The 111,003-nt window shown below is 39.6% G+C and overlaps 7 protein-coding genes and 3 pseudogenes across 7 annotated transcripts; 6 read left to right on the top strand and 4 right to left on the bottom strand.

Annotated features, from left to right (window-relative positions):
• Positions 1-2,974: 2,974 nt before the first annotated feature.
• Positions 2,975-3,988, top strand: TAAR5 (trace amine associated receptor 5). The gene has a single exon (XM_055433901.2). The coding sequence runs from the start codon at positions 2,975-2,977 to the stop codon at positions 3,986-3,988; it is 1,014 nt and encodes a 337-aa protein (XP_055289876.2).
• A 13,383-nt stretch (positions 3,989-17,371) lies between these two features.
• Positions 17,372-18,084, top strand: LOC129560993 (trace amine-associated receptor 6-like; annotated as a pseudogene).
• Positions 18,085-23,548: 5,464 nt separating this feature from the next.
• LOC129560998 (trace amine-associated receptor 7a-like) lies at positions 23,549-24,580 on the top strand. The gene has a single exon (XM_055433316.2). It carries the CDS (start codon positions 23,549-23,551, stop codon positions 24,578-24,580), a length of 1,032 nt encoding a protein of 343 aa, XP_055289291.2.
• A 4,745-nt stretch (positions 24,581-29,325) lies between these two features.
• On the top strand, positions 29,326-30,542 carry LOC129560984 (trace amine-associated receptor 6-like). Its single transcript, XM_088840943.1, has one exon. It carries the CDS (start codon positions 29,326-29,328, stop codon positions 30,361-30,363), a length of 1,038 nt encoding a protein of 345 aa, XP_088697069.1. The 3' UTR covers positions 30,364-30,542.
• Positions 30,543-39,245: 8,703 nt separating this feature from the next.
• On the top strand, positions 39,246-40,277 carry LOC129560973 (trace amine-associated receptor 7a-like). Its single transcript, XM_055433266.2, has one exon. The coding sequence runs from the start codon at positions 39,246-39,248 to the stop codon at positions 40,275-40,277; it is 1,032 nt and encodes a 343-aa protein (XP_055289241.2).
• An 11,765-nt stretch (positions 40,278-52,042) lies between these two features.
• On the top strand, positions 52,043-53,071 carry LOC129560992 (trace amine-associated receptor 6). Its single transcript, XM_055433311.2, has one exon. It carries the CDS (start codon positions 52,043-52,045, stop codon positions 53,069-53,071), a length of 1,029 nt encoding a protein of 342 aa, XP_055289286.2.
• A 14,814-nt stretch (positions 53,072-67,885) lies between these two features.
• Positions 67,886-68,917, bottom strand: LOC129561109 (trace amine-associated receptor 7a-like). Its single transcript, XM_055433510.2, has one exon. The coding sequence runs from the start codon at positions 68,915-68,917 to the stop codon at positions 67,886-67,888; it is 1,032 nt and encodes a 343-aa protein (XP_055289485.2).
• A 6,042-nt stretch (positions 68,918-74,959) lies between these two features.
• Positions 74,960-89,419, bottom strand: LOC129561112 (trace amine-associated receptor 6-like; annotated as a pseudogene).
• Positions 89,420-96,601: 7,182 nt separating this feature from the next.
• Positions 96,602-97,636, bottom strand: LOC129561113 (trace amine-associated receptor 6-like). Its single transcript, XM_055433512.2, has one exon. It carries the CDS (start codon positions 97,628-97,630, stop codon positions 96,602-96,604), a length of 1,029 nt encoding a protein of 342 aa, XP_055289487.2. The 5' UTR covers positions 97,631-97,636.
• A 9,032-nt stretch (positions 97,637-106,668) lies between these two features.
• On the bottom strand, positions 106,669-107,699 carry LOC129561110 (trace amine-associated receptor 7a-like; annotated as a pseudogene).
• Positions 107,700-111,003: the final 3,304 nt, after the last annotated feature.

Here is a 111,003-nt window from a genome sequence, read left to right as displayed (position 1 = left end):
TAAAGGCTGAATTTCACCCATTAGGTGAGGGGGAGGCATTGAAATAGATTGAAATTTCCAAAACTAGATTTTAACTGTTTCCTCCCCATCATATTATGCTTTGGTTTTAATATACATAGGAATGGAAGGATGCAAATTCGAGACAATTCAGTATAAATATTATATATAATACAACCTTTCCAGGATTATTGCTGAGCTAGGAAATGGTTACATATAAGCTATGTTAGCTGCTTCTGTCTCTCTTTACACACTAGTCAAAATAATCCATGTAGACTCTTGAATGGCCTTTGGGATACCAGATGGGGCTTGTTTAGAAGAAGGCGATGGAAGAAAAGATGTAAAACTAGGAGCTGTTTTTCCTGAACAGTCTGTTTTGTGGCCTCGGTTCAGGAGAAATTGTAGCATCTACTTCATGGAAATAGCCTACCCTTGTCCCTAAATCTGTATTGACTGGGAAAAGCTTATTTTTTTAGAGGTGAGTGTATTCATATGATATTAATAGTTGAACCTCCAGTTCGCAAGACAAGTGGATTGTGTATCTTCTTGTGCTTGTCTTTTACGGCTTAGTCTGTCACCTTAAAACCATGCACAAGGCAAGTTTCTGACGGTCAACACTGGGTGTGTCCCTGACTTTGCAGAGAAGGGAGAGGTACATGCCAAATTCCTTTCTTTCTTTTTGGACTTCCCACCTTGTCCTACAGGCCCTGCTGCTAGATATAATCTATTGTTTCCTTTAGAATTCTGTCATTTTTTGACATCAGTTTAATTTGCACTGTGGAGTGATTTCTCCAAGGCCGCAAAGAGACTTTCCATCCTCTGGAGGTTTGGTCCCAAGAAACAGAAGCAGAATATGATTGAACTTGTTATTTTCCTCTCTTTTATCTCTGTGATATACAGACATATGAGTCTAATCATAGATAGTCTTATCAATGGGGAAACAAAGGGAGGAAGAGGATCAGTGATGACCTAGGAAGTGGCATAAAAAGAATCTAACTTTGCTATGACTGTTTCACCTTCTGTGATTTCTTTAACCAGCACAAAATGGAGAAGTTAAAAAGAATCCATAATGAATCCAATGTAGGAGTCACAAACCAAAGGGCTTATGATCAATTATTCTCAATTATTTCTCATGCTGGGAGAAAAATACACAATCTTAAAGCAGAAGGGATATATGGAACACACTTAAAGTAAAATTAAGCAAAATAAAACGTAAATCCAGTGTCTTTAAATTTCATCTCTAATTAATTAGCAGGATAAATGATCCTATATTGAGAAGGAGCCTTAAACTACTGAGACTTGTGAACTGTGCAAACTAGGTCCCTGGGTACTCCTTCAGTACTAATTTGTTTCACATGCCAAAATAGAGGAGCAGTTTCTATTTGGAGTATAAAATCATTACCTGCTTGTACATCTGCCATCTTTGCTAAAGGAAGTGAATGCTATGTACCTTATGTCACCTGCTAAAAGAAGAACTCCTTTTCATGAAGTGATTCTGACTCTTCTGTAAGTAGCTTAAACGCTCAGAATACAATTTGATTGTTTAAAATTTCACAGACTAGTGACTAGACTAGATAGATAAAATGCTTTTTTTATTTGTGACAGTTCCAGGATGTGTAAACATTGTGTTATCTTTAGAAATTGTGTAGCACACAAAACTAAAACAGGGCAATTCTATTCATTTAATTATTTGTATGCTGAATTCTTTTCCTGAGGAGAGTTGACATGTAATTCAAAAAGCTTACTCTTTGCAGTGAAGGAATGGAGACACAGATGTAGAGAACAGACTTGTGGATGTAGCAGGAGATGGTGAGGATGGAACAAATTGAGAAAGTATCATTGACATACATCTACTATCATAACCAGTGGGAAGTTGCTGTATAACATAGGGAGCCCAGCCTGGTGTTCTGTGATGACCTAGAGGGGCAGGAAGATGGGTAGGTACAAGGGAGGTTCAAGAGGGAGGGAGTTATAGTTATGACTGATTTGCGTTGTTGTACAGCAGAAACCAATGCAAAATTATAAAGCAATTACCCTCCAATTAAGAAATAAATAATAAATTAAATGGAATGTATTTTAGTCATAAAAAATTCAGTCTTGCAATCTGAGACAACATTGATGGACCTTGAGGGCATTATGCTAAGTGAAATAAATCAGACAGAGAAAAATAAGTACCTTTCCTAGCATCAGAGTCTTTTCCAGTGAGTCAGCTCTTCGCATGAGGTGGCCAAAGTATTGGAGTTTCAGCGTTAGCATCAGTCCATCCAGTGAACACCCAGGACTGATCTCCTTTATAATGGAATGATTTATTAACAAGAGCTAATTCTTCCCTGGTTCAGACTCAAAAATAATTTTATTTTTTCCCCAGCTTTATTTAGATATAATTGACCTACAGTGCTGTATAAGTTGAAGTACTGTATAATTTTAAAATTTCTCCTTGTGAGGAGAACTCTTAGGATTTGCTCTCCTAAGGATCGCCATGTATAACATACAGCAGTAAACATTTATCATGTTGTATTTTATATCCCAGGCACTTATTCATCTTACAACTGAAAGTTTGTATCTTTTTTTACTATTTTCATCCAATTTCCCCTCATCACTTTAATCTCACTTTACATTTGACAGCAGGTACGTTTTCAAAATGGAAGAGACACCTCAATAATTTTATACTCCCAACTCTGATATAATTAGCTTTTTCTTTGAGGAAATATGTACTTACATCCTTCTTCTCTTTCCTTAAGGATGTTGTCTCCAGTAGTTTTAAAAGTGCTTAGTCAGACAAACCAGAGCTAACAGAAGTAACTTCTTGGGACCTTGAGTCCCATGCTGTATTTGATTTTCAAGGCACAGTTGATTAAAATCTTCCTTTAGTTCTTCCTGTAGATCTTACTTTCTAGTCGTTTATCAGATAAATTTTGTTGTTGTTGCTGGGGATAGGCAACTCTTTCCAGAAAGAGAAGAGGAGGAGAACCCATAAATGAGTGTGGTCCTCAACCAAGATGCTGAAGAACGCCCCGGGGCATTCTGCTACCAGGTGAATGGGTCTTGCCCCAGGACAGTCCATCCCCTGGGCATCCAGTTGGCCATCTACCTGTCCTGTGCAGCAGGTGTGCTGATTACAGTCCTAGGAAATTTGTTTGTGGTATTCGCTGTGTCCTACTTCAAAGTGCTTCACACTCCCACCAACTTCTTGCTGCTTTCCCTGGCCCTGGCTGACATGTTTCTGGGTCTGCTGGTGCTGCCCCTCAGTACCGTCCGCTCCGTGGAGAGCTGCTGGTTCTTCGGAGACTCTCTCTGCCGCCTCCATACCTACCTGGACACCCTCTTCTGCCTCACCTCCATCTTCCATCTCTGTTTCATTTCCATTGACCGCCACTGTGCTATCTGTGAGCCCCTGCTCTATCCCTCTAAGTTCACGGTCAGGGTGGCCCTCAGGTACATCCTGGCAGGCTGGGGGTTGCCAGCAGCTTACACTGCCTTCTTGCTCTACACAGACGTGGCAGAGAGAGGGCTCCACCAGTGGCTGGAAGAGATGCCTTGTGTGGGCAGTTGCCAGTTGCTGTTCAATAAGTTTTGGGGCTGGCTAAATTTCCCTGTGTTCTTTTTCCCCTGCTTCATCATGATCAGCTTATACATGAAGATCTTTGTGGTTGCAACCAGGCAGGCTCAGCAGATCAACAACTTAAGCAAAAGCCTGGTTGGGGCTGCCAAGCGTGAAAGAAAAGCTGCCAAGACCCTGGGCATTGCCGTGGGTGTGTACCTCTTGTGCTGGCTTCCCTTCACCATCGACACGATGGTCGACAGCCTCCTTAACTTCATCACACCACCGCTGGTCTTCGACACGTTTATCTGGCTTGCTTACTTCAACTCGGCCTGCAACCCCATCATCTATGTCTTTTCCTACCGGTGGTTCAGGAAGGCACTGAAACTTCTCCTGAGTCGGGAGATCTTCTCACCACGGACTCCCACAATTGATTTGTATCAAGATTGACTGAATGCAGGCTTTTTGTTTTTCAGTCACTAAGTCATGTCTGACTCTTTGTGACCTCATGAACTACAGCACCCCATGCCCCATGCTTCCCTGTCCTCTACTATCTCCCAGAGTTTGCTCAAACTCATGTTCATTGAGTCAGTGACGCTATCTAACCATCTAGGAATAGGGTTTTGCAAAAAGCACGAGTGGAACGGTGGAGGTGGGCTGTGTGGTGTTGGAAGTTTGTGGGCAGGCTTCCAGGGCAGTATGGTTTGAGCAGTGGTGAAAAAGACAAACTTCTTATTCTGGGAAGAGATACAGCATTCTTCTCCTTCAATGTTTCTACAGAATGTAGGGAAAGGAGAGAGTGCCATCCTCTAAATGTTTTTTGGATAATTCAAAACTCTGTGCAAATATTAACCTCCTCATTTATTACTTCCTTGGAGAAAACTAAGATGAGGAGGTGAAGGGAAAGAAACACAGAGGACAGTTTTCTGAGATCCTGCCCTGGTCCTGAAACCTGGCAGCACCAGGTCAGGCTATTTTGACAATATCTTACCCTCCCCTCATCAGTTTCCCCATCAAAAAAAAATCAAGGGTTTGTACTCTTTCTCTAAGATGTCCTTGCTGCTGCTGCTGCTAAGTCGCTTCAGTCATGTCCGACTCTCTGAGACCCCGTAGATGGAAGCCCACCAGACTCCCCTGTTCCTGAGATTCTCCAGGCAAGAACACTGGAGTGGGTTGCCATTTCAGTTCAGATAATTGAGCTTTGTATAATTGAACTTTGGGAAAGATTGTTTGCATCCTAATTTCTCATCACTTTTTGTAATCATGGTCAAATGTTCAGACTGTCTCTTTTTAAAAATGGTCCCTTTAAAAATGTTGTCTCCTTGGAACCGAATCGCTAAACAGGTTGATGATAAGCCAAGTTTGTTTCAATGTCTGTTTCAATGCTCACTGAGTAAATGTATTATATTCTTGAAGGAATGTTTTCTTCTTTTTTCTTTAATAATTGAAAAATGAAAATGTGTGGCATATTTGTAAAGTGATGATGCTCCACATCTCACCATTTTAATATTTTCTTCTTTTAAAAAATCATATAAGTTAGACCTGTTTTTCCAGAGACATTGGTATGTGGATTTTCTTCAGAAAAATAAGTTATTTATGCCACATGCTTGCTCAGAATTGAATCATTCTTTACAGGAGCTATTACTAGGAAGGATGTATCTTTATGTATATATTGTTTCTGTTTTCATCCTAAATCTTTCCCTACAGGTCTCTAGTCAGTCTAATTCCATATTTCTTAGTGACTTTTTCAGATTAATAATTACTTACTTGGAAAACTATTTGTCAATTAATTTTAAGTGTCTGGAGTACAGATATATAGATGATATTATAGATGCAGAAACAGACACAGACATAGCAATCAATAAATAAAGAAGTAAAAGTCATATTTTGGCAATGAAGTTTGCTAAAATGGATTTATTTCTTTTAACCTTATTGATCCCACTCTTTCATAATTAAAAAATACATTGGTTGTAAAAATATTTTCTAATATATTTTTAATATTTTTAATTTTATTTTTTAACAACAAAAACATTTTGTACTGTGGTATAGCCAATTATTGTATTAACAATATTAACAATAATGTATTAACAACATTGAATTAACCATATTGTGATAGTTTCAGGTGAACAGTGAAGGGACTCAGCCATACATATACATGTATCCATTCTCCCCAAAATCCCCTTCCCATCCAGGCTGGCAAATAACATTGAGCAGAATTCTATGTGCTATAAAATAGGTTTTTGGTGGTTATTTATTTAAACTATAGCAGTGTTCATGTACACACTGCTATATTCAATGTATTTTTTAACACTTAATATTTCTTTGAAAATAATTATCTTTTCTTTTGCATTTAACTCAAGCATTATGAGATAAATTACAAATGAATTACAAATTCACATTATCTTAGTACTACAGTTTTGAAACTTTAAGGAGCTTGGAACACTGTGTCTCAGATGTAGCAATAAATATAATTTGCAAAGTCAATCAGTCATTACATTTTTTTAATGTCTTTTTATTTTATTTTTTATTGGAGGCTAATTATTTTACAATATTATATTGGTTGGTTTTGCCATACATTGACATGAATCCGCCCCGGGTGTACATGAGTTCCCCTTCCTGAACCCCCCTCCCACCTCCCTCCTCCCCTTATCCTCCCTCTGGTTCATCCCCACACACCAGCCCCAAGCATCCTATAACATGCATCGACCCTGAACTGGTGATTCATTTCACATATGATAATATACATGTTTCAATGCCATTCTCCCGAATCATCCCACCCTCCTCCCACAGAGTCCCAAAGACTGTTCTATACATCTATGTCTCTTTTGCTATCTCGTATACAGGGTTATCATTTCCATCTTTCTAAATTCCATATATACGCGTTCAGTCAGTTCAGTTCATTTCAGTTCAGTCGCTCAGTCATGTCCGACTCTTTGCGACCCCATGAACCACAGCACGCCAGGCCTCCCTGTCCATCACCAACTCCCAGAGTTCACTCAAACTCATGTCCATCTAGTCGGTGATGCCATCCAGCCATCTCATTCTCTGTCGTCCCCTTCTCCTCCCTCCCCCAACCTTTCCCAGCATCAGAGTCTTTTCCAGTGAGTCAACTCATCGCATGAGGTGGCCAAAGTATTGCAGTTTCACCTTTAGCATCAGTCCTTCCAATGAACACCCAGGATTGATCTCCTCTAGAATGGACTGGTTGGATCTCCTTGCAGTCCAAGGGACTCTCAAGAGTCTTCTCCAGCACCACAGTTCAAAAGCATCAATTCTTCGGCGATCAGCTTTCTTCACAGTCCAACTCTCACATCCATACATGACCACGGGTAAAACCATAGCCTTGACTAGACGGACCTTGGTTGGCAAAGTAATGTCTCTGCTCTTTAATATGCTATCTAGGCTGGTCATAACTTTCCTTCCAAGGAGCAAATGACTTTTAATTTCATGGCTGCAATCAGCATCCGCAGTGATTTTGGAGCCCAAAAAAAATAAAGTCTGACATGGTTTCCACTGTTTCCCCATCTATTTCCCAAGAAGTGATGGGACCAGATGCCATGATCTTTGTTTTCTGAATGTTGAGCTTCAAGCCAACCTTTTCGCTCTCCTCTTTCACTTTCATCAAGAGGTCTTTGAGTTCCTCTTCACTTTCTGCCATAAGGGTGGTGTCATCTGCATATCTGAGGTTATTGATATTTCTCCCAGCAATCTTGATTCCAGCTTGTGCTTCTTTCAGCCCAGCATTCCTCAGAAAGCCTTCCTCAGTGATCAATGCAAAGAAATAGAGGAAAACAACAGAATAGGAAAAACAAGAGATCTTTTCAAGAAAATTAGAGATATCAAGGGAACATTTCAGGCAAAGATGGGCTCGATAAAGGACAGAAATGGTATGGACCTAACAGAAGCAGAAGATATTAAGAAGAGGTGGCAAGAATACACAGAAGAGCTGTACAAAAAAGATCTTCACGACGAAGATAATCACAATGGCGTGATCACTCACCTGGAACCAGACATCTTGGAATGTGAAGTCAAGTGGGCCTTAGAGAGCATCACGACGAACAAAGCTAGTGGAGGTGATGGAATTCCAATTGAGCTATTTCAAATCCTGAAAGATGATGCTGTGAAAGTGCTGTACTCAATATGCCAGCAAATTTGGAAAACTCAGCAATGGCCACAGGACTGGAAAAGTTCAGTATTCATTCCAATCCCAAAGAAAGGGAATGCCAAAGAATGCTCAAACTACCACACAATTGCACTCATCTCACACGCTAGTAAAGTCATGCTCAAAATTCTCCAAGCTAGGCTTCAGCAATATGTGAATCGTGAACTCCCAGATGTTCAAGCAGGTTTTAGAAAAGGCAGAGGCACCAGAGATCAAATTGCCAACATCCGCTGGATTATGGAGAAAGCAAGAGAGTTCCAGAAAAACATCTATTTCTGCTTCATTGACTATGCCAAGGCCTTTGACTGTGTGGATCACAATAAACTGTGGAACATTCTGAAAGAGATGGGAATCCCAGACCACCTGACCTGCCTCTTGAGAAACCTGTATGCAAGTCAGGAAGCAACAGTTAGAACTGGACATGGAACAACTGACTGGTTCCAAATAGGAAAAAGGAGTACGTCAAGGTTGTATATATGCATTAGTATACTGTATTGGTGTTTTTCTTTCTGGCTTACTTCACTCTGTATAATAGGCTCCAGTTTCATCCACCTCATTAGAACTGATTCAAATGCATTCTTTTTAATGGCTGAGTAATACTCCATTGTGTATATGTACCAAAGCTTTCTTATCCATTCGTCTGCAGATGGACATCTAGGTTGCTTCCATGTCCTGGCTATTATAAACAGTGCTGAGATGAACATTGGACTACATGTGTCTCGTTCAATTCTGGTTTCCTCGGTGTGTATGCCCAGGAGTGCGATTGCTAGATCATATGGCAATTCTATTTCCAGTTTTTTAAGGAATCTCCACACTGTTCTCCATAGTGGCTGTACTAGTTTGCATTCCCACCAACAGTGTAAGAGGGTTCCCTTTTCTCCACACCCTCTCCAGCATTTATTGCATGTAGACTTTTGGATAGCAGCCATTCTGACTGGTGTGAAATGGTATCTCATTGTGGTTTCGATTTATATCTCTCTGATTATGAGGGATGTTGAGCATTTTTTCATGTGTTTGTTAGCCATCTTTATGTCTTCTCTGGAGAAATGTCTGTTTAGTTCTTTGGCCCGTTTTTTGATTGGGTCGTTTATTTTTCTGGAATTGACCTGAAGGAGCTGCTTGTATATTTGGAGATTAATTATTTGTCAGTTGTTTCCTTCGCTATTATTTTCTCCCATTCTGAAGGCTGTCTTTTCACCTTGCTTATAGTTTCCTTTGCTGTGCAGAAGCTTTTAATTTTAATTAGGTCACATTTGTTTATTTTTGCTTTTATTTCCAATATTCTGGGAGGTGGGTCATGGAGGATCCTGCTGTGATTTATATCGGAGAGTGTCTTGCCTATGTTTTCCTCTAAGAGTTTTATAGTTTATGGTCTTAATTTAGATCTTTAATCCATTTTGAGTTTATTTTTATGTATGATGTTAAGAAGTGTTCTAGTTTCATTCTTTTACACGTGGCTGACCAGTTTTCCCAGCACCACTTGTTAAAGAGATTGTCTTTTCTCCATTTTATATTCTTGCCTCCTTGGCCAAAGATAAGGTGTCCATAGGTGCATGGATTTATCTCTGGGCTTTCTATTTTGTTCCATTGTTCTATTTTGCTGTCTTTATGTCAGTACCATACTGTCTTGATGACTGTGGCTTTGTAGTAGAGCCTGAAGTCCGGCAGGTTGATTCCCCCAGTTCCATTCTTCTTCCTCAAGATTGCTTTGGCTATTCGAGGTTTTTTGTATTTCCATACAAATTGTGAGATTATTTGTTCTAGCTCTGTGAAAAATATAATTGGTAGCTTGATAGGCATTGCATTGAATGTATAAATTACTTTGCGTAGTATACTCATTTTCACAATATTTATTCTTCCAATCCATGAACATGGTATATTTCTCCATCCATTAGTGTCCTCTTTGATTACTTTCACCAGTGTTTTATAGTTCTCTATGTACAGGTCTTTTGTTTCTTTAGGTAGATATATTCCTAAGTATTTAATTCTTTTCGTTGCAACAGTGAATGGAATAGTTTCCTTAATTTCTCTTTTTATTTTCTCATTATTAGTATAGGAATGCAAGGGATTTCTGTGTGTTGATTTTATATCCTGAAACTTTACTGTATTCATTGATTAGCTCTAGCAGTTTTCTGGTAGAGTCTTTAGGGTTTTCTGTGTGGAGGATCATGTCATCAGCGAACAGTGAAAGTTTTACTTCTTCTTTTCCAATTTGGATTCCTTTTATGTCTTTTTCTACTCTGATTGCTGTGGCCAAAACTTCTAGAACTATGTTGAATAGTAGTGGTGAGAGTGGGCACCCTTGTCTTGTTCCCGACTTTAAGGGAAATGCTTTCAGTTTTTCACCATTGAGGATAATGTTTGCTGTGGGTTTGTCATATATAGCGTTTATTATGTTGAGGTATGTTCCCTCTATTCCCACTTTCTGGAGGGTTTTTTTAATCATAAATGGATGTTGAATTTTGTCAAAGGCTTTTTCTGCATCTATTAAGATAATCATATGATTTTTATTTTTCAATTTGTTAATGTAGTGTATTACATTGGTTGATTTGCGGATATTGAAGAATCCTTGCATTCCTGGGATAAAGCCCACTTGGTTATGATGTATGATCTTCTTAATGTGTTGTTGGATTCTGATTGCTAGAATTTTGTTAAGGATTTTTGCATCTATGTTCATCAGTGATATTGGCCTGTAGTTTTCTTTTTTTGTGGGATCTTTACCAGGTTTTGGGATTAGGGTGTTGGTGGCCTCATAGAATGAGTTTGGAAGTTTCCCTTCCTCAGCAATTTTCTGGAAGCGTTTGAGTAGAATAGGTGTTAGCTCTTCTCTAAATTTTTGGTAGAATTCAGCTGTGAAGCCATCTGGACCTGGGCTTTGTTTGCTGGAAGATTTCTGATTACAGCTTCTATTTCTGTGCTTGTGATGGGTCTATTAAGATTTTCTACTTCTTCCTGGTTCAGTTTTGGAAAGTTGTACTTTTCTAAGAATTTGTGTCTCTGGCTGCCCTCCCCTGCCTGTCTTGGTGGGGGATGGGCTGTCCACAGCCTGCTATCTCCGCTCAGTCCTTTGTTCCTTGAGCGGGGCTGGCGGAGTCTTAGGTTAGGGCTTTTTGCCTTTTTGCGGGGTAGCTACCCCACAGTCTGTTCTGCTATCTCCAGTCAACTCCCCCAGACTGCCCTCGCGGCATTCAGGCCCAGTCCTTTCTCTAAGCAGTTCAGCTGGCTCCTCTCTGCCCGGTCCCTGTTTGTTAATGGCGGATGAGGGCATCTGCTCTGCTTCTCCGCTGTGCATTACCTTTGAGCTCATAAGCTGTGAGTTTTCATTATTTATTTCTTTTTCTCCTGGTTGTGTTGCCCTCTGAGGTTCCAAGGCTCGCCACAGACTCGCCTGTGAGAGTGTTTCCTGGTGTTCAGAAACTTCTCTCTTTTTTATGCCTCCCTTCCCAGGAAGGAGCTCCGTCCCTACTTCTTTCGTCTCTCTTTTTATCTTTTATGTTTTTTTCTACCTCCTTTTGAAGACAATGGGCTTCTTTTCTGGGTGCCTGATGTCCTCTGCCAGCATTCAGAAGTTGTTTTCTTTACTCAGTGTTCAAATGTTCTTTTGATGAATTTGTGGGAGAGAAAGTGGTCTCACCGTCCTATTCCTCCGCCATCTTTTTTCCCACAGTCATTACTTTTAAAAACACATTTTCCTCTTCCCTTCCTAGAATATATCCATACCCATTCCCAATCCATTAAATATGGTGCTGTCTGTCCTGAAAGTAAGAATACTTAGCAGCTTCACAAGGTGGAACTCTGCAAATCAATCACATCCACACAGCAGGAAATGATTATGCTTTTGTATGAACCTGACCGTTATTTTTCCTCTAAACATCTCTCAATTTAATTACATTGTTTTCTTAAAATTTAATCAAACCAGGTTATAGCTCATCCCAGCAGGTAGCATCTGCAAATATATAAAACACACGAATGTATATGTGCTGAGTTGCTTCAGTCACGTCTATTTGCAACCCCATGGACTGTAGCCTGCCAGGCTCTTCTATCCATGGAATTCTCCAGGCAAGAATACTGGAGTGGGTTGCTGGGCCCTCCTCCAGGGGTTCTTCCCAAGTGTCTCCTGCATTGCAGGTGGATTCTTTACCACTGAGCCACCTGGGAAGCTCATGGATGTATATGTGTATGAGTATAAACATGAAACTTATATGTCTTATGCATGATCAAAGGTTTTGATCAGGGTGATTTCCATAGCAAGATCCCCTTTGTATTGCTTCCAAATAACCCTGTTCTGTAAAGTTAATTCTACAGAAGGCATTGGGAATCAAAAGGTCACACAAACAGTGGCCTACAAAGTGTGTGAAAGAAGCTGGCCCTTCTCCCACACAGACCTTTACAGTTTGCATGGATTTACTCTGCAACTCTGATGGCTGCAAATTTGGAATTGTAGGGAAGGGTTTGAGAATCAAAGAGAAGGAATACATCATCCTCAGTCTTGGCCCTTGGCACCTATCACAGGATGGCACTGAGACTTTGTCTTCTCTACTTCCGCCTCTATTTCATGCTTCTTTCTCACTGCAGTCTCCCCTACTCCCTAATCCCTGGGAAGTAGCAAATATCCTGGGTCCACTGATGTTGGGCTTGACCATACATGTTCTGATCTTTAAAATATGGGCTAATGTGGCATTCAGTTCAGTTCAGTTCAGTTGCTCAGTCGTGTCTGCCTGTTTGCGACCCCATGGACTGCAGCGCGCCAGTTTTCCCTGTCCGTCACCAACTCCCGGAGCTTACTCAAACTCATGTCTGTAGAGTCAGTGATGCCATCCAACCATCTCATCCTCTGTTGTCCCCTTCTCCTCCTGCCTTCAATCTTTCCCAGCATCAGGGTCTTTTCAAATGAGTCAGTTCTTTACATCAGGTGGCCAAAGTATTGGAGTTTCAGCTTCAGCATCAGTCCTTCCAATGAACATTCAGAACTGATTTCCTTTTGGATGGACTGGTTGGGTTCAAATTCTGATACATACACTTAAGAACATGAGAAAACAAGGTACATAAAAGAATTTAAAAAAGCAGTACCAACTGAGACAGTACCAATTAGCTGAGACAGTGATTTTTCTGAGGAAGTCATTTTAAAGCTGAGGCCTGAAGAATGAGAAAGAACTTGTGAAAATCTGAGTAAAGAGTGATGCAGGAAGATAAGAGTCTGTACTAAGGCCCTGAGGCATCCTGTTGGGGTAATGAGGGCATAGGAGTAGAAGCTCAGAGCATGGACGCTCAGAACATAGAATCTGGAGCGAAATGGCTTAGATACAAATGCCCAAGGTCATCATTTACTAGAAGTGTAACCTTAGGCAAGTTTTTAGGTTCTCAGTGTATCGGTCTTTTCATTTATAAAATAAGAATAATAATACTTCTGAATTCATTTTTTTTGCACATAACCATTTTATGACTTAATACATGTAAACCAAACCACTTATATATACTGTTTGCTGCTTGTTACCATTATAATGATGGTTGAATTAAAGTAACATGTCTTGCACACCTTAATCTATTCTCTGTGAGTCACAGAAGATACTTGTGGGTGTGTCTGGAATATCCATCATGTTTTAGGATGCACACATCTGTACATCTACTGATTAAAAGTTGTAAGCTAAGGGTTGTGACTCAAATTCTAAGAAAACTGGTGTGAAGAAGTAGAGTGGACTTTCTGAAATTATATTCAGTTCAGAAATTACAAGTGACTGTGATGAGAGAATTTGAAAAAGAACTTCAGAATATTTCCACATTTCTGGACGGACACAGGGTAATTAGCAAGAGACTAGGAGAGAAGGAGAGATGGAAGAAGGAAGATAAAAAAAACAGAAAACTGACCGAGTACTCTGACATAACTAAAATCTTGGAGTCCTGGCTGAAAGACACTGAAAAGGAAGGGGTTTCAAAAAGAGAACTAGACCCCCTGATAAGTCTATAATTTCCTTAAAAGTGGAACCTTTTCCCACAGATAGAGGGAAAACTGATAATGGTACATTAGCTCTGAAATCTAAAAAAGCCAAAGCAGTATACTACATCATGAGCCACACGTGGATGGTCTGAAGCACATATAGAGAGTCACCAGATTCACAGATCTGGAGTGGATTGTTATTCAAGCTTAGGGTAATGTGGACATCTTTTTTCCCATTATGAGAAATGTCCATCTCCCACCAGATGGAATATACAAAGACAATCCCAATGTACTCCCATGGAAACCAGGTCATCTGCTTAGCATCCTGGAATGCTGATGCAATTATGTGAGAAAAAGAGTGGGGGGAAAAATGAGTGCTATTGTGCATTTAATCAAATAATCACAAAATTCCAGCTTGATAATATGGTGAATTATATTAATCGATTTTCTAATGTTAATGCAATTTCCATTCTTGGCATTGATTGAATCAAATGTATCATCTTTTTATATGTTGATACATTTGGTTTAAAACATTCTGTTTAGAATATTTGCATCTTTGTGTATGAGTAAGATATCCTCTCATTTTCAGTTTTCATGTGATCCCTGCTGTGAGGCCATTCTACATCAAACAATTCATTTTAACTGGAGATTATTAAATATAAGTTTCTTCTCTCTGTTCACACCTTGCACTACAGGGACTCCACTGTAGATATTTTGGTATGGTCTTTGGCTGTTTCCTGGGGGGTTTTGTCATTAATTCCTCAGACGTTCTTTTGGGGGTGGGGGTAGTAAAGGAAACTAATAAATTATAAATCACATATATCTCACTAACTTTGACAATGAGGAATAAATCCAATATCCAGTCCAGGAAAAAAAATTTCTTCATAAGTTACAATTCAAGAAACTTATTGTGGCAAAAGCAAATTTGCCACCGATTTGCTTAAATTCTTATTCGATATGGGAAGTTGTTTTCAACTATAATCTAAAGAATAAAAAATAAAATATTAATTATTAATAGTAGTATTTATTGAGAGCTTAACTTGCGTGTATTATTATTTTATATGTTCTGAGCTTAAAATTAAAATAGGTAAATGACAGGGCATTATGATAATATTTGATAACTGTAACATGGGTATTTGGGTGTTTTAGAACTAACACCCAAAAAAGATGTCCTTTTCATTACAGGGGACTGGAATGCAAAAGTAGGAAGTCAAGAAACACCTGGAGTCACAGGCAAATTTGGCCTTGGAGCACGGAATGAAGCAGGGCAAAGGCTAATAGAGTTTTGTCAAGAGAATGCACTGGTCATAGCAAACACCCTCTTCCAACAACACAAGAGAAGACTCTACACATGGACATCACCAGATGGTCAACACCGAAATCAGATTGATTATATTCTTTGCAACCAAAGATGGAGAAGCTGTATACAGTTAGCGAAAACAAGACCAGGAGCTGACTGTGGCTCAGATCATGAACTCCTTATTGCGAAGTTCAGACTTAAATTGAAGAAAGTAGGGAAAACCACTAGATCATTCAGATATGACCTCAATCAAATCCCTTATGATTATGCAGTGGAAGTGAGAAATAGATTTAAGGGACTAGATCTGATTGATAGAGTGCCTGATGAACTCTGGACGGAGGTTCGTGACATTGTACAGGAGACAGGGACCAAGACCATCCCCATGGAAAAGAAATGCAGAAGAGCGAAATGGCTGTCTGAGGAGGCCTTACAAATAGCTGTAAAAAGAAGAGAGGCGAAAAGCAAAGGAGAAAAGGAAAGATATAAGCATCTGAATGCAGAGTTCCAAAGAATAGCAAGGAGAGATAAGAAAGACTTCCTCAGTGATCAATGCAAAGAAATAGAGGAAAACAACAGAATAGGAAAAACAAGAGACCTCTTCAAGAAAATTAGAGATTCCAAGGGAACTTTTCATGAAAAGATGGGCTCGATAAAGGACAGAAATGGTATGGACCTAACAGAAGCAGAAGATATTAAGAAGAGGTGGCAGGAATACACAGAAGAACTGTACAAAAAAGATCTTCACGACCAAGATAGTCACGATAATGTGATCACTGACCTAGAGCCAGACATCTTGGAATGTGAAGTCAAGTGGGCCTTAGAAAGCATCACTACGAACAAAGCTAGTGGAGGTGATGGAATTCCAGTTGAGCTATTTCAAGTCTTGAAAGATGATGGTGTGAAAGTGCTGCACTCAATATGCCAGCAGATTTGGAAAACTCAGCAGTGGCCACAGGACTGGAAGAGGTCAGTCTTCATTCCAATCCCAAAGAAAGGCAATGCCAAAGAATGCTCAAACTACCGCACAATTGCACTCATCTCACACGCTAGTAAAGTCATGCTCAAAATTCTCCAAGCCAGGCTTCAGCAGTATGTAAACCGTGAACTCCCAGATGTTCAAGCAGGTTTTAGAAAAGGCAGAGGCACCAGAGATCAAATTGCCAACATCCGCTGGATCATGGAGAAAGCAAGAGAGTTTCAGAAAAACATCTATTTCTGCTTCATTGACTATGCCAAAGCCTTTGACTGTGTGGATCACAATAAACTGTGGAACATTCTGAAAGAGATGGGAATCCCAGACCACCTGACCTGCCTCTTGAGAAACCTGTATGCAGGTCAGGAAGCAACAGTTAGAACCGGTCATGGAACAACAGACTGGTTCCAAATAGGAAAAGGTGTACATCAAGGTTGTATATTGTCACCTTGCTTATTTAACTTATATGCAGAGTACATCATGAGGAACGCTGGGCTGGAAGAAGCACAAGCTGGAATCAAGATTGCTGGGAGAAATATCAATAACCTCAGATATGCAGATGACACTACCCTTATGGCAGAAAGTGAAGAGGAACTCAAAAGCCTCTTGATGAAAGTGAAAGAGGAGAGTGAAAAGGTTGGCTTGAAGCTCAACATTCAGAAAACAAAGATCATGGCATCTGGTCCCATCACTTCATGGGAAATAGATGGAAAAACAGTGGAAACAGTGTCAGACTTTGTTTTTTTGGGCTCCAAAATCACTGCAGATGCTGATTGCAGCCATGAAATTAAAAGACGCTTGCTCCTTGGAAGGAAAGTTATGACCAACCTTGATAGTATATTAAAAAGCAGAGACATTATTTTGCCGACCAAGGTCCGTCTAGTCAAGGCAATGGTTTTTCCCGTGGTCATGTATGGATGTGAGAGTTGGACTGTGAAGAAAGCTGATTGCCGAAGAATCGATGCTTTTGAACTGTGGTGTTGGAGAAGACTCTTGAGAGTCCCTTATACTGCAAGGAGATCCAACCAGTCCATTCTAAAGGAGATCAATCCTGGATGTTCATTGGAGGGACTGATGCTAAAGCTGAAACTCCAATACTTTGGCCACCTCATGTGACGAGTTGACTCACTGGAAAAGACTCTGATGCTGGGAAAGGTTGGGGGCGGGAGGAGAAGGGGACGACAGAGAATGAGATGGCTGGATGGCATCACCGACTCTGTGGACATGAGTTTGAGTGTACTCCGGGAGTTGGTGATGGACAGGGAGGCCTGGCGTGCTGTGATTCATGGGGTCGCGGAGAGTCGGACACGACTGAGCAACTGAACTGAACTGAACTGAACTGAACATGGGTATTTAGTCAAGAGACCCTTCTCTCTCTTCAGAAGATAGAAAACTGCTCTATTTTATGTGATTGAAAAAGGAAGAACATCTCCAGGTGTTTACATGCTATTAACAGCAGCATCATGAGTAGCAGTTCATCCACCCCTGCAGCTGTGCAGCTCTGCTCTGAGCACCTGAATGGATCCTGTGTGAAAGCACCCTACACACCCGCATCCCAGGTGATTCTGTACTCGGTGTTTGGCTTTGGGCTGTCCTGGCCATGTTTGGAAACCTCCTGGTGATGACTGCCATCCTTCATTTCAAGCAGCTGCACTCATCAACCAGTTTTCTCATCACCTCTCTGGCCTGCGCGGACTTTCTGGTGGGAGTGACCGTGATGCCCTTCCACATGGTCAGGTCCGTGGAGAGCTGCTGGTACTTTGGAGCCAGACTTCGTGCCCTTCACAGTTCCTGTGATGTGGCATTTTGTTTTTCTTCTCTCTTCCTCCTGTCCTTCATCTCCATCGACAGGTACGTTGCTATTACTGACCCTCTGGTCTATCCCACCAAGTTCACAGTGTCTGTGTCAGGGGTATGCGTCAGCATCTCCTGGATTCTGCCCATTGTGTACAGCGGAGCTGTGTTCTACACAGGTGTCAGTGACGATGGGATGGAGGAATTAGTAAGTGCCATCAGCTACACTGGAAGTTGTCAGCTTGTTACAAATCAATTTTGGATTTTGATAGACTTTCTATTATTTTTTGTACTTACTTTTGTTATGATAATTCTGTACAGTAATATATTTCTTGTGGCTAGACAACAGGCTATAAAGATTGAACATATTCCTAGCAAGTAGGATTATCAGGCATATACAAAACAAGAGTGACCAAGAGAGAGAGAAAAGCTGCTGAAACTCAGTATAGCATTTTTGGGGATAGCATTTTTGATCTCATGGTTACTGTATATGATTGATTCATTTATATTGTTTTGCAGCATGTCTTAAAAGCTTCCAAGGTGGCTCAGTGGTAAAGAATCCACCTGCCAAAGCAGGAGACTCAAGAGATGTGACTTTCATCCCTGGGTTGGGAAGATCCCCCAGAGAAGGAAATGGCAACCCCCTCCAGTATTCTTGTCTGGAAAATCCCATGGACCGTAGCCTGCCAGGCTCCTCTGTCCATGGGATTGCAAAGAGTTGGACATGACTGAGCATGAGCATGTCTTTAAGATTCTTCAACTCTTCCTTCACTAAAGATTATGTGCTGCATGATGGGCCTTTATCAGTACATTAAGCCTGATCCTGCTTTACGAAACTTCCACCCTGATATCACACACCTGAGATCCATTCTCATATATATTCCTTGGGTTTCGTCAATATAGATGGGCAGAATCCTACACGCTTCTGTTTGGAGTTCCATGTCTTCATGAGTCTCACTTTGTACCATTCCCTTTGGGTCCTGCTAGGACTGGGTCCTGATGATAGGTGAGGAGATGAGGACTGGTGTGAGGGGACACCCTGAGGAGGGTCCAGGTGCATTGGTACAGCAGCTACCTCGGAGGAGGACACCGTAGCTCTTTCAGACAAAGGAAGACCAAATGCGTCAGGCAGTGGGGGAAGGGCTGCTGCTTCTGCCAGAGAAGACTTGACAGAATTAGAGGTTGGAGGGAACCAGTTTCATTAGGACCTGTCTTTATGTCACCATCCTAATTTTGAGAATCCCCTTCCTTGCTCATCAATGCCAGACTTTTAGTGAAAGAGACTCTAGAAATTTGAGAATTCTGTTTGCCTTGTAATTCAGGACCCTACAGATTTCAGCTTGGAGTTTGGTTTTCAGAAACTCAGTTCTGTGACTCTAGGATATTACGAGTCCTTTCAGAGCTTTTATCAAAGCTTTTGGGTCTCTTATATGAACGTTCAGCTGGCACTTTAAAGCCTTTAAGCTCATTTTCCCCGCAAGTTCTTCAGAGCAGTTAAAAGAAACTAATCAACACAAGATACTGCTTATTTTTACCAAAATGTTTAATACAGCAAGAACCTTTGGCCATCTGGAGCCCCTTCTTCTGTAGGCACTTGATTACAGGTTTCTACAGATACTAATTTGGATAAATGTTTTTCTGTATTTGACCTGATTCTATTCTCCTGATACTTGTTTCTAGTTGTTCTCCTTATATTTTGTTTCTCTATTGTTTCTTTAATTTTTATTTTTATTCTGCTAAAATAATACTTCTAGTTTCATTTTTTCCCCTCTTTTGGCTTCTTAACCATGGAAAGACAAAATATGCATTTGGTTCAGTTCAGTTCAGTCACTCAGTCGTGTCCGACTCTTAGCGACCCCATGAACCACAGCACGCCAGGCCTCCCTGTCCATCACCAACTCCCGGAGTTCACTCAAACTCATGTCCATCGAGTCGGTGATGCCATCCAGCCACCTCATTCTCTGTCTTCCCCGTCTCCTCCTACCCCCAATCGCTCCCAGCATCAGAGTCTTTTCCAGTGAGTCAACTCGTTGCATGAGGTGGCCAAAGTATTGGAGCTTCAGCTTTAGCATAAGTCCTTCCAATGAAAGGTAGGCTCAATATTATTAAGGTGTACAATCCTTCAATGTTAGGAAACTATAGCAATTTAAAATTTAGATGCTTTGCAGCTATTTGCAAATCATCTAAATTCATAAATCATTGTTGTGGTTGTTGTTGTTCAGTCACTAAGTTGCATCCAACTCTCTGCAACCCCACGGACTACAGCACACCGGGCTTCCCTGTCCTTCACCACCTCCTGGAATTTGCTCAAACCCATGACCCATGGAGTCAGTGATGCTATCCAACCATCTCATCTTCTGTCACCCCCTCTCCTCCTGCCCTCAATCTTTTCCAGCATCAGGGTCTTTTCCAATGAGTCAGAAAACCATCAGATCAGATCAGATCAGATCAGTCGCTCAGTCGTGTCCGACTCTTAGCGACCCCATGAATCACAGCACGCCAGGCCTCCCTGTCCATCACCAACTCCCGGAGTTCACTCAAACTCATGTCCACAGAGTCGGTGATGCCATCCAGCCATCTCATTCTCCGTCGTCCCCTTCTCCTCCCGCCCCCAACCTTTCCCAGCATCAGAGTCTTTTCCAGGGAGTCAACTCGTCGCATGAGGTGGCCAAAGTATTGCAGTTTCAGCTTTAGCATCAGTCCCTCCAATGAACATCCAGGATTGATCTCCTTTAGAATGGACTGGTTGGATCTCCTTGCAGTATAAGGGACTCTCAAGAGTCTTCTCCAACACCACAGTTCAAAAGCATCGATTCTTCGGCGATCAGCCTTCTTCACAGTCCAACTCCCACATCCATACATGACCACGGGAAAAACCATTGTACAAGATGTAATTAAATGGGGAAATGAGAAAATTTACTGTCCTGATCAAATATTCCAGTGCCCCTCTTCATAAATGTTTTAAAGACTCAATTTTATAACAATGAACAATGCAGGGTTGTTTTTGTTTTGCTCGTTTGACAAGGTGGTTTTAAAAGTTTTATAAAAAATAAAGATATAAGATGGCCAAAACAATTTTGGAAAAGACAAAAAAGTAAAAGGTTTACACAACTTGGCTTTAAGACTTAAGGTAAAGTTTCAGTCAAGACAAAAGGGTATTGACCTAAATATAGAAATAGAGATCAACAGAATAGAAGAGCATCCAGAAATAAATCCACACACGTATGGTTGATTGATTTTTGACATGAACAAACATCGTTCACTGGAGAAAGATAGTCATTTCAAGAAATGCTGCTGGAATTACTGAATATCCTTATACTATGACTCATTCTAATAAATCTCAGACCCCTCCTCATAACATATTTAAAATTAATATGATGTGAGTCATAAAACACTGGCAGTAAAATTGTAAAGATTCTAGAAGAAGCATAGAAGAAAATAGTTGTGACTGCATTAGACAATTTTCTTAGACAAGAAAAAAAAACACTAGCCATTAAAAAAATAGTAAGTTGGACTTCATTAAAAATAAAACCTTCTATTCTTTAAAAGACACTCTCAGGAAACTATTCAGGAAACTAAAGTCAAATATTCAGAAGATATATGCCAAAAGAACTCATACCCAGTAAACTCAATAATAAGAAATTTTAGAACTCAGGTAAAAATGGGCAAAAATTTTAATGGACATGTCACCAAAAGTGGATACATTAATGGCCAATAATAACAAGAACAGGTTCTCAATACCACCATTCATTAAATTAAAAACATGAGATGTGATGATACACCATCTAGAATGGTTAAATTTAAAAATATGTCAATAGCAAGTGTTGAAAAAGACTTGAAGCATTTAAACACTCATAAATTGCTGGTGGGAGTATAAAATGTTACAAATACTTTGGAAGATAGTTTGCATTTTCTTGTACAGATAAACATATATTTCCCATTACGGCCAGCAATTTACCCAAAAGAAATGAAACACATGTCTATGCAGATAATTACATATGAGTGTTCTTAGCAACACCTAGTAACAGCCCTGATGTGAACAAGAGTCCAAATGAATATCGAAATATATATGAAATAAACAACTGTGGTATGTTCCTACAATAGATCGCTCCTTAGCAAATAATTGGGACTGCATTCCTAATATAACCAATAAATGGATGAATATTTCACAGACACTGAACTGAGGTGTTGGAAACAGTCTATTCTATACCTAGATTGCAGGGGTGGTTACATGGGTGGATGCAGTTACCATAATTCCACAACCTGTTCACTTTAAAAGTGTGAAAATTTCAAAAATAAACTACACCTCAGACTCAGAAAGCTGATTTTGTAAAATGACCAGAAGTCATTCATCAGAAAAAAATTTTTTTCAAGTCTAAGTTGAGTTCTGCTCTAGAGCTCCAAGAGGAGAATTTATCAATGGTAAAAAATTCATAGTATAATATAGAAATATTCACATTCCAAAAATACATTTTTCATACTATTTCTTTAATATATTCCCAACAGTTCCCATTTAGAAACAACAAAATTCCTCCCTCTCCAAAATAAAAACCTTAGAAGGAACTGCTTTTAAGGTGTACTTACTCTTCCTTCATATATTTCTATGAGGAAACATTTTGGATTCGCCACGCTCAGTTTTCCAAATCAGAATTATTAAACCTAAACCTGAAACAGTCTAGATTTTAGTATAATTCTGTATTTAATCTCTTTACCCAAACTAGAACTGTAAGAGCTTAAGAACTTCTTTGAAAGGCTTATAGTGATAAATGGGAATCAACAACCAGTGATCCTTACCAAATGAAAATTGAGTCACACATAATTAGTAAGAATAAACAATACGGCTTTCAAATCTTGAGCAAGTTTTTAAGGAGACTACACAACTGAGAGACTTCACTTTCACACATTGGAGAAGGAAATGGCAACCCACTCCAGTGTTCTTGCCTGGAGAATCCCAGGGACCAGGGAGCCTGGTGGGCTGCCGTCTGTGGGGTCGCACAGAGTCGGACACGACTGAAGTGACTTAGCAGCAGCAGCAGCATTCCCATTTCTATTTCATGAAAAGGTCAAATGTCATCAGGAAGTTAGTAGGGCATAAAATTATTTTTAGCATAAACACAATCATGATTTAAAATTTCCTTTCTACACCTTCCACTATAGGGATGCAATCTTAAGTGTTTTGGGTATTGGAATCATTTGGCTCCATTCCTGAGGGGATAGAGTGTTTGGGGGATTATCCTTGCTCTGATAAATTAGGAAAAGGTCCTATAAAATGTAGCATTTGAACAAGCATCATATAACAGCTTCTTGAAGACCAGCACTTCTCAGACATGAAGTACCAGGTAATGCAAAGGAATACATTTCTTTAATTTAAATAATTTAATGATTTAACTGTTAAGGCATTTGTAAGTGAATTATTTTACAAGATATGAATCACTTTCTAAACATGAAAGTAAGGATTTGGGGACTTCCCTAGTGGTCCAGTGGTTAAAAGTCTGCCTTGTAATGCAGGCGATAAGGGTTTGATCCCTGGTGGGAGAACTAAGATTCCACACGCTGCAAGGCAACTAAACCCACACACTGCAAGTACCGAGTTCACAAGCCACAACTAGAGAGTCCATGCCATGCAACAAAAGATTCCACATGATGCAACTAAGATGCAACACAGCAAATAAATTCATTTTTAAAAAAGAAAATAAATATTGGCACTTACAAAGAAATGAAGACAGAATATGCTGGCAATTGCTAACACATTGTATTTATCTTTTTTTTTTTAAGGACTTTGAAAACTGGAATGACATCCTAGGCCTCAGAGGGTGACAGGTTTCCAGGTATCAAATCAGAGAATCATGAGCACTGCCTCTCCTTCTGCTGCAGCTGTGCAGCTCTGCTACGAGCACCTAAACAGATCCTGTGTGAAAACCGCCTACTCACCAGGTCCCCGCCTCATCCTGTACACAGTGTTCAGCTTTGGAGCTGTGCTGACTGTATTTGGAAATCTGCTGGTGATGATTTCCATTCTCCACTTTAAGCAGCTTCATTCTCCAGCCAATTTCTTGATCGCTTCCCTGGCCTGTGCGGACTTCTTGGTGGGAGTGACTGTGATGCCCTTCAGCACAGTGAGGTCCTTGGAGAGCTGCTGGTACTTTGGGGAGAGCTACTGTCAACTCCACTCTTGTTTCAATGGGTCATTCTGTTATGCTTCCATCTACCACTTGTGCTTTATCTCTCTGGACAGGTACATTGCCGTCTCTGACCCCCTGGTCTATCCAACCAGGTTCACTGTGTCTGTTTCTGGCATGTGTATTGTTTTCTCTTGGCTCTTTCCCATTATTTATATTTTTACCCTTCTTGGCACAGGTGCAAATGAAGCAGGGTTGGAGGATCTAGTAAGTGCACTCACCTGTGTGGGAGGCTGTCAAATTGCGGTGAATCAGAGTTGGGTATTGGTGAATTTTCTATTATTTTTCATCCCCACCCTTGTGATGATAGTTCTGTACTCCAAGATTTTCCTCATTGCTAAACAGCAGGCTAGAAAAATTGAGAGTCTGAGCAATAAGACTGGGAAATACTCAGACAGCTTCCAAGACAGAGTGGCCAAGAGGGAGAGAAAGGCTGCAAGAACGCTGGGCGTCGCAGTGCTGGCATTTCTGATCTCCTGGCTGCCTTACTTCCTGGATTCCATCGTTGATGCCTTCCTAGGTTTCATCACCCCCACATATATTTATGAAATACTGGTTTGGATTGCTTATTATAACTCAGCTATGAACCCCTTGATTTATGCTTTCTTTTATCCTTGGTTTCGAAAAGCCATCAAACTCATTGTCACTGGTGAAGTCTTGAGAAAGAATTCCTCAACAATAAATTTGTTTTCTGAGTAGGTTCTGGTCTTAGTTTGGGAGAACTGAAAATAGACTCACATTGGACAGATAATGAGGAGGAAAAAGTTGATTGTAAAAGTGCAATTTTTGTAATGTAAAATAACTAAATTGTAGCTCAACCCTGACCCAAATGCTTAAATTCAAGTTCATAATTCTTTGGTAAATATAACATCAAAACCTATTTGTGATGGGGACAGCACAGCTTTGGAGCCAGAAATGCTTGGATGGCAATAACCATTCTGCCGTTGAACACTTGGGTGATCTTAGATGATCTTGGGTGCCTTGGCTCTTTCTGAAATTCATGGTATTTCTCTGGTTAATAACTTCTCCTTTGTAGTAGTCATGACCAAATTTAGGAGAATACAAGTGAAGGACCTAATATATATTTGTTAATATAAATCCTTCTTTCAATTACCTTATATTAGTTCAATCTCTGCCTAAATCTTCTATTTCTTCCTTTGTATTATTTTTCTATTAAAATGTAAATACAACCACTTAGTGATGTGGTGCCTCCTTGCTCAGGGAGGGCAAAGCAGTGGGTCTGCACTGTTAGGTGTTGAGATTTGTGATTCCCACTTTGTGGTTTCAGAGTCAGGTAATATCAATTAGGTGATCACTGTTAACTATAATATCAATTCAGTTATGTACAATAGGAAAGATAATTTGCATCACAGCATTTATTTATTAAGTGAGCTTCTTCCTTATTAGTAAGTCTACTCATAAAATTATATTACCGCTTAGAACCAGTTAGCAGATGTTTAAAGCAGAGTTTGAAGACTGTCATTCATTATGTTACTTTATTTTCAGGTTAATTTATTCTGTATTCATTTAGTTGTACAGTGTTCTAAAAGTAATTTACAGTGGATTTTGAGGATACACTTGAAATCATAACTTAAAAGTGTGCTCAAAAGAAGAAAGAAAACTGAAGGGAAGGACATAGAATGAAGCCAAGACAGAGGCTGTGAAATGCATTTTCTTATGACCCACAACTCAGTTCTAAGGCAAAAAAAAAAGGAAATGAATTAGTTCTGCAATTAACAGTGGATAAATCAAGCCAATTATTTCAGAGAATTAGTCTTGATACTAAGACTGGAGGGTTCTGTGTGTCAGTTAGACATCAAGATTTTAAAATCAGATTATGATATCTTCGGGGCAGGAGAGAATATGAATCAAACTATTCTTGCTATATTTTAAAAATTTCTAGCTTGATGTAAATCAACATTACCTATGAGCACATTATTTCTGACTACCATAGCGTATGATTTCTAATTATACTGCTTCTGGAGAAGGAGATGGCAACCCACTCCAGTATTCTTGCCTAGGAAATACCATGGACAGAGGACCCTGGCGGGCTACAGTCCATGGGGTCACAAAGGGTCAGATACAACTTAGTGACTGAGCATACTGTTTCTATCTGATTTTACAGATAATTAAAGGCACACTACCCTGCTTTCACTTTTCACTTTCACACATTGGAGAAGGAAATGGCAACCCACTCCAGTGTTCTTGCCTGGAGAATCCCAGGGACGGGGTAGCCTGGTGGGCTTCTGTCTTTGGGGTCACACAGAGTCGGACACGACTGAAATGACTTAGCAGCAGCAGCAGCAGCAGCCTGCATGGTATCAGTTTATACACAATTTTGCAGTTCTAACACAGAGTGTAATGAATTTATTTTGATTCCTGTGGTTTCAATATAGTAATTTTCCTATATAATCTTCTTTTGCAAGCTACTGATGGAATGCAACTTACGTTTCGAGGCAGAAGAAAATTTAAACAAAACATACTCCTTGCCCATTTTGTTGTTCAGTCACATTGGCAGGCAGATTCTTTACCACTGAGCCACCTGGGAAGTCCATTTTATATATAGAAATTGTGTGTATGTCAATCTCAGTCTTCCAGTTTATCCCTCCACCACTTATACCCTGGTAACCATAAGTTGTTTTCTATGTCTGTAAAAATAGTAAAAAGACTATTAAAAAGACTAATGTATCAGGATGGTGGTTCTTGGAAATGTGGGGTTCAGAAATAATAAAGATGGTGAAAAATTCAAGGAACCCACAGATAATTTCTGAGTGTTAACTTGGCAAACCAAGGACATCGCAAACAGCAACAACAGCAGCAAGGACAATCATATATACGTTGTAATAATTTCATAAAAGAAAAGTGTACTTTCCATTGGGAGAAATCTAGCTCCTCACTTTATGGAGATCTAGGGGTCTGTCCAGGTTTTACACAGAAAAAGCTTCAGGTCTCCCACCCCATCCTGCTTCTAGACCACAGCTAGACTTCTCTCTCTCCATCTTTCCATGCGTTTGGTGTAATATTTCTTTCTCATTAAGTTTCTCCATGCTAAAACAAGGCCTGAAAACCCCAACTATAGTTCCATTCATTTCCCATTTCCTTTCTCTGAGTATCTATTCTATTTGCTATTGTTGTTTTTAGTTGTAAGTCACGTCTGACCCTTTTCAACCCCATGCACTATAGACCACCAGGCTCCTCTGTCTAAGCGATTTCTCAGGCAAGAGCACTGGAGCAGGCTGCCATTTCTTTCTCCAGGGGATCTTCCTATCCCAGGGATAGAACCTGCGTCTCCTGCAGTAGCACACAGATTCTTCACCACTGATTCACCAAGGAAGCCCATATATTACATTGAAAGTCTACACTACTGCAGCAGCATTTTGGGTTTATTCTGTTGGTAGGAACCTTACTGTCTCCACCTGCTTGTCTAGGTGATTACTACTCTCTCACACAGTCCTGTCTTTCACCTTTGTAGTACTTCTCACAATTTTTATCCATACATCCATTTATCTGTTTACTTGTTGAAGGTTTGTTCTCCTTTCAAGACTGAAAGTTTCATGAAGAAAGGGGTCATTTCTTTGTACCTAGCTCCTGGCACTCAATAAATATGTCTTGGATTAAAGAATTAATTATTGAATAAATTTAAAATAATGGAGGGAGATGAAGTTATTTCTGTACCCCAAATGACAAGTGATACTTGTAATCCTTATGATCATATGATACTTTTTTTTTTGCCTAGAATCATGGTTCTAAGTAAGGCAGATCCACTGATATATTGGGTTCAGACAGTAAAGAATCCATCTGCAATGCAGGAGGCCTGGGTTCAATCCCAGGGTTGGGAAGATCCCCTGGAGAAGGAAACAGCTACCCACTCCAGTATTCTGGCCTGGAGAATTCCATGGATAGAGGAGCCTGGCATGGACCGAGGTGTCCATGGGGTTGCCAAGTCAGACACGACTGCATTCATTTCACTCATTCCCTCTCTGATACATTTGCCCCTCAGAGGACACTTCTCAGTGTCTGGAGATATTTTTGACTTTCACAGTTAAGGGGATTTTACTGGCATCTAGTAGCAGAGATGCTGCTAGATGCCCTTTGATGTACAGGACAGATCCCACATCAAAACTAATCAGAACTCAAATGTCAATAGTGCTGAAGCTGAGAAAGCCTAGCCCACACCTTTGTCGATTAAGTAACTGATTATTTTACAAAATCAAACTCTCAGAATATATTAGGAAGAATCTAAGAGATCATTAAGAATATTGTGTGTGTGTGTGATTAGGAGTCAGAAGGCCAGTTGAATTAATAATAATTCCTATGGCACAATTCAAAAAAACAAGTCCAGATATATCTTCAAAGTCAGTGGCCCTACAGTGGCCAGAGTCTGGAATCCTGCTTGAAGAAGGCTGGATAATACTTTCTTTTGCTCTGCTCCGTCCTGACATTCCATGTTTCAGTTTTCTGTTCATTATTCCTTAGTTGATGCTTTTTTAGCACAAGGGACAGGAAGTTCTATCACTTGGATTCACAAACGAATGTGAATCATTCAGAGGGTTTATGTGTGGACTTCTCACGTGGATGAGGAGACATTACAGATCCACTTCCAGTGATGTCTTGAGAACACATCTTTTCTCTAAGAGCACTGACATGTCTACATACCATGGTGGTTTTTTTTAAAATGTTTTCCTGAAATGTAATTCATCCATCTCAATTTGCTCACACTGTATGCTGCCTTTTCTGTCTGTTAGTAGCCAGTGCACAGGCAAAAAATAATTCTTATTGGGAGAGAAGCCTAAGTATTGACACGCAGTGCCTGTACCTTATGATGCCTCTGTAACAAAAATCCAATAAGGCGGTCACGGCAGGACTAAAAATAGGGGAAAAGTTCAAGTGCGAGAAGAAAGAAAATCTTGAGCTCAAGAAACATAATGACCTAATTAAGACAGTTGTTTGTACAGGTAGCTTTCTTAACACTCACTACTAAAAACAAACTTCCAAGTTCACACCTTGCACTAAAGGGATTCCATCTAGAGATTTTCCTATTGATGGCATTTATATATCTAGAAGGGCTGTATGCTTTAGGCAGTAAGGCAGATAAACCTAACAGGAGTTGATGCTATAATTACTTCCCATACCAGTGCCTGTTGCAAAGAGGAACTCTGAAGGGAAAAATGATATTTAAGACCAAAAGGGAATTTTATCAAATTCAAGGATCTAAGCTTTAGTTAGTTGAAATTCACTCCCAGTGACTTTGTCCAATGTAAATTTTTTGCATTTTATTCTGTTACTGAACTTATTTAAGATTTATAATAAAAAAGGGAAATTGAAAAAACAATGGTACTAATGTCTATTTCCTCAGGCATCCTACTGTATGTATGACTTCCCCCAGAAGCATTGAAAGTCTGTGGAAATCAAGGACAGAATTCTCCAGATGTAAAGGACAGATCATGAGCAGCAACTCATCCCCCACTGCAGCTGTGCAGCTCTGCTATGAGCACCTGAACGGATCCTGTGTGAAAACCCCCTTCTTGCCCGCATCCCGAGTGATTCTGTACACCGTGTATGGCTTTGGGGCTGTCCTGGCCGTGTTTGGAAACCTCCTGGTGATGACTGCCATCCTTCATTTCAAGCAGCTGCACTCACCAACCAATTTTCTCATCGCCTCTCTGGCCTGTACGGACTTTCTGGTGGGAGTGACCGTGATGCCCTTCAGCATGGTCAGGTCCGTGGAGAGCTGCTGGTACTTTGGGCGAACTTTCTGTGCTTTGCACACATGCTGTGATGTGGCATTTTGTTACTCTTCTCTCTTCCACCTGTCCTTCATCTCCATCGACAGGTACATTACTGTTACTGACCCGCTGGTCTATCCCACCAAGTTCACGGTGTCTGTGTCAGGGGTATGCATCAGCATCTCCTGGATCCTGCCCATTACTTACAGTGGTGCTGTGTTCTACACGGGTGCCAATGAGAATGGGCTGGAGGAATTGTCTAGTGCCCTCAACTGTGTAGGAGGCTGTCAGATAGTTATAAATCAAAACTGGGTGTTGGTACATTTTCTATGCTTCTTTATACCTACCTTTGTTATGCTAATTCTCTATTGTAATATTTTCCTTGTGGCCAGACAACAGGCTAAGAAGATTGAAAATACTGGTAGCAAAACAGAGTCATCATCAGACAGTTACAAATCCAGAGTGGCCAAGAGAGAGAGGAAAGCAGCTAAAACCCTGGGTATCACAGTCATAGCGTTTATGATTTCATGGTTACCATACAGTATTGACTCATTAATCGATGCTTTCATGGGGTTCATAACCCCGGCCTATATTTATGAGATTTGCTGTTGGTGTACTTATTATAACTCAGCCATGAACCCCTTGATCTATGCTTTATTTTACCCTTGGTTTAGGAAAGCCATCAAAGTCATTGTGAGTGGTGGGGTTTTCAAGAACGGTTCTGCAAGCATGAATTTATTCTCTGAACAAATGTAAGCCATTGGATTGAGGAAGTTGAAGGTATCTTCACATTTTACAAATGAAATGAATTTTTAAAAATCAAGTAAGATTGTTACTGCAGAGAAAACAAATTGCTTTTCCAGTTTAATTGGATAAATCAACATGTCAGTCTGTTAGGATGTGTATTTCCCTTTTGCTTCTCCAAAAATATTTATTTGACTAATAAATGTTAAGCCCATTATTGTGAACTGCTGTAGAATGCACCATTTCCCATTCCCTGCAGTCATTCCTCACCGTTTCTCTTTTATTCCATTGACTCTTCCCTTTGTAACCTGTAAACATGTATGTTGCCTTTTATTTCCTTTCTTTTTTTCCTTACAAACTGATCTACTCATTCCCAGCTTATCAAAAATTTCTCTGTGATTAACTTTCTCCAGTTTGCTGCTTTTCTTGCTTTGATTATTTTCCCAGGGAATTTGTTGGGGATTCAGTTAAAAGTATTATGTTTAAGTCTGCATGGTGTCTATGTCAGGGATTGGCTTCAGCATCTTCTACATCCTGCCCCTGGCATACAGCGGTGCCAAACTGTACACAGATGTCAGAGATGATGGGATGGAGGGATTAGTAAACACTCTCTGCTTAATAAGTGATTTTGAACCTGTTAAAATCAATTTTGGATATTGATAGAATTTCTATTATTTTTCACACCTGGCTTTGTTAAGATGCTACTGTACAGAAATATTATTCTTATGGTTAGAAAGCAGACTAAAAAGATGGAAAATATTACTAGAAAATAAATTTGTTACCAGGAACTTACAAGATCAGAGTGGCCAAGAGACAGAGAAAAGCACTTAAAACCCTCGGCTTCACAATGCAGCACTTTTGGTCTCATGATTACTCAGTGTATCTGATTCATTCATTGACTCTTCTTTAAGTTTTATCACACTTCATATGCTTATGAGATACTTTGTTGGTTCAGTTTTTGCAAGTTGCCCTAAATCATTTGATTTATGCTTCATTTACCATTGGTTTGGGACAGCAATAAAACTTATTAAACTGGCAATATTGAAAGACAGTTTATGAATTATAAAACTAACTTCTAAAACCTAAATTTCATATCGATGATTTGAAAAATTTTAAGTTGATCTGGTGCTATTTTGGAAATTTCTGTAGTGATTATTGCATGAAATATAGACTTGAAAATGATCATTCAGTTGAGGAAGAGACATGGTACCTCACCTTTAGCAGCTTCACTTTTATACATTTACATATTTTGAAAAGTGAACATCCTTTGCGCATTTGATAGAACCATGTTATTTAGTAGTGGTCGACACAGGGGTCGTAATTTCTAGTTTCCTCAAATCTGTATGCCATCCTGCTCTGTTAGTTGTTATTTTCTTCTTTCAAGCCTGTTGCTGTTTTACCTGTCCTACCACTTAACTTTTTTTCATTTTCATGTTTCTTCCTTCTCTGTTCCCTGTTAATGTCAGGTTGTTCTGTGGACTCAGTTCACATTTATTTTGAGCAAATTGATTCTTGGGATCCAGTCTTACAGATCTCCTAAAGGTCTCTGAGACGTATCCATCAGCCATTTCAGACTCAGGATGAGATTCATGTTTTATTGATTTTAGGAGATATTTTGTAAATGTAGGAATAACCATTAGCAAAATGGAAGCCCAGTTTCTATCATAGTTGCATCCCTTTATGTAACTGTTTTCTCATTTCATGAAGTTTGTTGTTTTACCTTCCAGCTCATGATGGAGAGCAATTGTTGGTTATTTTTCCTTCTATAGGTACTATTTGGAGCTTATACACTGTTCATGATAAAAAATACCATGATTATCTGTGCTATTGGAAAAATATGTAATTTAGAAATGTTGTTGTATAAAAATTTTTGAAAAATTCTTAAGGATCTTGTTTCATGTATTTCACAAAATCAAAACTGATTTCTTCCAGACGTTAAAAAAACAGAAAACATATATATATATATATATATTGGTGGAATCATGACAGAAAATCCATATGGATTCAGGCACTTAATTTTTAAACTTCAAAGAAAAAGAACGCCATGTTAAGGAAAAACAGACAAACTTGGAAAAACTATTGGTAGCATGCATGATGAAGAATTAGTAGATTTAAAAATGTAAAAGCAATTTACACAATAGAAAGACGGAGACAAATGTCTCACTAAACAAACAGGAAATTTTACAGAGGTATGGCTAATAAATACATTAAAGTGTCCAATGTACAAATAATTTTAAAAGTTAGTTAAAATGTAATAAAGTTTCATATCTTGAATTGGAAGGACAGCATTGAAAGGATCATTAATATCAGATTAATTAGATTCTGAGAAGTTGAGCACACTGCTGAGAGTTGGGCATGTTCATACAGGAAAAACACAATTTAGTATCTCTTCTCTTAGAGGAAAATTAAGACATTTATATAAAATTTCAAATCACATGTCACTTGACTCTGCAGTCTCTGCCAAGCAAGCCTACGAAGATAGAGTCAGGCAAGGAAGGAAACATGGCAAGGACATTCATTGCATATCTCTCAATTATAGACTGAAATAAACTAGGATTGATATGGTGAAAATTAAATCAATTATGTTCTATTCTTGAAATGGAACGTTATAAAACATTAAAAAGAACAAATGACCTGTAACAATTAACAAGGTAAGACAACCACAACATATTTTTTCCACTAAAATCAAAAGAAAACAGAAGCAAAAATATCTGACCTAGATTGTAAAACAATATATGGACTAGGTCCCCATATTACACTTTTACAAAATGTAATTTTATGTATAATAGACAGTGTGCTTGGGGAGGGGGATTTACTTTGTAATTTAGCTTTATCATTTTAATGTTTGTGATTAAAATAATAGGTTAAAATTGATATTAATAATACTACCTTTATTCTAATCTAAGCTTCATTAGCTTTATCTGTGTGCTTGCTTGTTTTATTTGGGGGGGGATATCTTTTGAGAATATATCTTTGGTATATTTTTGTCTTATCTAATGAAACTACGACATAGGTACATTAGTATATTTTAGAAAGTGCAACTTATATAGATAAAGTATCTAAGGAATATCCTAATATTTTAAAGTATTTTTATGGTTTTCTTTCAGCAGATCTTTAATATGCTCCAACTCTTCTTGTCTATATTAATTCTGTGCTGTCTTTAGGAGCGATGGAAGCTACCAGGAGTCATGGTTCAACGTTCCACTTGTGCTTTATTTCTACTCTTCAGGTTATTTCTTGAAAAGTGATAAACAAGCACAGCAGATGTGTTGAGTACATGCACATATCAGAAGAGACGTCACCTCCCAGAGAGGCTGGAAGGAGCATTTCCCCTCTAGAAGGGGAAATGTTGCCCAGTCTGCCCCTTGTTGTTTAGTCACTAAGTCTTTTCTTTTGTGACCCCGTGGGCAGAGAAGCCTGGCGGGCTACAGTACCTGGGATTTCCCAGGCAAGAATACTGGCGTGGGTTACCATTTCCTTCTCTAAGGAATCTTCCTGACACAGGGATCAACCCGCATCCCTTGCATTGGTAGGCGAATTCTTTGGTAAAGCGTCTGCCTGCAATGCGGGAGACCCGGGTTCGATCCCTGGGTCAGGAAGATCCCCTGGAGAAGGAAATGGCAACCCACTCCAGTACTCTTGCCTGGAAAATTCCATGGTCAGAGCCACCAGGGAAGATTATAAGTCTGCCCCTTGGGTTCAGTTCAGTTCAGTTCATTTCAGTCGCTCAGTCGTGTCCGACTCTCCGCGACCCCATGAATCACAGCACGCCAGGCCTCCCTGTCCATCACCAACTCCCGGAGTACACTCAAACTCATGTCCACAGAGTCGGCGATGCCATCCAGCCATCTCATTCTCCGTCGTCCCCTTCTCCTCCCGCACCCAACCTTTCCCAGCATCAGAGTCTTTTCCAGTGAGTCAACTCGCCGCATGAGGTGGCCAAAGTATTGCAGTTTCAGCTTTAGCATCAGTCCCTCCAATGAACATCCAGGATTGATCTCCTTTAGAATAGACTGGTTGGATCTCCTTGAAGTATAAGGGACTCTCAAGAGTCTTCTCCAACACCACAGTTCAAAAGCATCAATTCTTCGGCGATCAGCCTTCTTCACAGTCCAACTCTCACATCCATACATGACCACGGAAAAAACCATTGCCTTGACTAGACGGACCTTGGTTGGCAAAGTAATGTCTCTGCTTTTTAATATACTATCAAGTTTGGTCATAACTTACCTTCCAAGGAGCAAGTGTCTTTTAATTTCATGGCTGCAGTCAGCATCTGCAGTGATTTTGGAGCCCAAAAAAATAAAGTCTGACACTGTTTCCACTGTTTTTCCATCTATTTCCCATGAAGTGATGGGACCAGATGCCATGATCTTTGTTTTCTGAATGTTGAGCTTCAAGCCAACCTTTTCACTCTCCTCTTTCACTTTCATCAAGAGGCTTTTGAGTTCCTCTTCACTTTCTGCCATAAGGGTGGTGTCATCTGCATATCTGAGGTGATTGATATTTCTCCCAGCAATCTTGATTCCAGCTTGTGCTTCTTCCAGCCCAGCGTTCCTCATGATGTACTCTGCATATAAGTTAAATAAGCAAGGTGACAATATACAACCTTGACGTACACCTTTTCCTATTTGGAACCAGTCTGTTGTTCCATGTCCAGTTCTAACTGTTGCTTCCTGACCTGCATACAGGTTTCTCAAGAGGCAGGTCAGGTGGTCTGGGATTCCCATCTCTTTCAGAATGTTCCACAGTTTATTGTGATCCACACAGTCAAAGGCTTTGGCATAGTCAACGAAGCAGAAATAGATGTTTTTCTGAAACTCTCTTGCTTTCTCCATGATCCAGCGGATGCTGGCAATTTGATCTCTGGTGCCTCTGCCTTTTCTAAAACCTGCTTGAACATCTGGGAGTTCACGGTTTACATACTGCTGAAGCCTGGCTTGGAGAATTTTGAGCATGACTTTACTAGCGTGTGAGATGAGTGCAATTGTGCAGTAGTTTGAGCATTCTTTGGCATTGCCTTTCTTTGGGATTGGAATGAAGACTGACCTCTTCCAGTCCTGTGGCCACTGCTGAGTTTTCCAAATCTGCTGGCATATTGAGTACAGCACTTTCACAGCATCATCTTTCAAGACTTGAAATAGCTCAACTGGAATTCCATCACCTCCACTAGCTTTGTTCGTAGTGATGCTTTCTAAGGCCCACTTGACTTCACATTGGTAGGGAAAATGCATTCCTCAGAAGACAGACCTCAAAGACCACCCACAGATACAAAGGTAAGACCAAGCTCTCCGAAGATGGATGACACTGTGGGGATAAAGGTCACAATCCCTATATTTACTGAGGTATTTTTCTTGTAACTGGTGCAGTGTGGGGCTCTAAATAGATTTAAGAGCACTGCAGAAAAATAAATCCTATCTAGCCTGGTTGGCTGTAGTCCGTGGGGTCGCTAAGGGTCGGACACGACTGAGCGACTTCACTTTCACACATTGGAGAAGGAAATGGCAACCCACTCCAGTGTTCTTGCCTGGAGAATCCCAGGAACAGGGGAGCCTGGTGGGCTTCCGTCTATGGGGTCGCACAGAATCGAACACGACTGAAGTGACTTAGCAGCAGCAGCATCCCTGAGCAGGTGAAGTGAAGATTTGTATCTGTTACCACAGGTATTTCATGTCCTCTCCCTGCCTACCCTCTGACCTCTGCACAAATCCAAATAGCTTGGCAAAATGAGCAGGGTGTGGTCAGGTTGTGGGCAGGTCTCCTTGAGCGCATGCCGCTCCCCACACTGCGCCTGGGCGACAGCCGCTCTCAGCCCTGTGAGAGGTCCAGCCCCCAGCTCGGAGCCTCAAAACACACTGCCCTCTCGGTCTGGGAAACCCTTCTCTGTTTTTTTTTTTCTCAAATGACCTTTATTTTATAATGCTTTTTTAAAATTTTTTTTAATTTATTTATTTTAATTGGAAGCTAATTACTTTACATTATTGTATTGATTTTGCCATACATTGACATGAATCATCCCCACGTGTACATGTGTTCTCTGTTTTTACCTTAAATATCTCCTTGACCCTCTCAACCTATCTTTATAGTTACCTGCTTGGTAAAATTGCCTGTGAATACAGTTCCCTTGCTTGATTGTGGTGACCTCCACTGCACTCTGTGTATCCCGGCCGTCACCACATTGAGTTGCCATTACTTGTTCACATGTTGGCCTCTCACATGGAGTTAGAGAAGTAAGATAAAGTATAATGGCTAAGCTTTGATTTATTCCAAAATCTTTTAAGTCGATAGACAATCCACCAGGAGGAAAGAAAGATTTGGAGCAAACTGGAACACTCATAGCTTGCTGGTTGGAGTATTGCTTGCTTGCTTGCTAAGTCACTTCAGTCGTGTCCAACTCTGTGTGACCCCATAGACGGCAGCCCACCAGGCTCCCCCGTCCCTGGGATTCTCCAGGCAAGAACACTGGAGTGGGTTGCCATTTCCTTCTCCAGTGTGTGAAAGTGAAAAGGGAAAGTGAAGTCACTCAGTCATGTCTGACTCGTAGCGACCCCATGGACTGCAGCCTACCAGGCTCCTCCGTCCATGCGATTTTCTAGGCAAGAGTACTGGAGTGGCTTGCCATTGCCTTCTCCGTGATGGAGTATAAAATGGTCCAGTTACTTTAGAAGATAGTGTATACTTTCTTGCAGAGTTAAACTTACACCTCCCAATATGACAACCCAAAGTTGAACAGTCTGAGTATTTATTAACTGGTCAGGCATGACTGAGCAACTGGACAACAACAAAATATGGATGAAATAATTGTGGTATATTTAGACAATGGAATTACATTTAGCAATAACAAGGAATGAGCTGAAAATGTACTCAGCCATGGATGAAACTCACAGACATTGACCTGAGTGAAATAAGCCAGACACCAAAGAGGACAAACCTTGTGACTCTTTTCATAAAAGATTTTTAGGCCTTGAAAATTAATCTCTAGCCACAGAATGGAGATCCATGTTTTCCCTAGGACAGGGAAAAGGAAATGTGGGGTGAGATTAACTATAAAAGGGCCTGAGGAGAATTGACAGGGTGTTGCTTTCTACCTTGGCTGTGGTGGTGAAATATAAGGGTGGATACATTTATCATGTCATCAGTCCATGCATGCTAAAAATGTAAACTTTTCATATTTATTTTATGCCTCGATATGAAAAAGCTGATTTTTAAACACAGAAGTCATTCCTCAGAAAACACTTTTTTAAAAAAATAATTTTATTTGTTCAGTTTATGGCTGTGCTGGGTCTTTGTTGCTGCGCAGGCTTTTCTCTAGTTGCAGCTAGCAGGGGCTATTCTCTAGCTGCAGTGCAGTCTTCTCATCACGTGGCTTCTCTTGTTGCAGAGCACGTGGCACGTGAGCTTCAGTAGCTGCAGCACATGGCCTCAGTAGTTGTGGCTCCCGGGCTCTGGAGTACAGGCTCAGTAGTGTGGTTCAGGGACTCAGTTGCCCCATGGCCTATGGGATCTTCCCTGATCAGGGATCGAACCTGTGTCTTCTTCACTGGTAGGCAAATTCTTTACCACGGAACCATCAGGGAAGCCACAAAAAACACTTTTCGAAAAACTAAGGTGAGATCTGTTCTAGAATGCTGAGAGAAAAAGGAAATTTTTCAGTGGTATAATCCAGAGTATAACAGGAAAATCCACTTTCCAAAAGTCCGTTCAACATTTTATTTTTTAAGTATCTTCCATGCTGCTCCCACTACAACTCCAACAACAACAGGAGCAGAAACAATGCTTTATTTGTACTTATATTTCCTTTGTTGTTCCCTGAGGCAAACACCTTGTATTCTGCTACCCCACTTTCCCAGGTCAGAATTTTTAAAAGTAAACCTGAAGTATTCAAGTATTTAACATATAATTATTTAACTTCTTTGAGCTTTTCAGTGTGTGCTGTGGTAAAGAATCCAACTGCCAATACAGGAGACATAAAACACACATATTAGTTCCCTGGGTTGGGAAGATCCCCTGGTGAAGGAAATGGCAACCCACTCCAGTGTTCTCGCCTGGAAAATTCCATGGACGGAGGAGTCTGGTGGGCTAGAACACACGTGGTCACAAAGAGTCAAACACGACTGAGTGACTGAGCAATTGAGCCCACACTTTTAATTTTTTTAACACAAATCAACACTGGTAGGGATCAAGAGTTTATTTGAAAGAGTTCTAGTGACATTGAACACAGCAATCATACATAAAAGGTTCTAAAAAAAGGGAAAAGGCAGTATTTAATAATAGCAAATAATATGACTTTCAAATTCAGCTCAAAGGTTTTAAAGGATAGGCACTATTCTGTTCCATAGAAGGCTAAAATGTCATCAGGAAATTAGTAGCGTATAAACTTATTTTAGCATAAACATAATTATTATTTAATTTTTTCTTTCTAAGCACCTTGAACTTATGGGGATTCAATCTTAAGGGCTTTGGGGATTGAAATTGTTTAGCTACATTCCTGAGGGGAGAGAGTGTTTGGGTCATTATCATTGCTCTGATAAATTAGGAAAATAATGCTAATAAAATGTGGCATTCGAACATGTATCCTGTAAAAGCTTCTTGAAGACAACCTTTCCTTTAATATGAAAAACTAGGTAAGATTTTTTAAAATTTAAGTCAGCAGCATTTTATGTAATGTTGAAAATTAGCTGCTTATTCATTTGGAAGTGATCATTTTACAAGATGAGGATATGAATCACTTTCTAAACACGTAAGTAAAGATTTGCACTTACAAGGAAGCAAAGACAGAATGCACTGGCAACTACTGACATTGTATTTATCTTTTCTTTAAGGACATATTGAAAACTGGAATGACATGCTGGGCCACAGAGGGTGACAGGTTTCCAGTATCAAATCCGAGAATCATGAGCAGTGCGTCTCCTTCTGCTGCAGCTGTGCAGCTCTGCTACGAGCACCTGAACGGATCGTGTGTGAAAACCCCATACTCACCAGGTCCCCGCCTCATCCTGTACACAGTGTTCAGCTTTGGAGCTGTGCTGGCTGCATTTGGAAATCTGCTGGTGATGATTTCCATTCTCCACTTCAAGCAGCTGCATTCTCCTACCAACTTCTTGATCGCCTCCCTGGCCTGTGCGGACTTCTTGGTGGGAGTGACTGTGATGCCCTTCAGCACAGTGAGGTCCGTCGAGAGCTGCTGGTACTTTGGGCAGCGTTACTGTCAACTCCACTCTTGTTTTGAAGGCTCATTCTGTTACGCTTCCATCTACCACTTGTGCTTTATCTCTCTGGACAGATACATTGCCGTCTCTGACCCCCTGGTCTATCCAACCAGGTTCACTGTGTCTGTTTCTGGCATGTGTATTGCCTTCTCCTGGCTCTTTTCGATTATTTATTCTTTCTCCCTTCTTGGCACAGGAGCGAATGCAGCTGGACTGGAGGATCTAGTAAGTGCACTCACCTGTGTGGGAGGCTGTCAAATTGCGGTGAATCAGAGTTGGGTATTGGTGAATTTTCTATTATTTTTCATCCCCACCCTTGTGATGATAGTTCTGTACTCCAAGATTTTCCTCATTGCTAAACAGCAGGCTAGAAAAATTGAGAGTCTGAGCAATAAAACCGAGCAATGCTCAGACAACTTCCAAGACAGAGTGGCCAAGAGGGAGAGAAAGGCAGCAAGAACGCTGGGCGTTGCAGTGCTGGCATTTCTGATCTCCTGGCTGCCTTACTTCCTGGATTCCATCATTGATGCCTTCCTAGGTTTCATCACCCCCACATATATTTATGAAATACTGGTTTGGATTGCTTATTATAACTCAGCTATGAACCCCTTGATTTATGCTTTCTTTTATCCTTGGTTTCGAAAAGCCATCAAACTCATTGTCACTGGCAAAGTCTTGAGAGAGAATTCCTCAACAGTAAATTTATTTTCTGGATAAGCCCACATTTTAGATGGAGGAATTGAATATAGATTTACAGTGAACACACCATTGGGTAGAAAACTTTATCATATACATGCAAGATCTTGTAAAGTAAAAGAATAAATATGCTTCCAATATGACCTGAAAACTTAAATTCAGTTTCATCATTCCTTGGTCAATATAACATAAAAACCTGGTTGTTTATGGAAACAGCATGACCTTGGAGCCAGAAATGTGTCATTTTAACGTTGATCTTGGGTTGCTACTTGTCTCTGATCTTCACTGTACGTCTCTAGTTATTAATCCTTTCCTTGTAGAATTCTTGAGAAAATGTAAAAGAAACCGCAATGTTTTGTTATTCTAAATCCTCCCTTTTATTATTTTATAATAGTTTAATCCCTGGTTATAGCTTCTCTTTATTCCTTTGAAATATTTTAATTACTATTATACTGTCAATGTAGCTGGGGAATACTTAGAAATATTCTGGCTCAGGAAGGGCAAAGTAGTGATTCTGCCCTGTCAGGTGTTCAGATTTGTGAGTCCAGAAATATAATCTCAGAGTCAGGTAAAAATCAACCCAGAGATAAATGTATTGACTATAATATCTGTCAAATTATTTGCTATGGGAAAGGTAATTGATGTTATAAATAGCACTCATTTGCTGAGTGGGCTACTTCCTGGTGATTGTCTGCTCATAAAATTTCGGCTGACTTTATAAATTTCACCAGTCAACATTTATTTAGAGGACGCATGAGTTTTTAACATTGTCATTTGTTATTGTACTTTATGTTAAATTAGCTTACTGTTTTGTTCACTTTTGCATTGTTCCAAAGATTATTTATAAGGATTTTCAGTGATATACGTGAAAGCCCAAGTTACAAATATATTCCAAAAAATACAGAATTGAAATGAAGGATATAAAAAGATGACAGACAGAGGCTGATAAATGCATTTTATATAACCCACAAATTTGAAACTGAACAAGTTAAGCAATTCACAGTGACTAGAATCCAGTCAACTTTTCAGACATGGAGACGTGTTTTTGGTACTAAGACTAGAGAATGATATATTTCTGTATTTTTTAGCAATTTTTAAAAATAAATTGCTTGATTCTATTCTAATTTTATTTTGTAGCAATCAGATATCAAGTTTGAAAAATCAGAGCATCATATCATTGGGAGAGGGATGAATATATATCAAAATATTCTTGTTTATTTCTCTAATTTCTTATTTAATGCAAATCAATCATATATTCAGTTAAGTTCAGTTCAGTCACTCAGTCGTGTCCGACTCTCCGCGACCCCATGAATCACAGCACACCAGGCCTCCCTGTCCATCACCAACTCCCGGAGTTCACTCAAACTCATGTCCACAGAGTCGGGGATGCCATCCAGCCATCTCATTCTCGGTCGTCCCCTTCTCCTCCCGTCCCCTTCTCCTCCCGTCCCCAACCTTTCCCAGCATCAGAGCTGACTATTATTAAACAAATGCTTTAAAATGGTAAACCTTTCCTGAGATCGTGTATTATTTATGATTTAATGTACTTATGAGAAACTCTCTTATCTTTACTTGATAGTTAAAGATGAAACAAATGATTTAAAGGCACCCTAGAATGCTTAGCATTAGTTTACCCTCAACTCTTCAATTCTGACAATGAAAATCATCAATTTATTTTGGTTTACTGCTTTCAAAAATGCAATCGTTGTTGCTCAGTCACTAAGTCATGTTTGACTTGTTGCAACCCCATGGACTGCAGCATACCAGCCTTCCCTGTCCTTCACTATCTTCCAGAGTTTGCTCAAATTCTTGTTCATTGAGTCCATAATGCTATCTAACCATCTCAATCCTCTGTCTCTCTCACCGCCCGCCCCCCCCGCCTTTAATCTCTCCTAGCATCAGGGTTTTTTCCAATGAATTGGCTCTTCCCATCAGGTGTGGCTCAGCGGGATAATCCTCCTGCAATGCGGGAGACCTGGGTTCGATCCCTGGATTGGGAAGATCCCCTGGAGAAGGGAAAGGCTACCCTCTTCAGTATTCTTGCCTAGAGAATTCCTCGACTCTGTAGTCCTTGGGGTTGCAAAGAGTTGGACACGACTCAGCAACTTTCACTTCACATCGAGTGACTGGAGTATTGGTGCTTCAGCTTTAACATTAGTCCTTCCAATGAATATTCAGCGTTGATCTCCTTTAGGATTGACTGGTTTAATCTCCTCGCTGTCCAAGGAACTCTCAAGAGTGTTTTCTGGCACCACAATTGGAAAGCATCAGTTCTTTGTTGCTCAACCTTCTTTATGGTCCAACTGTCACATACATACATGATTACTGGAAAACCGCAGCTTTGACTCTATGAACCTTTGTCAGCAAAATTATGTCTTTGCTTTGTATTATGCTGTCTAGGTTTATCATGGCTTTCCTTCCAAGGAGCAAGCATCTTCTAATTTCATGGCTGCAGTTACTGTCAGCAGTGATTTTGGAGCCCCCCAGAAATAAAATCTGTCACTGCTTCAACTTTTTTCCTATTCTATTTGCCATGAAGTGATGGAACCAGATGCCATGATTTTAGTTTTCTGAATGTTGACTTGTAAGCCAGCTTTTCACTCTTCTCTTTCGCCCTCATCCAGAGGCTCTGTAGTTCCTCTTTACTTTCTGCCATTAGAGTGGTATCATCTGCATATCTGAGGTTATTGACATTTTTTTCGGCAACCTTGATTCCGGTTTGCAGTTCATCCATTCTGGCATTTCACATGCCAGATGTTCACATGCCAGTACATTCAGATATACTCTGAATATAAGTTAAATAAGCAAAGTAACAATATACAGGCTTGTCTTTCTGCTTTCCCAATTTTGAACCAGTCCTTTGTTCCACGTCCAGTTCTAACTGTTGCTTCTTGTCCTGCACACAGGTTTTTCAGGAGACAGGTGGGTGGTATGGTATTCCCATCTCTTGAATAATTTCCCACAGTTTGTTGAACCATACAGTCAAAGGCTTTTTTGAAATTAATGAAGGAAAAGTAGATATTTTTCTGGAATCTCCTTGCTTTCTCTGTGATCCAATGAATTTTGACAATTTGATCTCTGGTTCTTCTGCCTTTTCAAAATCCAGTTTGTACATCCAGAAGTTCTCGGTTCACTGTTGAAGCCAAGCTTGAAGTTTTTGGAGCATAACCTTACTAACATGTTAAATGAACACAATTGTACGGTAGTTTGAGCATTCTCTGGCATTGCCCTTTTTGCAATTGGATTGAAAACTGACCTTTTCTAGTCCTGTGGCCACTGCTGAGTTTTCCAAATTTGCTGGCATATTGAGTGCAGCACTTTCACGGCATCATATTTTAGGATTTGAAATAGCTCAGCTGGAATTCTATCACCTCCACTAGCTTTGTTCCTTGTAATGCTTCCTAAGGTCCAGTTGATTTCTCACTCCAGGATCCCTGGCTCTCAGTGAGTGACCACACCATCGTGGTTAATCTGAGTCATTAAGACCTTTTATATATAGTTCTTCTGTGTATTCTTGCCACCTTTTCTTAATATCTTCTGCTTCTGTTAGGTCCTTACCATTTCTGTCCATTATTATGCCCATCCTTGTGTGAAATATTCCCTTGATATCTCCTGTTTTCTTGAAGAGATCTCTAGTCTTTCCCAGTCTGTTGTTTTCCTCTATTTCTTTGCGTGGTTCATTTTAAAAGGTCTTCTTATCTCTCTTTGCTCTTCCTGGAACTCTGCCTTCAGTCGGGCATATCTTTCCCTTTCTCCTTTGCTTTTCGCTTCTCTTCTTTCCTCATCTATTTATGAAACCTCCTCAGACAACCACTTTGCCTTCTTCAGTGAAATAACTTTCTCTAATCCTGTGCCACAAGATATAGAGAAATCATACTTCCTCATTTTAAAAATGAAAAAGCTAAAATCAAAGTTTAAAAGTCTGCTGAATATCATAAAGCTTCTGGATTCAAATAAGCACTCTAACATCTAGTTTAATGCATTTATACTTGTCTTTCTTTTTTTTTAGTAGATTTTCACATATATTAGACAAAACATTTAGTTTTACCACTTCCTTTCCTAGGTCAACATTTAATTCTCTCTATAATTTATAGCATATTAAAAAGCAGAGACTTTGCCAACCAAGGTCCGTCTAGTCAAGGCTATGGTTTTTCCCGTGGTCATGTATGGATGTGAGAGTTGGACTGTGAAGAAAGCTGATCGCCGAAGAATTGATGCTTTTGAACTGTGGTGCTGGAGAAGACTCTTGAGAGTCCCTTGGACTGCGAGGAGAGCCAACCAGTCCATTCTAAAGGAGATCAGTCCTGGGTGTTCATTGGAAGGACTGATGCTAAAGCTGAAACTCCAATATTTTGACCACCTCATGCGACGAGTTGACTCACTGGAAAAGACTCTGATGCTGGGAGGGATTGGGGGTGGGAGGAGATGGGGACGACAGAGAATGAGATGGCTGGATGGCATCACCGACTCGATGGACATGAGTTTGTGTGAACTCCGGGAGTTGGTGATGGACAGGGAGGCCTGGCGTGCTGTGATTCATGGGGTTGCAAAGAGTCGGACACAATTGAGCGACTGAACTGAACTGAACTGATAATTATAAATATTTTTAAACTTTCTTATTAAGAAAACAACAAGCACTTGCCCTCATTTCTCTCTTCTGTAATTTATTCTGGCTGTATGCGGACTAGTCTATTGGCCTTTACTTCAGCAAACACTTATTGAGTGTTTCTGGTGTGTAACACATGAGCTTTGGAACTGGCAGGGTACAGTGATAAAAACAATGTAAACCTAAGAGTGCTTTGTCTAAGTTACGGATCTTTCATTGTGTGCTTGGGACCACCTTACCTCCCCTACTCAGTCTTCACAACAACTCTATGTGCAAGGGAATATTATTACTATATTATTATTATTTTACACCATAAATGAGGAACCTGGGGTATAAGGAAGTGAATCTCATGCCCAAGGTGGCATATTCGTTAAACAATAGAGCCAGTATTCTGGCTTTCCAGGTGGTGCTAGTGTTAAAAAATCTGCCTGCCAGTGCAGGAGACACAAGAGATGCAGGGTCAATCCCTGGGTCAGAAAGATCCCCTGGACTAAGGACCAACAACCCAGTCAGGTATTCTGGAAAATTTCATGAACAGAGGAACCTGACAGTCTACATTCCATGGGGCCGCAAAGAGTGAGATGTGACTGAGTGTGTGTGTACACACTATTCACACACACACACACACACAGAGCCAGTATTCACATCCAGGGAGTCAGAAATTAAGTGAAATATCCAGTAACTGAATTTTCTCCCCTGTTGTGGCCCAGCCACTGCCATCAAGTTTCTGGGAGCAATATGAAAACAAGCTTTGTACTAATTATTTCAAAGGAAAAATTCTGTCATCATAAAGGAAAGGTTAAACAAAATTCTTTGGAGATATGGGGACACTGGTGGAAATAATTGATTTCCTGTGACATATCATTTCAACCTACACTTCTTCATTATATATTTTACTGTATAAGTTCCCCCCCACAAGGGTGAAGGGAGGATCATTTAGATAAATTACATCTTAATTTCTATAGCAGGATTGGTCTGCACATCAAGCAAATACAATCTTGTTGTTTCTATTAATAACTATTTGGTTCCTTTGAGCCTCTTCTCCACAGCAAGACTTCTACTTTCAAAACATTTCAAGGCACCTGGGTGTTACAAATTTGCAAATTACATATAATTTTTTCATGGATATCATATATTATTATGACAAGGAATGATTATATTTGCAAATCATATGCTCTTTTAAGAGCTCATATATGAACAGTATCTTATAATTTTATTTTTTATTATTTATTTTAATTTATTTGACTGTACCAGGTCTTAGCTGCAGCATGTGGGATCTACTTCCCCGACCAGGAACTGAAAGCAAGCTTCCTGAATTGGAAATGGAGAGTCTTAACCACTGGACAACTAGGGATGTCCCAGCAGTACCTGGTAAAGTGTGTCTTCGTTTTTTTCATGAATGGAAAGCTAGAACAGTAGAGCTTGTAAATGTATATCTACACAGCCCCTGCCTTCTTAGGAACCACTTTGTTCATTTGTCTGTTACACTACTTTCTGCTTTCTGATGATCTGTTTGGTATATTGTGTCCCCCTCTCTCCCCAAATGTGTGCTCCTCAGAGGAAGATAACCAGCTCTTCATATGAATACCTCTAAGATGGACCTCCCACTGTATGTGGAATACAGGAGAGAGTCAAGCACTAGAGTAGCAAATAGCATAGATTCCTCTAGTAAGTTCTGATGAGTAGCAAAAACAATGTAGAAAGACTCAGCACAACTCTTTTCATAGTCAACATTCTGTTCTGTTCTGTTCCGTCGCTCAGTCGTGTCCGACTCTTTGCGACCCTGTGGACTGTAGCCTACCAGGCTTCTCCGTCCATGGGATTCTCCAGGCAAGAATACTGGAGTGGGTTACCGTTTCCTTCTCCAGGGGATCTTCCCGACCCAGGGATTGAACCCGGGTCTCCCGCATTGGAGGCAGATGCTTTAACCTCTGAGCCACCAAGGAAGCCCCTAGTCAACATTAAATATTGCTTTTTCTATGTAGTTGATTTCTCGGATATCTGCTTCTATTGGAAGAGATTTCACTGTCTCAAAAGTTTGGAATTGACCAGAGGCTGCCCTGGTTTATTTTGAGGGTTATTTTATGTAAAAATACAACTTTTGTTATTAAAACGACTAATGTCTCAGGATGGTAGTTCTTAGAAACTTGGGTTTCAGAAATAAGAAAATTTGTTTAAAAAAAAAATTCAAGGAACCAACAGATACTTGCCAAATATAAACTTTGCCAACTCAGGACGTCATAGACAGCAGCAACAACAGTACCAGGGACAGTTTCATGTTTCGGCAGAATTTCACAGAAGAAAGGAGAAGGCAATGACACCCCACTCCAGTACTCTTGCCTGGAAAATCTCATGAATGGAGGAGCCTGGTAGGCTGCAGTCCATGGGGTCGCTAGGAGTCGGACACAACTGAGCAACTTCACTTTCACTTTTCACTTTCATGCATCGGAGAAGGAAATGGCAACCCACTCCAGTGTTCTTGCCTGGAGAATCCCAGGGATGGGGGAGCCTGGTGGGCTGCTGTCTATGGGGTCGCACAGAGTCGGACACGACTGAAGCAACTTAGCAGCAGCAGCAGCACAGAAGAAAAGTAGGTTTTAATATCAATATATAAGAAATAGATTATTTAAGAATAAAGGGCAGTTCTGTAAATTGAATAAACAATATGAGACACACATTTTTCTCACTCTCCTCTGACTCCCAGACTGGCACTGATCCCCAGACTGGCATTTCAACATAACTGAATTAAGATTGAAAGACATTACAAAGAATAAATACTGAGATTTAACTTTAGAAACATGTTTCCTTCTGTGTCAGTTCTGTGCACCTTTTAGGAACCTGGTCTTCATCTGAGGTCTCTGCTCTTTCACAGCAGAGCAATGAGGGGGCATCCTTTCCTTTCTTCCTCCTGGTGGTGGAGCATTCACCCTCCAACCTCCCAGAAACCCCCAAAGGTCATCAGATTGTGCCAGTCTTGACTTTCTCCAATATTGTCAACATGGGCACAGGGTCCTTCTTCCTTTTTGCATCTTAATGTTAATTCTGAGCACTCCATCATTCTCTCCAGAACTATAATACATATATCTATACATATACATATATACAATTAAAGTTATAAACACTTGCTCTGTTAAATACTGAATCTTGTGCTTTAGCAATACTAACCCTATTAATCATCATAGAAACATTACTTTGCTAACAAAGGTCCATCTAGTCAAGTCTATGGTTTTTCCAGTGGTCATGTATGGATATGAGAGCTGGACTGTGAAGAAAACTGAGCACCGAAGAATCGATGCTTTTGAACGGTGGTGTTGGAGAAGACTCTTGAGAGTCCCTTGGACTGCAAGGAGATCCAACCAGTCTATCCTAAAGGAGATCAGTCCTGGGTATTCATTGGAAGGACTGATGCTAAAGCTCAAACTCCAATACTTTGGCCACATAATGCGAAGAGTTGACTCATCGGAAAAGACCCTGATGCTGGGAGGGTTTGGGGGCAGGAGGAGAAGGGGACAACAGAGGATGAGATGGCTGGATTGTATCACCGACTAGATGGACATGAGTTTGGGTAAACTCCAGGAGTTTGTGATGGACAGGACAGCCCGGTGTGCTGCGGTTCATGGTGTCACAAAGAGTTGGACACGACTGAGAGACTGAACTGAACTCTTTGTTGAAGGTAAAATTATCGTCCCCATTTCACAGCTGAAAATACTGAGGCCTGGGCCAGTCATGAAGTTGGGGAAAGCCTAAATTCAATCCTAGGACAACTGGATCCAGAGTTTGTGCTCTTGACCATGCACGAATCTGCCTCACAGTTTCTAGAAATTCTCTCCTTCTAGAATATCACCTCCATCCTGCCTCTGTCCTTACTTAGGACTTGTAATTTATTAGATACAATTTTTTATCTGAAACCCCTAAGACTTGTAGAAATCACTCTTATTTTTTCATTTAAAAGGCCTATCCGTTAAATATTTGGAATATACCAGTGGAGTGTGTGACGCAGTTGTCATTGATGCATTATTTCCATGTCAATACTCAGATAGTCAAAACAATATTAATGTATCTGCATGAATGTTCAGATAGACTGATAAGAAATTAACACTAGAAATAGCCTCATGTAAGTGTTTGTCAACAAATTAATTAGACACAAACTTTCAATGTTATAGATTTTAGAATTTTAGAATATGGACCTGTACTAAAACCTGAAATCCCTCCAATTTAATTATCTAATCACTGACACCAGTCATTCCAGCTCACTTGCTCTAGGAAGTCAACTGCATTCTAGCTTTCACCTCTTGCTTACAGAGATCCAGTACTCACCCACCTTCAGTGTCAGCACCATCATTCTACTCAGTCCTTAGAAGTGAAGTTATAAACTGGAAGGAAAGATCCTATACTTGTTTTATTATTTTGCTAATGGTTATTATATCTCTGGGGCTTCCCTGGTGACTCAGTTGGTAAAGAGTCTGCTCTACTATGCTATACTAACCTGTATTATTCTATATTATTGGTAATGTACTAATTAATTGGACCTAAGCATAAGTTATGGAGAAGGAAATGGTAACCCACTCCAGTATTCTTGCCTGGAGAATCCCATGGACGGAGAAGCCTGGTAGGCTACAGTCCACGGGGTCGCAAAGAGTCGGACACGACTGAGCGACTGAACGGAACGGAACGGAAGCATAAGTTAAGTCTTTTCCTGCTGCTGCTGCTGCATCACTTCAGTCGTGTTCGACTCTGTGTGACCCCATAGACGGCAACCCACCAGGCTCTCCCGTCCCTGGGATTTTCCAGGCAAGAACACTGGAGTGGGTTGCCACCTCCTTCTCCAAGTCTTTTCCTACCTTACATCTAATCAGACAGCTCTTTATGGTGGGTATTATTACTGCCAAATCAGAGCTGAGCAATCTGATGCCAGGAGAGTTCAGGTAAGCTGTCCAAGATTACCAGGATTTACCCTTGGTACTTTCTGATTCAAACCCCTGTACAATCATTCTCTAGGGACATTGTCTTCCCAGCTTAGAAGGTGGGCTCCCCCTATAGCCTATACCAAACTCGTGTATTGTAGCTTGTCACTTTTTCAGAAATGACATAAAGAGCAGAAATGAAACTCAATGACAGTTAGCAGAATAACAAAAGATCTCTTCAAAATAATAGTGCAATTGATAATAAAGCTCTCCAAAGTACTAGCAGCTCTACTCACTGGTCTCATTCCAAACAGCTGTTCACTCCAGCTCAGTTCCTCATCACCTCTCTGACCTTGGCTGACTTTTTGGTGGGTAGTGGTTCTGACACTCAGCACAGTGAGGAGAATGAAAGGAGACCCTGGTCATCCAATGGTTAATACTCCATGCTTCCAATGCCAGGACATGGAAGCAACATTACTGTCTATCTATAGATGAATGGATAAGGAAGTTGTGGTACATATACAAAACAAAATTGTGTGGAAGGTACAGAAAATTCTAAATCCAGATGTACATAAGTTTAGAATTTTCTGTACCTTCCACACAATTTTGTTTTGAACCTAAAACTCCTGTAAAAATATTTTGTTTAAAATGAACATAATTATACCTACAGTATCAGGTTATGACTGCTAATTGTCTGACAATAGACACTCTCATTATTTGCAACTTGCCTTCAAAGCTATGAAATCCAGTTTTTTGAATGAATTGTGTTGATTTTCATCCTTTGATACTTTGCTATAATTTCTTCCTTGCCAACCATTCTAATGAAAATCATCCAGGAGAGTGTCTTAGTTTCCCAGGGCTGCCATAACAGACAACCACAATCTTGCCAGCACTATTTTCTCACAGCAATGTATTCTCTCACAGTCCTGTAGACCAAAAGTTTGAAATCAAGGTACTGACAGGTCATGCTCCCCTCCCATGTCTCTGGGTAGAGTCATTCTCTACCTCTTCCAGCTTCTGGTGGCTCCAAGCATTCCCTGGTTTCTGGTGGCATCATTCCTTTCTCTGCCTCCATTTTCACAGGGCCATCTTCTCTCCTCTCCCTGTTTCTCAAGTCTGTCCCTTAGAAGGACACTGCTCTTGGATTGAGTGCCCTTCTTTGTAGTACAGGGTGATCTCTTTATTAAAATCGTGAAGGCCTCTTTTCCAAAGAAGATCTGATTTGGGGGGTTAGAACATGGACACATCTCTTGCAAAGGTTGGGACCGGGGTAGCATGGAACCCACTGCAGAGGGGAATGGGAAGTCTTCTGTTTGTGAGTATCTCACAGAAGCAGGACTCAGGGGGTTTATACCCATTTCTCACATGGATGGAGAGACACTGCAATCTGCTTCCAGTGGCAATATCCTAAGAAGAGAATGATCTTTTCTCTACCAGCGCTAACTATAATAGAAGCTCAGAAAGCAAGGTGTGCCTAAATACAACGAATGGTGCTTTTAGTGCTTTCATTGCAAGTTGCTCACAGTGTGTGTTCCTTTTTCTGTTTGTTGGTGTCCAGTGAAGATGCAAAACTGATTCTTAACCGGAGGAAAAAGCCAAGTATTAACTGTCACTGCTCGTAATCTCTTTTTTCTTTGTAATAAAAATGCAAGAAAGTGTCCACAACGGAAGTGAGAATAGGGGAAAATTTCAACTCTAAGAAGATAAAACAGACTTTGGCTTTTTTTTTATAGAAATGTAATGGGTAACCTAACAATGCAAGGAGTCGTTTTGTAGAATAACTGTCTTAATAATCACTCTTGAAAATAATCTTCCAATTTCACACATTGCTCTACAGGGATTCCATCTAGGGATTTTCCTATAGATGGCATTTATTTATCTGGAAGGACTGTGTGTTTTAGGCAGTAATGCAGATAAACCTAACAGGAGATGATGCTTTCTGTCTATATTTATTTCTCATATCACACCCTCTTGAAAAGAGGAACTCTGGAGGTAAAACGTCTAAAAATATTTAGGATTTTACCAAATTAGGGAAACTAAGCATTAGTCAAAACTAACTCCTAGTGATCTTGGCCAATGTATTTTATGTATTTTTTGTATTTTATTTTGCTATTGAACACAATTGAGATTTATAGTTTTAAAAAAGGGAAAATTAAAAAACAATAGTACTAATATGTGATAATTTCCTCAGGCATCCTACTGTATGTTTTTCCTTCAGAGGCATTGAAAGTCTGTGGAAATCAAGGACAGAATTCTCCAGATGTAAAGGACACATCATGAGCAACTCGTCTCCCACTGCAGCTGTGCAGCTCTGCTATGAGCACCTGAACGGATCCTGTGTGAAAACCCCCTACTCACCTGCATCCCGCGTGATTCTGTACATGGTGTATGGCTTTGGGGCTGTCCTGGCCGTGTTTGGAAACCTCCTGGTGATGACTGCCGTCCTTCATTTCAAGCAGCTGCACTCACCAACCAATTTTCTCATCGCCTCTCTGGCCTGTGCGGACTTTCTGGTGGGAGTGACCGTGATGCCCTTCAGCATGGTCAGGTCCGTGGAGAGCTGCTGGTACTTTGGGCGAAGTTTCTGCACTTTGCACACGTGCTTTGACGCGGCATTTTGTTACTCTTCTCTCTTCCACCTGTCCTTCATCTCTATCGACAGGTACATTGCTGTTACTGACCCGCTGGTCTATCCCACCAAGTTCACAGTGTCTGTGTCAGGGGTATGCATCAGCATCTCCTGGATCCTGCCCATTACTTACAGTGGTGCTGTGTTCTACACGGGTGCCAATGAGAATGGGCTGGAGGAATTGTCTAGTGCCCTCAACTGTGTAGGAGGCTGTCAGACGGTTGTAAATCAAAACTGGGTATTGATAGATTTTCTGTCCTTCTTTATACCTACCCTTGTCATGATAATTCTCTACGGTAATATTTTCCTTGTAGCCAGACAACATGCTAAGAAGATTGAAAATACTGGTAGCAAAACAGAGTCATCATCAGACAGTTACAAATCCAGAGTAGCCAAGAGAGAGAGGAAAGCAGCAAAAACCCTGGGTATCACGGTCATAGCGTTTATGATTTCGTGGTTACCATACAGTATTGACTCATTAATTGATGCCTTTATGGGCTTCATAACCCCTGCCTATATTTATGAGATTTGCTGTTGGTGTGCTTATTACAACTCAGCCATGAACCCCTTGATCTATGCTTTATTTTACCCTTGGTTTAGGAAAGCCATAAAAGTTATTGTGAGTGGTCAGGTTTTCAAGAATAGTTCTGCAAGCATGAATTTCTCCTCTGAATAAATGTAAGCCATTGGGTTGAGGAAGTTGAAGATATCTTTACATTTTCCAAATGAAATGAATTTTTAAAAATCAAATAAGACTGTTGCTGAAGAGAAAGCAAATTGCTTTTCCAACTTAATTGGATAAGTCAATATGTTTCAGTCTTGCTAGGATGCTCACTTCCTGTTGCTTCTCCAAAATATTTGACTCATAAATGTCAAAGTCCTATTTGTTATCTACAGTGGCGCTCACTCTGTACCCCAATAATATAGAATAGTATAGGTTAGTATCGCATATTACAGTTAGAGATATAATAACCATTAACAAAGATATTAAAACAAGTACAGGATCTTTCCTTCCAGTTTATAACTTCACTTCTAAGGCCTGAGCAGAATGATGGTGCTGACACTGAAGGTGGGTGAGTGATGAATGCCTGCAAGCTGGAAGTGAAAGGTGGAATGTAGTTGACACGTTCCTCCTTCTGTTTTCTTTTTATTCCATTGACTCTTCCCTTTGTAACCTGAAAATGTCTTTTTCTTGATTTCTTTTCCTCTTTTCCTTAGAAAGATTTTCACTCACTTCCAACTTGTCAAAAACTTCTCTTTGATGACTTTCACTGGGCCTTTTTTTTTTTTTGCAATATAACTTATCAAATTGGCCAATATTAAAGAATAGTTCATCAAACATAAAAATTAATATCTAAATAATCATAAATTTCATACTGATAATTTGAAAATTTTTAAATTAATTTGGTTGTATATTGGGGGTTTGCCAATAACTATGACATGAAGTGCAGTGCTTGAAAGTGGCTTATTAAATTGGGGAAGAGAAATGGTACCTCAGTTTCAGTAGCATCATCTTTACACTTTACCTTCTTGGTGATGTGAACTTCCTTGAGCATCTGATAGAAATATATTTCTAACTAATGGTTGACACAATGGTCATATTTTCTAATTTCCTAAAATCTGAGTACCTACACTATTCTGTCAGTTAATTATTTCTCTCTTCAGGCCTTGATTACGAGTCATGCCCTTTCTAACAAGCTTACCTTTTCTTCACTTTCAAAAGTTTCCTTGTTCCATGTTCCCTGTTAATGCCGTGTATTCCTTGTCTTTCTTTGGACTCAGTTTACTTTCATTGTGAGCAGCTTTTTTCTTGAATTGTGGTATTTCTGGACGTCCTAAAATCCTCTAGCCCCACACATCAGCCATTTCAAACTCAATGCAATGCTCATATTTTACATTTAGTAGGATATTTTGTAACTGTGGGGAAAACTATGAACAAATGGTGAAATTACTGTAATAGTAGTTATCACTTTATGTAATAGTTTTCTTATTCTGTGAGGTTTTTTTGTTTTAACTTCCAGTGTTGACAGAGGGCAATTTCCTGTCATTTATTTTCTATAAACTCTTTCGAGTTTATACATTGTCCATGATAAAAATGACACTGTCATTTATGTTATTAGGAAAAATGGATAATTTAGAAATGCTGATGTGGTATAAAATTTCTTGAAAAAGTCTTAAGCATTTTGCCTCATGTAGTTCACAAAACCAAAACTGTTTTCTTCTGGATGTTAAAAGGCTAGAAGATAGCATAGTTTTTATAGTTTGGATTGGTGGAATCAGAACAGAAAATATGCACTACTTTTTTAAACTTAAAAAAAAAAATAGAGCCATGACAAAGAAAAAACGACAAACTTAGAAGCTATTGGTGGCAGGCATGATGAAGAAAGTGTTAGTAACTTGAAAATTTAAAAGCTTGGATTTCTCTGGTGGTCCAGTGGTTAAGATTCCATGCTTCCAATGTAGGGGATCAATTTCTGGTCTGGGAAGTTAAAAAAAAAAATGTAAAAGCCTTACAAAACAGACAGAGACAAACATCCCACTAAACAAATAAATATGCAATTTTACAGAGATGTGGCTAATAAATGCATTAAAAGGTCAAGTGTGCAATTAGTCAAATAATGCTAAAAAATGTAATAGAGTTTCAGATTGCAAAATGGCAAACTTATATCTATTGATAATTAGAGTGTGGGAAATGAGCACTCTCATGAGAGCTGACCATGCTTATATACATTTAAGGGAAATATAATTTAGTATTTTCTTTCTGAGAAGAATTAAGATATTTATGTAAAATTTCAAATTATGTATGTCACTTTACTCTATAATTTTGTTTCTGGCAAGTAACCCTAAGAAAAGAGTTAGGCAAGTAACCAAACATGATAAGGATATTCATTGTATTCGTCTCAATTACTAACTGGAGAAAAATGTAGATCAATGTGGGATAAATTAAGTAAATATGGTCCACCTATGCAATAGAACGTTACAAAGCAGACAAAAAGCGCTAAGTTCTGTATCAGTTCACATAAAAAGGAAACCACAATTTATTTTTTGACTCAAAACAAAACCAGAAAACTGTGACCCAGATTATAAAACAGCATATGCAATATGCTCCTATATATATTTTATGTATACCTCTATATGCTTGTACAAGGTCTAACTTTATGTATAATGGACAGTGTGTGTGTATGGGGGATCTAATTTATAATTTATCTCTATAGTTGCAATATTTGTGATGAAACAAATATATGAAAATTGATATTACCATACACTTCTCTATTCTTATCAATGCATTTGGGTTAGGTTTATGTGTTTATTTTTTTCACTTTAGGTGACTATCTTTTCAGTATGAATCTCTGATATACTATCTTCTTACCTAATGAAATTAAATAGTAGCTGCATGGGAAGAGTTAAAAGACCATATTTTAAAATGATGCAGATATTTTAGGAGTTGTTAAAGTGCTTAAAACATTTTTTTTGGTAGCAGTACTTTAAGATCCTCCAACTCTACCTTTTTAACATTAATCAGAAGCTGTATTCAGAAGCTGTGGATGCTACCAAGAGTCATTCCTCTAACTTCTATTTTGTTTCGTTTCTGCTCTTTATGTCATTTCTTGAAAAGTGATAAACGATAATAGTAGATGTGTTGGGTATAAGATGGGGGAGATCTCATCTTCTAATACAGGAAGGCAGAGTCTCTAGAGAATCATTGCACAGGGGTTTGAATCAGAAAGTGCTAAGGACAAATACTGGCTTTGTGACCTTGGACAACTTCCATAACCTCTTCCAGCTGCAGATTTTTCACTCCTAATATGGGAATAATATTACCTCCATACAGAGCTGTATGAGTTAGATAAGGTGGGGAAAGGACTTAACTTATAGTTGGAGCTGAGCTACTACATAGTAACCAATAACATAGTATGGTAAAGTACTTGATAGTTGATAGATCATCATTAACAAAATAAAACAAGTGAAGAATCTTTTCTTCCAACTTCAACTCTTAAGGAATGATTAGAATGATGGTTGCTGATATTTAAGGTGGGTGAGGAAGCAAGAGATGAAAGTACAGTGAGAGGAAGTGAGAGGTAAACAGTGACTTGTAGCTGGCTTTCCAAGAGGAAGTGAGAGGTAAACAGTGACTTGTAGCTGGCTTTCCAAGAGCTGCTGCTGCTGCTAAGTCACTCCAGTCGTGTCCGACTCTGTGTGACCCCATAGACGGAAGCCCACCAGGCTCCCCCGTCCCTGGGATTCTCCAGGCAAGAACACTGGAGTGGGTTGCCAAGTGAGACTGAAAGGCAGGTGTCAGGGATCAGATACCCAAATTGGAGAGATTTCAGGTTTTGGCACAAGTCCACATCCTGAAATTCCAAAAGCAAAAATATTGGAAGTTAGTGTCTGATTAATTTGGTGACAAACACTGACATGAAGTTATTTCTAATGTTTATTTCTGACCAGCCCTTCTGAAGGTTCATGCTTTGGTGCAGAGATAATAGTGTTGATGACAAATGCCTCACATACTTCACTAGTACATTCAAAATATTTAACAGATGTGCCTTTTTCAATTAAAAAAAAAATTCCAATTTCCAGAAGTCCCAAGGGTTTCAGATAATATTGTAGCTTGTAGATTACAAGTCCTAGGTTACAACTGAGGCAGGGTAGTGGTGATATCCCGAAACGAAAGGATTTTATGGAGGCAGCTTTAGCATGTGGACAGAACACAGAGTCCACTGAGTCTGCCTAGGACTGTCTCCAGACTCTCCCCAAATTTGTAAGCTCCTAGGCCTTAGTATCGGAGAAGGCAATAGCAACCCATTCCAATAGTCTTGCCTGGAAAATCCCATGGACGGAGGAGCCTGGTAGGCTGCAGTCCATGGGGTCGCCAAGAGTCAGACACAACTGAGCAACTTCACTTTCACTTTTCACTTTCATGCATTGGAGAAGGAAATGGCAACCCAATCCAGTGTTCTTGCCTTGAGAATCCCAGGGACGGGGGAGCCTGGTGGGCTGCCATCCATGGGGTCGCACAGGGTCAGACACGACTGAAGTGACTTAGCAGCAGCAGCAGGCCTTAGTATTCTCAGCTGTGAAATGGGGATAATAATACTAGCTTCATTGGAGGCTTACTGTGATGACTACTGAGGTAAACATTTGTAAGGCACATGGTATAGTACTTAATATAGCAAGTGTTTATGTTTTAAATATAATAAATACTGAGAGTAGAGTTAGAGAGAGTGACAGAATGCTGGGTATTAAAATGAAGGAGCAAAAATAGAAAGAATGTGTTGACAGTATTGGAGAGAGGCAAGACTGGTACAGTGTAATAACTTTGGGGGGTTTGGGGAGGATGGAGGGTGATGCTCCACCACCATGAGGAATACGGAGAATGCCCCTTCATTTGCTCTGCCACCAAAGAGCAGAGTCCTCAGGTGAAGGCCAGGTTCCTAAAAGCTACAGAGAACCTGCATAGAAGGGAATATATTTGTAAAGTTATATCTCAGTATTTACTCTTTGTAATACTCTCTTTTAGTCTTAATTCAGTTATGCTGAAATGCCAGTCTTGGAATCAGTGCTGAACTATGGCAAACTTTTCATTGGTCAGAAGAAAAAAATGAGGAAAAAAAAAGAACAATGAGGCACGTATCTCATAATGGAAAATTTATTCAATTTACAAGATTGTTGTTTCTTCTAAGATTATGTTATTCCTAATTTTTGGTATTAAAACACTTTTATAAAATTATGGGAAAGGGCATGAACATTGTTCCCACAGTTATTATTACTGTTTATTTGGCAAGTTAAAATTGGGTAATTATCTATTGGTTCCCCTAATTTTTATCAAATTTTTTATTTCTGAAGCCCAAATTTCTAGGAACCAGTTTCCTAACATTAGTGTTTTTAATAGCAGAGGTGGTATTTTCAGCAGTTCAGTTCAGTTCAGTCACTCAGTCGTGTCCGACTCTTTGGGACCCCATGAATCACAGCATGCCAGGCCTCCCTATCCATCACCAACTCCCGGAGTTCACTCAAACTCATGTCCATTGAGTCGGTGATGCCATCCAGCCATCTCATTCTCTGTCGTCCCCTTCTCCTCCTGCCCCCAATCCCTCCCAGCATCAGAGTCTTTTCCAGTGAGTCAACTCTTCGCATGAGGTGGCCAAAGTATTGGGGTTTCAGCTTTAGCATCAGCAAGTAAGCCTTTTATTATGCCACTCAGACAAATCAGGGCAACACTGTTCAATTCCAAACATTACACTCAGTGAAGTAACAATGAGTGATAATAAACTTGACAAGCTCCAAAGGAAGGAGAAGTCCGAGAAACAAACTGCATAGAAAAAGCAACGTGAAACATATACTATAAAAAGGGAAGAATTGTCCTGAATTTTTCCGCATTTTTTTCTTTTTTGCTACAACTCTGAAGCCTCTTGATGAAAATGAAAGAAGAGAGTGAAAAAGTTGGCTTAAAGCTCAACATTCAGAAAACTACGATCATGGCATCCAGTCCCATCACTTCATGGCAAATAGATGGGGAAACAGTGGAAACAGTGGCTGACTTTATTTTTCTGGGCTCCAAAATCACTGCGGATGGTGATTGCAGCAATGAAATTAAAAGACGTTTGCTCCTTGTATGGAAAGTTATGACCAATCTAGACAGCATATTGAAAAGCAAAGACATTGCTTTGCCAACAAAGGTCCATCTAGTCAAGGCTATGGTTTTTCCAGTAGTCATATATGAATGTGAGAGTTGGACTATAAAGAAAGTTGAGTGAAGAAGAATTGATGCTTTTGAACTGTGGTTTGGAGAAGACTCTTGAGAGTCCCTTGCACTGCAAGGAGATCCAACCAGTCCATCCTAAAAGAGATCAGTCCTGGTGTTCATTGGAGGGACTGATGTTGAAGATGAAACTCCACTACTTTGGCCACCTGATGCGAAGAGCTGACTCATTTGAAAAGACCCTGATGCTGGGAAAGACTGAGGGCAGGAGGAGAAGGGGACGACAGAGGATGAGATGGTTGGATAGCATCACCGACACAATAGACATGGGTTTGGGTGGACTCCGGGAGTTGGTGATGGACAGGGAGGCCTGGCATGCTGCAGTTCATGGGGTTGCAAAGACTGAGCGACTGAACTGAACTGAACTGAAGTATGTTACAGGAATCTAGGTTCTTTTACACGTTCATCTTTGGGGTTAGCCCCAAAAGAGAACTCGTGTCATGTTGAGATGAGATGTTAATTGGAGGCTCTTCCTAAGGCTTTCATAAGACCATCTTAAGTAAATGCATTTGCACCAGATAAAGTTTAGGCAGCAGTCACATTTCTCAAGGGGTTATAGACTAACACTAGGCAGCATTTGGAGTCAAACTTTGGTTGTCTTGCGTCATCTACAGTTTTCAGTCTCAAATCTACATTGGACCTTTGTTTACAGGCTTTGAACTTCTCCAAGACATTCCTCAAATTAAAGTCGGTTTAATAAACAAATTCCCCAATGGCTAAAAATGTGAGATATTCCTCAGTTATGATGAAAGTGGGAGAAAAATGCTCTAATGATGCTCTGTGGTCTTTCCAGTGCCCAAACTCAGCAGCTTGCTAGTGAGAAGGGGAGAGACATATTTTGTACTCTTGCCTCTTTGGATTAGAGTCAAGAGGTAACCAAACACAAAGCAGGATCAGAGTGTTAAACTATAAACAAACAGCCCTTGGCACTGGCCACTTTGATCAATATATTTAATTTACAGTCTAAGCAATTCTTCAAGTTGGTGCCTAACTGAATCAGTTCTTACCTTGATTCACCATACAATCCATTTGTATTTAACAAGTATTTCTTAGAAATATGTATTACTGCTTATGGAATACTTTACAGTACAAAATTGCATTCTCTCCCGTCAGAGCCCAGTGTGCTGTAACATATCTTCCTTTTTTATCCCTTCGTTAGATTTCAGGCAGAGCCCAGAGCTGTCCAGTCACTCTGAGTTTTAAAAATTTCCATTTTGATCTACACTAATTTTAAACCATGATCTCTGTCAAATCAAGTATCTGCATTCTCACTGAACCCAGACTAGCCAAACCTTAGTTTAAAAATCTGGATTTTAGGGAAACGGCATGTCTGATCATTTATTCCTTATCCCACCCTCCTTTTCTGCTCTATCCCATAGAGAGAAGAATAGAGTAGAAGAAAAAGGGCACAATCATTCTGTGCCCAATTTGGTTCCTTGTAACTGAAACTCCAATACTTTGGCCACCTCATGCGACGAGTTGACTCACTGGAAAAGAGTCTTATGCTAGGAGGGGTTGGGGGCAGGAGGAGAAGGGGATGACAGAGAATGAGATGGCTGGATGGCATCACCGACTCGATGGACAAGAGTTTGAGTGAACTCCGGGAGTTGGTGATGGACAGGGAGGCCTGGTGTGCTGTGATTCATGGGGTCGCAAAGAGTCGGACACGACTGAGCAACTGAACTGAACTGAACCTTCAGTTAGTGGTCATGACCTCTGTGTATGAGCCTTGTAACAGCGTCCCACTCCTGCATCGCATATCTGGGGGCCGCAGGCATCCCTGTAGGAGGCATTCCCACCCCAGTTCCCTCGTCCTCGTAATCAGTGCTGGTTTGGCCTTTCTCAGCATCCTCCTCAAGTCCTGTGGGATGTGTCACAGATGCCTGACACACCCTGAAGTGGGAGGCCTGAGGAAGGGCCAAACCAGACTGGCTTCCACTGATCTCCAGACCTCATGAAACTGATGCATATTTGGCACCTGAATCAATGACAGTATGGTCTTCTCTCCCCACTGGCCCATTTCTCCTTCCAGCCATCTCTCTCCATTTCTACTTTCCTCTGCTTAACATGGCTTCCCAGGTGGTGCTAGTGGTAAAGAACCCACCTGCCAATGCAACAGATGTAAGAGACGCAGGTTCAATCCCTGATGGGAAAGAACCCTTGGAGGAGGGAATGGCAACCCACTACAATATTCTTGCCTGGAGAATCCCACGGACAGACGAGACTGGTGGGCTACTGTCTATAGGGTCTCAAAGAGTCGGACACGACTGAGGCGACTTCTTAGCATGCACGCACTGCTTAACACAAACACAGAGCAGGTCAGCAAGCAACTGAAGAAGCAGATTTAAAGAGGCAATCAAGCTTGAATCATCTTGCCAGTACCTTCTTCAATGGAGTAGTTTCCTGAACAAAGGACCCCAGAAGAAAAGTCTTCCTGGAGAGATTCTAAGGAGAAGTCAAGAGAGGTCAGCTGGAGGGGTTCACCCAACATTAGGGAACTGAACAGTGGGTGGATTCCCCCAGAAGAAGTTACATGTATACCTCATCACTGAGCCTACAGTTGGGCTTCGGCCACAATCAAGACATTGGTCATCAATACCATGACACTACAAGGCATGAGAATACAGCTTTCCTCTCTTTATTAATATTCTTTTTATTCTTGCTCCATCCTGGAGGATGGCTGGGGCTCCAAGCAGAAACTGGGAGTTGAAAGGAAGAGGCCTAGGCCTGGATGGCACTGACTCGGGTAGGAAAAATAAGATTACTTAACTGGATGTGATTTTAAATCTTTCAGTTCAGTTCAGTTCAGTCGCTCAGTCGTGTCCGACTCTTTGCGACCCCATGAATCACAGCATGCCAGGCCTCCCTGTCCATCACCAACTCCCGGAGTTCACTCAAACTCATGTCCATCAAGTCGGTGATGCCATCCAGCCATCTCATTCTCTGTCGTCCCCGTCTCCTCCCGCCCCCAATCCTTCCCAGCATCAGACTCTTTTCCAGTGAATCAATTTGTCCCATGAGGTGGCCAAAGTATTGGAGTTTCAGCTTCAGCATCAGTCCTTCTGTGAATTATAAAGACCTTATCATGACTTCATAAATTTTGTAAATTGAATGGAAAGTAGTAATACCTTCCCAGAATGTTCTTAAAATGTGGGGAAGAAAGAATCAATAGAGTAGATTTGCCTGCTCTAGGAGATAAATGGTAAAGCTGTTTTATGTTTGAGATGCACCAAGTTCAGACTGTCCCAAATCTAGTGACATATTCGATGGGCCAGACTTCTTAATCAGACTAGAAGGAAGGATGAAGCTAATGACGAGAGTTCTGTTCCTTCATGCTTTTCCTGAATAATTTGAAAACTTCTTCCCATCATCTCATTATACATTTTCAGAAATCTCATTTATTTCTTAGAAAGTAAATAATAATTATTTAAACAATCACTCCATACTTCTGAGTACATTCTTAATTTTCCCCTATTTAAGTTTTCATCATCAGAAGTAAATTTATTGTTGATGAAGTGCTCTTCGAAAAGTGACCATTTGATTTCTAGGTCAGTATTTAGGGCTGACATTTCAAAACATGAAAAAAATCAATCTGCTAAGACATGAGCAATGACTGGTCAGAAAGGATGCTCTTTTGAGAGGTAGTTAATCTGTGGAGATGCCCACCTTTGCTTTCCATTGATCTTTCATTGTTGGATCATGTCAAGGCTTGAGAGCAGTAGGAGGCTCAGGTCAACAGATATTTACCAACCAGTATTTAAGCATTTCATCATTTTCACAACGGATTGGTTGAATTGGTACATACCATGCCTGCAGTGCAGGAGACCCAGGTTCGATTCCTGGGTTGGGAAGATCCCCTGGAGAAGGAAATGGCAACCCACTCCAGTATCCTTGCCTGGAAAATCTCATGGACACAGGAGCCTGGTGGGCTGCAGTCCATGGGGTCGCGAAGAGTCAGGCATGACTGAGCGACTAACACTTACTTATCTGAAGATTAGCCCTGTCAAGATAAGTGAGCCTATAATTTACTTGCTTCTGAAATCCCAGTATAATACCCTAAAGTATATCTCTGAAAGATAAAAATGAGATAGGGTCAAACAGATGGAAAACCGTAGATACAGAAAATACAACCCACATTAAACACAGTGAAAGTTTATAAGAAAGATAAGAGAAATATTCTTTCCATAGGACCTGGGAGAAATTCTTAATCTCAGAAAAAAGCAATTGAAGAATGAGCACAAGAAAATAATAAAAATGATCCTAGAGAAAGTTTTATCTGGGCTAAAGAATCTAAACTCCAAATGTAAATGCCTACCAACTACAAAGAGACAAAACAAAACAAAAAATAGAGGCATTAAATATAAACAAATATAAAGAGAAGTTCTTAAACTTTCCTAGGAACAGAGGCCAGAGAGAACTAGTCTATGAAAATGGAATGAATACCATACTGGGACCAAGCTTCTCATCAGTACACTAGGTCCAAGAAGACAATGAAGTTGTTTTTGAAGTTGCAAGATAATTTATTTTTGGAAACATAACTCTTGTGAAATTAAAACTACAATTGAAATCCTATAAAATTTTTAAAAACTTTTGGAATTGTTGTTGTTCAATTGCCAAGTCATGCCCTACTCGTCATGACCCCAGGGACTGCAGCATGCCATACTTCTTTGTCCCTCATTGTTTCCCAGAGTTTGCCCAAGTTCATATCCAATGAATTGGTGATGCCATCCAACCATCTTATCTTTTGTCACTCTCTCCTTCTGCCTCAAATAAAAAGTAATATATGATGGATAATTGTATATACATTTCTATATACTATAATATACAATATGGTGGCTCAGATGGTAAAGAATCTACCGTTGATGCAGGAGACCCAGGTTCAATCCCTGAGTCAGGAATATCCCCTGGAGATGGAAATGGCTACCCACTCCTGTATTCTTGCCTGGAGAATTGTATGGGCAGAGGAGCCTGGTGAGTTACAGTCCTTGGGGTTGAAAAGAGTCAGACACAACTGACTGACTAACATTTTTACTTTTCACAATATAACAAATGTTTTATTATATTAAATTATAATTAATATAACACACGATTGTATAACATAAATTTATAAATGAAATTTTCATTAGTATAAAATAGAGCAAGAAATAGATGGTCATGGATCATTAGAACCAGGCAAGCCACATCTAAGGGAGCAAAGGTGAGGCAATTCTTGGAAAGGAGACCTTGTGCCAAGACGAGGGGGAGGAGGGGATGAAAGTAGATTTCTACCCTTCCCAGCAAGGCCCAATCCAGCCAGACACCTCCTGGAGGGTGGCCAAGCCCCCTTCTGTGAATTCATGAGACTGGCTATCTTGCTCATGTACTTAAGTTGTGACCTGCATCTAGAAAGGGATGGTTCAAACCAAACTTCAGTCAGCAGGTGAGATGAATAAAAAAACTGCTCAATTCAAACAGTGAAATGCTACTCCATCACAATGAAAAAAGACTCAAAAACTGATTCATGTTTTGACTTGGATTATTCTCCAAATTATTATACAGACTGAAATAATTCAGACAAAAATGAGTATATATATAACGTATAGCTGTATTTATATAAAATGCTAGAAGTACAAACTAGTATGCTGCTGCTAAGTCACTTCAGTCGTGTCCAACTCTGTGCGACCCCATAGACGGCAGTCCACCAGGCTCCCCCATCCCTGGGATTTTCCAGGCAAGAACACTGGAGTGGGTTGCCATTTCCTTCTCCAATGCATGAAAGTGAAAGTGAAGTCACTCAATCATGTCCGACTCCTAGTGATCCTATGGACTGCAGCCTACCAGGCTCCTCCGTCCATGGGATTTTCCAGGCAAGAGTACTGGAGTGGGTTGCCATTTCCTTCTCCTTATAGAGTGACATAAAACTGATCAGTGACTGCCTGAGGATGGAAGAGGGTTGAGTGTGTAGGGATGAGCAAGAAGGACATTACAAAGAACATGAAACTTTGAGGAGACAGATATGTTCAGTCTTGATTTTGGTGATGATTTTGCAGGTGTCTACAAATGTCAAAACTTATCAGATTGTATAGTTTAAATATGTTTAATTTATATGTCCATTATGAAAAATATTAAATTATGAGCATCTCTGTTAAAAAATTTAAATATGGGGAGTTCCCTGGTGGTCCAGTGGTTAGGATTCAATGCTTTCACTTCCATGGCCTGGGTTCAAAACCTGATGGGCTAATTGAGATTCTGTAAGCCATGCAGTGCAGCCAAGGAAAATTTTAAACTACTTAATTAATTATTTTAAAGGAATGGTTCAGAATAGATCATCTCAAAGTCACCTTCAGTTTTATTATTTTGTACATTTATCACAGCAGACTAACAACTAAATGGCCAAGAAACCGTGACCAGCTTGATTTTCTTGGTGTGCGAATTTTTCTGTCTCTGATTTCATTTCCAAATGTCTGACAGAGAGGGATGTTCTTTCCAGAGGTACATCCCAAAAATCACAAAATAAGTGAGAAGTGTCTGTAATTTGCATATCACAATAGCCACTATGATGCATAAACAATTATTTCTTTTATATACTCATGCACATAAATGAGCAAAAGCTTGTGTTTTTAGAAAGAAAGATATGAAATATTTACCAAAATAGAATGATATGTTGATCTGGGAAAGAAAGGAGTAAAGTTAAATCATTGTTAAATATATGTGAAAAGTGACTTAAAAAATGGAAAGACAATTGTAGAAGTCCTAAACTAGATGTTAGTGCTTATTTGAATCCAGAAGCTTTAACATATTCAGCCGATTTTGTAAGCACTTGGTGTAGTTTTTTCTATTTTTAAAATGGTCAGTATGATTTCTCTTTAGTTTGTGGCACAGGATTAGAGAAAGTTATTACATTGAAAGCACTAAATCAAAATAAATTGATGATTTTCAGTGTTGGAAGAGTTGTATATAAACTAATAATAAGCAATCTAGGGTGCCTTTAAATTATCTGTATCATCTTTAATCATAAAATGAAGATGAGAGAGTTTCATTCAAGCATAGTATATTCAGAAAAAATTCACTGTCTCCGGAAAGGCTTACCAGTTTAAAGCATTTGTTTAATAATAGAAATGATGTGCTAATATATTTCTGATTTACATAAATCAAGAAATTAAAGAAAAATAACAAGAATATTTTTAATATGTATTCACTCTTGCCCCAAAGATGTGATGCTCTGATTTTTAAATTTTGATGTCTGATTACAACAAGCCAAAAGTTAGAAGAGAATCAAGCAATTAACTCAGTGCATGGGACACAAAGTACCCTCCAATGCCAAGACCCAGAACAAGTCTTCATGTCTGAAAAGCTGGTGAATGTTAAACAAAGTGAATAGCTTAACTTATCCAATGTGAATTGCTTAAATTAATTCAGTTTCAAATCTGTGGGTCACACAAAATGTGTTTACCAGCCTATCACCATTTATCTCCTTCATTTCACTTTTCTATTCTCTTGGGTGTTTTTTAATGTGGACATTTCATGTGAATCATTGAAAGCCCTTATAAATAATTTTGGTACATTTAATCACTATACTTTAATAAAATAAATGTTTAAAAAATAATATTTTTGGTACAATGCAAAAGTGAACAAATACTAAATTAAGATAAGGTACAGTAATGAGTGACAGTCTTAAAACCCATGTTCTAAACATATGTTAACTGGTAAAATTTCTGAACCAAAATGAAATTGTAGGAGTAGACTTAATCAGCATAAAGAAGCTTACTGAATAATCAAATACTATTAATGACACCAATCACATTTCCCATAGTAAATAATTAAATGGATGTTATAGTCACACTTTCTCTCTGTGTTGATTTTACCTGACTCAGATCATATTTCTGGACCACAAATCTGAACACCTGACAGTGCGGAGTCACTATTTTGCCCTCCCTAAGCCAGGATGTCTCTGAGTATTCCCCAGCTGTGTGTACATTTTAATGGAAAAATATTATAATCACAAAAATATAAAGAGAAGTAATAACCAAGGACTGAACTATTATAAAGCAATAAAGGGGGAGATTTAGAATAATAAAAATATAGTAGTTTTTTTTTTCTGTACATTCTTTTTGGCTTCTCTAATAGCTCAGTTGGTAAAGAATCTGCAATGCAGGAGACCCCTGTTTGATTCCTAGGTAGGGAAGATCCACTGGAGAAGGGATAGGCTACCTATTCCAGTATTCTTGGGCTTCCCTTGTGGCTCAGTTGGTAAAGAATCCACCTACAATGAGGGAGACCTGGGTTCAATCCCTGGATTGGGAAGATCCCTTGGAGAAGGGAAAGGCTACCCACTCCAATATTTTGACCTGGAGAGTTCCATGGACTGTATAGTCCATGGGGTGGCAAAAAGTCAGACATGACCGAACGACTTTCACTTTCTTTATACATTCTCTTAAATTTTCTCAAGAATGCTACAAAGGAGAGGTTATTAACTAGAGACATACAGTGAAGTTCAGAGAGTGAAATCAGCCCAAGATCGGTGTTAAATTGCCATGTTTCTGGCTCCAAAGTCATGCTGTTTCTACTACATAAAGGGTTTTATGTTATATTTACCAAAGAATGATAAAACTGAATTTAAGTGTTTGGGTCAAATTTGAAGCATAATTTATTTTACATTAGAAGACCTTAAACACATATGACTAAATTTTCTACCCAGAGTGTGTTCACTATGAATCTACTATCAATTCCTCCAACTAAAATGTAGACTTACCCAGAAAATAAATTTACTGTTGAGGAATTCTCTCTCAAGACTTTGCCAGTGACAATGAGTTTGATGGCTTTTCGAAACCAAGGATAAAAGAAAGCATAAATCAATGGGTTCATAGCTGAGTTATAATAAGCAATCCAAACCAGTATTTCATAAATATATGTGGGGGTGATGAAACCTAGGAAGGCATCAACGATGGAATCCAGGAAGTAAGGCAGCCAGGAGATCAGAAATGCCAGCACTGCGACGCCCAGCGTTCTTGCTGCCTTTCTCTCCCTCTTGGCCACTCTGTCTTGGAAGCTGTCTGAGTATCTCCCAGTCTTATTGCTCAGATTCTCAATTTTTCTAGCCTGTTGTTTAGCAATGAGGAAAACATTGGAGTAAAGAACTATCATCACAAGGGTGGGGATGAAGAATAAAATGAAATTCACCAATACCCAACTCTGATTCACTGCAAATTGACAGCCTCCCACACAGGTGAGTGCACTGACTAGATCCTCCAGTCCAGCTGCATTCGCTCCTGTGCCAAGAAGGGAGAAAGAATAAATAATCGAAAAGAGCCAGGAGAAGGCAATACACATGCCAGAAACAGACACAGTGAACCTGGTTGGATAGACCAGGGGATCAGTGATCGCAATATACCTGTCCAGAGAGATAAAGCACAAGTGGTAGATGGAAGCGTAACAGAATGACCCATCAAAACAAGTGTGAAATTTACAGTAACTCTCCCCAAAGTACCAGCAGCTCTCCACAGACCTCACTGTGCTGAAGGGCATCACAGTCACTCCCAACAAGAAGTCTGCGCAGGCCAGGGAGGCGATCAAGAAATTGGTTGGAGAATGCAGCTGCTTGAAGTGGAGAATGGAAATCATTACCAAGAGGTTTCCAAATACAGCCAGCACAGCACCAAAGCTGAACACTGTGTACAGGATGAGGCGGGGACCTGGTGAGTAGGGGGTTTTCACACAGGATCCGTTCAGGTGTTCGTAGCAGAGCTGCACAGCTGCAACAGTGGATGAGCTGCTGTTCATGATGCTGCCGTAGACAGCACGTAAACATCCGGAGAAGTTCCTCCCTTTTTCAATCAAATAAAATAGAACAATTTTCTATTTCCTGGTGGAAGAGAAAAGATCTTTGAACTGATTATTTCTGTTATAATTACCAAACATTATCGTGTGACCTGTCATGTATTTATGTTAGCTTTAATCTCTGGACCTATTAAATAACTGCATATTGAATTTGAATTTATTTTAATTTTAGAATATAAAGTATTATTTTTATACTTAAAATGTACTATGAAACAATTTTCTAAATTGAATAATAATTTAACTTCAAATAAATCTGTTGCAAATTTTCTTTTCCCACTAAAGATGTCTTACCTTACAATTTATCAACAATCTTTTATTACCTGGCTGATGTGTGGGCGGGTATTCCTCTTTGTCAAAGTTAGCATGATGCGTATTGATTTTTTATTCATTCACTACCTTTTAGGGAAGCCCACATAATGCCAGTGGTAAAACTCCTGCTTGCCAATGCAGGAGATGCAAAAGACGCAGGTTACCTTTTACTACTCACCTCCAAACTATCTAAAAAGTTAATGCCAACCCCCCCACCTCCCCAGGAAGCACAGCCAAATCCCATATCCAAAATCATCTACAGTGGTGTCCCTATGGTGCAAGGTGTGAAGAAGAAGAAACTTACACTTTTAATCTCCAATTAAATTTTATTGTTTGATGTAGAATAGCACGGATACAAAACCCAAGGAAAAAGAATGAACACTCTCACTCATAATGAAGCAGAAATCCTAAACAAAATTAACAGCATATAAAGAGATGATACATCTTGATTAGAGTCTATGCCAATGGAAGTTTGCTTTAACAATTGAAAATCTATTACTATAATTCACCATTTTAACAGATTAAAATTGTATGATCACCCAATGAAATACAAAATTCCATTTGATGTATTTCAAAATTTATTCATTGCTAAAAGGAAAAAGTCTTTGCTAACTAAAAATATGAGATCTTAAATATCTGAAGAGGTCTACACAAAAAGGACCTATTGCACAAGATATACTGAAGAGAGATATTTAAGAAAATTCTCTTTAAGATGAATAAAAAATCAGAGACACTTCAGTAGGAGAAAATTTATGAGCTGTGAGTCATGCAAGATATCTGTAAATTCAAATGCATTCCAGTCATTCATGTATATGACATTTATATTTGTTTATTTATTATATAGACCTTGTCAAGAAAATGAGAGTTATCAAGGGAATAGTTCATGCAAAGATGGACACAGTAAAGGACAGAAATGGTAATGACCTAATAGAAGCAGAAGAGATTAAGAAGAGGTGGCAAGAATACACAGAAGAACTATACAAAAAAGGTCTTAGAGACTCAGATAACCATGATGGTGCGGTCATTCACCTAGAGCCAGACATCCTGGAGTGCGAAATCAGATGGGCCTTAGGAAGCATTACTATGAACAAAGCTAGTGGAGGTGATGGAATTCCAGTTGAGCTATTTCAAATCCTGAAAGATGATGCTGTGAAAGTGCTGCACTCAATATGTCAGCAAATTTGGAAAACTCAGCAGTGGTCACAGGACAGGAAATGGTCAGTTTTCATTCCAGTCCCAAAGAAGGACAATGCCAAAAAGGTTCAAACTACCACACAATTGTGCTTATTTCACATGCTAGTAAGGTAATGCTCAAAGCTCTCCAAGCTAGGCTTCAATGGTGAACTGAGAACTTCCAGAGTTACAAACGGGATTTAGAAAAGGCAGAGGAACCAGAGATCAAATTGCCATCATCTGCTGGATCACAGAAAAAGCAGAAGAATTCCAGAATAACATCTGCTTCATTGACTATGCTAAAGCATTTGATTGTGTGGATCACAACAAACTGGGAAATTTTTCAAGAGATGGGACTACCAGACCACCTTACCTGCCTCCTGAGAAGCGCTGTATGAGAAGCCCTCCTTCAAGAAGCAACAATTAAAACTAGACATGAAACAATGGACTGGTTCAAAAGTGGGAAAACAGTACATTAAGGTTGTATATTGTTACCCTGCTTACTTCTATGCAGAGTATATCATGCAAAATGCTGGGCTGGATGAAGCGCAAGCTGGAATCAAGATTGCCAGGAGAAATATCAACAACTTCAGATATGCAGATAACATCACCCTAGCGGCAGAAAGTGAAGAGGAGGTAAAAGGTGAAAGAGGAGAGTAAAAAAATCTAGCTTAAAACTCAACATTCAAAAGACTAAGTTCATGGCCTCTGGTCCCATCACTTCATGGCAAATAGAGGGGGAAAAATGGAAACAGTGACAGACTTGATTTTCTTTGGCTTCAGAATCACTATGGATGGTGTCTGCAGCCATGAAATTTAAAAATGCTTATTCCTGGGAAGAAAAGCTATGACAGACTTAGCATATTAAAAGCAGAGACATTACTTTGCCAACAAAGGTCCATATAGTCAAAGCTATATCTTTTCCAGTAGTCATGTATGGATGTGAGAGTTGAACCATAAAGAAGGCTGAGCCTGAAGAATTTATGTTTTCAAATTGTGGTGCTGGAGAAGAATCTTGAGAATCCCTTGGACAGCATGGAGATCAAACCAGTCAATCCTAAAGGAAATCAATTCTGAATATTCATTGAAAGGACTAATGCTAAAGCTCCAGTACTTTGGCCTCCTGATGCAAAGAGCTGACTCATTGGAAAAGACCCTGATGCTGGGAAAGATTGAGGGCAGGAGGAGAAGGGGGCGATAAGAGGATGAGATGGTTAGATAACACCACCAACTCAATGGATAAGAGTTTGAGAAAACTCAGGGAGATAGTGAGGGACAGGGAAGCCTGGTGTACCGCTCTCCATGGGGGTCACAAAGAGTTGGAAATGACTTAGCGACTGAACAACAGCAATGAAACAATGTTTATAAAATGTGATAATACTGGACCATTTTGTCTTTTACTGGATTCCAAAGAGATTGCTTCTAAATTTTCATCTCTCAGTGTGTGCTGAATTTCAGTGATAGATATATTGTTATCATTTTAAAGAAGGAAACAATGAGCAATCAAAACTTTTAACAGAACTCAGGCAAGATCAAAGAGCTTCATTCTCATACTTAGTATTAACATGATCTGGTGTCTTTGTTATTTTCCTCTTGAGTAATAATATGATAGATTCATTCCTACCTACTAATGAGTTTTCCTGGAATCATTTTGCCAACTCTAATTCAGTCATCTAAGGCTAAGGAGGTTATAATATGGTACCAACAAAAGCACTACATGCTTGTGTAACTAGAAAGCCTTGATCAGCCAACCTGGGTAGTCATGCTTAGGAAAGACTATCCTGAAGTGATCCTCTCTGTAGCTCAGATGGTAAAGAATCTGCCTACAATGCAGGAGACCTGGGTTTGATCCCCGGGTCAGGAAGATGCTCTGAAGGGAATGGCAATCCACTCCAGTGTTCTTGCCTGGAGAATCCCATGGACAGAGGAGCCTGGCGGGCTATAGTTTGTGGGGTCGCAGAGAGTCAGACACGACTGAGCGACTAGCACTGCTACTGCTATCCTGAAGTGAATGAAAGGATCTGCTCTCTTGTTTTCTTTTTCTCTTGTTGAGTCCCACATACTCACTACATGCTCAAAAGATATTTCATATTCAGAATTGTACTAGAGATTTTGGTATCATACAGAACAATAGAATATTTTTCCTACCCATAGGAAATATTTTTAAAAATCTTTCACTTTCCTTTGGTCTGACTATCTATAATTTAATTTAGTAACAGTGTAATTCTGTGTGACATTTATTGAATGGAACTATTATCCGACTCTTTCACTTAATTTTTTTCTATGTTCTCTATGCTCTAAAAATAGGAAGATGTCCTTTTATAAAATCTGCTGTAGTTAATCTGATGTATTGAGGATAGTAAGTGATAACATGAAAATGTACTTATTTTTATCATGCCACTGCTCTACTTGTCTTCCTCATTTTCCAAGCCCAGTCTTCCATTTATGGAAATTAATCCTACAGTCCCAAACTGATCTACTCTTCCATTTGCCTACACAAATCCAAACATGCTTGGGGATTCCTCAAAAGGCCTTTCTACTGAAAAATAAGGTTGCTTTAACAACTTTTAAACCCGCAGGCCATGGGACCATATGTGGGTGAGAAGACAATGTTATAGAAATGACCAAATACCACGTGCCAGCCTTGCAATGGCAACTCATCCTCTGCTCACAGGAGTTAGATCTGTGATATTCTTCTGAGTCTCAAAAAATATATTTTAAAATGAATTGCCCATACTACCTACAAAATTATTTTCCTTGAGGAAACTACTGGATAAAATACATTTTTTAAATCCTTAACTATCCTTGCACAGGTACTTACTTGTATGTAATTAATGTTCAGTATTTGTTTGAAAACAATGAAAAGACTCAGTGAAAACCAATGAGAAAAAATTGCTTCAAATGAATGACAAGACAGAAAAATCCAAAAGAAAAAGACCTACATACCACTACTTATACTACAATGGTTTCATTATACAAAACACACTGGACTTCTGCAATGGCTCAGCAGATAAAGAATCTGCCTGCAATACAGGAGACACAGGAGACGTGGGTCAGAGATTTATACATTGTTTATGCTTTTTCTAATATTAGGGTTTTTTGCAGCAAAAGCAAAGAATTTTTGATCCTACAACATCCTGGAGAAGTAAATACAGACTACACTTAGGTGAGGAAACCGCTGAGAAAAAAATGAGAATGTGAATTACACATTATTTTCAAGTGAGAGAAATTGATGCAGAAATTGTCCCTGCTAGTGATAATAGATAATTTTTTCATATGCAGATTTTATATTAGCTAACAATCATTATATCAGTTTTTTGGTAAATTTTTTCCACAGTTTCTACTTCTTCATAATGTCTGTAACTAATACCTGATTCCAAAGCAGAATCACTGTTTCCACAATACTACAAGTGAACATTTTAAGATTCTTCCCAGCCGTTAAGCAGGAGAGGCTTACCTGCTGTTCCAAAAGCTCCAGGAAGATACAGAGGAGATAAAATCACAGGAGAGCAGTAAATAAACAGACCCTTAGATAATAGCCTCAAGCCTGAACTCCTGAACTGTCTGATATGGGCTGAATCAGGTCCTCTCACCCCCAATTCATATGTTGAAGTCCTAACTCTCAGTATTTTGTAATATAACTATATTTGGAGACAAGAGCTTTAAAGAGTTAATTAAGCTAAAATGACTTTTTAATCCTATGTGACTGATATTTTTGGAAGAGTAGATTAGGACACAGACTCACATGTAGCAAGAACCGTGAGAGGACACAGAGAGAAGACAGCCATCTGCAATCCAAGGAGAGGGGTCTTCTGAGCAAACGAACTCTTGCTGACACATTGATATCTTGGAATTCTAACCTCTACATTTCTAAGTGGGAGAAATAATTTCTGTTGATTGAGCCACCCCACCTGTGATAATTTGCTATGACAGCCGTAGAAAATGAAATAATATTACAAAAGACTGAGAAAGAAGGACTATTGAAAGATAAATAAAAGTTGAGCCTAAATGAGAAAATGATTACAGATTTGAGAATGAAAAGTCAGATTCAGGATTCACAGAAATGGATATATAGTACATATAGTACACATGTACATAGGCTATAACAAGTGCATATAGTAAGGATGTGTACAGAGCATCAAGACAGATGATACAAGTAAACCACTTTATCATTTATTGCTTTGTTAAATCGCTTCAGTTGTGTCCAACTCTTTCTGAGCCTATGAACTGTAGCCCCCCAGGCCCTCTGTCCATGGAATTCTCCAGGCAAGAATACTGGAGTGGGCTGCCAGGCCCTCCTCAAGGCCATGCCTTTATTATTTAGTGCAATAAGTATCTTTATTATATGATGAATCCACCTGTCTGTAACTTTGCTCCTGGCTAATTTGAAAAATATATATATTTCCCCAATTTTGAAAGGCTTTATTCATTTTTTGTATCTAATTTCATCATAAAGTCCTAATTTTAAAAATAGTCCTAAATTTTTCAACTTAGTGCTTTCATTTACTCTGAAAATAAGCTAGTGGTTGATGAACTATCCTTAAAAAGTCCCCCACTTAAAATAGCTTTCAAGGCTTCCTAAACCAAGGGTAAAATAAAGCATAAATCAAAGTGTTCATGGCTGAGTTATAATAGGAACCCCAACAGCAAATCTCATAAATATAGGCAGGGGTTATGAAACCCATAAAGGCATCAATTAATATATCAGTTGCATATGGTAACCATGAAATCATAAATGTTACTACTGTGACCCCCAGGGTTTTAGCTGCTTTTCTGTCTCTCTTGGCCATTCTGGATTTGTAACTCTCTGCTTTGCTGCCAGTTCTGCTTTGCTACCAGTATTTTCAATTTTTAGAGCTTGTTGTTTAGCTATTTAAAAAATCTTGCCATAAAGAATTATCATAACAATGGTAGGTATAAAAAATAACAAAACACTTATCAAAACCTATATACAGTTGAGAATACTTCCTAATTCCTCCATCCCATCGTCACTGACACCTGTGTAGAACACAGCTCTGCTGCACACAATGGGCAGGACCCAGGAGATGCTGACACATACCCCTGACACAGACACCGTGAACTTGGTGGGATAGACCAGGGGGTCAGTAACAGCAACGTACCTGTCGATGGAGATGAAGGACAGGTAGAAGAGAGAAGAGAAACAAAACGCCCCATCACAGGAGCTGTGAAGGGCACAAAGTCTGGCTCCAAAGTACCAGCAGCTCTCCACGGCCCTGACCATGCTGAAGGGCACCATGGTCACTCCCACCAGAAAGTCCGCACAGGCCAGAGAGGCAATCAAGAAACTGGTTGAAGTGAAGAACTGAAATCATCACCAAGAAGTTTCCAAAGACAGCCAATAAAGACCCAAAGCCAAACACTGTGTACAGAATCACCCGAGATGCAGGTGAGTAGGAAGATTTAACACAAGATCTGTTCACATTCTCATAGCAGAGCTGCACGGTATCAGGTTGGGAAAGATCGCTGGCCATGGTTCTGCAGTTAGATGCTTGCTTTGTTTCTGCTTTTCAGAAAAATGGTCTTCAATTCTGAAAAATAAATAAAATAAAACTGCATACTTGAGTACTACTTTTAAAAACTGTCTCATATTTCATCCTTTTCCCACTTTGTTATGAAAAGAAACTAAAAGAATTTTTAAAACTCAGAAGTACATTCTTTCTATGTTTACATAATATTTCTATAACTATATCTAAATCTAACTATATCTAAATCTCCTAGATAGTTAACTCTAAGCTAATCTACTATGATTTTTCATCAGTCCAGAAAACACATTGCCTAATAATTGAAGAAATTTAATTTAACTACTTGGTTCTTTATATCTGTGAATTTTTTCCTTACAAAGGATATGTGTGTATGCTTAGTTGCTCAGTCACTCAATTGTGTCAGCTCTTAATGACCCCATGTCCTGTAGCCCACCAGGCTCCTCTGACCGCTGGCATTTTTCAGGCAAAAGCACTGGATTGAGTTGCAATTTCCTACTTCAGGGGACCTTCCCAACCCAGGGAATGAACTCATGTCTCCTTCATCTCCAGCATTGGCAGGCAGATTCTTTACCACTGAGCCACCTGGGAAGCCCCCTTATAAAGGATAATCACATGCAACAATTGCATATTTAAAAAGTCACATATTGATAGACTTTCACATTCACATCTGAGAAGTTAACACACAGGATGCTTTAAGAAGACAGCCAATAAACTTTGCCCATGATAAATTCCTCACAAGCAACCCCTCTAGTGCAAGGTATGACTCATGAAAGGAAATTTACTTTAGATCATTATAATTAAAAAGTTCTACAGAACACATTTCTCTGAGCCTTGTTACCTTATCAAAATCCTTACAATTTTCACAACAGAGAAATTTCTTTTAATTCAACTGTTCTGAAATAGCCTTATCCTATATTTGACAATAATGTTACCTATTCACTATTTATAAGACTGGTTGCATAATTTGCAGGGTTGGGCAAAATAAAAATGTGGAGATCTTTATTCAAAAATATGAAAAACAGTGCCCTCAAAGTATCAAGCTTTTCCCCTTCTCTGCAGTTTCTCTCACCTGCCAAGATGTTTGATTTTTGCTATGGAATGCCTCTCTCTAGGACATGGAGATATTAGCAGGGCAAGTGCAGGTCCTCAAAGGTGCCTGGAGACCCTGCCCTGTGACTCAGTGATCCAACCACTACCAGGCTCCTCCTCCCACCAACCACTGAAATAATAGTCCAGGCTCAGGTTGGAGTGAGGAAGCTGAGTCAGGTATCTGCCCTTCTCCTGGGCCTGCCACCTCAACCAAAGGCAGATAGACAACCCCCTGAGATGGCAGCCTCCACATCAGGACTCACACAGTACCTGAACTGGGGAAGGAGGGGTTTGGACTCCCTGAATCTCTTAAGCAACATGCTGTGCCCTACCACCCTGAGATGGGATGACACTTCCCATGCTTGCCCTGAGACAGCTCAGTGCACACTTGACCACAGCCTTCCCTGAATCATATCCAGCCCTCAGATAAAGTGGAGGCAGGAGTGGCAGTGCTAATAAGTCTGGGTAAGGAAGGAGAGGCTGAACTGGGCCCAAAGAGCCAGGGGTTGGGGATCAGGTGGATGAGAATCCTTCCCATCAAAAACAATTATTCAATTAATCACCTACCAAATTCTTCTGTGGAGTACTATCATTTTTTTTCTTTCAATTCTCAAATATAACTTGATTTCTTCCCACTCTTATTTAGTAACCTTGCCTCCCCCTTTTTTGATAATATAACATACAGAATTTAAAGACAGAGGATGGAGAGGTTTGGGGTGCATAATGGAAGCAAGAATCAAGGATGGTTCCAGGCTTTTAACTTGCCAGCAAGAAAGAGTAGGAGAAAGAGTACACTAGGGGGAAAGATGATGGGTTAAGTTGGGCTTGGTCAGAGGGACATAAAACTGAGGTTCTTTAGTGAGTAGTTTAGTCTGTAAATTTTTAGCTCAGAAAAGAAACTTTGCCTGATATGAGCACATGAAATTCTTCAGCATACTCATGTTTTAAGAAGTAAATGTGACTGCCTGCTATACACCTGCCATAAATTCTAGGATATATATCTGATACTCAATAAACATTTGTTGACCAGTTTAGAAGGTATATAGTGAAAATAGAAGGAACTGGATGTGCACCAACTTCAAAGTTATGCCTACAAACAAATACAGATGGGAAAGATGAAAAAGTGGTCCCACAGACTCCTATGGGATGAGTGGTTCATGAAGGAGAGAATACCAGGAGTTTCAAAGGTTAGTGATGGGTCAGGTTAAATAAAAACTGAGAATTGTTTGCTGTCATTAAAAACTGGATCACTGATGAACATGATTCTACCTCTTCTGGTGGAATACTGGAGATAGACTCCAAATTGCAGCAGATTGAGAATTAATGGGAATGAGTAGGGAAGACAAGGAAACCATGAGCAATGGCTGATATTTTCATGTTAATTATAAAGAGGAAAGGAGACATAAATTTCTATTGGGAAACATAAGTTCAGAGAATGCCATGTTGCTATTTAGATTCTGTTTTGATTTGATTCATGTTTATTTTGTTTGGGGATGCTAAAATAGCTAATGAGGAATATGAGACCAAAGACAGAGTTCTGATCGGAGAAGTTTTACTGCCAAGCAGGGACGCAAACAAGCACAGATTTAGGCCCTGGGAGACTAGAGTCAAGGGAGTAAAAATAGAGTTTTCTTAAAGCCAAGGGGCCATGAACTACCAATAATTAAGAAAGCAAAGTTTCTGAGTGCTGCTGATAGGGTAATGGAACTTGGGTTCACTTGTTAGATAAACACCAGCCTAGTAGGAAATGTCTGCAAACCTACAAGGAGTGCCTGACTCAGGATTTGGGCATTGTACTAGATTCCTACTGTTGCTATAACACCACAAATTTAGTGGTTAACAGCAACACAAATTTATTATCTTCTAGTTTCAGAGGCTAGAAATTTAATGGGTCTCATTGGACTAAAACCAGGCATTGACAGTGCTGTCATCCAACTGGAAGTTCTACAGGAGAATCTGTCTCTTGTCCTTCCTGACTTCTAGAGGTCAATTGAGGAGCTTCCATGGTGGCCCAGATGGTAAAGAATCTCCCTGCAATGCAGGAAGCCTGGGTTCGATCCCTGGGTCAAGAAGATCCACTGGAGAAGGGAATGGCAACCCACTCTAGTATTCTTGCCTTGAGCATTCCATGGATAGAGGAACCTGGTGAGTTACAGTCCAGTCCCTGGGGTCAAAAAGAGTTGGACACGACTAACTGGCATTGCCTGTAGAGGTCACCTGCATTCCTTAGCTTGTAGTCCCTTTCTCCAAACAGGATAGCATCTTCAAATCTCTGACTCTGACTCTCCCTTCATCTCCCTTTTTAATTTTTAATGACTCTTGTGATTACATTGAGCTCACCTGGATAGTTAAAAATAATTTTGCCATTTCAAAATCCTTAACCACATCTACAAAGTCCTCTTAGCCACTTAAGGGCCTTGTCCGGTTCACTTCAGAGATTAAGCTATCACTTTGCAACAGCAAATAAGTGAAGTAAAGTCAGGTAGAGGCAACTGCAAAAGCCAACAGCCACAGGTTCTGAGCATTAGTATTAATACATTAAAAATCCTTGATGGAATCCCTGTAGTGCAAGGTGTGAACTTGGAAAGTTGTTTTCAAGAGTGATTATTAAGAGAGAGTTATTCTACAAAACAGTCTTCACATTAAGTTAGATTATCATTATGTTTATTTGGCCAAAGACTTTTATTCTTCTTCGACTTGAACTTTTTCTCTATTCACAGTCCTATGGTGGCCACATTACTGGATTTTTGTTACAAAGATATGACAGGTTACAAGCAGTGAGAATCAATCCTTGGCTTTTTTTTTTTTCTTCAGTTAAGAATCATTTTTGTATCTGAACTGGATACCAACAAACAGAAAATGAAACACACATTGTGAGCAACTTGAGAAGGATTAATTACATTACAGGAAAGCATAAAAAACACCGTGGTATTTAGACACACTCTCCTTTCTGAGCTTCTACAACTGTCAGTGCTGGTAGAGAAAAGATCATTCTCTTCTCAGGATGTTGTCACTGGGAGAAGATTGCAGTGTCTCTCCATCCATGTGAGAAATGGGTGTAAATCCTCTGACTACTGCTGCTGTGAGATTCTCACAGACAGAAGACTTCACATTCCCATCAGTAGTGGGTTCGATGCTGTACCCCACCCCCACAAAGGATATGCCCACGTTCTAACCCCCAGAGCCAGATCTTCCTTAGAAAAGATGCCTTCATGGGTTTAATAAGATGAGATCATCCTATACTACATGGATGTGCACTAAATCCAAGAGCAGTGTCCCTTATATAAGAGACGAAGTTGAGAAAGAGAAGAGAGAAGATGGCCTTGTGAAGAGGAGCCAGAGATTGGAATGATGCTGCTACAAGCCAAGGAATGCTTGAAGCCGGAAGAGACAGAGAATGACTCTACCCAGAGCCATGGGAGGGGAGCATGGCCCTGTCAGTACTCTGTCAAGACCTCTAAAATCAGAGGCTTTGATTTCAGACCTCTAGCCTATAGGACTATGAGAGAATACATTTCTGTGAGAGAATAAAGCCAGCAAGATTGTGGTCATTTGTTACAGCAGTCCTAGAAAAGAAAACATTCTCCTGAATACTTTCCATTTCAGTGGTAGAATGGTTGGTGAAGAATAAATTTTAGCAAAAAATCAAGGAATGAAAATCAATACTTTTGTTCAAAAAACCAGATTTCAGAGCTTTGAAAGCAAATTGTAAACAATGTGAGCTTCTATTGTCAGCCATTTAGCAGTCATCAACCTTATATTGTAGGTATAATTTAACTCTTTTTAAAAATAAAGTACATTTTAGAGGAGTTATGGGTTCAAAACATGGGGCTTCCCTGGTAGCTCAGCTGGTAAAGAACCTGCCTGCAATGCAGGAGACCATGATTCTATCCCTGGGTCAGGAAGATCTCTTGGAAAAGGGATAGGCTTACTCTAGTATTCTTGGGCTTCCCTGGTGGTTCAGATGGTAAAGAATCTGCCTGCAACGCGGGAGACCTGAGTTTGATCCCTGGGTTGGGAAGATCCCCTGGAGAATGGAATAGCTACTCACACCAGTATTCTTGTCTGTAGAATTCCATGGACAGAGGAGCCTGGCGGGCTACAGTCCACAGGATTGCAAAGAGTCTGACACGACTGAGTGAATTTCCCTTTCACTTCAGTTTCAGGTTCAAAATTAAATTGTACAGAAGGTACAGAAATTTCCTATGTGCAGCCTACCCCCATGGAAGCACATCCTCCCCAAATTCAATATCCAGACTATTTTGAAACTAGACAAGTTAATTTCAGTGACAGAGATGAAAGAGGAATTCAGGTTCAGTCCAAACCCCGTGCTCATTTCGTTCTCCTCACTATACTGAATGTCAGAACCACCTCCACCAATAAGTCAGTCAAGGCCAGAGAGGTGATGAGAAATTTAGTTAGAGTGGAAAACTGTTTGAAATGAGACCAGTGAGTACAGCTCCTTGTACTATGGAGAGCTTTATTATCAGTTGCATTATTATTTGAAGAGAACTTCTGTAATTCTTCTCTCATTGTGTTTGATTTCTATTCTGTCATTTCTAAAAAGTAAGAACTACAATACATGTGTTTGGTATAAGCTATAAGGGGAAACCATCTTTTAAGCTAGGAAGACAGTGTCCCTAGAGAATGATTGTAGAGACTTTGAATCAGAAAATTCCTTGGATATGCGATCTTGAAAAACTTACCTGAACTCTCCTGGCATCAGATTGCTCAGCTCTGACTTGGGAGTAATAATACCCACCGTAAAGAGTTGTGTGACTCGAGGTAAGGTAGGAAAGGATTGAACTTATGCTTAAACTGAATTACTATGTTATGTTACCAATAACATAACATAGTACAGGTTAGTATAGTATACAAGAATTGGTACAATAAGCATTAACAAAAATAATAAAACAAGTGTGGGATCTTTACTTCCAATTTACAACTTCACTTCTAAGGACTGAGTAGAATGATGGTGCTGACATTTAAGGTGGGTGAGGAGAATAGTAATGAATTCCAGCAAGCAAGAGGTGAAAGGTGACCTGCATTTGACATTCTAGAGCAAGTGAGCCTGAAAGGCTGGTGTTGGTGATGATATACCTAAACTGGAGGGATTTCAGGTTTTAGTACAAGTCCACATTCTAAAATTCTAAATTCGATAACATTCTAAGTTTATGTCTAATTAATTTGGTGACAAACACTGACATAAGGCTATTTCTAATGTTTATTTTTTAACCAGTCTATCTGAATATTCATGCGGATATATCAATATTGTGTTGAATATCTGATTATCGGTGTAGAAATAATAATGTGTTGATGACAAATGCTTCACACACTTCATTGGTTTATTCCAAAATTTAATGGATGTGCCTATTAAATGAAAAAAAAAAATTTGATTACTAGAAGTCCTGGGAGTTTCAGATAAAAGATTGTAGCTGGTAAATGACAAGTCCTGAACTGAACTGAACTGAACTGAAGAACAACAGACTGGTTCCAAATAGGACAAGGAGTACATCAAGGTTGTATATTGTCACCTTGCTTATTTAACTTATATGCAGAGTACATCATGAGGAACGCTGGGCTGGAAGAAGCACAAGCTGGAATCAAGATTGCTGGGAGAAATATCAATAACCTCAGATATGCAGATGACACTACCCTTATGGCAGAAAGTGAAGAGGAACTCAAAAGCCTCTTGATGAAAGTGAAAGAGGAGAGTGAAAAGGTTGGCTTGAAGCTCAACATTCAGAAAACAAAGATCATGGCATCTGGTCCCATCACTTCATGGGAAATAGATGGAAAAACAGTGTCAGACTTTATTTTTGGGGGCTCTAAAATCATTGCAGATGCTGATTGCAGCCATGAAATTAAAAGACGCTTACTCCTTGGAAGGAAAGTTATGACCAACTTTGATAGTACATTAAAAAGCAGAGACATTACTTTGCCAACAAAGGTCCGTCTAGTCAAGGCTATGGTTTTTCCTGTGGTCATGTATGGATGTGAGAGTTGGACTGTAAAGAAAGCTGATCGCCAAAGAATTGATGCTTTTGAACTGTGGTGCTGGAGAAGACTCTTGAGAGTCCCTTGGACTGCAAGGAGATCCAACCAGTCCATTCTAAAGGAGATCAATCCTGGGTGTTCATTGGAAGGACTGATGCTAAAGCTGAAACTGCAATACTTTGGCCACCTCATGCAACGAGTTGACCCACTGGAAAAGAGTCTGATGCTGGGAAAGGTTGGGGGAGGGAGGAGAAGAGGATGACAGAGAATGAGATGGCTGGATGGCATCACCGACTCTGTGGACACGAGTCTGAATGAACTCCGGGAGTTGGTGATAGACAGGGAGGCCTGGCGTGCTGTGATTCATGGGGTCACAGAGAGTCGGACACGACTGAGCGACTGAACTGAACTGAACTGAAATAAGGACAGAGGCAGGTTAGAGGTGATATCCTAGAAGGAGAGAATTTCTAGAAACTGTTAGGCAGATTAGCACTTGGTCAAGAGCATGGACTCTGGGGTCTTTCAGTGATTGTTCATTGTGAGGAATTTGCCTGCCAGTGCAGGGGACGCAGTTTCCTGATCCAGGAAGACCCCTCAAACCTAGGAGCCACTGAGCCCATGTGACACAACTATTGAGCCTATACTCTAGATTGTGGGAACTACGACTACTGAGCTCCTGCGATGCAAATACTGAAGCTCCCGAATCTAAAGCCCATGTTCCTTAACAACAGAAGACACCGCAATGAGAAGCCCTCGAACCACAAGAGAGTAGCCCCGCTTGCTACAACTAGAGAAAAGCCCACGCAGCAGTGAAGACCCAGCAGAGCTGAAAATATATAAATAAATAAAGTTATGTTTTTAACAAGGCATGGACACTGGATCCAGTTGCCTAGGGTTGAACCCAGCTTCTCCCCAACTTTGTAACTGACCGAGGCCTCGGTTTTTCAGCTGTGAAATGGGGATAATAATATTCCCTTCAACAGAAGGTTATTATGACAACTATTGGGGTTACTATTTCTAAAGCACATGATATAGTACTTAACTAGCATGTGTTCCCACTTTAAATGTTTAAGATCTATATATCTTGAGAGTAGTTCTGGAGAGAATGACAGAGTGCTGGGTATTAACAGTAAGAAGGAAGAAGGACCCTGTGCCAGTTGACAGTGTTGGAGAGAGGCGAGACTGGTACAATCTGATGATCTTGAGGGTTTGAGGGAAGATGGAGTGTGAACGCTCTGCCACCACGAGGAAATGGAGGATGCTCCCTCATTGCTCTGCTCCTGGAAAGCAAAGTCCTCAGGTGACAACCAGGTTCCTAAAAGGTGCAGAGAAGCTACATAGAAGAAAACATGTTTGTAAAGTTATTTCTCAATATTTATTCATTTCAATGTTGTCTTTTAATCTTAATTCAGTTATATTGAAAAGTCAGTCTGGGAATCAGTGCTGATCTACGGTCAACTCCTCATCAATCAGAGGAAAAGGAGAAAAATAAGAGCAAAGAGATGTGTGTCTCATATCTTTTGTTCAATTTATAGAACTGCCATTTATTTTTAAATTATGTGTTTCCTATAGTATTAATGTCAAAGCATGGTAAACCATTCACCTACAATGCAGGAGACCCAGGTTCAATCTCTGGGTCGGGAAGATCCCCTGGAGAAGGAAATGGCAACCCACTCCAGTATTCTTGCCTGGAGAATTCCATGGACAGAGTAACCTAGCAGGTTACAGTCTATGGGGTCAAAAAGAGTCATTCATGACTGAGCAGAAAATAAACATACTTCTCTTTTATGAAATTTTGCCAAAACATAAAATTGTCCCTGCAGCTGCTGCTTCTGTTTGTGAAGTCCTTAGCTGGCAAAGTTATTATTTGGCAAGCATTTGTGGTTTCCTTGGATTTTTTCACCAATTTTATTGTTTCTAAAACCCAAGTTTCCAGGAACCATTAGTCTTCTCAATAGCAAAGGTGGTATTTTATCAGGTAAGACTTTTAGAGCCTTAAAATAAACCAGGGCATCCTCTGATCAATTCCAAATATTAGAAATAGTAAAATTTCTTCCAATAGACATATATGTCCAAGAAATCAACCACATAGAAAAATCAATATCTAATATCTGCTATGAAAAGAAAAGAGTCGTCTTGCATTTTTCTACATTTTCTTTTTTGCTACCTTCAAAACTTATTAGAGGAACCTAGGTTATTTGCTGCTCTCATGTTTGGTCAATTAAGAACAACTAGAAGGAAATGGCAACCCACTCCAGTGTTCTTGCCTGGAGAATCCCAGGGATGGTGGAGCCTGGTCGGCTGCCGTCTATGGGGTCACACAGAGTTGGACACGACTGAAGCAACTTAGCAGCAGCAGCAGCAGCAGCAGCCTTGTGCTGAGATGAGGTAAAAATTGGAGGCTCTTTCTAAACCCTCTAAAATTCTTGCAGCATCTGACTCTTCCTTTTATGCTCATACATCTTAAGAAAGTGATCTGCCTCAAATAAAGATAAGATTAGACAATCTTTCTCAGAGGCAGTAATCATATTTCTCATTCTATCCTTCTAATACCAAGGACAGAATTTGGAGGCAAATTTTGGTTATCTTGCATTATCCAAAGTTTTCAGCCCCTATTTGCAGATTTTGAAACTCTCAGGCATTCTTAAAATAAAAATCCATTCAATAAACTCTCTCCCCAATGACTGATAGTGTGAGACTTTCTTCATTAAAACAAAATAAGAGAAAGGTGCGTTAAAGTTGTGATTTTTTTCCAGCACACAAACTCAGAAGCTTGTTAATGGGAGGGGTGAGAGTAAAATGCTTTGTACTCTTGTCTCTCTGGATTAGAGGCTAGATGTAACCAAACACAAAGCAGGGTAGAAGTATTGAACTATGAATCAACAGCAATTGGCATTGATAACACATAATAAGTACACACACATTAATTATATTTAATAATAATATTTAAAGCATTTTTACTAGTGTGAAACTGAATCACACTTGATTCTTTATGAATCAAGTTATGAACTTGATTCTTTACATAATCTATTTGTGTTTAATGGGTATTTCTCAGAAATATGTGTTAACCTCTTATGGAATAAACTGAGTGAAATGGGAAATTATATGTCATTGTATTTTCTCCAACCACAGACTCCCAGTGTCCTCTACATATCTTTCTTCCTCAGCTCACATTAGATCTCAGAGCTGTCTAGTCATTGTGTGTGATAATAACTCAGTTTGGATGACTCCAGGTTGAAACACAACCTAAATGTCACAGAATATCCCTGTCTTCCCTGTGCTCAGGCTAGCCAGGTCTGAACTTATACATTTCATCGTTTTCACAGTGGACTGGCTGAACTGGCACATGCCCTCTGAAGATAAGCCCTGATAACTGATCACAGTGTTTACTTCCTCCTAAAATTCCATTGAAATGCCCCTGAAATATTTCTGAAAGATAAAAACTCATTGGCGCAAACTAATGGAAAAAGCAGGGTAGAGAAAATACAACCCACACTATACACAATAAAAGTTTACCATTAAGGTGAAGAAATGTTCTTTCTAATAAAGCATGGCAGAGATTCTTAATCCCAGAAAAAGCAAATAAAGAATGACAACAAGGGAACTTTCCAGGTGATCCCGTGGTTAAGAATGTGCCTTGCAATACAGGGGACATGAATTTGATCCCTGGTCAGGAAACTAAGATCCCACGTGCTGCACAGCAATTAAGCCAGCACGCCCTAACTACTGACCCTGTGTGCTCTGGATTCTGTGCACTACAATAAAAGATCCCATGTGACGGAACAAAGATCCTGCCTGCCTCAGCTAAGACTGGATGCAGCCAAATAAACAAAATATTTTTTAAAAAAAAATGAATGAGGACAAAAAAATATCATAAAACAATGCTTGAGACATTTTATTCTGAGCTAAAGGGTCTAAACTTGACATGCAAGTGCCTATAAAGTTTAAAGAAGGAAAATAGAATAAACACAGGTGTTAAATATGGACAAGTCTGAAGAGAAGTTCTCAAAAGTTCCTGGGAACAGAGACCAGAGGGAACAGGTTTATGGAAACGATGTGAATATCATACTGGGATCAAAATTCTCATCAGTACACTAGGTCTAAGAAGGCAATGGAGTCATGTTTTTTAAGTTACCAGAGAATTTATTTTCGGAACCATCATTCTAGTTAAAATTAAAATAATGATTGAAATCCTATAAGATTCTTTAAAGCTAGATTGGAATTAAGAACATTAATTCTAATTATATGTATATATAGTATGCATTTCTATGTACTATACAATATATCAATATATTATAACAAATATTTTATTAAACTGAATTATAGTTAATATAATATATGCTTGTATAATTCAAATATGTAATTTGCATAAGTATAAAACAGAGCTACAAATAGATGGTCATGGATCATTAGAAGCAGGCAAGCCACAAATAAGCAAGCAGAGGTGGGGCAATTCTTAGCAAGAGGAGGTTGCGCTGAGACCTAAGGAAGGAGCGGATGAAACTGGACCAATGGGCTGTTCCAGCAGGACCCGATCCAGCCAGACAGTCCCTGGGTGGTGGCTAGCCCCACTCTGCGAATTCATGAGACTCTGGGTATCTAGCCTTGTTCAGGTCACTTAAACTTCAGCCTGCATTTAAAAAATGATGGTTCAAACTCAATCAGCAAATAAGAAGAATAAACAAATTGTGGCCAAATCACACAGTGCAACACTACTCAGTCAGTCACAAATTCACAAAGATAAAGGAATTAGATACTGATTCATCCTTTGACATGGCTTATTCTCCAAATTACTAAGCACAGTGAAACAATTCAGACAAAAATAAGTATATATTATGTATGCTTGCATTTATATAAAATGCTGCTGCTGCTGCTAAGTCACTTCAGTCGTGTCCAACTCTGTGTGACCCCATAGATGGCAGCCCACCAGGCTTCTCCGTCCCTGGGGTTCTCCAGGCAAGAACGCTGGAGTGGGTTGCCATTTCCTCCTCCAATGCATGAAAGTGAAAAGTGAAAGTGAAGTTGCTCAGTCATGTCTGACTCTTAGAGACCCCATGGACTGCAGCCTACCAGGCTCCTCCGTCCATGGAAGTTTCCAGGCAAGAGTACTGGAGTGGGTTGCCATTGTCTTCTCATATAAAATGCTAGAAAGTACAAATTAGTGTAGAGTAACATGCCTGGAGAATCCCAGGGACGGGGGAGCCTGATGGGCTGCCATCTATGGGGTCACACAGAGTCAGACACGACTGAAGTGACTTAGCAGCAGCAGCAGCAACATGAATTTCATCAGTGGCTACCTGGGGACAGAAAGGGGCTGAGTTTGTAGGGATGAACAAGAAGGACATTACTAAAGATGTGAAGAAACTTTTGGAGCAATAAATAAGTTTAGTCTTGATTTTGGTGATGAATTTGCAGGTGTCGACACGACTGAGCGACTGAACTGAACTGAACTGAACTGACAAATGTAAAAACTCATCAAATTGTATATCATTCATATGTGTAGCTTATGTCTATTATGCATATGTGTATTATGAAAATATTAAAATTTGAGTTTCTCTGTTAAAAAGTAAAAGGTAATGGTTCAGAATAGATCATCTCAAAGTTACCTTCAGTTTTAGTGTTTTGTACATTTGTCGCAGAGGGCCAATGACTGGATGGTCAAGAAAATCTGGCTAATGTGATATTCTTGGTCTGGGAATTTTTCTGGCCCTGAATTCACCTACCAAAGTCTGACAGAGAGGGATGTTCTGTCCACGGGATGATCCCAAGAACCACAAAATAAGTGTGTGTAGCGTCTGCAATACTATAAGCACTATGATACATAAGAAATTTATGTGGCTGTCGATGGAAGGTATTCTTTCCTTCTTGAGTTCCCTCAAGGTTACCAGTTCACTCTCCATGGTGGCTTCAATTGCTGATGATCATAACCTCCTCTGTTAACTGATATGACAGAAAATATTCCATTTCTTGCTTTCAATAATTTGATTTCAGTGGCTGGGCCACATCAGTGGTAGATGGAAGCATAACAGAATGAGCTTTCAAAACAAGAGTGGAGTCGACAGTAATGCTGCCCAAAGTACCAGCAGCTCTCCACGGACCTCACTGTGCTGAAGGGCATCACAGTCACTCCCACCAAGAAGTCCGCACAGGCCAGGGAGGCGATCAAGAAGTTGGTAGGAGAATGCAGCTGCTTGAAGTAGATAATGGAAATCATCACCAGCAGATTTCCAAATACAGCCAGCACAGCTCCAAAGCTGAACACTGTGTACAGGATGAGGTGGGGACCTGGTGAGTAGGGGGTTTTCACACACGATCCGTTCAAGTGCTCGTAGCAGAGCTGCACAGCTGCAGCAGAAGGAGACGCAGTGCTCATGATTCTCTGATTTGATACTGGAAACCTGTCACCCTCTGTGGCCCAGGATGTCATTCCAGTTTTCAAAATGTCCTTAAAGAAAAGATAAATACAATGTCAGTAGTTGCCAGTGCATTCTGTCTTTGCTTCCTTGTAAGTGCAAATCTTTACTTACGTGTTTGGAAAGTGATTCATATCCTCATCTTGTAAAATGATTCACTTCTAAATGAATAAGCAGTTAATTTTCATTGTTACATAAAATGCTGTTTATTTAAAGTTTTAATAAAACTTCCTGCATTACCTCATTCTTCATTTCAGGGGAGAGTTTGTCTTCAAGAAACTATTACATGATGCATGTCCAAATGCCACATTTTGTTAGCATTATTTTCCTAATTTATCAGAGCAGTGATAATGCCCCAAACACTCTCTCCCCTCAGGAACATATTTCCATAATTTCAATCCCCAAAACTCTTAAGATTGAATCCCCACAAGTGCAAGGTGTTTAGAAAGAAAGAATTAAATAACAATTATATTTATGCTAAACTAAGTTTATGTCCTATAATTTCCTGATGTCATTTGACCTTTGCATGAAATATAATAGTGCCTATCCTTTGAAACCTTTGAGCAGAAATTGAAAGTCATTTTATTTATTGTTATTAGTTACTGCTTTTTCATTTTTGTTAGAATCATTTGTTTATGATTTCTGTGTTGAATGTCACTAAAACTCTTTCAAATAAGTCCTTTCTCTCTTCCAGTGTCAGTTTGTGTTAAGGAAAAAAATCGAATCATATATTAAACAGTTGAATGCTTCAGGTTTAACTATTAATTCAGATTTGGATAAGTAGAGGAGTAGAGGACAAAGTTTTTGCCTCATGAAACAACCAGGAAGTGCAAGCACAAATAAAACATTGTTCCTGCTAATGTTTTTTCTATTGTAATAGGAACTGTATGGAAGATATTTTAAAAAATAAATTGTTGAAAGAACTTTTGGAATGTGAGCATTCGTATACTCCAGATTTTACCATTGACAAATTTCCATTTCCTCTTCATGTTCTAGAATAGATCAGCTTATGTTTCAAAAAAAACGTTTTCTGATGAATGATTTCTACGTGGTGTGCGCAGTTGCTCAGTCGTGTTCAACTCTTTGCAATCCCATGGACTGTAGTCTACCAGGCTTCTCTGTCCATGAAATTTTACAGGCAATAATACTGGAGTAGATTGCTATTTCCTACTCCAGGGGATTTTCCCAACCCAGGGATCAAACCCATGTCTCTTGCCTATCCTGCATTGGCAGGCAGATTCTTCACCACTGTGCCACCTGGGACGCCCTTAGTGACTTCTACTTATGTAGAAAAATCAGCTTTTTAATATTGAGGCATAAAATATATTAGAAAAGTTTACATTTTTAGTATGTACAGACTGATGACATGGTAGATGTGTCCACTCTTGTATTCACCATCACAACCAAGAAGGGAAGAAACACCCTGCATTTCTCCTCAGGCCCTTCTATACTTAATCTCACCCCACATTTCCCTTCTCCTATCCTGGGGAGCCACTGATCTCCCTTCTATGGCTAGGGATTAATTTCCGTGGCCTAAATATCTTGTGTCAAAAGGCTCACACAGTTTGTCTTCTTCTGTGTCTGGCTTATTTTATTCTGCTCAGTGTCTGTGAGTTTCACCCATGCCTGAGAACATTTGCAGCTCATTCCTCCTTATCGCTAACTGGAATTCCATTGCCTGAATTCAACTGCCTTCCAGTTATTTTATCCATATACCAAATGATAAATATTTTGACTGTTCATCTTGGGGCTGTCATATTGGGTGGGAAGTGTATGTTTAACTCTGTAAGGAAGTACACATTTTCTAAGGTAGTTGGACCATTTTATGCTCTCACCAGCAAGCTATGAGTGTTTCAGTTTACTCCAAATCTTTCTTTCCTCCTGGTGGACCACCTATCACCTTATAGGACTTTTTAATAAGTTAGAGCTTATCCATTATACTTTATTTTACTCCTCTATGTGAGAGGCTAACATGTGGACAAGTAATGACAACTCAATGTGGTGATGGCTCCGATACACATAGTTTAGTGGAGGTCACCACAATGAAGCAAAGGAACTGTATTCACAGGTAATTTTACCAAGAAGGTAACTTTAAATATAGGTCGAGAGGATCGAGGAGATATTTAAGGTAAAAACAACAGGGGTTTCCCAGGCAGAGAGAGGTGTGTCTTGAAACTGGGAGATGGGTGGTGGACACACCCGCAGGACTGAGAAAGGCTGTCGCGCAGACGCAGTGTGGCATGCGCTCAAGGAGACCTGCGCACAACCTGGGCACACCCCCTCATTTTGCCAAGCTGTTTGGATTTCTGCAGAGGTCAGAGGGTAGCCGGGGAGAGGACATGAAATACCCGTGGTGACAGATACAGATCTTCACTCCACCTGCTCAGGGATGCCAGATAGGATTTACATTTTTCTGCAGTGCTCTTAAATCTACTTAGAGCCTCACACTGCACCAGGTACGAGAGAAAAATCTCAATAAATATAGGGGTCTGCTCCTTTATCCTCAGAGTGGCATCCCTGTTCAGAGAGCTCAGTCTTGCAGTATCTCTGGGTGTTCCTTGAGCTCTGTCTACTGAGGAATGCGTTTTCCCACCTCTAAGGAGCTGACTTGGCAGCATCTTCGCCTTCCCTGAAGGGTAGGGCTCCTTCCAGCCAGGCTGGGAGGTTATGTCGTCTCTCAAAGGCATGTGCATCTACTCAACACATCTACTGTGCATGTTTATCACTTTTCAAAAATGACCTAAAGAGCAGAAATAAAGCATAAGTGGAAACATAACTCTTGGTAGCTTCCATCGCTCTTGAGTACAGCACATAATTAATATAAAGAAGAAGTGTCGGAGCATTAAAGATCTACTGAGAGAAACCATTAAAAATGCTTTAAAAATATTAAGATATAAATCCTGAGATACTTAAATCTCTTTAAGATGCCGTTTCTAAAATATACATTGTACCTGCAATTTAGTTTCGTTAGATAAGACAAAAATATACCAAAGATCTATGTTCAAATGTTAGTCCACCAAAATAAAAGAAACAAGCAAGCACACAGATAAAACTAACTTCAATGCTTAGATAAAAATAGAGATGTGCATTAAGACATCAATTTTAATATATTTATTTTATCACAAACATTAACATTTTAAAGATAAATTACAAAGTAAATCCACCCATACACAGACACTGTCTGCTGCTGCTGCTGCTGCGTCACTTCAGTCGTGTCCTACTTTGTGTGACCCCATAGACGGAAGCCCACTAGGCTCCCCCATCCCTGGGATTCTCCAGGCAAGAACACTGGAGTGGGTTGCCATTTCCTTCTCCAATGTGTGAAAGTGAAAAGTGAAAGTGAAAAGTGAAAGTGAAGTCGCTCAGTCCTGTCCAACCCTTAGCGACCCCACGGACTGCAGCCTACCAGGCTCCTCCATCCATGGGATTTTCTAGGCAACAGTACTGGAGTGGCTTGCCATTGCCTTCTCCGACAGACACTGTCTATTATACACAAATGTACATTTTGTAAAAGTGTAATATGGGGGCTTATTATACGTTGCTTTATAATTTAGGTCAGATTTTTTGCTTTTGTTTTCTTTTGATTTTAGCCAAAAAAGTGTACTGAGATTGTCTTTCCTTGTCAATTGCTATTTTTAATGGTCAATTGTGCTTTTTAATGGTTTCATAACATCTCATTTCAAAGGTAGAGCATCACTTATTTAATTTACACCATATGTTCAGTCGCTCAGTCGTGTCCGACTCTTTGCGACCCCGTGGACTGTAGCCTACCAGGCTTCTCCGTCCATGGGATTCTCCAGGCAAGAATACTGGAGTGGGTTACCATTTCCTTCTCCAGGGGATCTTCCCGACCCAGGGATCGAACCCGGGTCTCCCGCATTGGAGGCAGACGCTTTAACCTCTGAGCCACCAAGGAAGCCCTATGAATCCTAGTTTATTGTAATTAATAATTGAGAGATATACAATGAATGTCCTTGTCACATTTCCTTCCTTGCCTGACTCTCTTCATATGCTTGCTTGCCAGAAACAGAACTACAGAGTCATGTGAAATGTGTGATTTGAAATTTTACATAAATATCTTTATTCTCCCCTAAAAGAGAATGCTAAATTATATTTTCCCTAGTTGTTTACGAAAGTGCTCAACTTTCAGCAGAGTACTCAACTTCTCACACTATAATCTGATATTAATGATCTAATGTCAAATATGAGATACAAAACTGTATAAGATTTTAATTAATTTTAAAGTTATATGTACATTTGACATTTTAATGTATTAACTAACCATACCTTTGTAAAATTTCCTATTTATGTTTAGTGGGATATTCATCTCCATCTTAATGTTTTATAAATTCTTTTTATATTTTGAATCTACTGATTCTTCATCCTGTTTGCTGCCAATAGCTTTTCCAAGTTTGTTTGTTTTTCTTTAACATACCTTTCTTTCACTTTGAAGTTGAAAAATTTAAATTTAGTGCATGAATCTACATGGATATTCTGTCATGATTCCACCAATAAATTATAAAAACTATGTTTTCTTCTAGTTTTTTAATATCTGGAATAAATCAGTTTTGATTTTGTAAAATACATGAAGCAAGATCGTTAAGAGTTTTTCAAAAAGTTTCATACCACATTAACATTTCTAAATTATCCAATTTTCCATAACATAAATAATAATGTTATTTTTATCATGAATAGCTATAAACTCCAAATAGTACTTATGGGGGGAAAATAAAAGACAATTGCCCTCCATCATGAGCTGGAAGGTAAAAGCAACAAACTTCATGAAATGAGAAAATTGTTACATAAAGAAACTACCATTGCAGTAAACATATCGCTCACAGTTATTCCTACCTTTACAAAATATCTCCTAGAATATAAAATATGAATCTCATCCTGGGTCTTTAATAGTTGATGGATATGGTTCAGAGATCTTTAGGAGCTCCAGAAAGACTGGACGGCAAGAATCAATTTGCTAAAAATAAAAGCAAACTAAACTGAGTCCTAGAGAAGGCAATGGCACCCCACTCCAGTACTCTTGCCTGGAAAATCCCATGGACTGAGGAGCCTGGTAGGCTGCAGTCCATGGGGTCGCGAAGAGTCAGACACGACTGAACAACTTCACTCTCACTTTTCACTTTCATGCATTGGAGAAGGAAATGGCAGCCCACTCCAGTGTTCTTGTCTGGAGAATTCCAGGGACGGGGGAGCCTGGTGGGCTGCCGTCTATGGGGTCGCACAGAGTCAAACATGACTGAAGCAACTTAGCAGCAGCAGCAAACTGAGTCCTGGGGTTTGCAAAGAGTCAGATATGACTGAGCGACTGAATTGAACTGAAGCTGAATTCACAGAAAGACATTAACAGAGAACTTGGAAGAAACATTTGAAAATGAAAAAAGAAAAAGTTAAGCTTGGTAGGAAAGGTAAAAGAATAACAGGGACTTGAAAGAAAAAACTAACAACTGACAGAGCAGGACAGTGTAAAGATGTGAGGAAACTAGAAATTATGACCACTATGTCAACCACTAGTTCAGTTCAGTTCAGTTGAGTCGCTCAGTCATGTCCGACTCTCCGCGACCCCATGAATCACAGCACGCCAGGCCTCCCTGTCCATCACCAACTCCTGGAGTTCACTCAAACTCATGTCCACAGAGTCGGTGATGCCATCGAGGCATCTCATTCTCGGTCGTCCCCTTCTCCTCCCGCCCCCAACCCTTCCCAGCATCAGAGTCTTTTCCAGTGAGTCAACTCGTCGCATGAGGTGGCCAAAGTATTGCAGTTTCAGCTTCAGCATCAGTCCTTCCAATGAACACCCAGGATCGATCTCCCTTAGAATGGACTGGTTGGATCTTTTTTTATCAAATGCTCAAACGATGTTCACTTCTCAAAAAATAACAGTATAAAATTGATGCTGCTGAAATTGAGGTACTATTTTTCCTCCCCAATTTAGTGGATCATTTTCAAGCACTATATTTCATATAACAATTATTCAGAAATTTTCAATATATCACTAGATCACTGTTAAATTTTTCAAATCATCAATATGAAATTTGTTTTAGAATTTAGTTTTGATTGATGAAATGTCCTTTAATATTTCCAGTTTAATAAGTCCTATTACTCTTTTAAACCAAATTAAAATGAGGCACAAATCAAAGGATTTAGAGCCAGTTATAGTAACTGGATGAGCAAAATATCTCATAAGCATATTAAATTATATAAAACTCAAAAAAGAATCAATGAATGAATCGATCACATTGAGAAATCATGAGACCAAAAATACTAAGCTGTGATGTCCAGGGTTTTACTGCTTTTCTCTGTATCTTAGCCACTCTGTTCTTGAAATTCTCTGGTAACAATTTTACTTTCTAGTAATGTTTAAATCTTTTTAATCTGTTTTCTAATCACAAGAATAGTATTTCTGTACCAAAGAATCATAATACTCCAGGTGTGAAAAGCAATAGAAATCCTACCAATATGCAGAACTGATATAAACAAGTTGACAATCACTTATTAAGCAGAGGGCAGTTACTTATCCCTCCATCCCATCATCTTGGGCATCTGTGTATGATTTGGCACCACTGTAGGCCAGAGACAGGATGCAGAAGATGCTGAAGTCAATTTCTCAGACAGACACCAGTGCAGACCTTAGGCATAATAGATTTAACTGAAACCCAAAAGTTTCCTGGGAATATGAGCAAAGCAGAAAAGGAAAAAAATAAAAGGCAACAACCTTGAGAAAGTTAATCACAGAGAAATTTCTGAGGAGTTGGAAATAAGTAGACCACTTTATAAGAGAAAAGCAAAGGAAATTAGAGACAACTGAAATGTTTACAGGATACAAAAGGAATGGTTAATGGAATAAAAATGTGCATGGTGGGGAAATGGACTGTCTGCAGAGAGTGGGGTACGGTGAGTTCTGCAGTAGTTAACAAATAAGGGAGTTAACATTTATTAGCCAAAAAAATATTTTGGAGAAGCAAAGGGAAGTGCACATCCTAACAAGACTGAAATACAAGGGCTTATCTGGTTAAATTGAAAGAGCAATTTGTTTTCTTTCATGAAAAATCTTCCTTGATTTTTTTAAAACTCATTTCATTTGGGAAAGGTAAAGATATCTTCAGCCTCCTCAACCCAATGGCTTACATTTATTCAGAGAATAAATTCATGCTCCCAGAACTATCCTTGAAAACCCGACCACTCACAATGACTTTGATGGCTTTCCTAAACCAAGGGTAAAATAAAGCATAGATCAAGGGGTTCATGGCTGAGTTGTAATAAGCACACCAACAGCAAATCTCATAAATATAGGCAGGGGTTATGAAGCCCATAAAGGCATCAATTAATGAGTCAATACTGTATGGTAACCACGAAATCATAAACGCTATGACCGTGATACCCAGGGTTTTTGCTGCTTTCCTCTCTCTCTTGGCTACTCTGGATTTGTAACTGTCTAATGATGACTCTGTTTTGCTACCAGTATTTTCAATCTTCTTAGCCTGTTGTCTGGCCACAAGGAAAATATTACTGTAGAGAATTATCATGACAAGGGTAGGTATAAAGAAGGACAGAAAATCTATCAATACCCAGTTTTGATTTACAACCATCTGACAGCCTCCTACACAGTTGAGGACACTAGACAATTCCTCCAGCCCATTCTCATTGGCACCCGTGTAGAACACAGCACCACTGTAAGTAATGGGCAGGATCCAGGAGATGCTGACGCATACCCCTGACACAGACACCGTGAACTTGGTGGGATAGACCAGCGGGTCAGTAACAGCAATGTACCTGTCGATGGAGATGAAGGACAGGTGGAAGAGAGAAGAGTAACAAAATGCCGCGTCAAAGCACATGTGCAAAGTGCAGAAAGTTCGCCCAAAGTACCAGCAGCTCTCCACGGACCTCACCATGCTGAAGGGCATCACGGTCACTCCCACCAGAAAGTCTGCACAGGCCAGAGAGGCGATGAGAAAATTGGTTGGTGAGTGCAGCTGCTTGAAATGAAGGATGGCAGTCATCACCAGGAGGTTTCCAAACACGGCCAGGACAGCCCCAAAGCCATACACCATGTACAGAATCACGCGGGATGCGGGTGAGTAGGGGGTTTTCACACAGGATCCATTCAGGTGCTTGTAGCAGAGCTGCACAGCTGCAGTGGGAGACGAGTTGCTCATGATCTGTCCTTTACATCTAGAGAATTCTGTCCTTGATTTTCATAAAGAATATAGGATTCTTATTTTCAATACACCTGGGGTGAAAACATACATCCACTAGGATATCTGAGGAAATTATCAGATATTATTACAAATATTTTTAAAAATTTTCCTTATTTTATAAATCTCAAATGCGTTTAATAACAAAATAAAGCACAAAAATTACACTGAACAATAACATTGGAATTAATTTCGACTAATGCTTCGTTTCCTGAATTTGATAAAATTTTCTTTTAGTCATAAATATTTTTCTATTTTTTTACCTCCCGAGTTCCTCTTTGCAACAGGCAGTGATATGAGAAGTAATTACAGAGTGAAAGAAACCTATTAGGTTTATCTGCATTACTGCCTAAAGCACACAATCCTTCCTGATATATAAAAGCTATCTGTAAGAGAATCCCTAGATGGAATCCCTGTAGTGAAAGGTGTGAACTTGCAAGGTTATTTTCAGGAGTGACTATTAAGAAAGTTATTCTTCAAAAGAGTTCCTCACATTAAGTTACCCATCATGTTTCTTTGACCAAAGACTTTTTTTATTCTTAGACTTAAACCTTTTGCCAATTCTCAATCCTGTTGTGGATACTTTGCTGGATTTTAGCTGAAAAGATATAACTGGGTACACACAGTGAGAGCAGATACTTGGCTTTTTTCCTCCAGTCAAGAATCATTTTTGTATCTTCAGTGGGCACCAACAAACAGACAAGGGAACATACGCCATGAGCAGCTTGTAACGGACGAATTACATTACAGGAAAGCATTAAGAACACCACAATATTTAGGCACACCCACATTTGTGAGCTTCTGCAAAAGTCAGTGCTGATAGAGGAAAGATCTCTCTCTTCTCAGGATGTTGTCACTGGAAGCAGATTGCAACGTCTCTCCATCCACCTGAGAAATGGGTGTAATCCCTCTGAATACTGCTGCTGTGAGGTCCTCACATTCCCCTTTGTAGTGCGTTCAATACTGCTGCCCCCACAAATGATATATTCATGTTCTAACCACCCAAATCAGACAGTGTTTGGAAAAGATGTCTCCACAGGTTTGATAACACATAGTAAATACATTAATTATATGCAAGTTTTAAGCATTTTTGCAAGTCAGTGTAAAACTGAGTTGGTTATGAACTTAATTCTTTACATAATTTATTTCTGTTTAATAGATATTTCTTAATATATGCTAACCTCTTATGGAATAACTTGCGTGAAATGGCAAATGATACAACATTGTATTTTCTCCAACCACAGACTCCCAGTGTCCTCTGCAAATCTTCCTTCCTCATCTCTCATTAGATCTCAGGCACACCCCAGAGCTTTCTAGTCACTCTGTGTGTTAATAATTTAGTTTGGACAACTCCAATTTGAAACTACAGTCTAAATGTGAAAAAAGTATCCCTGTCTTCCCTGTGCCCAGGCTAGCCAGCTCTGAACTTAAGCATTTCATCATTTTCACAAGGGAATGCTTGAATTGGTACATGCCATCTGAAGATAAGTCCTGTTAACTAATCACAGAGTTCATTTCCTCCTAAAATCCCATTGAGATGCCACAAAAAGTATTTTTGAAAGAGGAAAATCTGATGGAGCAAACTAATGCGAAAACCAGGGTAAAGAAATACACTCACGATACACACAATGAAGTTTACCAGAAAGCTGAAAGAAATGTTTTTTCTAATAGATCCTGAAAAAAATTCTTAATCCCAGAAAAAGCAACTAAAGAATGAGGACAAGAATATAATAAAAACAATGCTATAAAAAGTTTCTTCTCAGCTGAAGGGTCTAAACTTCAAGTTCCTACCAAGTGCAAAGAGGAAAAATGATACAAATGCCGATGCTAACTACAGACAAATATAAAGAGAAACTTTTAAAAGTTCCTAGGAACAGAGGCCAGAGGGTACCAGCTTATGAAAAAGACATGAATATCATATCATGATCAAGCTTCTCATCAGTACACTAGATCCAAGAAGGCAATGGAGTTGTGCTTTACAAGTTATCAGACAATTTATTTTGGAAACATAACTCTAGTTAAAGTCAAAATTTTAACTGAAATCTTATAAAATTCTTTAAAACTCATATGGAACTAAGAAGAAATATATAATGCATGATTACATACATATAGCATATATTTCTATATATCATACAGTATATCAATGTATTATACCAATTTTTTATTCTACCGAATTATAATCAATATAATAAAGTACATGCATATAGTATGTAAATAATATACAATATTTGCATTAGTATAAAATAGAGAAGAAATAGATGGTTGTGGATCATTAAAAGCAGGCAAGCCACATATAATGGAGCAGAAGTGAAGCAGTTCTTAGAAAGGAGAGCTTGTGCAGGACCAGAGGGAGGAGCAGATGAAGGTGGATCACTGGGCTGTCCCAGCAGGACCGGATGCAGCCAGACTCCCTCTGGAAAGTGGTTGTGAATTCATAAGACTCTGGCTATATGACCTTGTTCAGGTCACTTAAGCTAGGGCCTGCACCTGAAAAGGGATGATTCAAACTCAACCTCATTCAACAAAAAAAGAAGAAACAAATGTGGTCAATTCACACAGTGAAGTACTACTCAATCAAAAAGAAAAAGAATCAAACGCTGATTCATGCTTTGACATGGCTTATTCTCTATATTATTCATCAGAGTGAAATAATTCAAACAAAAATGAGCACATAATATAATGTATGGTTGCATTTATATAAAATGCTAGGAAGTACATTCTATAAAATTCTAGGAAGTCCCACTTGATGGACATGAGTTTGAGCAAGCTCTGGAAGTTGGTGATGGACAGGGAGGCCTGGCTTGCTGCAGTCTATGGGGTGGCAAAGAGTCGGACATGACTGAGCGACTGAACTGATTGAGGAAGTACAAATTAGTATAGAGTGACGTAAAGCTGACCAGGGGCTGCCTGGGAATGGAAGAGGGTTGAGTATGTAGAGGTGAGCAAGAAGAACATTGCAAAGGACTTGATGAAGTCTGGGAAGTGAAATATAACAAACTAGTGGAGGTGATGGAATTCCAGTTGAGCTATTTCAAATCCTGAAAGATGATGCTGTGAAAGTGCTGCACTCAATAGGCCAGCAAATTTGGAAAACTCAGCAGTGGCCACAGGACTGGAAAAGGTCAGTTTTCATTCCAATCCCAAAGAAAGGCAATGCCAAAGAATGTTCAAACTACCACACAATTGCACTCACCTCACATGTTAGCAAAGTAATGCTCAAAATTCTCCAAGCCAGGCTTCAACAGTACATGAACAAAGATGTTTAAGCTCGATTTAGAAAAGGCAGAGGAATCAGAGATCCAATTGCCAACATCTGTTTGATCATAGAAAAAGCAAGAGAGTTCCAGAAAGACACCTACATCTGCTTTATTGATGATGCCAAAGACTAGACTGTGTGGATCACAACAAACTGTGGAAAATTCTTCAAGAATGGGAATACCAGACCACCTTACCTGCATCCTGAGAAATCTGTATGCAGGTCAAGAAGCAAAAGTTAGAACTGGACATGGAACAACGGACTGGTTCCAAATTGGGAAAGGAGTACATCAAGGCTGTGTACTGTCACCCTGCTTATTTAACTTATATGCAAAGTACAGCATGCAAAACGTAGGACTGGATGAAGCACAAGCTAGAATCAAGGTTAACGGGAGAAATATCAATACTCAGATATGCAGATGACACCACCCTTATGGCAGAAAACAAAGAACTAAAGAGTCTCTTGACGAAATTGAAAGAGGAGAGTGAAAAATTTGGCATAAAACGACATGCAGAAAACTAAGATTGTGGCATCCAGTCCCATCACTTCATGGCAAATAGATAAACAATGGAAACAGTGAGATACTTTATTTTTTAGCTCCAAAATCACTGCAGATGGTGACTGCAGCCATGAAATGAAAAGATGCTTGCTCCTTGGAAGAAAAGCTATAACCAACCTAGACAGCGTGTTAAAAAACAGAGATATTACTTTGCCAACAATGGTCCATTTAGTCAAAACTATGATTTTTCCAGTAGTCATATATGGATGTGAGAGTTGGACTACAAAGAAAACTGAAAAAAAAAAAAGAAAACTGAGCACTGAATTATTGATGCTTTTGAGCTGTGGTGTTGGAGAAGACTCTTGAGAGACCCTTGGACTGCAAGGAGAGCCAACCAGTCCATCCTAAAGGAAATCAGTCCTGATTATTTGTTGGAAGGACTGATGCTGAAGCTAAAACTGAAGCTCCAATACTTTCACCACCTGATGTGTAGAGCTGCTTTATTAGAAAAGACCCTGACGCTGGGAAAGATTGAAGGCAGAATCAAAGGGGTCAGCAGAGGCTGAGATGGTTGGATAGCATCACCGACTCAATGGACATATGTTTGAGGAAGCTCCAGGAGATGATGAAGGAGAGGGAAGCCTGGTGTGCTGCAGTGAAGGAGAGGGAAGCCTGGTGTGCTGCAGTCCATGGGGTTGCAAAGAGTCAGATACAACTGAGTGACTGAACAAAATGTGTATTCTTATATAATCTATGAGAAATAGAATATGTCCTGCCATATCAGTAAATAAGAATGTTACAGTCATCAGCAACTACAGTCCTCCAACATGAGCCACTGAGTCCTGATGAAAGTCAGAAAAGAATACCTACCATCTAATAACCATCACACTATACCAATCCCTACAGTGAGACCTGAGAATAGTCAGAATGTGAAAATACAGGATACTGACCCAGGCAACTGAGGTGCATGTCAAAGGAATGGTTTCAGTGAGCCTAGACTCTTACTTCTTCCCATATATAGAAAAGCACTAAATTTCTTAACTTGACACATCTGGCTTCTTTAATTAACAGTAATTTTTTTATATTCCCAACTACCCACCCTTTGTTGCAAAACTACTTTATATCTAGTTCCTCCCCTTGCCTCCTCGAAGCAGTTCTTCAAAGTTCTCTGAAATGCCATCTCCTGGGCTGCAGCCCTTGTTTTGCCCGTAAATGAAACTTAATTCTCAACTTTCATGTTGTGCAATTTTTTTCCAAGGTCTATGAAGTATTCACTGCAGATGCTGATTGCAGCTATGAAATTAAAAGACTCTTACTCCTTGGCAGGAAAGTTATGACCAACCTAGATAGCATATTAAAAAGCAGAGACATTACTTTGCCAACAAAGGTCCGCCTAGTCAAGGCTATGGTTTTTCCCGTGGTCATGTGTGGATGTGAGAGTTGGACTGTGAAGAAAGCTGAGCGCCGAAGAATTGATGCTTTTGAACTGTGGTGCTGGAGAAGACTCTTGAGAGTCCCTTGGACTGCAAGGAGATCCAACCAGTCCATTCTAAAGGAGATCAATCCTGGGTGTTCATTGGAAGGACTGATGCTAAAGCTCAAACTCCAATACTTTGGCCACCTCATGCGATGAGTTGACTCACTGGAAAAGACTCTGATGCTGGGAAGGATTGGGGGTGGGAGGAGACAGGGACGACAGAGAATGAGATGGCTGGATGGCATCACCAGCTCGATATACATGAGTTTGAGTAAACTCCGGGTGTTGGTGATGGACAGGGAGGCTGTGATTCATGCTGCAATTCATGCTGTCGCGGAGAGTTGGACACGACTGAGTGGCTGAACTGACTGACTGACTGATGAAGTATTTCTATATTTAAACGAAATATGCATTTGTTTATTCAACACTTACGTGTTGAGTTTCCTCTATATTCCAAGCAAAGTGGAAGGTTCATCTTGAAGCTACTCATATGAACAAATAAGTCATTTTCTTCTGAGGCATGCTCTTAGTCGATCAATCATGTCCAATTCTTTGCGACCCTATGGACTGTAGCCCGCCAGGCTCCTCTGTCCGTGGGGATTCCCCAGGCAAAATACTAGAGTGGGTTGCCATGCCCTCCTCCAGTGGATCTTCCCAACCCAGGGATCAAACCCAAGTCTCCCGCATTGCAGACACATGGTGGGGCACAGTGCAGGAGGAGAGATAGGGCACTATACATACATATATGTATGCTGCTGCTGCTAAGTCACTTCAGTCGTGTCCGACTCTGTGTGACCCCATAGATGGAAGCCCACCAGGCTCCCCCGTCCCTGGGATTCTCCAGGCAAGAACACTGGAGTGGGTTGTCATTTCCTTCTCCAATGTGTGAAAGTGAAAACTGAAAGTGAAGTCGCTCAGTCGTGTCCGACCCTTAGCGACCCCACGGACTGCAGCCCACCAGGCTCCTCCATCCATGGGATTTTCTAGGCAACAGTAACATATATGTATAAATATAATATAAATATGTCCAACATATGATCAGAAAGCAGCAAGTAGTGTCATGGACAAATGAACAAAGTGGTTCCTAAGAAGGTAGGAGCTATTTAGATATGTATTCAGTTGCTACTGTTTTAATTTCTCATTCATGAAAAAAATGAAGACAAACTTTACAACATATTGTTAATACATGAGCTATTCAAGGAGTATAAAAGGTGCAGATATAATCATTCACTATCATAATGATATACTATATCCATGAAAAAAAATTAAGTACAATTTGGAAACCCACACCACGAAGATGGCGTGAAGTGTTTTGAATGTAAAAGACTTGTTATGGAGAAGAGGCTCAAAGGAACCAAATAATCAGTAATAGAAAACGACAAGAGCCTGTATTTGCTTGATGTGCAGACCAATCTTGCTATAGAAATTAAGATGTAATTTATTTAAATGAACCTCCCTTCACCCTCAGGGGGAAAACTTTGTACAGTAAAATACATAATGAAGAATTGTAGGTTAAAATGATATATCACTAAATCAATTACTCCCATCAATGTACTGGTATCTCCAAAGAATTGTGTTTAGTCTTTTCTCTGTGATGACTGATTTTTTTCCCTTAAAATAATTGGTACAAAGTCTTGTGTTCGTATTGCTTTCATTAACTTGACTGCAGCAACTGGGCCACAAGAGAGGAGAAAGAATTATTGGTTACTTTACTTATTCTCTGATTCTTTGGATGTGAGTATCAGCTCTATTGTTTAACAAATACACCACTTTTGGAATGAGACTCACCTCATTATGCCTCGAGTCCCTCATTTTTGACCCAGAAGTAATAATAATATAGCAATAGTATTCTCTCTCACATAGTATTGTGAAGACTAAGTAGGGCAGGTAAGTCAGTCCCAAGCACAGAATGAGTGGCCTATAACTCAAATACAGCATTCTTAGGTTTGCATATCAGAAGCACTCAATAAATGTTCACTGAAACAAAGGCCAATGGATTAGTTCCCACACAATCAGAGTAATTCATAGTAGAGAAAAATGAGAGCAGGAGCTTAATTTTTTTGTAAAGAAGAAAGTTGATATAGTTATAAAAACAAAAGAAATGTAGATCTAGGAAAGTGGAAAAATTAATGATTTGTCTAGTACATGTGAAGCTCTACTAAAAAAAGACAAGTGAAAATGTATTAAACAAGATGTTAGAAGCACTTATTTGAATCTGGAAGCTTTATGATATTCAGCAGAATTTGTAAACACTTTAATTTTAGCTTTCTTATATTTAAAATGAGGAAATATGATTTCCCTATAGCTGTGAAACAGAATAAAAGTTACTGCATTGAAAACATTAAATGAAAATAAGTTGATAATTTTCAGTTCAGAACTGAAGAATGGTAGCTAAACTAATACTAAGCAGTCTAAAGTGCCTTTAAATCATGTCTATCATCTTTAATCATCAGATTGAGAGTTTCACACAAGTAGAATATAATCAGAAGTAATTTACTATCTCAGGAAAAGTTTACCAGTTTGAAGCATTTGTTTAATAACAGAAATGATGCTCTAATATAAGATTGATTTACAACAAGCAAGAAATTACAGAAGAATAACAAGAATATATTGATGTGTGTTTACTCCTGCTACAAAGATGTGACACTCTGATTTTTAAATCTTGATGTCTGATGACAACAAAGCTAAAGTTAGAATAGAATTAAGCAATTTATTTAAAAAAAATTATACAACACCCTCCAATCTTAGTGCCAAGAACAAGTCTGCATGTCTGAAAAGCTGGCTAAGTTGTATCCAATGTGAGTTGCTTAACTTACTCAGTTTCATATTTGTGGATTACACAAAATGAGTTTATCGGCCTCTGTCTGCCATCCTTTTACACTGTTCAATTCAGGTCTCTATTCTTTTGGACACATTTTTAATTAGGGCTTTTGTTTGAATCCTTGAAAACTCTTATAAGTAATTTTTGGAATAATTCAAAAGTGAGGAAATAGTAAGTTAATTTAAGATAAAGTACAATAATGAGTGACAATCTTAGAATCAATGCATGCACTAAACATAAGTTAACTGATAAAATTTCTAAACACAGCTGAAATGTTATGAGCAGACAATCACCAAGAAGAAGCTCATTCAACAAATGAAAGTTATTTACGGCACTGATTACCTTTCCCATAGTTAATAACTCAATTGATAGGGTAGTAAAGAACTCTGTCTCTGGATTGATTTTACCTGACTCTGATTATCATATCCCTGACTCAGAAATCTGAAAACCTGACATTGCAGATTCAATACTTTGCTCTTCCTAGACCAGGACCTCTGGATCTTCCAGCTCTATTTGCATTTTAATAGAAAAATATTACAAAAGAATAAAGAGAAGTCTTAACCAGGGATTGAACTATCATAAAGTAATAAAAGGGAGGATTTAGAATAACAAAAATATACTAGATCCTTGTCATGCATTCTTTTAAATTTTTTTAAGGATGCTACAAAGGGAAGATTATTAGAGAAACAGTGAAGTTCAGAGAGAAGTAGCAGCCCCAGATCCGTGTTAAACGTTTCTGGCTCCAAGGTCATGCTGTTTCCATAGCAACAAGGTTTTTATGTTATATTGATTAAAGAGTGATGAAACTGAATTTAAGTGTTTAGGTCATAATAGAAGCATAACAATATTTTACAGTAGAAGATCTTGCACATATATGATTAAATTTTCTACCCAATGGTGCGTTCACTGTGAATCTATTTTCAATTCCTCCATCTTAAAAGTGAACTTACCCAGAAAATAAATTTACTGTCGAGGAATTCGCTCTCAAGACTTTGCCAGTGACAATGAGTTTGATGGCTTTTCGAAACCAAGGATAAAAGAAAGCATAAATCAAGGGATTCATAGCTGAGTTATAATAAGCAATCCAAACCAGTATTTCATAAATATATGTGGGAGTGATGAAACCTAGGAAGGCATCAGTGATGGAATCCAGGAAGTAAGGCAGCCAGGAGATCAGAAATGCCAGCACTGCGACGCCCAGTGTTCTTGCTGCCTTTCTCTCCCTCTTGGCCACTCTGTCTTGGAAGTTGTCTGAGCGTCTCCCAGTCTTATTGCTCAGATTCTCAATTTTTCTAGCCTGTTGTTCAGCAATGAGGAAAATCTTGAAGTACAGAACTATCATCACAAGGGTGGGGATGAAAAATAATAGAAAATTCACCAATACCCAACTTTGATTCATTGCAATTTGACAGCCTCCCACACAGGTGAGTGCACTTACTAGATCCTCCAGTCCAACTGCATTTGCTCCTGTGCCAAAAAGAGAAAAAGAATAAATAATTGAAAAGAGCCAGGAGAAGCAATAAACATGCCAGAAACAGACACAGTGAACCTGATTGGATAGACCAGGGGGTCAGAGACAGCAATGTACCTGTCCAGAGAGATAAAGCACAAGTGGTAGATGGAAGCTAAACAGAATGACACGTCAAAACAGGGATGAAATTTACAGTAACTCTCCCCAAAATACCAGCAGCTCTCCACAGACCTCACTGTGCTGAAGGGCATCACAGTCACTCCCACCATGAAGTCCGCACAGGCCAGGGAGGCGATCAAGAAACTGGTTGGAGAATGCAGCTGCTTGAAGTGGAGAATGGAAATCATTACCAAGAGGTTTCCAAATACAGCCAGCACAGCTCCAAAACCAAACACTGTGTACAGGATGAGGCGGGGACCTGGCGAGTAGGGGGTTTTCACACAGGATCCATTCAGGTTCTCGTAGCAGAAATGTACAGCTGCAACAGTGGATGGGCTGCTGTTCATGATGCTGCTGTCAATAGCTTGTAAACATTTGCAGAAGTTCTGCCCCTTACACAAAATAGAGCAGTTTTCTATTTCCTGGTGGGAGAGAAAAGATCTGGTTGCACTGATTACTTTTGTTATAGTTACCAAACATTATCCCCATCACCTGTCATATATCCGTATCAATCTGTGAATGTATGAAATAACAATATATTCCATTCAAATGTCCATAAATTTTAGCTATTACTTTCCTTATAATTTAGACTGTAATTTGAAACAATATTCTAAATCAAATAGGAATTTAACAGAAAATAAATATTTCAAATATTCTTTGCCACAAAAGATTTCTTGCCTTACAATTTATCAACAATCGTTTATTACCTGATCTATGTATGGGGAATATTCCTCTTTGCCAAAGGTAGTAAATGTGTGTGATTTGTTACTCATTGGTTACCTTTTACTACCCAACCACCCTCCCCAGACTGTCTAAAAAGTTAATGACAAAACCCCCAGGAAGCACAGCCAAATCCCATGTCCAAAATTATCCACAGTGGAGTCCCTATACTGCAAGGTGTGAAGAAGAAGAAACTTACACTTAATAATCTCCCGTTAAATCTATTGTTTCATGCATGGATATAAGAAAACCTCAAGAAAAACAAAGGAACACTCTCACTCAAAAACAAAGATGCAAACTAAACAAACTGAAGTCAAATACATATTAAAAGATGATACATCTTGATTAGAGTATATGCAAAGAAAGGAAGTTTGCTTTAACAATTCTATAATTCACCATTTTAATAGATTAGAATTCTATGACAATTCAATGAAATGCAAAAATGCATTTGATAAATTTTAACTTTTATTCACTGCTAAAAGAAAAAATTCTTAGTTCACTAAAAATACAAGAGATCTTTTGTATCTGAAGAGGTCTGTACTAAAAGTATCTATCACATATGATATACACAGCAGTGGAATTTGAGAGAATTCTCTCTGAGTCAAAAAGCAAAGATGCTTCAGTGGGAGAAGATTTATAGGGTATATGTCATTGCAAGACATCCATGAATTCACCTGCATTCCATTCATTCATGTAGGCAACATTTTTATATGTTTATTTACTTAGAATTTATTTGGGTCAAGATAGGAGAGTACACAAGAAACATCCCCTGCCCTTAAAGGGGGTCTTCATGTGATATGAGAGACAGACAGAAAATAGCAATAGTAAGTGCTTCAAGTCAGTCGTGTCCGACTCTGTGAGACCCCATAGACGACAGCCCAGGAGGCTCCCCCATCCCTGGGATTCTCCAGGCAAGAACCCCGGAGTGGGGTGCCATTTTCTTCTCCAATGCAGGAAAGTGAAAAGTGAGAGTGAAGTCGCTCAGTCATGTTGACTCTTTGCGACCCCATTGACTACAGTCTATCAGGCTCCTCCGTCCACAGGATTCTCTAGGTAAGATTACTGGAGTGGATTGCCATTGCCTTCTCCAAGCTAAAATTAACACATATGAAAGATGTGTTAATGAAAGTAATGAGAAAAAGAACAAAGCTGGAAGTATCATGTTCCTTGACTTCAAATGATACTATGAAGCTGCTGCTGCTGCTGCTGCTGCTGCGTCACTTCAGTCGTGTCCGACTCTGTGTGACCCCATAGAGGGAAGCCCACCAGGCTCCCCCGTCCCTGGGATTCTCCAAGCAAGAATACTGGAGTGGGTTGCCATTTCCTTCTCTAATGTGTGAAAGTGAAAAGTGAAAGTGAAGTCGCTCAGTCGTGTCCGACCCTTAGCGACCCCACGGACTGCAGCCTACCAGGCTCCTCCATCCATGGGATTTTCTAGGCAAGAGTACTGGAGTGGCTTGCCATTGCCTTCTCCGACTATGAAGCTAAAGTGACACAAAAACAGATACACAGATCGATGGCCTCTGAATAGAGAGCCCCAAGATAAACTCACACTTACAGTCAGCTAATCTGTGACAGAACAGGCAATCTATGACACAAATGGGGAAAGGACAGTCTCTTCAGTAAGTGGTGCTGGGAAAACTTTCACTTCTCAGAGAACTGGATTCTTCAGCTATGCTTGTATACATGGGGCCATGGGACACTTGGGGATTTCTAGGACCTGTCATGACTGCATGCTACCCTCAGTAGCTCAGGAATCTTTTACTGTCCCTGTGCTGTGGCAGAGTGGTGAGACAATCTGTCAGGCTGCATCCGTAAACAGCCTAGGTGACCATTTCTGCCCTATGATCTCCATTTTTATTGACTTCTGTCCAGAAAAGGGAGAATGAGCTCCCCCTACACTTGGATCTTTTCCCTTCAAACATACTTGACTCTATTAGTTTTCTGTCACTGCTACATGAAATCACCACAAGCTTGGTAGCTTGAAACAACAGAAAGGTATTCCCTGATAGTTCTAGAAGCCAATAGTATAGAATCCCAAATCAAGGTGTTACCAGGACCATGCTTCTTCTGGAGGGTCTAGGGAAGACTACATCCCCAGCCTCCTTTAGTTTCAGCTGACTTCCAGCATTCTTTGGCTTGTGGCCTCATCACTCTAATCTCTGCTCCTGTTATCACATCACCTTTTTCTCTCTGTGGGTAATCTCCTACTGCCTCTTCCTTATATGAACAGGCAGGGTGATGCATTTAGTACTCACTCAAATAATCCAGGATAATTTTTCCATCTAAAAGTTCTTAGTCACATCTTCAAGAGCTTTCTTTTTTCAAATAAGATTAGCATTGATGGATTCTAGAACCCCATGAACAGTATCAAAGGGCAAAATGATAGGATACTGAATGAGGAATTCCCCAGGTCGGTAGGTGCCCAGTATGCTACTGGAGATCAGTGGAGAAGTAACTCTAGAAGGAATAAAGGGATGGAGCAAAAGCAAAACCAATACCCAGTTGTGGATGTGACCAGTGATAGAAGCAAGGTCTGGTGCTGTAAAGAGCAATATTGCATAGGAACCTGGAATGTTAGGTCCATGAATCAAGGCAAATTGGAAGTGGTCAAACAGGAGATGGCAAGAGTGAACATAGACATTCTAGGAATCAGTGAATTAAAATGGACTGGAACGGGTGAATTTAACTCAAATGACCATTATATCTACTACTGTGGGCAGGAATCCCTTAGAAGAAATGGAGTAGCCATCATGCTCAACAAAAGAGTCCGAAATGCAGTACTTGGATGCAATCTTAAAAACGATAGAATGATTTCTGTTCGTTTCCAAGGCAAACCATTCAATATTACAGTAATCCAGGCCTATGCCTCAACCAGTAACACTGAAGAAGCCGAAGTTGAACGGTTCTATGAAGACCTACAAGACCTTT

Source organism: Moschus berezovskii, chromosome 10, assembly GCF_049115385.1.
Source record: "Moschus berezovskii isolate FMDL1 chromosome 10, NW_MosBer_1.0, whole genome shotgun sequence".
NCBI lineage: Eukaryota > Metazoa > Chordata > Mammalia > Artiodactyla > Moschidae > Moschus > Moschus berezovskii.
The sequence above is the reverse complement of the archived record's forward strand: the minus strand, read 5'-3'. Positions and strand labels throughout refer to the sequence as shown.

Coding starts and splice junctions, on each gene's coding strand:
- LOC129560984 (XM_088840943.1), top strand. CDS start 29,326: ATGAGCAGCAACTCATCCCCCACTGCAGCTGTGCAGCTCTGCTATGAG.
- LOC129560973 (XM_055433266.2), top strand. CDS start 39,246: ATGAGCAGTGCGTCTCCTTCTGCTGCAGCTGTGCAGCTCTGCTACGAG.
- TAAR5 (XM_055433901.2), top strand. CDS start 2,975: ATGAGTGTGGTCCTCAACCAAGATGCTGAAGAACGCCCCGGGGCATTC.
- LOC129561113 (XM_055433512.2), bottom strand. CDS start 97,630: ATGAGCAACTCGTCTCCCACTGCAGCTGTGCAGCTCTGCTACAAGCAC.
- LOC129561109 (XM_055433510.2), bottom strand. CDS start 68,917: ATGAACAGCAGCTCATCCACTGTTGCAGCTGTGCAGCTCTGCTACGAA.
- LOC129560992 (XM_055433311.2), top strand. CDS start 52,043: ATGAGCAACTCGTCTCCCACTGCAGCTGTGCAGCTCTGCTATGAGCAC.
- LOC129560998 (XM_055433316.2), top strand. CDS start 23,549: ATGAGCACTGCCTCTCCTTCTGCTGCAGCTGTGCAGCTCTGCTACGAG.